The 144,179-nt window shown below is 40.8% G+C and overlaps 7 protein-coding genes across 13 annotated transcripts in view; 6 read left to right on the top strand and 1 right to left on the bottom strand.

The window, feature by feature from the left end:
• Positions 1-968: 968 nt before the first annotated feature.
• Positions 969-5,268, top strand: pim1 (Pim-1 proto-oncogene, serine/threonine kinase). Its single transcript, XM_028582694.1, has 6 exons — positions 969-1,421; positions 1,719-1,825; positions 1,937-1,987; positions 2,136-2,502; positions 3,151-3,327; positions 3,465-5,268. Exons 1-6 carry the CDS (start codon positions 1,340-1,342, stop codon positions 3,677-3,679), a joined length of 999 nt encoding a protein of 332 aa, XP_028438495.1. The 5' UTR covers positions 969-1,339; the 3' UTR covers positions 3,680-5,268.
• A 27,787-nt stretch (positions 5,269-33,055) lies between these two features.
• gss (glutathione synthetase) lies at positions 33,056-48,799 on the bottom strand. Of its 2 annotated transcripts, none has more exons than XM_028583050.1 (13): positions 48,520-48,799; positions 47,731-47,872; positions 45,563-45,708; positions 45,293-45,368; positions 44,589-44,728; positions 43,751-43,867; positions 43,062-43,142; positions 42,862-42,939; positions 42,641-42,710; positions 38,894-39,088; positions 37,289-37,370; positions 35,226-35,415; positions 33,056-33,618 (listed from the first exon to the last, which is right to left on the bottom strand). In XM_028583050.1, the coding sequence occupies exons 2-13, from the start codon at positions 47,860-47,862 to the stop codon at positions 33,495-33,497; spliced, it is 1,431 nt and encodes a 476-aa protein (XP_028438851.1). In that variant the 5' UTR covers positions 47,863-47,872; positions 48,520-48,799; the 3' UTR covers positions 33,056-33,494. The 2 variants fall into 2 exon arrangements, with proteins under 2 accessions (XP_028438851.1, XP_028438852.1); XM_028583051.1 differs by having other exon boundaries at positions 48,633-48,799.
• An 896-nt stretch (positions 48,800-49,695) lies between these two features.
• On the top strand, positions 49,696-54,773 carry zgc:103759 (U8 snoRNA-decapping enzyme). Of its 4 annotated transcripts, none has more exons than XM_028583723.1 (5): positions 49,696-49,774; positions 49,982-50,113; positions 50,724-50,830; positions 53,448-53,697; positions 54,296-54,773. In XM_028583723.1, the coding sequence occupies exons 2-5, from the start codon at positions 49,982-49,984 to the stop codon at positions 54,539-54,541; spliced, it is 735 nt and encodes a 244-aa protein (XP_028439524.1). In that variant the 5' UTR covers positions 49,696-49,774; the 3' UTR covers positions 54,542-54,773. The 4 variants fall into 4 exon arrangements, with proteins under 4 accessions (XP_028439524.1, XP_028439525.1, XP_028439522.1 ...); XM_028583724.1 differs by having other exon boundaries at positions 49,702-49,789; positions 50,790-50,830; XM_028583721.1 differs by having other exon boundaries at positions 49,702-49,789.
• Positions 54,774-56,482: 1,709 nt separating this feature from the next.
• arhgap4b (Rho GTPase activating protein 4b) lies at positions 56,483-97,082 on the top strand. Of its 3 annotated transcripts, none has more exons than XM_028583461.1 (24): positions 56,483-56,734; positions 67,275-67,637; positions 70,862-71,033; positions 71,149-71,311; positions 75,021-75,083; positions 75,245-75,418; positions 75,632-75,760; positions 76,453-76,674; positions 77,044-77,145; positions 77,313-77,498; positions 78,571-78,655; positions 80,944-80,971; positions 81,941-81,968; positions 85,125-85,185; positions 85,494-85,571; positions 86,089-86,217; positions 87,925-88,030; positions 88,189-88,416; positions 89,987-90,042; positions 90,302-90,473; positions 91,517-91,608; positions 91,825-91,933; positions 93,316-93,418; positions 95,172-97,082. In XM_028583461.1, the coding sequence occupies exons 2-24, from the start codon at positions 67,568-67,570 to the stop codon at positions 95,388-95,390; spliced, it is 2,775 nt and encodes a 924-aa protein (XP_028439262.1). In that variant the 5' UTR covers positions 56,483-56,734; positions 67,275-67,567; the 3' UTR covers positions 95,391-97,082. The 3 variants fall into 3 exon arrangements, with proteins under 3 accessions (XP_028439262.1, XP_028439263.1, XP_028439261.1); XM_028583460.1 differs by lacking the exon at positions 81,941-81,968 and adding an exon at positions 81,280-81,376 and having other exon boundaries at positions 56,484-56,734; XM_028583462.1 differs by lacking the exons at positions 81,941-81,968; positions 91,825-91,933 and adding an exon at positions 81,280-81,376 and having other exon boundaries at positions 93,315-93,418.
• A 3,441-nt stretch (positions 97,083-100,523) lies between these two features.
• cav4b (caveolin 4b) lies at positions 100,524-103,650 on the top strand. The gene is made up of 4 exons (XM_028583710.1): positions 100,524-100,768; positions 101,341-101,576; positions 101,915-102,102; positions 103,245-103,650. Exons 2-4 carry the CDS (start codon positions 101,346-101,348, stop codon positions 103,426-103,428), a joined length of 603 nt encoding a protein of 200 aa, XP_028439511.1. The 5' UTR covers positions 100,524-100,768; positions 101,341-101,345; the 3' UTR covers positions 103,429-103,650.
• Positions 103,651-104,288: 638 nt separating this feature from the next.
• Positions 104,289-120,791, top strand: fam50a (family with sequence similarity 50 member A). The gene is made up of 13 exons (XM_028583054.1): positions 104,289-104,592; positions 104,939-105,023; positions 106,477-106,576; positions 108,298-108,428; positions 109,134-109,207; positions 113,654-113,720; positions 113,948-114,009; positions 114,387-114,463; positions 114,553-114,607; positions 116,159-116,207; positions 116,370-116,440; positions 117,707-117,817; positions 120,497-120,791. The coding sequence occupies exons 1-13, from the start codon at positions 104,482-104,484 to the stop codon at positions 120,503-120,505; spliced, it is 1,002 nt and encodes a 333-aa protein (XP_028438855.1). The 5' UTR covers positions 104,289-104,481; the 3' UTR covers positions 120,506-120,791.
• A 16,531-nt stretch (positions 120,792-137,322) lies between these two features.
• Positions 137,323-144,179, top strand: part of sars1 (seryl-tRNA synthetase 1) — a 23,980-nt gene continuing 17,123 nt past the window's right edge. Inside the window, exons 1-4 of the mRNA XM_028583102.1 lie at positions 137,323-137,542; positions 138,822-138,892; positions 139,066-139,146; positions 140,014-140,172. Coding sequence (XP_028438903.1) covers positions 137,407-137,542; positions 138,822-138,892; positions 139,066-139,146; positions 140,014-140,172 — 447 coding nt within the window. The 5' untranslated portion in view covers positions 137,323-137,406. The remainder of the gene's footprint in view (positions 137,543-138,821; positions 138,893-139,065; positions 139,147-140,013; positions 140,173-144,179) is intronic.

Here is a 144,179-nt window from a genome sequence, read left to right as displayed (position 1 = left end):
GAGAGAGAGAGAGAGAGAGAGAGAGAGCATGCCATTCAGACAATAACATGAGCGGGAAAATGAGGGCGGAGAGAGGAGGAGCAGAGAGAGAGGAGGAGGGGGGTGAGGGGGGTGGGGAGTAAATGGAAGTCTTTTATCACTAGTTTCCCACATCCTGTGAACGGCTGCAGACGCGGCCACCCAATTTGAAAGAATGCGAGGAATGCATCTATTCTCCCGAGCGCGCTTTGATGCGCAGCCAGTTGAGAGGCATTGTCAGGCAACTCAAATAAAGCCCATAGTCTTCACTTCAACTAATAAAACTCTGTGCTTAATGTGCAAATAATCAGGTAGGCTAAATGGCAGGGGGTAAGAATAGCTGGAATGCAATTGATGAACTGCTCTCAGGTTGTACGTGTCTCGTCGTGCAACATGTCTTTAATAATAAGCCATGTGGAAGCTTTTTCGTGCAGCCAATAATAGTCTGTTGCTGTTCTCAAATGCAGACAAAGGTGGAGAAGAGTGAACAGTTCCAAAAACACATTACCAGAGACAATCGATATAAAATACGGCAAAACTATATCTTTTGAAATAGAATAGAATATGCATCCAGTTTCAGTAACTTGATACACTCCTCGTGTTTTGTGAAGCCTAGTCTGGTCATCTTATTCTCTGAGTCAGTTTCCCGCGAAGGGAGAAGACAAGAGGAGAGACCATGGGGGAGACTTGGCTTTGAATTAGCATTTCCCTTAAACTTGAATTCATAATCACTACTCTGTTTTTTTTCTTCTTTTTTTTAGCGCGTTTTTATTCCCGCCACGTCCGTATATGGCCCAGCCAGCCTTGCCGGTTATGAGGTTGGCTTTCTTTTCATTTGGTGATTGACGTACGTTTGGAGTGCGTATGTGCAGTCCTATTGGTGCATAGAGTGGAAAGGGGCGGTGAAACATTGACGTCAGAACGCTCTCTTACTACTGCCTTATAACCGTCCTTCCCCCCTACTAGTTGTTTCCAAGAGCCGGTGTCTGACTGAAGCATCGCTCTGTGCACCGTCTTCTCTGTTTATATCGTATAACTGTTTACAAAACATTGCGGGGAACAACGGGGGTTTCGCGTTAGGTTTAAATGTGAACTCAGTTAACCCGGGACGAAGTTTTTGGCTATATTTCCTTGGATCGCAAGCGCCTTTTCTTCTATCCGGATGAAAGGATCCCTACCGCAGTTTTGTTTCTGCAACGTGGACTGTAAACTCAACACGGGAGACGGGAGAGCCGTACTATCGGAATAAAACTACTGTTGTAAACCAAGAAAACACGAAGAACTCACACGTCGTAGGCCTGTGGTGGATATCGTCAAAGGCATGTTGCTGTCCAAGCTCAATTCTCTGGCCCACATCTCCACTGTTGACATGCCGGCGAAAATCCAGCTCCAAGTTCATCAAGGTTAGAAGCCCATTTTTTTTCCCCTCACATCGTTTCAACATGGAGGACGGGGATGCAGCAATGGCTGGCAGCCCGCTTAGCGTGGCTCAGTCCACACATAATACTAACGTTACCTGCTAATGTTCAAGGACGCACTTCGTTTAAGCATAATTTCAATTAACAACATATTATCCTTATTACTGTGTTCTGATATCTTGGTACGTTGCTGTGCTATACGTACAGCCGTGTTTACAGAGGGACTAGCATGGTTTCTTCGGTGGTATTTACCGGCTGTGTTTATGTTTTGTTTTTTTGCAGTGAAGGAGAAGGAGCCTTTCGAGAAGCTGTATCAGGTCGGCGCGGTGCTGGGCAGCGGCGGCTTCGGCACTGTCTACTCCGGTACAAGGATAACCGACGGAGCTCTGGTTAGTAACGTTAATTCCTTATGTGTTATTATTACAAATACGACATGTTGCATTTTATAGCAGCTGCTTTGTACGCAAGTCATTTGACGCGGTTTCTTCTTTGCTTTGTAGGTCGCTGTCAAACATGTGGCCAAGGACCGAATCTCCGACTGGGGAGAACTGGTAAGAAACGATATACAAAAACCGTGTTATGCTATTATTAGCGTTAATATCGACCTAATTGCCATTATTCTGTATAGCTATAATGTTGTTTGCACGTCCATATGTAATAAATACTAAATATGTATTATTATTATTGTTGTCTTTTCAGCCTAATGGCTCCCGGGTCCCTTTGGAGATTGTGCTGTTGAAGAAAGTAGGGACGGGCTTCCGTGGCGTTATCAAAATGCTAGACTGGTTCGAGCGACCGGACAGCTTCATCATCGTGATGGAGAGGCCCGAAAACGTCAAGGACCTGTTCGACTTCATCACGGAGAAAGGTGCCTTACCGGAGGAGCTCGCGCGGAGCTTTTTCCGCCAGGTGCTGGAGGCTGTGCGGCACTGCCATAACTGCGGCGTGGTGCACCGGGATATCAAAGACGAGAACATTCTCATCGACCTCCGGACCGGAGAGATGAAGCTTATTGACTTCGGATCTGGAGCCCTGCTCAAAGACACCATCTACACAGACTTTGATGGTGAGTCATCAATGCTCAAAACATGCTGTGATGTGTCATTTTTTTAATATCTTTATCGGAAAACACTAGGGGAGATAATGTTTTTTTTTTTTTTTTTTTTAAAACGTCACGGCCATTTCAGATCAGTGAACCTCTTTAGTCTTATGATTTGTGCCCACACACCCCAACAGGAATTCCTAGGTTGTGTCATCTCCGACATCCCCCCCCACCACACACACACACACAGCAGCCTATTAATACTGGCTAAGCAGCTTTGCCTTTGCTTTGGCGCCTCCCATAGGAGGGAAGTTGCATTTTTTACAACTCAAAGTTTGTAAACAAAGTCACATGTCCGCTCCCCCTCCCACACACACACACACACACACACACATAATCTCTCTTATGCACACACACAACGCCTGTCACGCTCCCTGGCACCTGAGCTCAGATAATAGCCTCAGATACAGCTCAGCTTTACATTTGCCATTTAACCCATCTGCATAGCTGTTATTTTTATTTTATTTTGATCAATTTGACTCCAGAATACAATCAGTCAGTGCTTTAATATATCTGATAGTTGTGTTGATTTGTGCATTATTGTTAAATAAGCTCACAGTTTTAAAAAAAAAAAATGTTTTTTTTTCTTTTTTATTTCCTCCCACCTGACAGGCACAAGAGTGTACAGCCCACCGGAGTGGATCAAATATCATCGCTATCATGGACGCTCTGCCACAGTTTGGTCCCTGGGGGTCTTGCTGTATGACATGGTGTGTGGGGACATTCCATTTGAACATGACGAGGAGATCACAAGAGGGCAGGTCCTTTTCCGGAGGAGGATCTCCACAGGTAAATTCACATTGCAATGATACACGTTCTAGCTTTTTTTTTTTTTTTTTTTGTTGACAGCCAGCTGTGCAATATTTCATGCTCCTAGTTTATTGCTCCAGACTTATTGGTTGTCCTCCCCCCCCATCCTCCTCCAGAATGCCAGCAGCTGATCAAGTGGTGTCTGTCTCTGCGGCCAGCCGACCGTCCATCCTTCGAGGACATCGTCAATCACTCGTGGCTGCAGAGCACGTCCTCCTCTGTAGTCCCGTCCACGGCGCAGACGGAGAAGACGACCACGGAGATCAGGCTGCACAGCATCAGCCACGAGCCCGCAGCCTTCACGCCCACCCCTGTGGCTGTGGTCCGGTGATGGAGGCAAACAGGGCTGCTCAGGTCCAAACTGGACCGCACTGACCCAAGAGGCTGTTACAAAAGACTTATGTAACCGACTTGAAGTAGAGAGGAGCGGGGAGGGGGGTCCCGACACTGGTGAGAGCAACGTGTAAAGGACTACCCACAGAGAAAAAAACCCAGGTCATGACAAAACCATCATGTCTTTTTTTTCAACCTGGCGGGACAGGCCCTCTCCACCCCAACTACATGACTTTCCCAGCCGCTGACTGGCGTCTGTAGGAGGTGCACGCTCTGTATGCACAGACACCTGCGTTGAGCAAATCCAGTACACGCACTCGCTGTTTCTGCTGAATGAACAGTCTGCGTTACGTAAGCTCCCGCTGCGCTGTACTCCGCTCTCTCTCCCTCTGTTCTCTCTGTCGCAGCAGGATGGGAAGAGCAGAAGCGTTGGCAAAGAGGAGCGTGATTGTCAACAACAACAAGAAAAAGTGCCTTCTGTGAGATTGTTGGAGGACCCTGAAAATACTTGAATTCGTGAATGCAAATAAGGCTCCTCTTCTCAGAGACATTTTTGCTCCTTACTCCGTACAAAGGCTTTATATTGTTCATTGCTGTTTTTTCCTCTCATGGGCCTAGATCAGTAAAGCCTGTGTCATTTTACAACCACTGCTATCACTACGTCTAGCACTCCAATGTCATTAGCAACCAGACAACCTCATAGCTCCGGCTGCAGCAAACCTGTGCAAACGAATCATAAAAAAGAAACACTGGACTTACCTCACTCTATTTACTACAGCATCCACCTCTACTCTACAACCTCCACTTCCTCTTCTTCTCTTGTTGTACTGTATACAACACAAGGTTCACATCCACCGTAATGCACACCACAATGCAAACGTAACCATACCGAAATACAACATCCTCTGCTCTTCACTTTTCAATTTTTATTTTTTTATGTTTAAACAGTGCCTCACACAGGTCTTACAATTCAGTGGGTCAAGAATTGTAAATAATAATGGTATTTATTATTGCTGTGACTTCTTTCTCACACTCAATGAGCGCAGAATTTATTTATTTATTTATGAGAGAATTTCGGCTGTCTTTATTGTATTTCATTCCACAGTCACATAAGGGCCCACAGATTATTTAAAAGAAACAAAGACGAGATGATTTTTTTTTTTGTAAACCATATTTATGGCTTGAAATTTGAAAAGAGCAGATGTGTTTGTGTGTATGTTTGTGTATGTAAATGTACATAATGTGTAAATAGTCCCAAAAGCACTTCCATCTTAATGTATCTAAACATTGAACGTCTACTGATGGTAACTGGTTTTGTCACGCTGTTGTCTGCTGAGTGAGCAAATTAATTTTGAATGTTGGATGTGTGTGGGTGAGTGTGTGTGTGTGTGTGTGTGTGTGTGTGTGTGTGTGTGTGTGTGTGTGTGTGTGCGCATGAATGTCATGTTTGTGTGTGAGATGTGACAATGAGAAAACTTCTGGTTTGAATACAGCTTGGATTGTTGTTTTTTTCATCCATTCAAATTAGAATTGTAAATTATGTTAGGAACTATTTTTATACGATTTCAATAAATATTTTTTTAACAATGACACTCAACTCCTTTGTATTGCCTCAAGTAACAGTATGTATCATGTGTCAGAGTAAAACAAAACTTGTGCTAGGATAGAATTTATTTATAAAAAAAAAAGTTTAAAGAACTGCGGTACATATGGCATTTAAACACATAAATAGAATTTACTAGGTCAGGTTATACAATTCTTTAGGCAGGTTTCCTGTTTGACACCTCTGTAGAAAAACAGCAAATGCGAGAACCGATGAAGAGATAAGAGAAGACAGGCTGACGGAAGGCAGATGGCAACGAAAAGGGGCAGGGTGCTTACATATTGAAGAAAACAAGCTCAAAACATTCCCAGAATTGACTTTCTAGTACAAACCGATATTTAAGAATGGAAAACAGCACTGACTATATTTATCGATAGAGTAATTGTTCATTCATACAGAACTTAGACTTGTATTTGTCTGAGAGGGTACTTGATATTGAAGAGTTATTATCCTAATATAAGTTGGACCTTGTCAAGGTGATCTGACATGGCTGAAGCATTTACCCAATGAGTTATCTTAAAATATACACATGCAGGAACAGAGGACAGTGCACATGCTTATCCCACAGAGCAAAATTAGACATATCAGGATTTCAGCTCTGTTAAACCACTGCTAAGGGTTGGAATAGAAATTTCTCAATGCTTCTGTTAAGTATTTACATATAGCCATATACTGGATGTTCCGTATTATATGCATTGATATGGGCTAAAATAACGTAAAATAATGTAAAAGGACCCTGGCCTGGGGCAAACATTGTCTTTTTGGGCCCCTGTTGCTCCCTAACTTCATTAGATGACCTAATAATCAGTACTCCTAATGACCTGATCCCATGTCAACACAGTGTAAACTAATGTACAATATTGATCTTGTAGTTGAAAAAGGAGCCTCATATAAGAATGACATTTCCTCTTATGGAGTCCGTTCGCATTCGGAGATCGACACTTTATGACTGACAAGATGGCCGATAGCGTTAACACCAACAGCTAAAATGAGTTCTTCAAAATCTTTCTTTTTAGTAAACTTAAGTGTACTTCTTATAGGATCAGTTGTAAGCTACGAGGTAGTCTCGCATTGCCAGACCTACCTCCACAGTGCTGCAGAGGAGGGTCTGGCCAGTCCACACAGCATTCCGGGATGGGTGAGAAACTCTGGTGCTCTGGTTTATTGGCATTTCTTTAAACCAATCACAATCGCACGGAGCCCTGGTGCCGCTGGGAAATAGCCTCGGGAGGGAACTTGTGTTGGTGTAACGTGTACGTTCAAAGGTAGTTTTTAGTCGTGTTACAGAAAACTCAGATAAGACAGATAGTCTAGCTAGCTGTCTGAATTTACCCTGCAGAGATCTGAGGAGCAGTTAACCATAGTCCTCAGAAATCCACCGGAGTTTAAAATTCCAACACAAAGAAAGCGGAAGGTAACAGACATCTGCCTGAAAAGAAGGACAAACTACGGAGCAATCGCGGAAGTGTAAGGTCGTGGCTATAGACTAGCCATACGGTATTCACCCTCTGTCCATTCACAGCTGGAATGTGGGCCACAGCTTGTCTACATGGGTTTAACCCTTATGTGGTGCTCATATTTTTGTTACACAGCCAATGTTCTCAGGTCTGGTGGACCCACCACATTATTAGGCTTTTAAATCAATACAGCCATAACAATTTATGTAAAAATACTTAATAGATGTTTACTTCAGCTCACTTACCAATGATATATATACATCATTTATGGTTCATATTTGCCATTTAACCCTGTGAGATCAATTTATGATCATATGATCATTTTGTGTTTTTTTGTGAGAAAATAAGGAAATTCAATTATAAAAAAGGTTAAAAAAAATAGAAACAATATTTTTGATTATTATTGGTGCTTATTTCATAGAACTTAATCAGAACAGGTGAAAGTGCTTGAAATGTAACAATTTTGTAACTTTATGTGGGAATAGCAGGTGCAGAAAGACAACATAGTTTCATAGCACCTACTGTACAATTAGACCCGAACACCTCATATATAATAGTTATGTGGGGGGGGGGGTACCATGTGCAGTCATTGAAAATAAGTACATTTTTATGTTCTTCACAGAAAATGAGCCAAGGCCAATGAGTTTGAGTTAGAAGAAATAATGAATAGCATAATTTTTCTTTTAGCAAACATTGAAAATGGGTCCGTCAGACCCGAACACCACACACGGGTTAATACCTCCAACAAGCCGCAGAAGCTCCTGTGAGTTAATCTAGACATCTGAGTGGCGATAATGACCGGCAGGCAGCAGCCTATCATGGATCCGCTCTCTTGGATAGATAAGAGTTGTAGGTTTAATCAGTTGGGATGCTCCTGTGGGACTCCTGGCCTCACCGCTAATCTTCCTTGAGACAGCGCTGCTGTGACCCCACCAGCAGCAAAACAAAGATTTACACAACAGAAAATTACATTGAGGCTGGAAACGCTGCTGCTGCTGCTGCTGCCCGTCAGCTGCTGTCAGTGCCTGTCAGGTGAATACAATGAGTGTGTTTACCAGCTGTGAGTCGAATGGATGGAAGGGGGACTGAAATAAAAGGATCCAGATGGAAGACACAATGCCAGTCTTCATTCTCAGACACGTTTCAAGTCATAAATATACCAGATCAAAGTCCTGCATTCGCTACATGCAAAGGTATTTTTGTATCAGATAATAATAGACAGAGGCCATCAAAAGGAAACCAGTCCTAAAAATAAAATGTCATCTTCAGCATGAATTCAAACTGTAGTGTCAGTCATCAGTAATCCTTCTGATCTGATGCTGGCTTTCTTCTGCAAGTATCAAACACAAAATTTCCCTGAAGCGATAACCAGTGTGTCGGAGACCACAGGTTGTTTTCCACGAATTACATCACCATTGAGTTCCTCTCTCATTCTGAGAACCACATCAGACTCCTCTGCGTGTCGGCTGGTGTGAACATCCTAAAATGCAGCCAAGACGTGCTGCTGTTCCAAATGTTCCAAAAAGTATTTCAGCTGGAAAGCAGGACTTCTCCTAAAGAACCTTCTACTTCTATAGCCTTGGTTTAGTTGGAGTTGCAAAATGGCTGGCAGTTCATCATTAAACAAAAACTAAAGATATAGTCTATTTGTTTGAGGTTAAAGAGGCTATAATTGATATTTCTTTATTAACAATGCAATAAATGACAATGTGAAAACAATGTAACGAGATGTGTAATGTGAAAAGGGGTCACTCGAAGTGACCTACAGAGAATAATCAGCTGAATCTGCATTTACAGCGAGTTTCAGCTCATTGTTTAGCTCATTGTTTTCAATGGATAAACTCACCGTACACAACGTCAGACAACCACAGTCAGCAATTAGCTGGCCAGCAAGACAACCACAATTATACCATAGTGGTGCCCCGTAACTGCTGGATGTGTTCATATGTAACTGTTTGCTAACCAGTTCGCCACATACACTACTTAAAATGTGATATGTCCCGCTGCCCCCAAGTGGCCAAAAAACAACAACACTTAATGTAGGTTTAAATTAATAATTTTAAATGTTGGAAACATGCTTATTTGCTTTTTGGTTGAGAATAAGATGAGAAGATTGATACCATTCTCACAACTAAAGCTCATTATAATCTTGTTTGTTTGATCGGCGCTAAAAACCAAAGTGTAAAAAGAAGTTGCGGTTTTACGGGGGAAGTCAAGTGCCACGCCGTTTCTTGGTCAGATGCAATGACTCCCTGCAGTTATCACTTGTCGCCTGCCAACCTGATGAAAAATAATTTAGGACGTCTTGTAAAACTCAGGCTAGCTTGCTGATTACCCCTTTTTCGTAGTCTTTATGCTAAGCTAAGCTAACCGGCTGCTGGCTGTACCTTTATATATACCGGAAACGCAATGAGAGTGGTGTCTGTCTTCTCATCTAACTCTTGCAAAGAAAGTAAATAAGCCTCTTTCCCAAAATGTCAAACTATTCCTGTAAATCTTAAATATAAGTATGCATTTAGGGAAGTTGTAGCTAGACACTACAGTGATCTGTGCTGTCCTATTACTCATTGTTTGTTGACCCTCTGGGTTTTCCCTGCACATGTGGAGGGACTTAATATGCAAACTGTCTTTAGAGTCAAATTCCGATTTGGGTATTTGCGTTGGTGAGTCACTCTCTCCCTCCGCACACAGTTCACTTGACTGTCTTAGTTCAACACTGAGTCATCACAGAAATAGGACACAGTCAAAAAAGTAACCAGAGACATTTTAGAACAACTCTGTCTGTTTAGCTTTCAGAAGAAAAGACACATTGATAATTCATTCGTGCCTCGTTATCTGATGTGTGATAATGAGCCATTGGGTGTCATTTGTTTGGATCACATTACAGAGGCCGGGCTGCAACATGTTCTTCCCACCCTCAGCAGGCGTTGCTGACCCAAAACTTCTCACCGCCTCATCACTAAGAGCTGATTGGCTCATCTTTGTGTTCTTCTCTTAAAAAAAAAGAGCGCCCAGCTGTTGCACAATCACTCTCTGAGCCGGAGCTGTTAGGCAATGTTCTCAGGAACTTCCTTTAAACCCCTCGCCCCCCAGCTCCCATCTTTCTCTCTCTCTCTCTCTCTCTCTCTCTTTCTCTCTCTCTCTCTCTCTCTCTCTCTCTCTTTCTCCATCTGCTTATCTACCTGCTTGATATACACTACAGGCACACATACATTCTTACAGATGAACGGGAAATCATGGGTGCACTGGTTTAAGTCTGTAAATTATGATGTTGAGGAACGGGCCTACACACATGCACCATACACATATGCATCAGTGGTGAAATATGTATTGTTTGGCTGTGCAGTAAGGAATGTGTAATAGATTAAAAAAGGTGGGACAATCATAAATGAAGACGGTTAATACCTCAATCAAAGCAAAAAAGGTGGGTCTGATTAAAAGTCATTATAAAAGCTTTCAAGAGCACACACTGTACTTTTGAGAGCCTATAATCATTCCTGCAACGCCTGACTATAATTGAAACCTAATCCCTGGGGTGGAAAATAAAAAAGTACATTAACTTACTTTTAAAATACGAAATAGTAAACATATTACCTCACAATTTATTAGAACTGGTTGCTGCTCAAAACATATGATATGGTCATAAAATATGAACTTGGTTCCTTGGACTGACTCTGCGCAACATCTATTAGCCTCAGTACCAGATGGCAATCAATGTAATGCATGCACTCAATGCAATAGCACATACAAATGCAATTATAGTATTTTAGACCTGCCCAGTGGGGACTTGGATTCTCTACTGTTGAGGACAGAGGCAGCCAATGTCAAATTTGACATCTATAATAATGTTTTTCGCTTCTTTGTGGGTCTACACTCAATTACAGTTTTTTTCGATTGCTTAACGACAGTGGTCACAACTGAAGCCACATGTGCATAACTCTAACCGCAGTCTGCATAACCAAGGGTCTAGCTAAACAGTTCGCGTGACCTGAAAAAACTCTTCACACGTCTCAAACAGGCTCAGTGCAGCTTAACGCTTCGAACAGTCCTCATCGAGACAACGCACACTCTCACTCAGAACACACTGAGAGAAAAAAACACTAGCTTCAAACACCAATACACAAATTAAAAACTTTTAATCTTTACAGTTTGAATAATTTCAGTGACTTCACCCACATTACTGTAACATTTTCTTCAAAGAAAAGATTGAATTTCATTCATGACATCCATCATTTGGTAGCATACCAGTTTTTTAGGTAAACTAGAAACAAAAAGAAAAGAAAAAACAAAAATGACGTGCAACATTATGATTTTGTATGCTATCTTATTTTTTATTTCTGTTACTGGTGTTTTTTGGTTATTTTGCTAATTTTTGTTATTTGTTTGCTAGTTTTGTCCTTCTTAGGCTATATGATATGTATATAGTATATTTATACAGTACAGGCCAGAAGTTTGGACACACCTTCATATTCAATGTGTTTCTTTATTTTCATGACTATTTACATTGTAGATTCTCACTAAAGGCATCAAAACTATGAATGAACACATATGGAATTATGTACTTAACAAAAAGTGTGAAATAACTGAAAACATGTCTTATATTTTAGATTATTCAAAGTAGCCACCCTTTGCTTTTTTTGGTAACTCTGCAAACCCTTGGTGTTCTCTCAATGAGCTTCATGAGGTAGTCACCTGAAATGGTTTTCACTTCACAGGTGTGCTTTTTCAGGGTTAATTAGTGGAATTGTTTCCCTTATTAATAAAAAAGCAAAGGGTGGCTACTTTGAAGAATCTAAAATATAAGACATGTTTTCAGTTATTTCACACTTTTTTGTTAAGTACATAATTCCATATGTGTTCATTCATAGTTTTGATGCCTTCAGTGAGAATCTACAAAGTAAATAGTCATGAAAATAAAAGGAAACGCATTTGAATGAGAAGGTGTGTCCAAACTTTTGGCCTGTACTGTATATGCTGTGTAAATAATTAGGCACAGTTCACTCTAATTTTCATTGTCTCTTTTAAAGTTACTGCAACTGGGCAGAGCCCTCTGTTGTGTTTTGATTTGAATAATTTCAAAGAAAAGAGCTCATGCCTTTGAGAGGGGAATATGCGTCAGTAACTCATGATTAATTGTGCTGTATGTAATGTATTTTGTTCTGGAAAAATAAGTTACAAACTAAAGGTATGTAATAGTAATAAAGAATTGTGGGCTAATTGAGCCTCCCTCGATGTCCTTTCTTGCCATGCACCTTGGGAAGAATTTACTGGAGTGCCTTATCCATCCCTGGCAGTCCTCTGGACTTCCCCACATACGGCACTCATAGCTTCCAATAGCGACATTTGGTCATGTGGGTGATGATCATTCACTTTCCACCTCCAGGCAAAGAAAATCTCCTCTATTGGGTTGAGGAACCCTAACCCATTAAGGTGAATGATGAAGTGTGTACAAACTTTTGACTGGCACTAATATGTGTTCACTAACCAGTCTAAAACCTGCTTAGGCTTATAGCTGAAATTACAAATAGCAGTGTTTGTAAAGCACCGGGCTGAAATCCATTCTGTTTTAAATGTGCGGTCGACAGTTTTGACAGCAGTGTGTTAGCATTTGAAACAAAAGTGCTGTAAATCCACAGTGTTGCGCAGGTTGTGGTTAAAGCCATGGAAATGGAACTGTTTAATTTTTCTTTTTTCTTTAATGCATGTGAGACTGGGATGCATTATCTTTTTTAAATCTATCTATCTATCTATCTATCTATCTATCTATCTATCTATCTATCTATCAATTCAGCCTCAAAGACATTATACTTTTCTCACAGACTGAGTTGTACTTTTTTTATGTAGAGAATTGATGGACTGCCTCTTTAACTTCACGCACACATTTGAAACACAAACTAAGGTCACAACAACCTCATGAAGGCAGAAGTACATGAATACATACAGACTCTCTCTCACACACACACACACACACACACACACACACACACACACACACACACACACACACACACACACACACACACACACACACACACACACATTCAGTTAGTAATGGCAGTGTCTGTGTCACTTCTTCCAGCAGAACTGAGGGTGTGATGCTCCAGTAAAGGGTCGAGCTGAACTGCCTGTGTGTGTGTGTGTGTGTGTGTGTGTGTGGAGGGGGTATTCGGTCACCAGACTGTCGGGCCTCCCTGGCTGCTATGCTCAATCAAATTTAGTATTTGTCTGTTGTCAGACTGAAAAAAAAATGACTTTCCACAGATCGGCTCAGAGTTTCCATCTCTTCACAGTTGAATGAGTCACACAGTGATGTAGTGGCGAAGGTGGATAAAACTATGGCCACCAGCTGCTGATCATCACAGGGAAACAGCCAAAAAACCTCAATGTACCCCTTTGTCCTTTAGTACCACAGTTTAACATGATTAAGTAACATGTTTGTTGCCAATAAAAGCAATGTGATGTAGCTGGAAAACAAGCCTTTAATGCTATTTTTGAATGTTTATCTTGATAAAAACTGAACATACTATGTTGCACTGGTTACCTACAGACTCTTGTTTATTTATAGTCTGATCTGCACTCTATACTGTGCACTTTTTTAGTAAGTTGTGGGTTTGGATAGAAGTCATGATGTACTGTAAGGTCTTGTTAGGGCCCGAGCACGAAAGTGTGGCGCTGTTTTTATTTTATTTCAATAATCGGCAATATATCGATATATGGGAAACTTACTTTGTCTAACAGCTCCTGGGGCGTGAGTCCGATCGGCACGAAAACTTGCACATAGACTCGGAGGACACTCATGACAAAAAGTTATCAAAAGATTTTTGATAGCTAAAACAACGCACAAGTTATGGAGGACCGACTTCCTGTAGGTGGGTGTCGAAACAGGAACGGTTGTATCTTGGCAAAAGGTATTCCGATTTACATGAAACTTAGAATGTGGGGTCTACATGTGATATTGCGTCTACCAGTACCCCCATGGGCAAGGAGCGAGGGCCTGTCATTGCTGCTTGCAACTTTAATTATTATTTGTTTTTCTTGGCTTGTGATATGAATGAAAAGTTATGGATAAAATATTCAAATTACTTATAAAAATGAAATTGCGTCACTAGGCTCTAAAAAGGTGGGTCAAGTAAGTGAACTACTGCCATTTTGACTACAAACAATCTCATCGGTTTGTCTCTCAACCTTGTAGGTATCTTAAATAAAGAGTCACCTCCTCTTGCAGCAGATCACAATGCAAAGACAACCCACACAATAGCACAATGTATTACAATGTCAGTTAGCCCCACCCATCTGCTACTTCAAGCAGGATAAAACAATTGCACACAAAACAAAACCAGTATGTTACAGTCAGTAAACAGTCAAATAAAAACTAAGAGATGGACCAACTGGTGTCCATATGATTTACAGAAGGACATGTCTACCCTTTCATATTATACGCTTTTGAAATTATTATTGCATCATCCATAAGGTCTTTATTTCCAATGATAGCTATTGCAGACGTGATCCTAACTATCTATCCTGAGTAGTTAGCACAGAGCAATGAAGTACTCTCAGAGCACCACTGATGATGCATCTGAAGATTCATTGCAAATAGAGTGTGAAATTGATGAAAGCAAACACAGCAGCACGGCATTTGTTCATTAACTCATGTTCCCACAGCGAGGTTAAGTATTGCCTCATTAGGTAAACATGTTTTTCTCTGTCTTCAGGGCTAAATTCCTCATATTCAGTTAAATTTGCATACGGCAGTCATTCTCGTTCTCAACTTGTAGTCACATGAAGTCAGTTATCCTGTTGACTTTGTTTTCAATTTTTTATGAATGACTCAGATGTCACAATAAGGGAGGAAGAGAGAGAGAGGGCGGACAGCTCTCGGCCCCACCTCAAAACTCTCTCAACAGCTAAGACGGATCCCACGGGTTGTGGCCGTTCCTGTCCCGTGTTACACCTCCAAAACTAACAAGCCTGGACATGGAGGGAGCGAGGAGGTCTACTCTTAAGGTATGAGGAGGTTTGGCCTGAGAAGGCTACATAAACACACAGGTGCCATACCACCATATTGTGCAAGTGCTCCTGCTACTGTTACAATCTTTCATTCCCACCCAAATTGTCCATTGAAATTCCCTAGAAAAACTACAGAATTGCTGATAGGAGATTACGGAAACCAGAGAGCATGCATTGACATTTGGGGGTCTGGCTAGTCAAAACAGCATTCCGGGATGGGTTAAAAAAGCAATCTGGTTCATTGGCATTTCTTAAAAACCAATCGCAATCATCATGGACTGTGCAAAGCACCGCACTGTGGCTCCGTGCGGTGCTCCGTGCGGTGCTCCGTGCGGTGCTCCGTGTTGTGCCGCTGCAAAATATCCTTGTGAAGGAACTTGTGTACGTTCAAAAGTTGTTTGAGTCGTGAAACAGAAAACTCAGATTGGACAGTAGTCTAGCTAGCTGTCTGGATTTACCCTGCAGAGATCTGAGGAGCAGTTAACCATAGTCCTCAGAAATCCACCAGTTTAAAATTAAAACACAAACAAAGCAGAAGGTAACGCACATACAGGCGAAAAGAGTGACATCCGCAGGATTGCTCCGGTGCCGCCGGAAATTCTACCGGATGTCACTCTTTTCGGCCGGATATCCCTTATGTCTGGTACCGGAGCAATCCCGGAAGTGGAACGTTGTGGATATAGACTAACAGTTACTAAATACATTCTCCATTTGTTCACATCTTATAATATTCATCCTCCACCTTTGTCCAGTTGGTTTACAGATGTAAACATGGCAAGAATTGCATCACTTGACCTAAAGTACATGTCTGGATCATTACAACTTGGTCTTAGCCTACTTTTGTAGTTTTGGCCATCATTTTAATCGGTTATGATAACATCATGCTCACTAAACTAATTGCTAGTTGATAACAAGCTAATAGTTTAAGTTTTCCGTAAAAAAAAACATTAAGTTTAAAGATTCTCTGCTGCTTCATCACTACAGGCAACACCTTTCACATATGTGGTCATCCTTACCATCATTAATGTAAAAATATTACAGCAGCACTCAAAGGGAGTTTACCATTGGACTAGGAGGAAATTCATGTGGATCAGGACCAGAAGGAAAAGTATTCAAGCATCTAGAGATTAACTAAACTTCCCTCTTCTATCCACCAGAAGAAAACAACAGAGAGAGCATTCGAGCTGAGCGAGAAATTAGGATTCCTGAGCTGACTCTGGCCAGCTGAAGCTTCTCACCCAACAGCCTCTTTTCCTTTATTTGCTTTAGTTAAATCATGTTCAGTGGGTATTTTCCCATGACTGACTGGGAACTGTGGGAGTGAAGGAAATCACTGTGGTAGCTCAGTGGCTCTGTATTTGTCTCCAGGATGCCTGTTGGGTTTCCAGGGCAGTGGGAGTAGAACTTGTCTGAGCCAGGGGTGACCCTGACTTTCTCGTTGGCTAATTCCCTGAGCAGCTGATAGGCTGTGGGAGGGGGAGGCAGCCAATACTTGAAGCGGAAAGGTTATGGGAAGGGGTGGTTGAGGAAACTCTGATGAATGGATTTGGACAAAATCACCCAGGAAACGTTCTGCTCTGCATTCATGATTTGTGTGTTTATGTCATGACCTGCGCTGTGTCATCCTCTTTCTTGCCCTTTAAATATCCAGTCGCGGCACCCTGTCACCATAAAGAAATAGTGATTGATATTGAACACGCTTATTTGCTTCCTTGTAGTTTAGTTTGTTGTTGTTAGTTGAGTTTAGTTTGTATATATTTCATTTTAGGGTTAGGGTTAGGGTTTTACAGTAGTTTTAGTTGAAAAAGTCTGTCTGTCTCAGATGTATATGGCTACATTTACATACAAAATACATGGTTGGAGAATAGGCATGACGTTTAATGTGTAGTCTTTGCACTCTTTAGTATCCAATATGAAGACATTACGCATCTCATGTCAAGTTAGTTCAATTTATGTGTGTTCAATGTCACGTGAACTATAGCTAAAAAACTAAAACTGAAATGATTTACGTTTATTTTAGTTAGCTTAGCTTAGCACAAAGACTGGAAGCTGGGGGAAACAGCTAGCCTGGCCTGACTAAAGGTAAAAAAAAATATGCCAAGCAGCAAATTTACTAATTGCTATGTTATATATTGTATTGTTTCAGCTGTACAATAACAACCAGCAAAGACCCAGGAAGTCGCCCAGCCGTTAGCTTGCCAAGATCACATAACTCCCTTTAAAACCATTGTCATCTTTACATTTTTGTTTGTCACACAAGATGTTAGTGAGATTTTGAGGTGATGGTTGGGAGATTTATGAGTCAATCAGGCTGCTACCAGGCTTTATGCTAGGCCAAGAGTGGACTGGCCATCTGGCATACCAAGCACTTTCCCAGTGGACCGACATACTTTTTGGGCCGACCACCGACACTTAAAATTTTTTTTTATTTAATTTCTTTTTGTCCGACCCATGAACAGCCCATAAAAGTGGTAGGCCTAGATCGGCGGCCCATTGTTTTTTCAATTGATACTGGGCTAGGTTTTTTTTTTCTGACAGACGCAGCCCATGAAACACATAGCTCAGCGGCCCATTGGTTGTTTTCTTAATTGACACTGGACTGGCCCAATCATATCTTTAAACACCACCCTCTTTGGGATTTCTACCTGCATGCAGTTTCAGTGTGCATCTGCCATGCTAGAATAGTGATAGAGATCATGGAGAAGAAACGCAAAGGAGGTGCAGAGAAACAAGAAAAAAGAAGCAGGCCCTTCAGGCAGACGCTGCAAAATGTGTCAAATTGACAGACATGTTTTCAGCAGTAGCAGGACCTTCATCAGCTCCCATTGCTGATGATAGTGATGGTGGTGTCGGTGTCGGTGTCGGTGGCAGTGGCAGTGGCAGTGGCAGTGGCATGCACAGTGAGGAGGAGACCCAGGAGAAGAGGGACAGAGATGAGGGAGTGAGGGTAGAACCTGCGGTAAGCAAGTTCAAAAACACTTTGCCCCTTGATAAAACTGAGCCAAAAACAAGTGGTGGACAAACTGTTGATGATAACACTAGGAGTATACCGTTTTATTGTATTAATAAATGGCACTTTTTTGTATTTAATTTAATGTGTCAACTCTAACTGATTCTTGCTTACTCATTAGGCTACATGGCATGAGTAGTTTTAAAGAGTAGGATTTGGTATACATATTCAGGGGAGGGCAAGGACGGGTGGTATTTGTGATCTTATGTGGTGGGCCAGTCTTGGCCAAAGTTGTCAGATTGACAGCACTCTAGCCCGATGGATGGGGGGGGGCCCCCTTCTAGCCCCGCCCTTGGCCGCTGATATTCATCAACATCCTCAAAGGTATTTGCCTCGACAGAAGTAAAAGTTGCTGTTGGTATTTGGTTCCTGACTTGCAGCAGTTAGACCAGAACTTAGGGGAGTGGCAATAGCTGAAGGGCAAAACAAGCAGGCCTCTGACCAGGTCAACCAGGTCCATCAGGTTCAAAAGAGAGAGTACACAGAATGTCTTTGCTTAAAGCGCCTCTTGGTTTTGGGTAATTGTTAATCCTCGAAAAATGAGGATTTCTCACAAAAAATAGAGCAAATAAAAAGAGAAAGCTTTTATTGCCATTTAAAGGGACAGATGTCAACAGATAAGACTAAGATTCGAAATATGGGTTAGCAACAGCAGTAAGAGGCTCACTGTCTAAACTCTCCATTGCTCTGTGAGAACCTATGAGAGGTTTCCAGGAGATGCCTGGGGAGTGCCGCATTCCTGTTGGCTTACTCACCGGCTTACACACTGGGCCGGCTGCTGCCACGTCTTTTAAGGGATAAGGTCAGCCTGCTCTGCCTCACTGTCAGCGAGTGGGAATATGGACACAGCAACACCAGATATGGACCTAAAAAAAACAACAATCACACACACTGCAATGCAATCCAGAATGCAGTTATTTCCACGTAGTTACAGACAAAACCACACACATACACATCCTGTTTACACACACACAGATCAATACGGCGGTGTAAACACTGACCTTTGAATAATGTTCTGGATTTGTTTCTACACAGTGTGTTTTTTTTTTTTTTTTTTTTTGTGTCTATCTACTCGTGCTTTCCCTGCACTGGAACACATTTGACCAATTTTTCATAACATTGTGAAAGAGAACACAGTGTATCATTGCCCCAGGCTACAATAATTCCCTCTTTGACTAATCCTTGTTTGCCAAATTCTCTGGCATGAAATTTAGTTTCACAACAGTCATCAGGTTTGTCAAGAGGTTGCAAGCGTTAACAGAGTAACAATGATAATTCAAAGGCTGGGGTGGGTACAAAGAAGCCGACCAGTGTAAGCGAGATGAGAAATGTGATTAACCAGCCTCCAATTTAATTAAAAGTTTTCCACCTTTGCACTTTGCCTTCCATTCTCATCCCTTCCTTCCCTCAGTCTTAACAAATATTTGTCATAACCTGCCCGCCCACATGAATTCCCATTAGAACTACAACCCCCCTCCCTCCCTCCCTCCCTCCCTCCCACCCTCGCTGCCTTCCCGTAAAGATGCTGCCTCACACACTTCCTCATTCCTGAAAAAACAATAAAGAACACTGATGTGGCAACGCTCAAGCTTCTGCTTGCTACTACTGGCTTTAGAGACTTTGATCCTCAGTGAGCATGTGATGATGACACAATGCATTTCTTAACCCCCGTTGAGGTGGACTGTCACTCGCAGGTGAATGATTCTGTGACGAGTTGCGATTAACAATGCTGCATTACAGTTTTTCTTTGCTTTGACCTGCTTAAAGAAACTGGGATCCACTCGGTTTTTGTCATCACAGTCTCAGCAGAGCAGAAGACACCTCTTCCAAATGTGTTAACCCTTTCTCACTGGATTGGCACGTTTCCCCCCACCCTTTTGCAGAACAGTTAACATGGATGTCATTCAAGCAGTCCAGTTCTTATACTCTACAGTAATAGATGTTTATACTTTACTGTAATAGATTTTACTTTTATTTTCTTAATTTCTTATACGCTTATAGATTTCATTGTGGTTTACATGTATTTTGTGTAAAATTTACAGTATTTCAGTTTTCAGCCACAGTTTGAAAATAAGAATCAATGGAATCAATACAATTTGAATCAATCAGCATTTCTGATTCTGGATCCAATTCTTTGTAATAAGGCAAATTTGAACACAAATGGCACTGGCATGAAAGCTACGTCCAGAAATAGGCTACAAAAGAGATAGATAGATAGATAGATAGATAGATAGATAGATAGATAGATAGATAGATAGATAGAGATACTTTATTTATCCCAAAGGAAATTAAGGTGTCCAATAGCTTATACACAACATACATCCACATAGGCACACAGACATATGACATATGACATCCAAGCACACATACTACATAAATATAAAGAAAGATATCAATAGTGTGCCCTTACAGTAAAGTTTGGTTGTAGCATGTTTAAAGGAGCGGTGTTCAAAAAAATGCAGAAAGGTGCAATGGCATCAAAGTGCAAGATAGCGTCAGTGCAAATTCTATATCTATTCAAGTACACTAACAGGCAACACAATATATCAAAAATAGAATAATCATTACTTAACTATACATAGACACTAGTAAAAGTTTAAGTTACGTAAAGTTGAAAACTGTCCATACAGACAAAAGGACAACATATTGACCATACATGCAAGCTAGCAAAACATGACAAGCAATGGTGCACTGATTTGCACTGAGTGCTGTATTTTGTATTTTGTTGTCCACTGTGTAATGGTTGATTGGAAGAGCTCAAACACTTGTTTACACTTGTGTTGGGTCTAATTTGACCCAATTTAAAAGAAATTATATCAGAAATATGGGTTTTTTTTAACCAAATGGACCAAAACTAACACGTATGCACGTTGTATGGTATGGAACCCATACACCATTCATTGCGGATAAAATGTATGATAACTTATATTGGATTTTGGGTGTTTTATTCAATTTTATAGCATTTGAAAAGAATGTTTAAATAGTTTCAAAACAGTATCCTGACTAAACTTTGACATACCAGTTTGTGATTCTCTCAACATCCTCTGATCTTAACTATTAGTCAAAATAATTCATAATTTATGCTTTTTTAAACTCAAAAATGAGGTATAATTATATATAAATTGGGTTTATTGGGGGGGGGAACACACAAACTATTTTTCACTTTTGTTTACATTGCACAACACTGCATTCATGTGGTGTCCTGGGAAAATGTACACTGCATTAACATTGGGAGATAGGGCATGGCGTGGCGGAGGTCTTTGCTCTTTGTACTCGCTAGTACTGAGTACCAGCACTTCTAATTTTTATCCACATGAGTACCCTTATTCCTTATTGTTATCAACAGTATTATTAATAGGCTAATATGTATACCAAAATAGGATATACATCATGATTTCTTAAAAAAACTCAAAGCTATTCTATGTAAAATCAGACAGTCACCACCCCCGTGTGCACGAATGGATTGATCCTTGGTTTCATAACCACGTTTTCCGACGCTGCGATGATTCAACGGTGAGATTGATAGTCAAATCAGGCTCCTTAGATTGAATCAGCGAATAGTTAACTATTTGGGGTCAGCCCTACAAGATATATAAATATATCCAAGACACATGTGATGATCATGTCATGCAACTGCTGAATTAGAGTACTGCCACCTTTTTTGGGGGGGTCCAATTCTGGCACTGGTGCTCTCTGAGTGGCCTTCTAGTTCCTGTTTGGATTGGAAGTGGTGGAAACACACAAGGAGGCAGAAACATGATCTTCACCCATTGTATGGGTGTGTTAACTCTTTTCACCAGACAAAAACAATACAGTTGAAGCAGGTTTGGTGTGGTTGTTGTTGTTGGTGTTACTGCACCACTCTTTCATTGTTGTGGATCCCAGAGCCTTGTCTTTTCTACACTGACGTATATTCTGTTTGCACTTATTATATAATGAGCATTTGCAGTGATCAAGCTGTATGAGAAAGCGCATTTGAAACACCTTTTTGTTTCCCCATTTAAATGTCTCATTTTCCAGCAGCGAATAAAATGAAGAATTTACCGCTCTCGCACTGTTGTTGAGCGCAAGCTTTCCGGCTCCAGCCAGGCTGATGGTAACTGCTGAGTAGGGAGAGCCGGTCAGTAGCCGCTGACCATTAATTATATAAAGCTCCCCTGACCTTACTCCCTGAACTTTCCATTGGGCTGTTTGTTAATCAGTCCTTAATAGCAGAGGAAACTGGGGATTATGCGGCCTGCAGTTTATAGAAGTTGAAGAACCTGAAAAAGGTACAAAAACAGGAACTGACCTCGACTCTTCCTGCTGGCTGTTTCTGTTTGTGTGTGTGTGTGTGTGTGTGTGTGTGTGTGTGGGAGAGAGGTGTTACGCTTCTGCTTCCTCTGATCTAACTCAGGTGGACAAAGCTTTGTGTGTGTGTGTGTGTGTGTGTGTGTGTGTGTGTGTGTGTGTGTGTGTGTTTGTTAAAGTTGGAATGTACATAGGAGTCATGGGAGGTCCAATGTGTTGACATGGTCTGTCACCGTCTTGACTGTTGCTGGCTCCATTCACAACCGTGGACAGGATATTATCGCCATACCGTGGTGACAGAGCAGAAGGTGATAATGACAAACCAAAAGTCCTAGCGATGGTAACACTATAAAAAATGAATGGATGCACCAGGCTTGGAATTTCATAATTTTAGGGTCAAGACCATTTGGCCTTCGGTGTGACAAAAAAATGTTGGGGCACAAAGGCCATCTTCCAGGGTACAAAGGCCAATGAATGATTTGGAGCTTACAAATAAACAACTTGAATTACTGATAAGATTTCTGACATGAAACGAATTACTCACTTTTTTAATATCATACTTTGAATAACTTATTTTAACTGATATGGAATTTGTTAAATTTCACAAGTCAAACTGTCGGATACAGAAATAAATGATTCTGCACCGGGAAGCTCAAACATTCAACTGTAGGTAAATAAACAAAACAACTTTGAGTGGAGGGGGATTAAAAAGTGGTTCAACGTTGACCACGGCACGCGCAACAGCGGCCGCGGCGCGCTGTGATGTGTCTGAATAAAAAGATAAAAAGTAAACACCGAACACAGGTGGATCCACAAACGGAACAAGGCTTTCTTTTGTTCCAAAGACAGAAACATTGTCTCCACCAAATCACTACTGTGTATCCTACACAATGTTGCATGTAGCCTACTGCACATCTGATGTAAACACCGGACACAGGCGTGACGTGCATTCAAATATTGGCGCATGTATGATGTAAATGTGTGCGTGTAATGGCGCGTTCATGCCACCTCAGAATAACAGGGACTGCCCCCGTGGTTACGTTGTTTTTCCGACTGGCAGCGTTCACATGGTCGGGATCATTGACATATATATAATGGACCAATAGACCCCGTTGCTCTGGACGGAGACCAGTGAAGGCTATTAGAAGCACTTTTCCGGTGATCTCTTGCTTTACTGCGCAGCCTCCAACTGACAGAGACAACGTAAATGTGACGTGAGCAACGTGTCTGAAAGTCTTCTGGTAGCTGTGCCAAGAGAAATCTCAATCATTCCCAATCTTATAGAGACTGAGAGTGTAGGTATATGTAAGGAGATAACATAAGCACAGGCTAATTATTGCTAACTAACATGCTAGTTAACATTAGTAATTAAACCTAAACAGCTAATGTAAGTCGAAACTGCCTGCGAGCTTCTCCTGTACTATACGGTAATTCCTCTCCTGTGCGACAGTAAGGCACTTGGTTATGACACAATCGTTAGCTTATTTTTACAAAAACGTCTGCTACGGAGCCATAACGTGAGGTACAAGGTAATGGAGCCTTTTATACATTGTCGTGTTTCTTTAGAAATAAAATAAACAATGGACAAATAGAGTCTTTAAACGCTTCAGATGTAAAGTTATTCACAGTCTAACAAGAGGTGATCGCTTTGTAGCAACAAAATGGCGCCATCGGAGGTTCGCGTTCTGAAGCAAAGCTTACCCCCTTGGTCGGGATGCGTGTTCTTCTTCTTCTGTTATATTGCCGTTTGGCATAACAACTTGTTGCATGACTGCCACCAACGTTTGGGCGGAGCCTAGATAATCAAGTGTGTGAAAACATGGAGGCCACAATAACAAAAGATTTGCTGCTGTTTTCTTATACGAGCATCCAAACAGCACATCGCCAGGTGTTTGTTTGTGTTATCTGCAGGACAACCAACAGGAAAAGACACGGATAATGTGTTGTTTTTTTATACATAGGCCTATTTATGAATAATTTGAAACATATTATGTCTGTGTATGTTTATTGGCAGAGGCATTTGTCCACAATAAACAGTTTATTGTCATTAAAATATGTTCAGTGAACCAAAGTCGCCTCCATCAAAAGTCAGTTGTCAACAACGCGTCACCAACTGGGGAACTCGGTTATCAAAATCCAGCCCGAGTTTCCCACCTCTGATTCCCACAGGAAGTTACGTGAATGGTGACGTTTTCACTCGGAAAAACGTTTTTCCGATGTCCATGAACGCACGGTAAATAGTTAAGAATAGAACAACCTAGTGGCGAGTGCAGCGCACACCTCATACAATGTGAACAGCCTCAGCCATTCTATTTTTTTGGACGTTTGCCTACCTGGATGTTTGCTTCAAGTAAAATACGTTTTGCTTCTTCCTTTTTGCCTCCTGAGTTGTGCTTTTGATTTCCCTTGTCTCAGATCCCTGACAACCACTTTAACAAGAATGACAGTTACATTTTAAAGTGCAGTTTTCTACTGATTATTTCTTTAAAAAAACTCTGAGCGTCTTTGGCGATATGTGGCAGCCTTTGGCGATGGGTTTATTGCACCAGTTGATATCGCGATGGCGATAAAATATATTGTGGAGCCCTGACGCAGACACACACAAACGCACACACAGTGCATGCAGTGATAATGAGATAAAGTGAAATCAGACATTTATCCTGATTGAAGGTTGAGCTGAACTGTACTTAGTACTTAGTAGTGTCTGCTGGCACTCAGCACATGAACACACAACAGTCTAATCCACAAGCAGAGCATGAAGGCAGATTACACTGGATGAGTGCTTGTTGTGAAGAGAATCAAACACTGATTGTGTAATCATTTTGCAAATACTTGTTACACATAAGGATCAAATGTGAAACAAGAAAATTAACCATAAAAATAATATGCTGCTTGATGTTAAAAAAAATGTTTTACAGGAATTTTCCTCCCTGAAACATGAATAATAACTGACACGACTTAGTCATTTTTGACTTTGCAGCTACTGCAGATGTGGCCTTGGATGTGGAAGGTCAAGGTCCAGTGCTGAGTGTATTAAGGACGTGTGTGTGTGTGTGTGTGTGAGTGAGTGAGTGAGTGAGTGAGTGAGTGAGTGTGTGTGCGCACATGCAATGAATAATGAGCCTTATATTTAATTCCATTTTACCAAAAGACTAAGGCTACATCTACACTACATTTTCATTTTGGAAGCAGTGTTTTGGAACAAATATTTTCTCTGTCCACACAAGGGTTTTAGCTCCAGTAGCAGAACTAATCTCCATCCATATTAGCACCCCTGACAAAGCATATCACATGACCATTCACATATACTGGGCATGCTTGTGCTGGTGTAAACAGGAAGCAGACTGTCAAACGTTACTCTGTGGTGGAAAATCATGGATGTAAAAGTTAAAAATCCAGAAAAAAACTTTGGAAAAAGAACAACAATGGCAAAAAGTAAGACCAGAGATTTATTAGCTTGGACCGCTGACGAGGTTGAACTGTTACTGAAAGGTGTGTAAGCCTGCCTAACCGATAAGACTGACACTGACTGAACAATTTCCAAAGGTCTCCGTTTGTGCCCATCAAGACTACAAAGCAACCCCGGAATTTTCAAACCAAAACGGTGGAAGAAGTTTTTCCAAATGTCTCAGTTTTAGGGCCTTATAGTATTGTGGACACGAGGCGTTATTGAGTGAAATATATTTGTTTTTAAACCAAAAGGTAGTAATGTCGATGTAGTCTAAGAGTCTACAGTATGCTAGCAGCTCTCGGAGGGTGTTCTTAGGCACAGTGGTGCTAAGCTAGCTTAACTAAATGCTAACATCAGCATGCTAACCAGGCCCCCAGGAAATGCGCTCAGTCTTGCAGTCAATTTTGCCCGTGGCCACTCGTGGTATGGCAACCAAAAATCCCCCTGCGGCCCAAAAAGGTTTTTTTTAACCATAGGGCCACCACTGTAAAAAAAGACACATGAAACTTTTGCTAGGCCACTTCCAACTGCAAACAAGGTCGGTTATGACTCTTTTTATTCCGAATTTTTAATCCATCGACTTTATATTGGGGAAATAAAAATCCTCTAGCCGATTTTAAAACCTGTAACATCAGTTACTCAGACACATCCCAGCAGCCATGCCACTTGCATAGCTTGAGACAAGTTTATTTTTGCGTAGGATTTCCTTTGTAGCAATTTAAATATAGCACACAATGACTCTGATGGGGTTTGTTTAACTCAAGGAAGAGAGGCTTATTTTTAGCACATAGTTGTGAGTGTTTTGCCAGTAATTTAGCATGTTCCTGGACGGAAGGTTATAAAGGTAAGTTGGCGTCAGCTATTGGCTTAATTCATTCATGTTTTAGAGAGTAAAACCAACACTGATACCACAATAGGAAATTGGGAGTTGGGTTCTTGGTAGAGGATGTAAAGAAAGCACAAAAAGGTACAATGAGAGCCGGGAGGCACATGATTTATGTTTCATCCACTGACAGCGGCACTTTTACTTCCAGCTATTCTAGTTGATATGATGTGTTGTCTTCTCTGTCTCCACATGTAGAGCCAGAGTACAAGCACACAAGCACAAGCACACACACACACACACACACACACACACACACACACACACACACACACACACACACACACACACACACACACACACCACATAGAGTAATGCATTTTACAAGTTTTTAACTAACTACATTATCGCACACACAAATATCCAAATCTTGCTGACGTCATTGCTTCCTGGAGCAGAGGAGTGCAGGGTGCTCCGACCCATTTGTATCCTGCATTGACCCACTTCCTGACTCTCTTCCTCTGTGCTCCGCTTGTGCAACACGCACTCTAATCCACACATTCTCTACTCACACTTAAGAGAGAGAGAGGGGTCACTGGCTAAGTGGGCCAATGCTTGCGTAACTGGCTTATTACACTGCGAATGTCTGGTCTGGAGCTGGATTGTGAGCAGATGGAGCAGTGTGTTAAGATTTCAATAAATTCAAATATAACAGGGATTTGCCTGTTCCACTGAATTTCAGCTGAACTGCCCTATCCTGACCACAGATCTGATACAATGTAAATCAGGAGGAACATAATTCAATCCACCATGGCGGACTGTTACATGTTACCACCACTGTCCTTGCTTGACACTGACGCTGATTTGTTATGCGCAAACTCACGCGGTCATTTTGTGAACAATCACATGGGAACAGACACATTGGCCAAAAGGAAAATGTGATGACAAACACACGTGAGTATTGGTTTGAACTTCCTTTTATCACTGCACATAAAATAAAAAAAAATAAAAAAAAGGATTGAGGCGATCCAAATTTGACATACGTAATCTAGGCTAATTGGCCAAAAAATTCACATCATTAACCTCGCATTCACCCTCTCCCCGGGACAACAACTTCAGGGAACAAAAACACAGAGGTATTTTTCTTCAGCTGTTCTGGCAGTAAAACAGCCAGCGCTGGAGCGTTTCCTGTGGGAGATTCTCTGGTGCTGACGCCTGTCGCTGACAATGACCCCTGTCTCTGTGTGATGACCCGGGCCACTTACTGGAACGTGTCACACTTGCAAGTCAGCACCAAAGATTTCTAATCATTAAGAAGGAACAAAAACAGGAGGTGAACAAAATAAGAGGAATGCTTGATTTTTAAATCAATGGTAGTGTTTGATGCTGGATTGTACTGTATTGGATGTTATATCAGAGATAATACCTGACAAGGGCTCCAATAAAGAGGGATTTTCTCTTTTAAACTTCTCAGATGGTTTCATTTAAATAACTTAGAGGCCTAAAGTGGTCAAATAATCTAACATTCCCAGAAAAACATTTGTTGTTTCTTCTTTTCTACCCCACTAAATGCTAAAGGAAGGTAAAGGATCGGAGTACTTTTTTCACCACTGTAGACCATAGAAAGTGAAAGAAATGGACACAGCGACGCCGTAGACTTCGACGGAGACCAGTGAAGTCAATTAGAAGCACTTTTCCGGTGATGGCTGAGCGTACTACGCAGCTGCTGCGCAGCCTCAAACTGAGCTTGACGACATAGATGTGAAGTGAGCAACCTGTCTGAAATTTTTAAGTCTTCTTGTAGCTGCGCCAACAGAAATCTGAATCATTTCGAATCTTGCAGAGAGCGGGAGTATGTCCATGAGCGTAGGAGCAGGAGCAAAATGTTGCTGAAATATGCTTTCATGGACACTATAATGGGCTTCTCCCTTGATTGTATGCCTCCATGTCCCCGATTGCCTGCGAGATTCTCCTGACTACGGTAATTTCTCTACGGTGCGACAGAAAGTCGCGTAGTTATGACACAATCCTTAGCCTATTTTTACAAAAACGTCTGCTACGTTGCTGCTCTCATAACGTGAGATATAAGGTAATGGAGCCTTATATACATTGTCGTGTTTCTTTAGAAATAAACAGTGGACAAATAGAGTCTTTAAATGCTTCAGACGTAAAGTTATTTGCTGTCAAAGTGACGCCAAAATGAATGGGAGTCAATGGAATGTTAGCTGAAGGTGATGGCTTGTTAGCCTGAGAAACTCCCCATAGGAGGTTCGCTTTCCGGATGCTCGCTTACCCCCTTGCTGTAGACAGCTCATAATTTAAGTCAACGTTTGACATGATATGTTCAAAGTCTTCAGAGCAATTCAGTTAAAGTCAAAGAAATATCTTAAAGCAGGTTGAAAATGTGTTGGCATTAGTGGTGCATTATTGTATGAGGAACTTTGGCTCTGTGTTTCCTTCCTGCACTGTTAAATCAAAATTACCTCACATTACCTCTTTTGACTTGTTTACCCTGTATGGACCCTGCAGTGTGATTTTACTGTATGTGAAGAGCATGCCTTTGGTTTTACTACCATCTAGTGTCTAGACTGCGGACCTGCAAGCTGCTACATTTTAATATTAAAAAAAGTATTAACTTCCGGTGTTAAATTGATGCCATCTGGTGAAGGTTGGATGCACTGCAATTTAGGAAACATGCAAAAAAAGGTGCAATAGTGTCCAAAAGTCCTGCATTAAACATTTTAATTACAGAAAAGTACAAAAGTATGAGCATAACAATACACCTCAAACTAAAAAAACTCATTTCAGAATTTTTGCTTATTGTTCTCTGTTTGTAGTACTGTATGCCCTCAATGATTCAAGATATCCAAATTCTAATTTGAACACATGTAGAGGAACACCCTGCCCACTGTCATGCCAAATGTGGAATCAATCAGAGCTTGCATTATGAAATGACTTGAGTTTAAATGTATCCTCTCCCATTCAACCTTATTTTGCACTTCTTTATTTCTAACAGGGTGTGTCACAATATCGGTCAGTGTACCCACTTTTGCGGTAAAATATTTGTATACAATAATCAATTACATATGTAAGAGGAATATCCCTAATAGAATATGAAAGACATTGTTGTGCTTTGTTCGACCTCCGTTAGGGGTATCCTACACTTCCCATGATGCGTCTCAATAGCACGCTTTTCATTAAACCCTCCCTGCCTGGAAGCACAAGCCCATGTCTTCCAAACTCCACACCCTCAGTCTGAAGCGCAGGCCTGGTTGTAACTTTGTAGTCGCCAAGCCCTCAATGAACAAAACCCTGATGACATCACCAACGGTTTGTGCTCAGCCAGGTCAGGTATGATGCAGGTCCAGACTCAACCGCTTTAAGAACTCCTTTGTCTCTCTGTCCACCAAAGCCCTGAATGGCAAGTCAGCCTAACCCCTGAAATGCTGCTTTTATCTTCAACACACACCTGTGCACAATCTTTTCATTCACCAGGATTTTATGTTGATAAGGCAGCTTACCCTTACTGGACATAGTACGACGACTATTATGATGTGTTGTGCAATGTTGTTGGCTAGTGGCAGTCTCTGCATGCAACATGAGCATGTCCACGCAGAGTGACGCAACAGCCTGTGTCTGTGTATGTACAGTACCAGTCAAAGGTTTAGTCAATGAGAAAGCGTGTCCAAACTTTTGACTGGTACTGTATGTGTGTATGTATGCACACACTATGTTCAAATCTTTTCGGGACAGTAAAATCGATCTTATTATAATAATAATAATAATAATAATAATAATAATAATAATAATAAAAACAGCTATACAGACAGATTGTCTATTTTCTGATTAAACAGGTTGAGTAGTATTTTTGGTTGAAAAGGTCAGACATTTGGTCCTTAATTCTTCTTTATCATATCTTAAGACTTTCAAATAACGTGACTAATACACCCTAGAATGCATTCTTTTTTTACCTTAAAGCTTTAGTGCGTAACCTTTTGATATTAATGAACGTCTGTGACATTCAAGGCATCGCCAAATTAGTTGCTACAAAGCTAATTAAGACTATCTGCTCCATAAAACTCTCTCTGTATTTCTCAGCATGGCTGTGTTCAGAAACTGGTGTCGTCCAGCAACTTTCCCACCCAGTATATCGAGTGAAGATAACTACCTCTTCTGAAAAGTCCATCGTGTTTTTTTAATCCTCTGTTACAAGCAACTGCGTGGAGGAGGGGTGGGGGTGGTGCGCGATCACGGAAGGCTTGTATCACGTGGACGCACCGACAGTTTTGTTATTACTTCCTCACGGGGGCGACAGAAACTACGCACTAATAATTTAATAGAACCCTAATGCACACATAACGTAGCCTGGTCCTACCAGACTCTCGTACATTTCATTTGTACGGAGAGTCTGGCCACTCTCCATTGACAAGTGTGAACTTCCTTGAAGGCGGGTACTCTGTTGAAGTTTTTTGAAAACTATTGGATCTGCCCAGAGCCACTCTGGATCTGCCATAACCAATCGCTAACGTTTGGTCGTGACGTCGGCTTAGCATCGCTAGCGTTCGCCTTAGCTAACTCCTTCACCACTATCTTTTCCCGAACCCCATGGGGATGAGGGCCACAACATCATGGCCACCAACAAAACTCAGCAAAGATTGTTCTTGCTCGGGCTTTAACTTTTGGATATTCGGCAGTGTTACCACAACAGACCGAACGGCTTTGCATGCATCTTTCTCCGCCGCCATTACGGAACTACAACTCAAACTAGTGTACAACCTCAACATCATCGTTCTCAGCCACTCCCTCAGTTCACTGATTTGGCCAGAGAAAACACGCGATACCGCAAACCCAGACGATGTACTGAAGGAAAATGAAAATTGAGCAGAAGTATGTAGGAGGGCGGAGCCAGGCTAAACATATTTATCATAAGATCATTTCACAACAGTATAATTGCAATTGGCTTTGGAGTAGTTTTCCCTTCACTTAAAGCACTTTAAGCTGTATTTCTTATACAAAAGGTACTATAAAAATAAATAATTATAGTTCTCTTATTATTTATAGTAATAGCAGTAGCATTACTTTCTGCATGAATATATTTTCATTTCATATTTCAAGATAGAAGTACAGAGTTGTTGAATGGAGTCTCAACATTGGGAGATTTTATGGAACCAACATATAGTTTTGCAGTTTGCATCCAATGAACTGGCCCTAAGTTCTATTGAGGTAAATGAAGGCTCCAGCATTTATTGAGAATTAGGCAATTTAAGGCCAGACTCTAGAGGCAAAAACATTCTTTCATGCACTGGTGATTTTTGGCTATTTGCTTCCATAACATGTCTTCTTCCAGACTAGTAAGAAAAAAAAAAATATACACATTTAGGTGTTTATTTTACTACACCTTGTCTATTTTCATCGCTAGATTTGTCCTAAATTCATCAAAAGTTACCTTTAGATTATGCCTCATTTACATATAAACATAACATTTCAGAAAATATGTGATACAAAAAAGTATTGTGTTAATGCAGGTAATCAACTGAAGTTTTAACAGTGATATCTATGGGATAAACATTTTTGCCCTGACAATCCATATATTTAACGGCAGCTTCCTTAAAATAAGTTTTGTTCTCAGTCTTAAGCCAGAACTCTCCATTTAATTAGCAGTTACATACACTAAACATTTCATTTTCATTCCTATATATATTCTGAAGGTTTGAACCGAGAGGTTTGTTCATATATCATTCGTAGCCGGATCTATAGAACACTGTATTCCTAAAACCATGGCAATCTTTGTTTTTGTTGGCTGTAGACGTTTAAGAAGTGATCCAAAGATATCCAAAACGTAAAAACCTTTGATAATGTGTTAATATAATGTGTCTGTGTTAATATAATGAAATACATTTTTTTAACCTGGCTTTATCCAATGTTCACATTTCTATTTTGGAAATGTATGCAAATTAGTATAAATCTATAAATGTACACACACACATATACATATATCCACATATTTAATTTGAATATTTCTCATTTGCATATCTAAACATAACTTATTCAGATTTTCTTTATCAAAATAATTGTCTTAACGTAAGTAATCAACTGGGGAGGTTTCATGTTGATATCTATGAGTTAAAGGTTTTACACTATTCAGTCTCCCCTTATGCATGTTACTGTTATTAAAGGCCCTATGACATGCTGCTTTTTGGATGCTTTTATATAGGCCTTAGTGGTCCCCTAATACTGTATCTGAAGTCTCTTTCCCAGAATTCAGACATGGTGCAGAATTACAGCCACTAGAGCCACTCCCACAATGAGCTTTCCTTAGGATGTGCCATTTCTGTGTCTGTAGCTCTAAATGCTATTGAGGAGGACAGGGGGGGGGGCAAGGTGGAGGGTGGGGGTGTGGCCTTGACCAACTGCCACTTTGCTGGTTTGAAAGCCATGATGTCTCTCTCTCTCTCTCTCATGGATGGGCCAAATTCTCTGGGCGGGCAAAGCAGAGAAAGGGGAGGTAACCTTTCTCCTTATGACCTCATAAGGAGAAGATTCCAGATCGGCCCATCTGAGCTTTCATTTTCTCAAAGGCAGAGCAGGATACCCAGGGCTCGGTTTACACCTATCACCATTTCTAGCCACTGGGGGACCATAGGCAGGCTGGGGGAACTCATATTAATGTTAAAAAAAAACCTCATAAAGTGACATTTTCATGTCAGGGGACCTTTAAAACTGAGCATGTATGTTATGTTAAAATAATGTGTTTATTTACTGGGGTTAAGTGTTTTGAACTTGCTGAAGCTATGCCTAGAGTGTATATTTGAGAGCAGCACTCCATTTAAAACAGAATCATCATGATATCAAAAAAACTGATAAGAAACATGGTCCTCATGAATCCTTTTGGAACCACTGGCATTGGTAATAGAGGCAAATAATACAAAACTCCACTAGAGATAAAACAAAAGACATTTGTAACAGCGGGAGGAATCCCAAAGGAAGGCTTCAGTGCGAGCAACAACTGAGTCTACCCTGCTAGTATTTCTGTCCAGCCTGTCTCAAGTAAGATGCATGTGGGACACGCATTTGCTCAGCATCATTTTCACGCTGTAGCAGCCAAAGTAGTCATTGTCCAATTGGGTGTTTTTTTCTTTGTTGGAAGCCCAGCAGGTAGGAGTGTAAAATTCTCAGACGAGGAGAGGATTGTCCAGCACAGCCACACCCGCTGCTACGCCTCCGTCTGAGTGTTCGGAACTCTTGGTCCTCAGCAGGTGACCCGCACACTCGTTCATCACCATGTCTTTCCCTTGCCTGGAGAGGTGACAGAGATATCGCATATCAAATGTGTCACAGTGCTGAACTGGCCTGCATGTGCAAAAGATCAATAGTGCACACACACAGCGCTTTCGTTTTGCAGAAAAGTAAACTGAAGTCAGCGTTTACAAGTTTATGTGCAGTCAGTGGAAGCCAGCGAAATTGTTGAGCAGATGACGACGAGGAGGAGGAGAAAGAGAGGCAAATCTTTAATTACGGCTGTTTGTGAAGCAATGGCTGCAGCTTCTGTACAGAGGTGTGTGTACATCAGGAGTCGGAGCCAGGAATCTGATGTGTATCTGATTAAGGACCACATATACTGTATAAGTGGCTGAGCTGTTGTTAGAATCATTTCATTATCAAGAATAGACAGGGACCACTGAAGATATATTAAAGTTCATTTTACTTGAGAACCCAACAAGGAGGCAGTCTCCGCAGTACAGAATAGTACAGACAATGACCTAACGTAAGGCTCTCTACAGCTGCATTTTATAATTACCAAGTGAAATGTAATAATCATGATACAGAGTAGATGTCGTCAATTGTTATCTCGTCAGAGTCAATCATGTCTCCCCTATCTGGTCTGAGAGGGAATGTATGCCCTCAAGAACACACCGTGCTTAGACAAGGACACGCAATGGCTCCCATGTTATCTTGTTTACAGGGAAAGTATGTATCATAATTTCCCTAACAGCAGGTAGTGTACAATGGGGTTCATCAAAGCTTGTTGGCGGAAAAAAAACAGCTGTTTGCTGGAAAAGACGTTGATGTGAGCGGTGAGAGTGAATCAAAACCAAAAAATTGGGGGGCCAGGCAGCTATACAAAGCGCTGAAAAACACCAGAATGCTCTCTAGAGCTGAGACGAGCTGCTGAGTCTCTGTGGGTTTCAAATTACACATACTCGGTCGCTCAAATGTTGCACTAGAAATGCTGTTCCTTTATAATATATCGCAATGGTTCTCAAAGTGGGGTCCGGAGACCCCCATGGGTCCTTGAGGGTGTTCCAGGGGGTCCCCAGCAAAAAGTGAGAAAAAAAAAAAAAAGATTGTCACTATAATTCCAACCATAAGTAATACAATGACAGAATGTATGACTATTTTGGCTTTCATAGACTTTTTGTAATAAAACATCAACAAGAAAAAAAGAATCCTATCCAATGGGAACCCTGGGACAAAAACTTATCAAATCGGGGTCCGTGGTCTAGTTTTGTTTTCATTGTGGGGGTCCTTGAGGTCAAAAAGTTTGAGAACCACTGATATATCGCCTCAAACTAAATGATCAGAAAAACTGGAGCATCACAATTGGCCATGGCTGAACTTTGGGATGTTTGGGGGATGTTTTTTACACTGGCCTGAGGAGCTAATGCTGTAGAGAGGATGAAGCATTACCAAGACCAAGAACCCCTCTTGTTACTTGTTGGCAGTGGGTATAAAATCAAGATAAACTTCTTTATTTTACATGTATGCTTTAGCTCTATCTGCTTGCAGTGCAATTCTGAGATATTGAGCTGCAGTTAAAGCTGAAATGAATCGACCTAAAGATCCCATCCCACCTTCCCATGACACAAAATGCATTCTCTGCCAACGAAATAGGGATTACATACCTGACGTATGTTCCAAACACGCCCAGTTCACTGAGACAGTTGCTGATTTTGAGAGGACCGTCTCGTCTCAGCAGGTAGTTCTGTACGGGGGCGGGATGGATTTTATCCATCAGAATATAGGCCATCCTCTCTGTACTCTCCTTCACTCCCTGCAAGACCTGGCAGATCTCTGATCCATAGATGTTGTTACCTAGAAAAATGATCACAGATTTGTGGCAGCGATAAAGGCAGTGATGTTTCCTGTTTCCTGTACGGGATTCTGACACTGCCTCAAACCAGAGCTCAAAACACACCAACAAGTCTGATCGCCGCTTACATGATGGGCCACCCACAGCGTGACGTGGGGTTGCGTTCCTCCAAATGCTGAGTTGGTCTCAACTTTTCGCCGCAGGCCCGCTGCAGATTTTTGAGTGTCCCCCCTGCAGCAACCCCCGCCGCAGCCTAAAAGTACGATCCCTATTCAAAATGAATGGAAAGACCTGGGTTTTTGCCGGATCGTCGGACGGCTAATGCAGGCTGTGTGAACGCAGCCAAACAGCCACAGGCAGCTGAAATAACGGCAGAGTGGAGAGATTAATTTCATCACCTATGAGACATACAGCGGTACGAGCGAAATCCACCGATGGCGGCGAAAGTGCCCGGATGTTCACCGCTCTCCGCAGAGCGGTAGCCAATGAGAGGGCAGACTCGCGAACGTGCCTCCAATATATCCTACTAGGGATGCAGCTATCGATTATTTTAGTAATCGAGTATTCTACCGATTATTCCATCGATTAATCGGATAATTAATTGAAGAGCAATAATATACAATAGTTTGGTTTAATTTTCAGAAAAAGCTACATTTTTATTGCCTACATTGCTGACAATATAATCTCTCAAAAAAACTAAACATATTAAGTGCATTTTAGTGCCATATTACATTGTTTTTAAAGAAAACTTTCTGAAATACAATAACAACCTCAAACTAAGGCATACATTAAACATACATAAACATGACCTTAAGTTGTGGAACTTAACTTTCAGAACTACAAGTTTCAACCTGAGACTGATCTGTATATAGGCCTATAAGTATATATAAGTTATACTCAACCTATTTTCATTTATATATTTTATTACAATGTTGCACAGCTCTGTTACACTTATGCTAGTAGATTGTTGATCAGCTGTTTCTCCGTGAAGAGAGAGAGTGAGAGAAAATGGTGCGCGCCAATCAGCCGTTTTTCCGAAGGGACAACAAGTCGGCTCTTTAGATCAAATTGTGGTCAGCATTGTAGCAATGACAACTAGCTTGTTGCTAGTAATTTAACGTTATTCAAATCAAACACTACTTTTTAAGCAGAAAAGTGTGTGACTGGAGTAAAAAACGTACCAGTAGAGTACAGTTGTGTTAGGCCAGATATAAAATCATAGAAAGCGTATATATCAACACCAACAACTCATTTTCTGTGTGTACAATGTCGGCATTAGGGTTGGGCATCGTTTGGATATTAACGATTCTGATTCCAATTCCGATTCTTCCTTTCAATTCCGGTTCTTATCGAGTCTCGATTCCGATTCTTTGAGGGGTGGAGTTGAAACGGGTCACATGCTTATTTCACAAATAAGAGGAAAGTTGTTGCTTTTTCAATGCAAAATAAAGCCACACTAGAGCACCACTTACTGTGCTCCATGGCTGCAACATAACAAGCGCCTGGCCGCTACGGAAACCAAAACTTGCACGTGTTAAATTTGGAACCCATGATCAGATTTGACGAACGATTCCAATAAAGAAACAATTCTGATGGAATCGTAATTTTTGAAACGATTCCAAGTAGGAATCGGTTCTCGATGCCCAACCCTAGTCGGCATCATGTAGTGGTGACACGATTCCGCTTGAAATCAGTTGCAGTTGAAAAACGCTGCCTGTGGAAACCCAGTGTTATGCTCTTCGCAGTAGTAACTGTGGTGGTATACGCTACCATGGAGTTATTGACATTTCAAACTCTCCTGGTCTAAGAAATGGTGATCAATGTGGTAGTGGTTTAGGGACTTGTGTATTTCATAAGAAGTTTCTTCCATCGTACCTCCTCCCTCGCGCTGAGGCTTCAGAACAAACCGATCTGGTGCTGCCAACGCCATTGCTACCGTTTTTTCACCCTCTGGTCCCTAAAAGATGACAACAACAAAAAAAGAAATAAAACCAGAAACAGAAAACATGCCACGACATTTTAGCACAGAGCATTACAATGCAACAATTTCACTTTTAACATTTTCTGTATACCTGTAACAGTTTCAGTGCAAAAATGTAGAGCCAAGGACATGATGTAGGCTAAAGGCTGTTTTATGGTTCTGTGGAGGCTCCACACAGAGCTTTCACCGTAGCCTACGTAAGTGGCCTGATGTTTATACTGCGCTGGTGTGTGTCGAGCCGGCATGGAGTGTGTGTGTGTGGATGATAAAGCGAGGGAGAAGTGAAAGAGTGATGGCGATAAGCTTTGGAGCGAGTAGCGACTCTAGAGTCATAGTGAGAGAAACAAAGTGCCTCCCCTGTTGTTTCTGACCATGGTGGGAAATCTGTAGCAGGAAAAGTGAACCCTCTCATTGATTTCATGTTGTTTATGGAGAAGGAGAACCAGGAAATGAGTAGGGGGAAATGCAACGCTACCCAGCCACGGCCGAGTGACTAGCGTCGCTGCGATGTGTGGTTACATTTTTCGAGAGGTGCACATCAGGCTACGGCGTAGGGTCCGGCGTAGAGGCAGAGGGGTCTGTGGGGGTACGCCGTCGATTCGACACAGAAGCATAAAAACAGCCTTAACGCTTTGGCTACATTGAACGCGTAACGCATGCGGACCATTCACGGAGAGTATCTTTTAACTGGCTAAACTTGCTGCTCACACACGGCGTAGGATTGCTTTGGGATTGTTGTTGTTTCTTCAGTTTTTTGGAGCTGGCACAGTGCTGTGAAAACGTCAATTTACTGTCAGCTGCTGTCAGAGCACGCAGGTGAGGGAAACAAGAAATAAAAACAGAAGCTCTCAAAATCAAATTGCCATTCACAGTCATTAAGTCATTTCCTGTATATCGGTAGTTTCATTTAAAAGAAATATTGACACTTTATGATCCATTTCTGTGTAGAAGGGCCACACACACTGTTATTAGGGCTGGATACTAAATTCAGTACTTTTTAGGCACAGACCGAATTGCCTCTAAAGTAGTGAGTAGTTTCAATACCTAAGGAGCAAATCTCATCAGAGTCAGTGAGCCAATGAGCTCAACCAAGCTCTAATGATGTTGGTGATTGGCTGTCCAACATTACACGCCACAGAGACATGCTGGAAAAACTCTAAAATATAAAATAAATACAAATAAATCAATAAAAACTTTATGTGTAGAATTGTCATTTTCTGTTTAAAATGGATTTTATAAATTGGTAAGGAAAAAAGTATCGTTTAGGAATCGGTATCAAAGTCACTGTATTGGTATGGGTACCGGTATCGAACATTTCTGAGCAATACCCAGCCCTGTATGTGAAAAAAATTTAGTAATTATATCTCATGCGTTTACAATAAGTACTCCCCTGCTCCCTGAACATGAGTAAATTCAACGTAAAAACGTGCAAACTTTTTTTTATTAAACTCCTCAATAAAAACAAAGAAACAACTGTGTAGCATGTGTTATTTTCTCACCACGTCTAGAGTGTAGAGGCCAGCGAATGTTGCTCTGATCTGCTCCACCACTCGGGGCTGGTCAGGGAAGAACTTCTCCAGAACTCCAGGGCTGGCGAGCACCTGCTGGACCTTCTTGGTTCCAGCCAGGTGAGTGCTGATATCCGGACATTTCACAGCCAGAGAGCGCTCCATCAGAAGACGAGCATCCCAAGTCTACAATACAAAGAACACTCATTTGTTTCTCTCCTTTAGGTAAGAATTCCTATACACCCAGTACATTTAACTAGCCAATGGTTCAGTACAACTGGATTCATACCTGCCTTGATAAATTACAATGCAAGGCAATAATGTGCCAGGTGATGCAGTGCAATGCACTTAATCTCTACTTTACACTAGTGCTGAACGATTTGGGGTGAAAAAATTTACTTGAGATTTTCCTGCCAGCCAGATGTTGCGATTTGATTTAAAAAAAAAAATGTTTTGCTACATATTGCACCTTCTACAATCGTGTTAAATGAAGTAATAAAAAATAAATGAAAGATCCACTGAAAATTTGAGATTTCTGTAAACAATCTGTGATATGTAACTTTATTCCAGCATTTATCTTAGGAAAAAACAGTAAACATAATAAAAAAAAAAATCTTAAGTCAACCACCAAACAAGTACACCAAACATTTAACTAAATATTTCACATTTGATCAAGTGCGGTCTTCACGATAAGCTAATCGCATCCTTTCAAATCGCGGTTTCTATTTGAAAAAAATTAATTGTTCAGCCCTACTTCACACAAAATGAGCTTAGGGACTATAAAAAACATATTTTTTTGAATCACATTTTTGCATCCATTGCAATTGGTTAGATTGGTTAAATCCGGGGGATTTTCCGGCGGATTTTCCGGCGGCAACGGAGCAATCCCGGAAGTGGAACGTTGTGGATATAGACTAGCTAGATATCCCACAAGTACTACATATTGTCACACACGTCAGGTTTTCCAACTCAGAAGTGGGTCAACACAACTTGTAGCCTGTGTTCAGACCAACATTAGCACTGCGTGAAAACACACACTGCTGACGTCGCAGCGGTGCTAACGCAGAGGGCTCAGGCAAAATAAATGCAAGGACAAAAAAAGTCTGAATGCAAAGCAACATCATCCGGCAAGGCACTGCATAGGCGCTGCCTCCTGGGAGATTACTTAGTAACACAAATCCTGGACACTGCTGTGTAAACCTTGCAATTGTTGTCACAACAAATGAAATGATTGTTTCCATGTTAACTTTTCAGAGCAGTAAAATCCTTCCTGGTAACACTATAATAAACTGCTGTGCAGTGTTTTGGCATCCGATAAGCCTTCAGCCTTATGGATAAGGATAAAGGGTGTCCTATGCTGTACAGGTGGTTTGAGGCAATTTTGTAGTGATAGTGATAGTGATATTGGGCTACATAAAAAAATTGACTTAAAGGTGCTGTAGGTAGGATTGCGAAGATCCATGACAAATTTGAACATCAACAACTTCTGAGTCCCTCCCCCCTTTCTGCTAAAGCCCAAAACGGTCTCCTAAGAGCCTCCCCCCACAAGGGAGAATGACACGCAGTTAGACACCCCACCTGGCCCTGATTGGTGCTTCTGAACAGGTAGCTGTGGATTTTTGCAAACTGCACTATAGGCTGAAATCAGGGGCGGATCTACCGGGGTGGCATAGGGTGGCAAATGCCAACTATAGGCTACAATGTTACTTAGGATCTGACGTTTGTTCTGTGTAAAGTAGGCTACAAAAGCTAATATTGATTCAACGTCTGTCAAGGAAAACATTGTTACTTTGAATCTTACAGAAATGAAGAGGAAAGGTGGCATATTCAGTTTTTGTCTCCAAAGAGAAAGGCGAGAGAAATAGAAAATGAACAAGTGAGCAAGGTAGACGGAGAAGATGAGGTGGAAGGAGAGAGAAAAGAGGTGGAAAAAGAGTGAGAAGAGGTGGAAGGAGAGAGAAAATGGCAACAGAAACGTGACAGAGACAGAATACAAGGCCAAGGCAACCAGGGACAGGAGGAGGTGGAGAACACCACAGCGGTGAAGATATGGAGGGAGAGCATCACCAAGATGAGGAGGGAGAAAGCCAGAGACAAGAGAACGTGCAGGGCTCAGACAGTGAAAGGGAAAGCAGAGTGCCTGGGCCATCACCAACGATCACCTGTCGAGCTGGTCCACACGGTATGGAAACTGTTGATGTATAGTATACTAAGTTAGATATGAATAAGAACAACAAATGACAAAGCTTAAATATGAATAATTAGGGAAAGTTGTCAGTGTGAAAGTGTGATGAGATGGGGAGATGAGTTTTTATATTTTGTGTAGAATGTATTTTAGATCTATTGCTCAGATTAAATATAAAAAATATATATAAATCAAATAAAAAATAAACAAATGAACCTAAAAATACTCTCCCAGGCTAAAATGTTAGTGTGTGTTAACACAGTCTGATGGTTATAACTATGACAGTTCCTAATCTTGTACAAATGCTGCCTGCACAGTCCAAAACAGTTTGCTTCCCCTCTCAGACATCTGCCACTCATCACCTGGGTCTTAACTTAATGCCTTTCCTGTGATAATGCCCCTTACTTCTATCCTACTTCTATCTCCTATTAAGTGAGATCACATTGTATGGTCACTTATTCCTAATATGAACTGTTTCAAATGAAACCTCAAATGCAGGACACTGATTGCATGAGATGAAGTGTGTCTGTATGAGTTTGTAAATGGCAGCCTGTGCCCTTTTGTAGTGTGTATATACTATTTCTCATCAAACTGTGATAACTGATTAAATTCAGTAAATATACGTCTGACATATGTTGCCACCCCTCAAACATTCCTGCCCCCCTCTCGCCACCCCGTGAATATTTTTCTAGATCCGCCCCTGGCTGAAATTAACTTTCAGCAAATATGACAGAAAGTTAGTTTTATAAGTGTTACCTACTGCACCTTGACTTAAGATACTACAGCTGTACTTCCTGGATCATATTTAATTATCTTGCCTGAACCTGAAACAACACAACTCCACCAATGCCACCACTTCTATTTTGACACAGGGCTGTTTTCAGACTGGATGTCCACTTTGAGTATTTGTTTTCTTTTTTTGGGGGGGAGGGCACATTGGGCAGCAGAGCATAAAGAGGGGGGGCAGGGAACATGTGAGCCTGTGCTGACCACAGTGACAGGAGAATGAGGTAGTGCACTGGACACACGGAAAGCAGAAAGCTGCTAAAAACACAACGAGTTGTGATTTGCTCCCAGCTCTTTTAGCTAGGGATGTACCAATCAAGTTCCCAAACACAGTAATCTGACTTTTTGTAGTTCTGGTTAGATATTTATACTGCTCACAATACAGCTGCACAGTTTACACATCAGGTTTTGGCAGGATATGCATGGCAACTGAATAGCTCTGCAATATTAAAATTGCCTGCAAAAATATAACACAATTATGTGATTATTCTTTAAATCCCAATGAGAGAATTGATTATTTTGCCACGTAGGGCATGAATTGTAAGAATAATGTGTGGCAGCACAGAAGAAGAAAAAAAAAAGTTGTGTCTGTCTCTTTGGAAAACCTACAAGGACTCAACAAAAGGTTTCAAGTCCTCATGTCCATTCCCAACTAAACTCTTAAAGGTGGTAGTGTCTGCATGAAACACCGTTTTCTATGCTGACTGCACTTCACGTGGTCAGTAACTAAAACTAGGAATACTAGGAATAAAGATTTAAGTGAAGACCTTTTCAGAAATGTAGTTCTCAGGCATGTAGCCATCCCTGAAGTACACCACTGCTACCTCTTGGTCATCACTGAAAAGAGAGTCATATAAATACACATTAAGTACAACTGATCATAATCATATCATATATTATACCTATGTATAACATATAGCTTTAATGTATGAATAATACATTGTATAGCATGCAATTATTTAGATTTAACTGACAGAAACTGACTTACACAAATAGCCTCTTGTCCTGATCAAGGGACCCGGTTTTGATAACGTCGTCGAACCGCTTTCTCATTGTGCTTATGTTTCTGAAACACATTGACAGTAGAGTGCTGGTTACAAAAGGTTTGTTCTACTAAAATTGCACTACTTTAATATCAAATGTTGGCTAAAGCTAATGGGGAATGGCTTCCTCTGTACTCACGCATACCTCTTCCACAGTTCGTTCTCAATGTATCGTTGATCAAAGATGTTCCTTTGGCCCTTTTCCACCAGGAACATGACGACTGCTCTGTAATGACAACAATTGCTCCTGTAAAACACGCTCACTGCTACCTTTAAATCATTATTCGGGGCATTTGGTTACTCTGAATAGTCCACAGATCTTACTGGCAATTGTTTTGATCAACTAAATTTCTACCAATTGTAAACACAACTGATTTTACAATACTTAATACATTGCATTCCTAATCAACTCAAAATCGGGCCTTGAAGTTGAATCACCCTGGTAATATGTGTGATCATCAGTGACACATCAATCAAACAATCGGTCAACTGTATGAGGTACAATCCCAGTGAAATGTTATCACATCAGCTCCTTCAACTTGTGCACGATTCATCATAAAGCAGAATGTGGCCGTCAGATTTGCACAAAGAAAAGGAGTCACCCGGGTGAATGAAGAGGGATGCATGAATGTATATGTTGTTTGGGTTCCATACAACGTACATGCATACATCCACGTTATTTTGAGGGCAATTTGGTTGTAAGAAACCCATGTTTCTGATATAAAAACTTTGAAAACGGGTCAAATGTGACCCGAGGACAACACAAGGAATAAGCTAAGTAAATTGAACAGTAAGTAAGTAAAGTCAGGACATCCATTAGGTGAGGAAATGTACCTCTCTGATCCATAGAGCTCCCAGGCTTTGGCAACAGCCTTGGCCAGACCAGCTGCAGGGTTGTTGTCGAGGATCCGCCGGCTCTCCTCCAGTTGCCCAGCCACTTTAAGGACATGTCTGTCGAGCGAGATAAATAATACTTATGGCATTGTTAACCACAGCAAATCATTTCTTTATTTCTTTCTGACTGCACTTTTAATAATTTCATGAAAACCAAAAGATTTGATCACATTACTCTGATATTTAATTAAAGCAACAACATACTGTTGTTGTGTCTGTGTATGTATGTATGTATGTATGTATGTATGTTTTGTATGTTCCCTCTGTGTACTATGTGATGGACAGTGTGTCTGTATGTTTTTTGTGTTTGGGTGTACCCTTCTGTCTGTGGTATGTTGTGTGTACTTTTATATTTGGACCTTGAGTCTGTAAATAAAGTTATTATTATTATTATACTCTAGATTGCCTAGGCAAAAATCTTTTTAACACAGGAAAAGTATCTGCCTTAAAGGGTTCAATAGGTAACTTTTATACTTTTATTTTTGTCATGTCTGCTGAAATTTTCACTGTATTTCACACACTAGGATCACACATTTTCATCACCAGCTATGAAAATGTCAACATTAATTTTAGTTGCCCCACTAACCTAATTATTTTCATCACAATTCAACTTACAATATGTACTTTTATGCTGGAAGGGGGTGTCCGTAGGGGTCTCTCAATCAAAACACAGACTCTTCACGTTGTGAAGTTGCGTGGGATCATGGGAGTTGTTGTCTTCATTGTTCAACAACCAGCATTGCCGAGTCTATAGGTGATATGACAATGACCGACTTACCGGTGTACATCTGGCGTGCGTGAAGAGAGACCTCCGAAACTGGCAGCAAAGGTGTTGATTTCTATCTGCTTCAAAGACGAAGAGCCATCATCTCCCTGGTCCAGCATGTAGTCGGACCGATTGAGACCCAACGCAATAGACTAGAAAGAAGACAAAGAACCGCCATTTAGACTCACGCAAAATCAGTCTGAGGATTAAAGTGGCAACAGAAAAGAAGTCACTTGCACATAGTTAAATCAGGAAGATTACCAACTTCTAATAAACTGGTTGATAACTAGTAAACTCTATAAAATGCTATACAATCTCAATCCAAGTATGTAGGTAGGTATGTTCATATCTAAATTCAGATGTAGACAGCTGCTGAATGATCAGCCTTTCTGAAGATGGACCGCTACAGTATCTGACAAGGCCTCCTGTCATGTATTGAAAGTCCAAGGGTAGCTGGTTTATGCAGACTCGTTGTGTCTAATGTGTAATGTGTGATTGCATTGCTGAACATTAAGGCTAAAATGCCACAGCTTTAGTAAAACCGTGGAAAGCAAGACCTTCAGTGTTTAACTGGATTGGTAAAACAAAAAACAAAAAACACTTTGCAATAGCAGACAGCACAACTATTCATCTTGAAACATAATCAAGACATCAGAAATGTTATGTGTCTTGCAAGCAACATCGTATTTCGGTTGTTTGTGGCTAAGACGACATACCTGAGACCTGCCTTCTTTTAGGATTTGTTGGTGGATCCTGAAAAGCCTTGCAGTGAAATCATCCACCGCAATGGTGCTATAAACAAAGAATGTCACCCTGTTAAAATCCTGAAACTATTTAATCAAAATTTTACATTAGTTGTCACAGATTCACCCACATAATTGTATAGAAGTATAATATTGGCATGCTATGCTGCAACTTGAAACTACACCGCGTAGCCACATTTCCAAGCTACCGATTGCCGTAATTATTGTTGGCTCATATCCTACCTAGCCAGAGCCTCTTCCAGAAAGTCTGGATCCTGGCTGATCTTGTCCACCAGTGTATTGTAGTGTGTTTGCACTGCCAGAGCCTGGAGGAACACAGCCTTAGGCACAGGTGTGGGGAAGAGTGTGAATGGAGCGTACGTCACCAACTGAAAGACAAGTTGTAAAATGTAAGAAAGGAATGCTGACTTCAAAAAACTATTCATCACAAAACACAAGCACTGGACATGGAATGTGAGGAATGAAAACAAGCACTTGGGCTAAGAATTCCTGTAACTGCAAACACAGGCTTAATAAAGTTCTGTGCCAAATCCCGTACCCGAAAGCAGAACACATTCCTAACATTACTTCACATTGAACAGGGCAGTTTTAATGGCTTAACAGCCCACTGATATGAAATAATGTCCTCTCTTACTGGCTGGGGCTCACCTTTTCACATCACACAAATACATGTTCAGATCTAGTTGCTATAGAAATTGATGAAATTGGTTCGCATGAATGAAAATTGAAAATAAAGAGAGGGAGCCCTGGTTTGATAACTATTGTACAAGCCCCTCACCCAACACCATAAGAAAAAAAATTTATTGAGTTATTTCATATCAGAAGAATCAGTACAATAACTTAAAATAGGCACATTCACTGTGGTTGCTGGATTACGTTAAACAGTTTTTACCGGTATTCACTCATGCATAGGAGATACTACTTGAGTGATTATAACTTTATTACAGGGATCTTAAAGCACAACAAGATGCACATTCTTAACCTCTCTCTGTGTAGTGAACCTTGGGCTTTGGCGGCCTTTACGCTATGCCAAAGAATCAGCAGGGTTTAGGAGATATGTGGCGATTATTGCCACCAGTTACAAAGTGACATGGTTAATAAATAATGGAAAAGGGACTGATGCATAGCCCAACAGGTCAAGAGTTCAGTAGACAGATGACGGTAGGCATATAGGCGGATGAAGACAGCCATTAAATAAAACAGCATGGCCACCGAAAAGGCGCAGGAGGTTTCAGGGTGCTTCGGGGTGCTTCCACCTCCTGTCTGAACCTAATATGCATAGCCCCATCTGGAAGGCTCGTGACTGAAAATTCAGTTTTTTTGAGGTATAATGAAGAAGTTAGGCCACAGGAAGTGTAATTTTTAAGATGAAAAATGTCATCTTGGGCTCACATTGAAGCTTATGAACTTGGGAAGTTTTCTATATACAGTAAGTGAGGTAGTAATGGAAAATAATCCTACTTGATCAGAATTTGTCAAGCGGACTGTGATTTATTTTTATTTTTGGATTTGTTGTTGGTCATATTTTAAAATAGAAGGGCAGGCAGCAAGCCACGGAATCTTATTTCTTTACTTTTCCCTTTGTTTCAGGATAACCCTCTCAGATTCTGGACCTGTATGACTATTTATGCAATTGTAGTACCTTAATATTTACATTTACATCATTGATCGTCTATGATTGCTGTATTTCTCTTATGTGCCCACTGCACAAATGAAGTTTGTGCAGGAAAATAAGGTAATGTGAATCTGAAGTTTAAAGCTGAACAGGTTTCCTCATAAGAGAGACAGCCGTTGCAAGGTGAAGGGTATTGCATTATGCAGAGAAGGTCTCTGAATTGGCAGATGCCAATGCCAGGCAATGTTATTTTTTATATTATGTTACATATAGTCTATATGCACAACAATCTACTTCTGTGATTGCTCTCGTTCTGCCGGAAATTCCGCCTGATGTCACTCTTTTCAGATGTCCGTTTTTGGATATCCCGTTACCTTCCGCTTCTTTGTGTTTTAATTTTAAACTCCGGTGGATTTATGAGGACTATGGTTAACTGCTCCTCAGATCTCTGCAGGGTAAATCCAGACAGCTAGCTAGACTATCTGTCCAATCTGAGTTTTCTGTTGCACGACAAAAAACAACCTTTGAACGTACACGTTCCATCAAAACAAGTTCCTTCCCGAGGCTATTTTGCAGTGCTTAGCACCGCCCAAGATGATTGTGATTGGTTTAAAGAAATGCCAATGAACCAGAGCACATTTTACACCCATCCCAGAATGCTGTGTGGACTCGCCAGACCTTCCTCTGCAGCGCTGTGGAGGAAGGTCTGGCTTATGTTAAGTATATTATCATAGTCTGTGCAGGCCAACTAAATGTCTCAGTTTTCACTTCCTACCTCTGATGAGTTGGGGGTCTCGTGGATCCGCATTAGAACACCCTGCAGAAGTGCTGCATCTTTTGCCACGTCCGCCAAGTCTTTTATCAGTGTAGTATTAGTCATTATCTTATCTGGTATCCCCTGGGCCATTCTGATTCACCTGCGATATGAAAAACAGTCAACGTAACTGGTAAAACAGTACAAGAGTAACGTTACACTCTAAAGGAAAAAAGATTTTACCCTAAAGTTGTTTGTAAAGTATTTCACTACTCACTTTGTGAAGGAAAAAAAATAAACATATAACATCCCAGAACATAAGGGACATAACTTTAAATATTGCTTAGCACTTGTGAGGTTACCTTTCTGTTTTGGATTAGAGAATATGTCAGTAAATAAACCTGCATTCTCGTTTAAATATACCTGTTAAAAACTAAAGGAACAATACTACAACTATAGGTTAATTCTGCTACTACTACTAATAAACATACATATCAAGAATAACAATTATTGTTGTTGCTATGTACCAACCTGTAGCATATTTAGCACATGTGAGTTTACCAAAATGCTTTACATGAAGACTGAAAAAACTATAACAAAATATGCACGCATTAAAAATAAGAGACCAGAGATTCTCCCAGTCCAAGTCTCATTTTTCTGATTTCTGATTAGAACACCTAAATGCAGCAAGAATTACACGAAAATCAGTAAGTTTACAAAATAGCAAACCGTGCATAAAGTTACTACTTGTGTAATACTAGTGTTATAGGTCCGTGTACACTAACACAACAACACGTGTAGCTTACTTACCTAATGTTAACTGGGGTTTAAATTAAAACCAGGAAGCTAACGTTGAATACGTTGAACACCGTCGGATAACGTTAGTGTCTGGTAACGCTAGTCGTAAATAGTTAGCAATGTACCTTTATGGTCCTGCTCGACGGGTACAATGTATACGTTAGGTCTGTGTTGACCGTATATTGCCTTTGGAGGTACACTAACCTTTATAACGCTACAAATAATGTCGTTGAAATAGCCGCTTGTAATGTAAGGGAGTCAGATGTACGCTAACCAGTAGCCACCGCTGATTGGTCGGTGGGGGGGACTGACAAAACTACTAGCTTCTACAGCCAATCAGTGTCAAAAGCGTCACCAAACGATTAAAGACCGATCCAGCACTGAACCTACATCCGTGCACTGAACTGACTCAAAAAATGATGACTGAAGAATGAGACAGCACTTTGTCAGATCACGTTAGGAAAGGGCATTTTTTTTGCGGTAGTTAATGTGTGTGGCTCATAAATAAAACAACGTGAAAACAATGAACGGAAATGTTACAATGTAAATCTGGCAAAATGTTTATAAAAAAATAACAGTAGGCTTACAGCAGAAATTGAAATGAAAAGTGTTTTTTTCCACTTGATACAAACCTTCCCCAAAAATGGATTACATCCAGAAAGGTGTCATTCCAAGACAAAGAACAGTGAAGAAGAGGTGGTTCACTGTAACTATACAATACAAAAGTATTTATTAGTAGTTAGATAACACCAACTTCGAATGGCGTTCCTTATAATAGCAAATCTTTTTGGGGCCACAGTGATAACATTATCAGCCAAAAAAAATAAAAAATTAAAAGACCTAGATTAAGCGATTGTCTTCCTAAAAAATATATTATTGTCATTCCCACTGAGTAAAAATATAGATGTTTTTAAATAGTAGGCCATGTCACAATGATGCCAAATGAGTTACAACTGCCTAATTTCATCATGTTCACATAGTTATCACAATAATCAACATTAGAATAAGATGAATATATATAAAAATGTACTTAAAGAACAAGTAGGAGGTATGAAATACATTAATTATTGTAATAGATATGTACAACATGAAAGGTTGAGTACAACGCAGGGATTCCCCAAGTTGTCAGCCCCACTCCACAACAGCAGAGGGAGCTAAAGCTGTTTTAATACAAGTCACACAGATGATCTTCCTTTAAGCTTCCTGGTTCTGCATAGCCTTCCCAAAGCTTTTCTGCATACAAGCCCACAGGCCATCAAGCCAATCAGTAGGTTTCACTCAGGTATGCTAACTCAGCATATGAGATGAGATAAAAACAAAGAGATCAAGTGTGTTTGGATGCAGTCACATTGGCAGCACGTGACCTTAATTTCACTGTCTATGCACGTGAAAAGGGGGCAGCCATGCAGAGTGATCAGTTAGCACTGAACTGAGCCTGTGTAATTTTGCACTGTGTTTGTGTGTATACTTGTAGATGGCGAGTGGACAGCTGTCGAGGGCGGAGGCGTTGGCGTGCTCAGGCTGCAGGCATGCATGTCATGTGATGCTCTACTGTGACACGAAAAGTCAGCTGTTTGGGAGACTTCCTATCCGACATATCATACTGGTGAGAAAGAGCACTCTGTGTGTGTGTGTGTGTGTGTGTGTGTGTGTGTGTGTGTGTGTGTGTGTGTGTGCGCGCGCGCGTGTGTGTGTGTGCGTGCGTGCGTGCGTGTGGAAAAGATTGCATGCACAAGTGATGTACACCTTTCAGTGTTTCTGCCTGCATAAAAACACACTCCTGTTTGTGTCCAAGGAGCTCTGTCTCTGTGTATGGATGCATCAGTGTGTGTGTGTGTGTGTGTGTGTGTGTGTGTGTGTGTGTGTGTGTGTGTGTGTGTGTGTGTGTGTGTGTGTGTGTGTGTGTGTGTGTGGCCAAAATGCTGGACCCCACAAGTTTAAAGGGCTGTTTAAGGGTTAAGACTTGGTTGTAGGATTAGGGATATAATTAGGTTATGGTGAGGGTAAGGGTTAGGGTTAGGCATTTAGTTGTGATGGTTAGGGTAAGGGTAGTGCCACAAACCTGTGTGTGTGTGTGTGTGTGTGTGTGTGTGTGTGTGTGTGTGTGTGTGTGTGTGTGTGTGTGTAGATGGAAAATATTGCATGCACAAGTGATGTACACCTTTCACCCTTCATTGTTTCTGCCTGCATAAAAACACACTCCTGTTTGTGTCCAGGTAGCTCTGTCTCTGTGTATGGATGCATCAGTGGGAGCGTATAACATCCTCTGTCACTTCCTACAGATGCAAATGCGCTTTGACGGTCTGCTGGGTTTCCCTGGAGGGTAAGTCTTTTATGGTACTGCTTTTGTTTTATCCTTTTAGGTGAACAGGTTGGTTTAGCTTAGGTTTTTCTTCACAGATGAGCCCCGTCAAAAGATATAAACCTTTACGGCACAAAACAAACATTCACACATTGTCACGAACTGTGAAACATGAGAAAATATGCATTACAGGTTCTCCTTGTCTTGCAGTAAAAAAAATAACGACATTTCTAAAAACTGTAACTGCCAGACACATACTGATTAACTATTAATCAGTTGTACATGACTCACCTTCGCCTTAGTGTCTGTGATTTTACAGTAGTTAATGCCAGAATCATTCACGTACACAGTGAAATGATGTAACGCAGCAGGAAAAGTCTGCAAAAATCATGATGATATGCAAAAGAAAGTAAAGCTGCATAAGCAGATGGTAACAATGGTCAGAAGCAGCAGTGTCCCAATTATACATTATATAACATATACTAATTGTATTATTTGCAGTGTTTGCAGTTAGAATAGAGGAAATCTGCCTACTCTTACCATTTTATACTAACAGGAAATTATACAATTCATGTGCTAATGCATGTTAATCCAACAGCGATTCAGGAATGTCACTTTCTGTTAACCCTTGTGTTGTCCTCCGTCTGTTTTAACATTACCTGTTTATGAAATATAAAGTATAAATTATCACCCAATTCTGCGTTGCATCTTCTTAGCCAACTTCATTCCAACTTTTTACCACTAGTTGTACATTTCTTGTTGGAATTCAATGGTCAACAAACTTCATTTATATGAAATTATACCTAATTTTTGAGTTAAAAAAAAATCAGAAATTATGAAATATTTTGACTAATTGTTAAGATCAGAAGATGTGTGTGAGTGGATAAACACAGACGGGTTTACTGTATGTCAAAGTTTTGTCAGTGTAACGTTACTTTTTTGAAACAATTTACATTTTTTGGAACCATTCATGTTATATTTGGGCACTTTGGTTGAAAGAAACCCAAATTTATGATATAGAAACTTTGAAAACGGGTCAAATTTGACCCAAGGATAACAGGAGGGTTAATCTTCACAAACAGACAGCAAAGTGTTTAAGATTTAATGCAACTATTGCCTGAAAAATAAGAAATTCTGACATAAAAAACCCCAAAGAACACGTGCATGGCCATTGTGCTATAAAGTGTTTCTGTTCTTTTGTCTTATGACCAGTGTTGTGGGAGAAAACGCATTACAAGGTAATGCATTACTGTAATTGCGTTACATTTGTCTTACGCAGTAACGTTCTTACGTTCAGTAATCACATTACAGTTACTCATCAAACATTGATGTTGTTCCTTGCTTTACATACAATAAGGATCATATCCGTAAAATTCAACACAGCGATGGCGTCTACAGAGGCTCTTCGGCCTGAGCAGTCTTGTGCTGACTGAAACAGATTGTCTGACAAACAATTTGAGAGACTCCTCCTTATGAGGTATGACCACCGCTTTAGTGATAAACAAATAAGCAGGAATAGTCTACTATAAAACCATGGTTTGGTGAAGAGCAACTCAAGTGAGTTTGCTTGAGTGTGTGTGGCCCGTTACATGCAGTTCATACGTCAATTAAACACATTTTTTTCTTTCATCTCACAACGTGATATCATGACTGCGTAGACATACACGCCACTTTCCAAAAAGCCAAGTGGCGTGTTATCTGTACGCGTTTTCAGCTATCCGCGTGTATGTCACGGCAGTCTGCAACGTCCGCTTTCTAAAGCCACGTGGCGTGTTATCGCGAGGCTACGTGTTATCGCGAGGCTACGTGTTATCGCGAGGCTACCTGTTATCGCGAGGCTACGTGTTATCGCGAGGCTACGGTTAGGAAACGTCACACGCGGGTTGGGTTTAGGAAAAGAACAACCGGTTGGGTTTGGGAAAAGAACAAACTTCGAAAAGAAACTTCACACGCAGGACGCGATCCCCGCTCTCATGGGTGAGAGTCTTGTTTTTTACCCATCCCCTTCATGCTCCCCGCTACGGCGTCAATTCACACGCAATCGCAAGGTAATGTAAGTCAATGGAGGCCAAACGGCGTTGATGAACACGCTAAAAAACGAGTATGCATCTTGATAACACGCCAATAATGGCATATGAATTGGCGTGTCATACATACGCTATTTCATGAGATCAATCTGCATCTCATGATGTTAGGAAGGCCAGTCTTATATTATTTTATTTATTGATATATTATTTTGAGGCAAACTATATTTGTACTAGGCAGGTTTATGAAGGCACAATAATGGCGCAAATAATGTAAGGAGTAGTGTAACTAATTACTCTCTACAGGGAGTAAATTAGTACATATAACAAAAGCACCTGTTTACGACATGGGCTCAACTCTTCGTATGGTTGTATTTACTCCTAAATTGAAGGCTTTATCTGATTTGTTTTTGTGTGAGACGTTTCAGAATGTGGCCATTCTCACTCGCCTTTAATTTGGCACCGCTATCGAGATCCAGCGAGGATTGTCTGGGCTTCTCAATCAGCTTGATTTATTTACTTCTGCACTAAGGAGTCTCAGGAGAGCAGTATGGCTGAAACGGTTTATCTACTTTATGTGATCCTGACCTTTGACCCCGCCTCCCACACTTAAGGTTCGTCAAACCATTGGAGGAGACCCTGGAGGCGGGGCTTAGCAGGGAGTTGTTGGAGGAGCTGGGTGTAGCTCTTCCTATATCGGTGGAAGATCATGCGGACTCTTGCTATGCCCCTGCTTCCTCACACTCCTCCTCCTCCCCGTCCTCTCGTCTTATCACTCACTTCTACGTGAAGAAGATGGAGGAGGAGCAGATTAGGGAGGTGGAGAGAGCGGCTGCATCCACTGCAACAGATCATGGACAGGAGGTGTGTGTGTGTGTGTGTGTGTGTGTGTGTGTGTGTGTGTGTGTGTGTGTGTGTGTGTGTGTGTGTGTGTGTGTGTGTGTGTGTGTGTGTGTGTGTGTGTGTGTGTGTGTGTGTGTGTGTGTGTGTGTGTGTGTGTGTGTGTGTGTGTGTGTGTGTGTGTGTGTGTGTGTGTGTGTGCTCTCTCAAATTTCAATTTTCCTTATTGGCATGACAAAATCAATACATATGTGTTGCCAAAGCATAGGAACAAACAAACAGACAACAAGGGGTAAATACATATATAATAATAAAAGTAAACAGGATAATTAGGATATAATGGCAGATAATAAACAAATACTGTGCATGTCCCTCTAAAGGTATGATAAATAAAAAACAAAATAATAATAAAAACATAAAATGTTAAATTCTCTGCTTATTTTGCCTTACATTGTGGCAGATGAAGACATATTTAACTGCTAGCTTTGTCATACTTTTATCTTCTATCTTTCTCTTCCCCTGCTTTTTGGTGTTAGTGTAGGCAGTGAAGACTGGTATACTTATGTGTCTCTCTCTCTCTCTCTCTCTCTCTCTCTCTCTCTCTCTCTCTCTCTCTCTCCAGGTTCTAGGAATGGTCAGAGTCCCTCTGTACACTACGAAAGGTGGGGGAGGCCTCGCGGCTTTCCTGTCGCACTCGTTCATCGGTAATGCTCGCTTGCAGCTGGCCGACTCTCTGCTGCGTCTCAACCTGGTTGCCCCTGAGGAGTTGCATAAAGCCCTCACACACTCTCTGAAGATACACACACACACCGCAGAGGACCTGCAAGTGGCCTTTGCGCTAACGGAGGAAAAGAGGAAACGGTTTTGAAACACATCTGCACCAGCACATCCTCTCCAGCACATACACAGATACAGTTTGCCTATCGGCAACGTTCAACACAATCCTTCACTCACACACTTAATCCTAAACACACACACACACACACACACACACAGATTCTGAGCTGGTGACTCATAATTGCCTCATGCATCAAACTGTTTAGGAGAAAATATTATCAACTGCTTCATTATTAATACGAATAAAATCATTTAACTGTCTATGATATTCCAACTTTTTTTCTGTCATTCTACTTCTGATGTGTTCATTTCTAGCAGAAAAATACAATAAAATCTAATTATATGATGTAAAAATGGTAATCAACACGCCTTCATCAAACCTTTTTGTATTTTAATGTTATGATGATGATGATTTTAATTATTCTATCAGGAATCTAGACGCATTGTAAGCTAGTGACAGCGCGTACAAAATAGCAGCCAAAAAAGGCAACGTATGACAATAGAAAGTAAACCGAAACATATTGAGACGTGACACACGGCTGTGCTACCTTATATGATAATGCGTAGGCACCCTGTGCTAGTCTACAACTACCAAGATCAAAAGGGAAGCGGAAAAATACCCTCTTTTTCAATCAGGTGAAATTCTTTGTCGTCTTTGTGCTGCTCACAGCTTCTGTGGTTTCATTTATGGAGTTATTGCGGCGGCGCCGGTGCAATCCAAGGATTAATTACGTCCGTGACATACTATATAGCCTACAGCGGAAGATTTGATTCTGTTTAAGTGTACCCTCGGTGCGCATAACGCGCCTGCACCAGATGTTGGTAACCTCATTCCCAGGCAGTCTTGCAGGCAGTGAGCAAGAGCAGAGACATCATTCTGCCTAATGTTCATGATACCTACTCTTAAGTGCACAATGTGAATCTATCTGCTGTTTGTTTTTGCAGGTGAATCAACCTGACATGTTGGAGATATTGCACGTATTACTGTATAGTGCAGAAATACATGTCGAGAGAATACAACAAAACCTTGAGACAATGTTCATTACTACAGCGCGTCTTGTGTGATAAATCGCCCTCAATATCTGATAAATTGGATACATAATGTACCTAAAAGATGAGAGTGGCGGGATGGAGGATGCTGAGAGCAACACGCTCATTCACTCATCTTTTATTCAGCTTTTTATACAATAGATTTGGACTCTTTGCATTTTACGAGGACAGGAGCACCCATTATTGACTCATCTTTGCGCAGGTGTTGATGGAGTTAGTGCTGTGAGTCGGATTCATTAGTGAAGGAGTGAGTGTGATCTGCTGTCCATACGTGTCTCTCAATCAGAGTGGGTTTTTCTCAGCTGTCGGAAGGAAAAAATGCACCACATCCGGCGCAACAGACAGGAAGCACAGGAGACAGATAGTACGAAACACTGCTGTCTATGGTTGTGTTTATGAAAGTCTGTTTTTTGTGTGTGTGTGTGTGTGTGTGTGCGTGCGTGAATCAAGCTGCTTGAGGACATGCCTTCTTGAAGCGTGCATGTGTGCGTGCATGGAAACGGTGGCATCTTGCACGTGCGACGGGAGAGGATGCTGTCCTGCAATGGCGTTGTGAGATTCGAATAAAACAAGGTCATTGGAAAAACATTTCGAGAGAGAAAAGGATGGAGGGCTGGAGGGATGGAGGGCTGGAGCGAGGGAGGGCAGTGCAGGCGAGGGATGGATGGATGGATGGATGGATGGGGGGTGGGGGAGAGCGGCAGCGAGGGATGCTGAGGGAGAAAGGCAGTATATTCATAGCAGCAGCGGTATTTATAGCCGCCCAGAGGAGAGGAGAGAGCAGGGGGCGTGGCTTGGGTTGTGGCTTTCGCGAGGCTTCACAAGGCAGAGAGGGAGAGAGGGAGGGAATGGGAGGAGAGAGGCAACTCTGGCTTGGCGAGAGAGCGAGAGAAGGGAGGGTTATTTGGCATATTTGGCAGGAGAGGGAAGAAAGAAATGAGGGAGGGCTGTTTTTGAGTGTGTGTGTGTGTGTGTCTGAGAAATGAGAGAGAGAGAGAGAGAGAGAAAGAGAGAGAGAGAGGGAAGGAGGAGGGCACTGAGCTGAGAGAAATCTGTCAGATTCAAACACACTGCTCTGTGTGTATGTGTGTGTGATAGAGAGAACAAGGGATGAAAAGAGAGGAGGAGAGCTGAAGAACAGATAGAAAGAGACAGCAGAGGACCACAAAGTGAGGTATGTACGGCTGCCATGCTGCACATGAATGCAATAACAACCGGTCTTTATATATAAATATTATGTGTGTGTGTGTGTGTGTGTGTGTGTGTGTGTGTGTGTGTGTGTGTGTGTGTGTGTGTAAAAGTCCATGCGTGACTAAAGTAAGCATGTCTATGTGTTTATTTATAGTTTAGTGTTTTAAAGGCACACTGTATTCCCATCGGGGGTTTCTAAGTGGACAAATGGATGTAGGCTACTGACTGTTAAGGGTATTAATTATGTAATATGTGTGCACCATTTTCAGTGGTATGCTCTGTTTGTGTGTGTGTGTGTGTGTGTGTGTGTGTGTGTGTTTACATGCTTGTGTAATTATGCTGAGGTGTTTATGTGGCCATTGTGTGGAGCCCTGTTACAGCGCCTTGACCATATGGGGTGATTTACAGCCATTGTAAATATAACTCAACCCTCCTGTGCTGTGAGAGCTGTAGAAGCTTAATTTCCCCCCTCAGCAGCTTATCACCTACACCATTGACAGCTAATTCACATTCTGTTATTATATAATGAAGATAAGCAAATGGCTCAAACAGCCTCCTCAGAGACATCTACTGTACAAAGTAACATTTCCTTTGTGCTGTTGATTTACTGTGCAACAACAAAGATTGTGATAGTAATGTCGGAGTAATAACGGAGGAGCCTAGCCGAAGAAATTGCAATGTTAAAGCTCTTGTAGGTGTTTTGTTTCAGTATCAAGTGCAGTTTCTTTGACATGCTAAGAACATGATTGTAGTGTATTTAAAATTTTACAAAGGCAGCTCACAGGTTACTTAAAAAAAAAAAAGTCTTGTCCAGTCTGAGATGCAAGTGCCTGACCTTAAACAACATGATGGTTGCCCATCTTGCATTAAAAACAACTTAAAAAAAATTGTTGTTTCACACAGACTTCTTGATTTAAAACATAACAAAACATGCAGAATACTCTTTGTACCAGTGAGGAACGTGTGGCAAATTACGTCATTTTTTTATGTGCATTTTATGCACCATGCACATGCATAAGGTGCATTTAGTGATGCTGATTCTGATCTAGTCCACTTCCCAAGGCACCATTAAGTAACATTTGTCCTGATACATGAACATTTTCCTCCAAATTTGAAACAATATGAGCAGAGATATGAGATTTGTGGATGGAAAAAGTACTCACTTCTTTTGCTTAAGTAAAAACAGAGATAACACGGTGTGGGAATACTCAAAAAAATATTACTAGATTAAAAGTGCATGAGTTAGCATCAAAATATAATTGAAGTACTTAAAGTGAAAGCACTCTTTGTGCAGAAATGCTCATTTCAGAATAATGTACATTACTGTTTCATAATTATTCATGCATTAATGTGTAAACATCACTTTAATGTAACGCAATATGAATCTGCAAAGTAACTAGTAACTTAAGCCGTCAGATAAATGTTGTGCGGTAGAAATGGAAGTAGTATCTCAAAATTGTACACAATGAGATTCACTTATACAACCTGTAGTGCAGTAGAACCACATCTAAACTGGCCTGTAATGAGTGCTGTCCCTGAGTGATCCAGGGAAAGTGCTGGTGGAGAAGTAGAGGTTTGAGCGGGTCCTGAGGAGCGGATGTGGCCAACCTTTACAGCCTCTCGGCCCTCACAGTGCCCGACTGTCCAAAACGCTTTTCATTTCACTGTTTTATCCATCTTTTTTTCCAATCATGCTCCCTGCCAGGACACAGAGGTATGCTTTCCACAAACATTACCTGTAAAAGATCCCCCACATAAAACTCAGCCATGGCATGACCTGAGAAATGTAGACTGCAGTGGAAGTTATTTAGTTCATTTTGCAGCCCTGTCTGATACAAAACTGCCCTCAGTGCTATTGCAGTTAGGCACCATGCCAGAACCTGAAAGCCACCGTATACTGGGTGTGAAATATACTTTCCAAGACACATTGCCAAAGAGTACTCATTTCTACCTTTATTATAAAGTTCACATCTTTTATTGGCCACACTTTCTTTGATATGATGCATTATGTGCAGTTCTCCACTGCCACCTTGAAACTAGTTGCCCCTGTGGTGTGTGTTTTGGCAGTGATGAGAACCAGGATTAAGCTGCTGCTGAAAACTTTCTGTGAGATTTGCAGGTACACGGTAATTCTCTACAGATGGTGCGAGAAGTAAAAAGCTGTGGTGGCATACTATGCTACGGCTTCCTGTTTGCTGTGGCAGCTGTTGCACAAGCAGCCGTTGGGGAGGATATAGAAGAGTGTAGAGAGACTGGCAAGAAGCAAACTTTGTCAGTGATATGATGAATTTGGATTTTTGCTACTTTGCATATAGCTAATCTTGCATCGGCCTAAATCTCATGACACGTTCTAAATGAAGCCTGGTGCCAGTGCCAGTGCCAGTATGAGGGCGCTCTACCTGTTGTTGTGCAATCGGGTTGGCTGTATGAGCGGCTTTCAGATTTTGCTTTGACATCTCGCAGCCAATAAATGAGCTGTCAGTTAGCTCTCAGCGGTTCAATGTGGTTCAGCGTCAGTATTTTTGCAGTAGCACGTCTGTGAGAAAGCACAGCTTTAGAATATGATTGGTCGTGCGTATTCTTAAAGCGAGACTATGTAACTTTCGAAAAAAAAATCACTTTCTTCTTTATCTTCTTCTCTCTTACAAATGGAAAGTGAAATCCATCAGAAATAAAATTCACGCTCACTCAATTCAACTCAGTCAGGGCTTTTGCTGCTACAGCCTTGCCTTGGTCGAGGTTTAACCAGTAGCTTATGGTGGTTGAACATAACAGATATTGCTGTGTAAATGAAATGATTGTCAGTTCACTGACTATATGACCTGTCTCTTGTTGTTCTACTGTTGAGTTTTAGCATTGACATCAGCCTGTTATTGTTATTCACGGCCACAGTGCATTACCTTGATGGGCAGCTGGATTTTTGCAATATCACAAGATCACACGAGAATGGCAGGCATAGTTGTAATTTACAGGGGGGGTGGCTTACAATCCCCCCAATAATCAAAACTGGCCAGTGCAACCCACCCCAAAAACGTATAATAACTTCCTTAACATAAATAAAGACATTTGCACCATAACTTGATGCAGAAAAGGCGCAAATTGTTGCAGAACAATTCACCAGAATGCAGAAAATGATGTGTTTGACATTCAAAATTTCTATTTTGCTCAAAAGTCGAGATCTCTTGTTTTGGTGGAACGTGTACGTTCAAAAGTTGTTTAAGTCGTGCAACAGAAAACTGAGACTGCACAGATAGTCTAGCTAGCTGTCTGGATTTACCCTGCAGAGATCTGAGGAGCAGTTAACCATAGTCCTTATAAATCCACCGGAGTTTAAAATGCCAACACAAAGGAAACCCAAAGCAATGGATATCCGGCCTAAATGAGTGAAATCCAGCGTAATTTCCCAGATGTGGAACGTCGTGGATATAGACTAGGCTTCAAGTAATGCGTTTTTGTTTAAACAACCAGCTAACCGAACCAATCAGCATCCGCTGAGGAGCTACTGGCAGCTATGAGTGGTTTAGATGTGAGTGACGGCCGCGACTGTACGGTCAAAACAGCAATGGCAGATGTGATAGACAGATGGTTCATCCAATCACCTGCCAGGGATTTTTTTAAAGTGCCTGCCCTTTCCTAAACAATTTCCAATGATGGCTTCTCAGATGGCTTTGTGTTAACAAACCATCTGGCGACGCAGGTTACTGTTCAGCAAAAGTTAAATAGGCTCGCTTTAAAGGGCTACTGGGCCAACTTAGTATTGCTCTTTCATAAAGTTAGGGTACTCACAAGAGACAGATTAAAAAAAGAATGGCCTACATCGATGCAGCAGAGGCCAAGATATCCCAACTTTTAGTCTCCAGTTCAGTCAAACTCAAAGAACAAAGGATCCTACATTCCCCATAATGCAATTTGATAGCATCTTTCATTAGTCCCTTTCTGCTAAACTTTGAAGTTCTCTCTCTAGAGCCAAAGAGGACATTATACAACTATTTTCACTATCGGAGTAGTTCTCCTCAAGAAGAGTAAACTGACCTTAAAGAAGTATTCAGATCCTTTACTTAAGTAAAGGTACTAATACGACATTGTAAAAAATACTCTGTACCTAATTGACAGTATTTAAGTATTATCAGCAAAATGTACTTAAAGTACTTAGAGTAAAAGTACTCATAATGCAGTAAAATATTCCCTGTCAGTGTTTTACTATTATATCTGATGTTTCTGGATTAGTATTCCTGCTACGTTAATGTGTATGTTGCACTGCTGTAGATGTTTAAGGTTTTGCTTATTTGAGCTCCTTTACATACTGTTGGGTAGTTTAATCTACAGCAATGCATCATTTCTATAAGATCATGTGTTTGTTGCGTCGTTGTCCTGTGAGAACCACGTATCGTATACTGTATGGTGTCTCTGAAAAACAGCCCTGCTTTCAGCTTTGTCACAATGCATTTTCCAGCTGATCCAAGAGGCTTTTTAAAGGTGTTATTTAACTTAAGAACCACATTTGAAAATACAGGGTTTTCACTGGACAGGATGGATATGAAAAATTGTAATCTGAAAAGTAACTAGAACTAGAATCTACAATATTAACCTCTGAGATGTAGAGGAGTGAATCAAATTTGTTCCGAAGTACATTACTTGAGTAAATGTACTGTACATTGCTACATTCCACCACTGAAAGTAGCTGGAGTGCCCTTTTAAGATATCAATAATGTTGCAGATGTTGCACTATGAGTACTTTTACTTTAAGTACATTTTGCTGATAATACTTACGGTACGTACTTTTAATCAGGTACGGAGTATTTTCACAATGTGGTATTGCAACCCAGTCTCATGGCAGTTCGTGAAATGGTCACGTTATTTAATCTATTGATTCGTGTTCACGGGGACGTTTTTTTCGTCATTTTCGTGCTGGCCACCACGAAAATGTAAAGTAATGTATTTAAATGGGAAGCATATGTCGTGATCAAAGCACGACTACGGTAGCGAGTAGTATGAAATAGAGATGGTCGACTCCGATACTGCCTAAAACGCTGGTATCGGTATCGGGAAGTACTGGAGTTTATGCACCGATCTGATACCACGTAATAAAGCCCTAAAGAACATCTACGTTAAAGTAGTTTATTTATGTGCTTTTTCCGTTATAACCGACTCAAACTGCATAATAAAAGAAAGTTCTGTGGCATTCATTGCTTTTTGTTTGCTCATGTTTCACAAAGAGTTTAACCTGATAGAAATCATGTCACATCCATACAGGGATAGTAGTATACAGTTGTTAAAACATAATAAAATATATGACACACTGATATCGGATCGGTACTCGGTATCGGCCGATACGCAAGTTTAGGTATCGGAATCGGTATTGGGAAGCAAAAAATGGTATTGTGCCATCTCTAGCATGAAATGCCGAAAATCCACTTAAGGAGGTTGGTTGGGGTGGTGGACGGGTCAAACAATTCAGGACTTTCACCCCGGAAGCCGGGGATCGCGTCCCGCGTGTGGCGTTTTGTTTTCACGAACTGCCGTGAGACCGTGTTGGGTATTAGTACCTTTACTTAAGTAAAGGATCTGAATGCTTCTTTACTCTTTAGTTTACTCTTCTTGAGAAGAATTACTCGGATTGTTAAAATGATTGTATTATAACATTGTTTAAAAATTGAAAAAAGACATGACAGACACTGTTGTCCTTCTGTTACCTGCAACACATTTTAGTCTCCTGCTGAAACATCCTCGGGTCATGATGAGGTATGTGGAACAGAAGCTGCTGTAAGCTGTGATGTTGACAGCTCAGGTCCTGTCTGCTTCCGTTACGCTTCATGTCGGTGCTACAGCTCCAGTAGACTCTGCAGAATAAGATAACAGTGCACATACACTACCGGTCACCGGTTTGGGGTCACTTCAGAAATTTCCATTCCACTCCATTATAGACAGAATATCAGCTGAGATCAGTTGCATTGTTTTTTTCACCAGGGCAGCAGTTTTCAGATTACATTATGTGCTTACATAATTGCAAAAGGGTTCTCCAATGTTTTTCTCAGTTAGCCTTTTAAAATGATATCAGATTAGTAAACAGAATGTGCCTTTGGAACATTGGATGAATGGTTGCTGATAATGGGCAATGTAGATATTGCATTAAAGATCAGCCACCCACTCAGATCAGCTGGTATTTTGTCTACAATGGAGTGGAACGGAAATTTGTAAGTGAGCCCAAACTTTTGACCGGTAGTGTACATACATATGAATCATTCTTTTTGTGTTCAGTAGTTTTCCAAAAAGATCTATTCTATGCTATTCCATTCCATTCTCCCAACTGTTGTTTATCTCCTTGCTTCCTGCTGCAGCATACATTGCAACATTCATCTTCTCCCAATCATGTTATGTGTTTATAAGAGCCTCTCCAATCAGTCTGTCAGACAGATGAGTGTCTCACCTGACTCGTGTTCAGAGCAGTGAGTGCACAGCTGTAGCCCGTCTGACAGGCACAAGATAGCATAAGATCATGTTCGACACTTTTTTTGCACCCTTTGAACATTTCAGTGTTTATCTGTGATCGCACTGCGCTGATAAAGATGATACGTCAAGGCCTGTGCATGCTTTCACAGTTCAGCTAAAACCCCCTAGTTCCCGAAAGTCAACTTGTCAGGAAGTGAGATCATCTGGCCGAGGGTACTGTTGACACCCACGTGTTGTGTTTTTGACATTTTACGCCGCAAAAGCAACGGTTTGGCTTTGTCCCAGGTTCGCTGGAATCAGGGGTGATTTTCTACTCATAGGAGGCAGCTGTTGAGAAACAATGCAGCTGTAAGAATAAAAAAAAAATTAAAAAAAATTCTGCAAGAAACACGACACAAGATAACGTTCTGTACAGTACCGTAACTGGGCCAACGTAGCACAGTGTGGTTGGATCTCACAATATCCCACTTGTATTACTTCTGCTTCGTGCTTCATTTTTTTTCCTTCAGAAGAAATGAGCAGAAAATCCCCTTAGTAGCAATGAGGATCTATCACACTGTACCACATGGATCCTCTCTTGTCTTCAATCTAATTGATATTCTCTACACATGACCTCCTTCTTTCAATGACCTCGACTTAAAGTATGAAACACTGTTCCCAGATAACCTCCACATCTGCCCTTGCTGCCCTTTCTGCCCACCCCCCCACATCAGTCGCGTTCTCTCTCTTCTCCCTGGTATTTTCCTGAATCTCTCCCAAGCCCTCCCCTCTCTTTCTCCAATCATTTACATTTGCTTTGTTCTGTGCAGATTAAGGTTGCACGCTGATGATGAAGGCCTCCCGAGGTCTCGGGGCCCTTCCACTCTCATTTTTGGAAATCTCTCTGCTCTACTTCTCCATTTACTCCCTTCTAGTTCTTTCTGAAACCGTGGCCGTATCGCATCCACCACACCGTTTTGGAACAGGAAATGAGAGTCTAACAGCCGTTGCTTAGTTCTAAGCGATTGTCGGCTTTACTGATGATTTTCCACTTTCTCACGGCATAGATCTATTAAACAATTCCCCACAGTACTCTGTCAAAGGTGACCACATTAAGCTAGGCCATGTTCAATCTGGTTAGTGTTGGCCACCTTTTCTTTCAGCTACTGTTTTTTTTTTTTTTTTTTTTTTTTTTTTTTTAACCAAACCCAAATTATTCTGAGGTTGATTGAGGAACAATGTTTTCAGTGAAAGCTGACTTTGTCACTCGTTGTTGTGTGCTGAAACCTGTTGAGAAACTAAGACAGGATGTGGGAAGTGAAGTTGCCTTTGTATGTGTGTGTGCCCGCCTTCCTGACTGCCTATTTGAAAGTAAAAAGCAAGACACAATGTGTGAGCTCATCTTCTCAGTACAGTTGATGCTGACTAAACAACCATGCAAATGCCTGTGTCTAATGCAATGTAAGCATTTAGCCATGTGCATGCAGAACTAATTTGATAAACCTTTTTCAAATGCAGGCTAGCTGGGCTTTTGTCACTAGTTTTGTCCCACAGGTGCTTGATCTTTACTTTTTTGCGCCTATCGCTCCTTCCTTTCCATCCTCATCTTCTTCTCTTGATCCCCTCTTCATCAGGTTGTTGGCCCTGTTCTCTGCCAAGGATCATTGTTGCTGATGGTATCTGGCCAGTGGATGCTCAGGCAGCTGTTGATGAATGTTTGTACTTTTGTCACTGTGGTCCTGGTTGTCCTCCATGTCTCTGATCCGTAGAGTAGTATAGGCTTAACCCTCCTGTTGTCCTCGGGTCATATTTGACCCATTTTCAAAAAGTTTCTATATCACAAATTTGGGTTTCTTTCAACCAAATTGTTAAAAGGTCCCATGACATGCTGCTTTTTGGATGCTTTTATATAGGCCGTAGTGGTCCCCTAATACTGTATCTGAAGTCTCGTTCCCGGAATTCAGCCTTGGTGCAGAATTACAGCCACTAGAGCCAGTCCCACAATTAGCTTTCGTTAGTATGTGCCGTATAGTATTCTGTGTCTATAGTTATTGAGCAAGGTGAAGGGTGGGGGTGTGGCCTTGACCAACTGCCACTTTGCTTGTTTGCAAGTCACGATGTCTCTCTCTTTTTCATGGGTGGGACAAATTCTCTGGGCGGGCAAAGCAGAGATAGGGGAGGTAACCTTTCCCCTTATGACCTCATAAGGAGCAAGATTCCACATCGGCCCATCTGAGCTTTCATTTTCTCAAAGGCAGAGCAGGATACCCAGGGACCCATAAAGTGAAATTTTCATGCCATGGGACCTTTAAAAAACCAAAAACGTGGATGTTCCATACAACTAGTAAAGTAAATTATTAGTTCACTTCTTTCATTGAATTTGGGTGTTGTATTCAATTGTATGGCATTTGAAAAAGAAATGATAAAAGAACATCGAAAACATTGTCAAAAACATTGTAAAGCGCCAAATAAACTTGGAGAAAAGTGAAAAAAAACGCTGAGAAAAGTGACAAAAACATTTGGGGTGGGGAAGCGACAAAAGTGTTGAAAAAGGCGACCAAAACATTGACCAAAAAGTTGTAATTTAAAATTTTGACCCAGAAAAACCAAAAAGTTGCTAGTTGGTCGACATGAAGACAACGCAAGGGTTAATGTTAGAGCTGAAGAGTTTGAGCTTTGTCCACTGGCTGCTTTATCCTACAGGTCCCATAATGCATCGCAAATGCATCTTTTTTATTACACCCTTGCTGCATGGTAAACAGCCATGTCTTAAGTTTGATTCCCAAAATTTGTCATGCATGTTCTCCATTTAAATACCCAATGCAGTTGGGAAGTGGGATGAGCTATTTCAGTTGCTCCCGGTTCCGGAAAAAAAGTCCCATTCATTTTTCTCCCTAGACAGTGTTACATACCAACATACACACAGTAGATACCAATTCTTTAGACGTTAGCTGTCAGCTAGCTATCAGAAGCACCGGCCGTGTCTGTGGAAGTGTGCATTTGTGTGCGTTTATGTTCAGCTCACACTCTGACTGAACCCAGAAACTCTGGTTCTTTCTCCTATTCCTCTGAGTTCTTTATTCTTTTTCCTTCTTGTCTCTGTCTGTTTATACGTAAAGCCCAGGGAAACACGCGGATTGTGGTGCTAAAAGTTGAAAGTTACCTGACTTTGATGTGTGAAATTGCTGGAGTTTCTCTCTAACGTGTGTAACTAACGTTAAGCTCGGTAGTTTAGTTTATTTGTCTCACGGAACATGAAAACAAATTACAATGAAGAAATACAAAAATACATGTGAGGGTGAGGGTGAGGTCAACCACAACCAAAGGACATACACTAATGTAGACGTACAAAATCAAAAATACATTTTAAGTGTCGGTGTGCAAAAAGTTCATAAAAAATGTAATAAAAATAAATACATGTAGAGAAACCGAAATAATTGCCATGTTTACAGTAAAAACAACACTTTTCTAAGAGTTATCTTTTTTTTCTTCTCCAAAGTTTAGACAGCAGGGCATTTCTAAGTCTATTTTTATACATAGAAAGTCACACAGAGGTATATATATATAAATTGTCATTCCACAAAATAACTCCACAACTTTTGATAGAGAACTGATCGTGGGATGTTTTGTACAAAGGAAGGTGAAGATTCTCAGCCTGTCTCGTTGGGTCATTTTGGAAATGTGTGTAGTATAGTAGGCCCTATGTGTAAATAAAGTAATTGGAGACATTTGCTTGTGTATTTGACCATTACCTTTATTGACATCGCCAACCCCCCGACCTCAAGGCCTTGAATGTCCATCATTACTGCTGTTACTCATCACTTCTCCTCTTCCCATCCCCCATATTCATCCTTCCTCCTTCCTTCCTCACATTCCTGTCACTTTGCCCTCTTACTGCCTCTCGCTGCCCTTCATATTAAATCTTCCTTCTCTGGTGTCACTGTCCCTTTCTGTCTTCGTCGCCGTGGCCTCATTTGTCCTCTGGCTCTCTCATTTTCACATTCTGGTCTCAATAATTCTCCCTGTCTTGTTGTCCCCTTGTCATCCATATCCACTTCTTCTCTTACCGTGTTTTCTTCCTGTCTGCTGCTCAGGGCGCTTCACCCAATGGATCAGCATTCATATCAGAAACCTACGGGATTCCACGAACACATTGACCCGACTGACATCCCCGCAGAGCGCAGACGATCCACACTGATGCCGTCGCTCTGCACGCAGCTGTAGAGCAGCGAGGCCAAAGGGGTCGGGGGTGAAAGGTTACAGACTACAGAGCCGGAGCAGGCACCGAGGTTGTAAGGTTTCACGAGGGAGAGACTGAAAGGCTACGAGAAGACTCTGGGTTTAGGAAGGAAGGTTTCATTGACAGACAAGAGTCGAGGGGTCAAAGATGATGACATCACATGGAAAGCTGAGGAGGGAGAAGGGGAGTCTGGCCGAGTATGAATCGCAGATGAAAGGTAAGTCACTCTGCATGTGTGTGTGTCATGTGCTTGTCTCTGTGTACGTCTGTGCCCTTTATTGCACTGACCTGCACGCACAAATGCATATAAGATAGCACAGGTGCATTCAAGCATGAATGTGTGCAGTCTCATCCAGTCTCATAATCACAGATTCCCACTGAACGTACTTGTGCATAATGTTGACACGTATGTACTCAAAAACATGTCACAAACTGATGAAACCACCATTGTTTGGAGATTGTGTCTCTAAAAGCCAACAGGAGAGCATAGCATCCTTTAATCAAAGTAAAAACACGAGCATGACCAATGTTTGAAATACAGGATTTTTTTGTGTGTAAGATTATGTGCTGTGTTTTGTATGGTGCATGTCGTGGCTGGGCGGCTCTCTGTACTGTACTACAAGGGTGTATTTATAGGCAGTATTAGCGATGCTGTCTCCTCACATCCAGTCAGCCCCGGGCGGTCTACTCACACAGAGACGGAGAAAAAGAGTAAAGAGGGGAAAGAAGGAGTGGAGTAGGCAGAGCGGTAGGTGGGTGGGGGGGGGGGATGAGTGAGGAGGAAAAGAAAGAGAGAGCTGAGAACAGGTAATAAAGGAGGAGAAGGAGGGAAAGAGAAAGAGAGAAAGAGAGAGAGAGAGAGAGAGAGAGAGAGAGCAAAGCAAAGGCGGGGGGGTTATTTTAGAGAATGACGTTTGTATTAGCCTTTTCAAACCAAAGTGCAGCACTGGGCCATGTCGCAACTGGCTTTTGCAAGTTTGTGTGTGTGTGTGTAATACATACAGTAGCCTTGTATTAGATACCCAAAAGTGTATGCATGTATATTTGGGTTATGACAAATGAGCCGTGTGTATTAATATATATGTTGCTGTCAAATTACTCAGGAAATCCGTGGCAGTCGCACCTCCAAAAGACAGCATTGACAGCATTTTATTAATTCCTCCTGGAGGAAATGCGGGATTAAAAATACATTCTTGAACATAGGACCTAATCTAATTTCTCTAATAATAATTTTGTATTAGTTAAATGATTGTGTGAATGAACTGTTCCTCAAGTTCTCCACAGGTGAAGTGCAGCAGAATGAGTTATATACTGATTGTGTATGCATATACTGTATTAGTTGCATGTGTGTATACTTTATGAAGACACTGTATGTCGCCATACTCTACCCTTTATGTCTGTGTGTGTATGTGTTCATGCATCTGCAAGCAGGAGCAAGTGTGACATGAATGTATCTTTTTTTCCCAATTATTAACAAGCAAGATGAAACATAAAGACACAAAATACACAAATAACAGAAGACAAAATCCCTAGTTAATGGCTGCTCTACAGTACAGTGTATGCATATAAATACATACACGCATGCACTTATGTACAAATATGTACATGCATACTTCTACATTAATATCCATGTGTTTCATAAAAGATACATGGAAAACAAAAGAAGTACAAGTAGAAGTTGTGCATTCATAATTTTACTTAAGTAGAAGTAAAGTATTACCAGCAAAATACTCTATACTCATTATGCAGCAGAATGTCCCCCGTGAATTATTTTATGATATATGTCATTGAATATTACATTTTCAATGTTTTGCAATATTACTGTTGCAGCTAGTCAAGATGAAGCTACTCTTAAGAGGTTGTTTAGTCCAGTGGTGATTGGGAAATCCCTCTTTGGTGGAACTGCTAACACCTCATAAACGTCATCATACAGATCTGAAATGTGACGCTGGTTTAATCTTTAACAACACATTGTAATTTAAAGGATTATCATGTGTGTGTTTTTGTGTTGTTGATCTGTAACTATGGCTGTTACATAAACGTAGTGGAATAAAGTACAAGTACCACAAAATTAGCCGATCTGCTGGCGATTTGATTTCGCCCTGCAGCTCAGGCTGGAAACCTGTATGTTTATCTATCCTACAATTTTGCGGAGACCAATCACAAACTGGCTTATCCACCTGGCACGCTATTGGCGGGTTTAACGCGATGACGATAGAGAAGCGACCAAGCAGCTTCTTGTTTACATTCAACATGGCGGCCACCGAAGTGCAGCAACCAAGGGGGTAAGCCTCTCCCGTAGCTCCTATGGCGCCATTTTGATGCTACCAAGCCATCACCTCCGTTAGCATTCCATTGACTGCCATTCGTTTTGACGTCACTTTGACAGCGAATATCTTTACATCTGAAGCGTTTAAATAATTTATTTGTCCATTGTTTATTTCTAAAGCAACACGACAATGTATAAAAGGCTCCATTACCTCGTATCTGACGTTATGGCTCGGTAGCAGACGTTTTTGTAAAAATAGGCTAACGATTGTGTCATAACCACGTGATTTACTGTCGCATAGTAGAGGAATTACCGTATAGTACAGGAGAAGCTCGCAGGCAGTTTCAACTTACATTAGCTGTTTAAGTTTAATTACTAATGTTAACTAGCATTTTAGTTAGCAATAATTAGCCTGTGCCCATGTTATCTCCTTACATATACCCACGCTCTCTGTCTCTGCAAGATTCGGAATGATTGAGATTTTTCTTGGCACAGCTACCAGAAGACTTCCAACTTTCAGACAGGTTGCTCACGTCACATCTACGTCTTCCGGATTGTTGGACTGATTGGTTGAAGGACTATCCAATAGCGTCATTTGAACTAAGCCCGTTGATCACACCTCTTGTGCAGTAGAAAATACAGAGCAGACTCCCCAGACTAATGTTCAATCTTAAAAGATTGAGCTTGGTTTGATGATAGCCAGACTGCCACAAAATGGCATTTAGGTACAACAGTGGCCTACTTCAGTGAATCTACATTCCAAAACACAGACACTCCTTGGCATTCCCAAACCATGATTTAATATGTCCTAAATCATTGGAGTAGAATATGCTCTGTATGCAGCTTTGTAGATTTATAAGGCACCAACTGATGATCAGTTTCTCTCAAAGACAGTTTAAATGTTTTTCCAAACTCTGCTCCAGTTATTTAAAGTGTTCAAAGGTATGCTAACTCCAAACTGTCCCAAGTGAGGATTGTTAGTTCAACAAAAAATGTATGAATCTTTTAGTGGAGATTGAGTAAATATTTCATGTATTAGACAAGTGGCCCAAAAGAAATCTGATCACTCGTGTTCACCCGTGTGTTTGTATGTGTGTTCTCATGTCACTCTCTGTGTTCTCTCCATGCATCCCTTTCCCTGTCTGCCCCATCTCTGTCTGTCTGTGTGTCAGACCTGCGGGCCCAGCTGACAGACCAGATAAAGATTTTAGACTCTCAGGTGGAGGTGAAACAGCAGCAGCTCTCAGACCTCTCAGAGTTTCTCCGGCGCCGAGGCGACATCGAGGCCGAATATGCACGCGCCCTCGACAAACTCACCGAGCGATTCACCCACAAGACTAAGAAGTAAGTGTGTTTACAGTATGGGAGTGTGCACAATTTGTCTTTTCTATTTCTTAGGTGATTCTTAAGCGTTTCGTTTGGCTGTGATGGCTGTCGTCTGTTTGTTTGGTTTCTCCAGGAAGGAGCAGTGGGGTCAGTCAGTGTGTCAAGTCTGGTCTGTTTTGCTGACTCAGACACGTCTGGAGAGCCGGGAACACGCAGCGCTGGGCGACACATGCTGCAACACACTCACACAGGGGTTGGCACACAGTACGGAAGATACACACCGTCTGCACAAACGGGTGAGTGGGTCTTCGGTGTTAGGTCTCATGCACGCAAAAACGGACACACTAGACATGCTAGATGTTGTGTATTTTGGGCTACTAGATCTGTAGTTGAGATACACTAAATGGATTGTGGGTAACTTACCAAAGATCCTCTATACTAAAGATTTCAAGCATTTCAAGCGGGGCGCATATGGTATGAAAAGGTACGCACTTCCTGTCTCCTAAATGGGCGTGGCCTCGTTTGAAAGTGTAGTGGACGTCGTGTGGATGAATGAAAAGTTATAATATAACGTTAGCAAAAGAAAATATTAATAAATTATACATATATAATTTTATATATATATATATATATATATATATATATATATATATATATATATATATATATATATATATATACACACAGCTATAAGACATCATTAGTGTCACAGAGATTAGTTTTCTTAGGGCATTCACTAACGTTAGCTGAAATAGCTTATTTGTGTTGCCAGATCTCGCGAGAGTTTGGTCCTGAGACAGAAACAGGTCTCAAACAAAGTTAATTGAATTGAAGTGTCTGTCTGAATAATGCCATTTTAGTGTCCAAATGTTTAGGAGATATGTGGATTGTGAAAAATGGCTCCAATATTTACTTTGGTGACTATGGGGCGAAAGAATCAGTCCAAATCTGTGTTCTTGACGGTTTAGAACCGAGACGCCCCAACTCAGAGTAGTGTCCTGTATCTGTGTCACGTTGTCGCCGACACTGCCACGCGTGTATTGATTCCAATGAGAGAAGTGAACGTGAACACAGATTATGAGCGATCCTTTCTCCCCATAGTCACCAACGTACACATTGGACACATTTCTCACAAGCCACATATTGCCATAACATTCTGACACTAAAATGTCATTTTCCAGACGGACACATTACTCTCTCAGGACCAAACTCTTGTGAGATCTGGCAACACGGATAAGCTAACATCAACTAATGTTCGTGAATGCCCAGACAAAACTAATCTCCGTGATGCTAAATAGGTCTTTTAGCTGTGTAAATATCTAACGTTAGCAAAATAAGTTATTAATAAATTATACAAATATAACTTTTCATCCATCCACACGACGTTCACTACACTTTCAAACGAGGCCACGCCCCTTTAGGAGACAGGAAGTGTGTACCGTTTCATCCCATTGGCGCTGCTTGAAATGCGCTAGTATAGAGGATCTTACATGCTGCTGTAAAGACATGCTGTTGGACTAATAAACGGTTTATATTCCGTCGTAGTCCGGGGTTATCATTGTTATATCTAGTAACATGAAAAAGTGAAGAGTATAACACAAGACCTATAATTTATTGAACCTTAGAGATCATCCTCCTATCATTCCTCTCAGCTATTGTTTCATTTCTTTATTTACACACAAAACATTAAAAAGATACAATACTTAATTTGCAAGGAAAATGAGAATGAGAATTGCCTAAAAAATGTTATTGTTATATTATTACTATAATAATATAATTATTATTATTATTATTACATTTTACTGATCATATTCAATGCTGAGATATGGAAATGTGGTAAAATTGCTAGATGCAGTTTTAAGTAGCATATTATCTCACATTTTTCAGCTTTAAATCAATCTTAAACTTTGACCTATACGTATATGTATACATATGCATAGTTGTACAGCTGTGTCTGACAGCATTGCTGTGTTCAAGATTTATTTCAGGAAAGAAACAGGAATAATGAAATTATAATTACCAACAATTACAGTAAGTTTGTAAGCCAATACTTTTTCTTTAATAAGTCCTTTTATGTCATATCCAAGTCTTGTGTTTTTTAATAAAGTAAGGATGATTTCACTTAATTTCAGGAATTTCTTATAGACTGTATCTGGAGCAGAGCGGAGTAAACTGATTACTACCCTAATATCAAATTACACTTATAAACAACTGAAACCACTCCACTCTGTCAGCTCTATCTCCTTTAAGAAAAATAAGCCAAAGACTCAATGCCATCTTTATAAATGTATGCATTAATTGTGTAATATAGCAAAACACTCAAATAATTGATACATACTGAACACAAAGTCTTCTTAAAAATTCCCCTTTATGTATTTATTATCTGTCTTGGTACTGCAGTGGCATCTGCAATCTCATTCATTTGTTAAAGCACACACACTCTTCTTGTTAAAATTACTGGTTGTCAGACACACTTTCTGTACCTTTTCATAGTTGAAACGTGAGCTGAATTTTAATTAAGCCACTACAGTCATTTCAGAGCAGCTAAAAGGTGTTGTTAGGGCCAGCGCCAAGCACAGCGAGACCCTTTTAGCTTTTCTAAAATCACTGTCAACACTCTATTGAATCTTTTATTCCTACCATCAAAGTAGCTAGATGCAAATTGTACAAAATAACGACATGAGTGCTAATGGCTAAATTGGGATACTCATGAAAAATTGTTGTTTAGCTGAAAGATGCATTATTATTATTATGTGGTGTTATTTATGTATTTATTTTATTTTCAGTCATTTCATTTATAATTGAAGGAACAGTTTGACATTGTGGGACTGTTCACTTTCTTGCCTAGAGTTCGATGAGAAGATTAATACCACTTGTACCCTAGATTTGAAGGTATACAGCCAGCAAGCAATTAGCTTAGCTTAGCATAAAGGCTGGTAACAGGGGCAAACAGCTAGTCTGGCTCGGTCCAAAAGTATAAAAATACACCTAGCAGAACGTATAAAGCTCACTTATTTCTTGTGTGATGATGTGAAAAGAAAACTGAAATGTAAAATCGTTTTTTAAAAGGGAGTCTTGTTGTCAACATCTAGTCAGGCAACTAGGAGAAGTCCAGCACATAACTCCCTGTAAAACAACTTTTGGTTTTCACATTTCATTTTTTGTACAATTTAGGCAATTAAGACGAAGAAGAAGATGTTTGGACAGGGCCAGGCTAGCTATTTCCAAAACTATTTCCAGTCTTTTTGTTAAACTAAGCTAATCGCCTGGCGACTCAAGGCTTCATAGAGACAGACCATAGACTTTTAACAGTCTATGAGACAGACTGATACTTAAACCATGCCCACCGGAGGAGAAAACAATTGGCGCCACAATATTCAACCAAGAGCTGCAACGCTATCAAAATGCCTGTAGCTAGCCAAAAACATTAGATTTAAGCATGTCAGAGGATTATGCTCCCAGAGAGAAGTTAGCTGTTAGTAAGCTAATGTTAGCTATGTGTTAGAAAGCTAAGGCACTTGCAAACATTCCACTATAACACAAGTTTCATCCTGTCAAAAGGCTTTAGCTTAACTTACAGACATATAGTTAGCCTAAAACTGACATTTTGATGCTTGCTATAGCTGCACACGTAACCTGATGATGCCTCATGTCTTATTGCCTGTATCCACTTTTGTCTTCTTAAAGGCCGCATCCCACTACACAGCAGCTTTTAGGCATGTATTTGTTGTTTGCTAACAGACAGAATTGACATGGAGGCACAGTAACGCAATACAAAGTCAATGGCGAGAGATGAATTGTTTTCCCTTCCAGTGTGGGCGGGATTTAATTGCGCTCTGTCTTTATATGTAGCGAGAGTGGTATCAATATTGTCATCAAACTCTCTGCAAGAAAGTCTAGAAGTGTATATCCCAAAATGTTGAACTATTGCTTTAAAGTAATTATTATATCAATTTGGCAAGTGTCAAATGTTTTTGACAAACATTCTTCTTTTGTAAATTGAAGAGCAAAGAAGTTGGCATCCAGATGCAGGATGAGTTGCTAAAGGTCACCACTGAAATGCAGACGGTGAGCATTTTATATTGCTGTCTTTGCATGTTTGTGTGTGTGTGTTTGTGTGTGTGTGTGTGTGTGTGTGTGTGTGTGTGTGTGTGTGTGTGTGTGTAATAATGCAAAATGGTGTAATAATGCACACTGACTAATGTGGAGTTTCACGTGTGCTAATAAAGGCTATGAAGACATATAACCAGTACCACACAGACTGTCTGATAGCTGAGGGGAAACTGAAGGAAGCCGAGCGGTTGGAGGAGAGGCAAACCGGAAAGTCAGCTGAGCTCGGCCTCGGACAATCAGGAGGGCAGAGGCGGAGCTCCGTCAAGAAGATGGAGAGATTAATGGAAAAAGTGAGTGTGTGTCGGTGCTGGCAGAGTGTGTTTGTGTGTGTGTGTGTGTGTATGTGTGTGAGTGTGAGAGAGAGAGAGAGCCACAAGAGCTATTGGACTGTTTTTTCAGCAAGTGTGTTTAAGTGTATAAACTTAAAATTCTGAAAAATACATATGATCTCCTGTATGCGGCTTTTATCAACATGTGATTGTGTGCTCTTATCACACGCACAGAGGCATGGCAGAGTGCAGGAGAACCAGCTGAAGTGTACCAAGGCTCGTAATGACTACCTGCTGAATCTAGCAGCAGCCAATGCAGCCATGAGCAAGTACTACCTGCAGGACATCAGCACTCTCATCGACGTAAGAAACATGCAATTTGTGTTGTGTGACTGTCTGTGTGCGCTCATGAGACTGACCTCATTGACTGGTCTTGATTTACTTTTCTGTGCCACTCCTCCATTCCTGTTATTATCGGAAGAAAAGCTGAGATAGTATGGGGAGAATAATTGAAATAGGGTTGTTTTTTTTTCTTCGTTTTTATTGCAAGACAGAAGACAAAACACTAACGGACCAAGAAAAATCAAACAACACAACCAAGAGCCTAGGGGACAAAAGATGTTAGTTTTCACGTGTGTTACAGTAATCAGTCAGTTGCTATGTGTGTGTGTGTGTGTGTGTGTGTGTGTGTGTGTGTGTGTGTGTGTGTGTGTGTGTGTGTGTGTGTGTGTGTGTGTGTGTGACTACATGATCACTCTGGGACAAAGTAGGATGGATGGGTGGGGGTGATGGTGATGGGCTTGTGGGGAATAACAGGAGAAAAAAAAGTTTTTGAAGATTTCTGAAGAACTCCCTATCAAAAGTAAGAAATCCTCCATTCTCGCACACCAAAATCACCACATTCTTTATTTTTGTCCCCCCCCTCTGTCATTGCCTTCCTACCTCATAATTTCCCGTCTGTCTCTCTGTCCTCCCCTCCATCCCCATTTTCTCCTCCCTTTTATCCTTCCATCACTGCCACCCTTCCATCCATCTACCCCATACCTCTTTGGCAGTGCTGTGACCTGGGCTTCCATCTGTCTGTGGAGAGGGTGATGAAGTGCTACCTGGCCAGTAGGTGGCGCATCCAGAAGACAGAGGAGACCGGTCTTAAGCAGCTGGAGGCTGCTGTGACGTCCCTGGACCAGGGTGGAGACAGAGACGCGTTGCTACAGCAACACGATGCCGCTTTCTGCCTTCCTTTCAGATTCAACTACCATCCACATGAGGGAGACCAGGTGAAGAATAAGAACTACTGAGCAGCAAACACAGGCTGGGGCTTTATTCAGGACCAGTGGGGAAAAAAACATTGGAATGAGTGCACCTGTTTTCTGTTGTACTATCATAATGCAATTACTAACCCTGTTAATTTTTTTTTTTATTTCACTCTAATTTTTTTCAGGGAAGTCATTAAGAACAGATTCTTATTTACAATGGCGGCCTGACTACAATGGCTGACTGTGACATGCTCCCGTGGCCTAAGTGCCCTAAATTTTGGGAAGAATCCCACCCTCCGCCCCTCCTATCTCTCTCCAAACAACATCCCAGTGGTTTGAACGTGATGATCCCTTGTAGCGTCCGTATTATATTTTGTTTGCGTATTTCAGGTGTGTGAGGTGAGTGCGGAGAGCCAGGTGAGGTACGAGCTGGAGACCAGGTTCCAGCAGCTTCAGTCTCGACTCACTGCCGTTACCTTGGAAACAGAGGAGGTCAGCTAATTATTCTCACTGCCTGTTGCTTTAATGATCTGTCCGTCTGTCTGTGCCCATGCGTTTGTCACTCTCTCTCTCACTCAGCGACAATGTGCAACTTTACACATTGAACCATAAATAAGAAAACTGAATGAACCAATCAAAATTTCTTTCCACCTTCCCAGGTCAGTAAAACGCTTAAAGCCACACTCACAGCCCTTCTGGACAATATGTGTGAAAGCGACAGTAACCCCTCCCCCGACGTGCTCAGCAGCCTATCAAATGAGCCCCCTGGAGGAAACACCGCCCAAAAACTTGCAATTGCCAAGCGTCGAGCCAATCAGCAGGAGACAGAGACCTACTATTTTACAGTGAGTTATTGGAGTTGGCTAGAGGTGCACATGTTGCTGTTGGAATATCTTCAAAGATAGAAGATAAGATATATATCAGGTCAGTATGATATATATATATATATATATATATAAAATATATATATATATATATATATATATATATATATATATATATATATATATAAAACAGGCTGAAAATGTCCCTTTATCAAAACTTGGTATTGGCCAATCATCGGGCCTCTGTTTTTTTATTACATATTCCTTAATTTACCCTTTAAAGTATCATAGCTGATCACTTAGTAACTTCACTAGTAGTATTGGTGTCTTAGTATTATTGTATTGGGTTTGGGAGATCAATTTTATAATAATAATAATACATTTTATTTACATAGCGATTTTCATAGTACTCAAAGACACTTTACAATAAAACCAGCACATTAGGCATATTAAAAACAAGTGAAGTAATACAACCAACACATAAAACAAGCATATTAAAGCAACACTAGGTAACTTTTCCCGCTTCGGTTCCCCTACAGGTTGGAAGTGGAACTGTCCATAACATTACATTATGCAAGTTTGCCAGATCGGGTAGCGGATCTGTAGTTCGAATGAACTGGACAATGTAATGGACAGTTCCGCTTCCAACTTGTAGGGGGACCGAAGCGGGAAAAGTTCTCTAGTGTTGCTTTAAAAGCAAGTCAAACAATAAAACCAGCAAATAACAGTAGATGAAATGTGATATGATTATTATAAATGTCCTTGTAATGTGTAAATAACGTTTCAATGGAAGGATTCAGATTTTTAGATGCATTGGCACAACCCTTGAATAAAAATCATTTTGTACGAAATTCAAAAATCCATAGTTTGTTTTCTTGTTACCCTCAAACAAAATTCTAATGTATTTGTACAATTATTTTCCGCTTACCACGTAATGCTGTGAACCTAGTTCAGTGATCACAATGGTTTTTTTTTTTTTTTTTTACAGCTTTTCTTTTTCATAAGAGCTTTAATAAATACGTTTTGAGAATTCCAACAGAGTTTCTGAGACTGTGCTAAAACAGTAATACCTTTCAAATTTTGTTTGTCTTAGAAAGTGAAGGACTTCCTCATCAGCAGTTCTCTTAGCGTCAAACTTCAAGCCAAACATGACCTTCTACAAGATGCCATACAGAAAGGTACACTGATCAGGGTTACGATTTGTGAAGAAAGCAGATGGGGAGGAGGGGGTATTTTTTGATCATGCAGAACAAAACATAACGTGCAAAAATGAAATCTTCGTTCGTTCCTCGGGAGTGGTTTAATCCAAATCTGATCTTTTTACTAAATTTAACAGAGTCGTTTTGGTGCCTAAACTTAACTGTAATCATCGCATTACGCTCACTTTGTTTGACTTAACTCCACTACCATGGCCCCTGAAAGGACCGTCTGGCTGGTGCCTGTACCCGGCTCACAGTCACCTATTAGCGGCTAAACAACTGCCGCTGGAAGCCGGTGTCCCAGAGCTCTGTAGCGGTTAAATACAACCAGCAACTACCGCTCTGATTTTATCGTTCTATGGCACTATAGACTGCTCACATTACATCGCTTTGCTTAGTTTAAAATACTTCTATTTTAAAGCAACAGCAACACCAAAGCACTTTTTCTCTTCGGTCCCCCTACAGGTTGGAAGCGGAATTGTCCACTACCGCTGTCGTAATGTCTCAATATGTCTCATTCGAACTACAGATCCACTACCCGATCTGGCAAACTTGCATAGTGCGGTTATAACCGATAGAGGGCCGCAAAGCAAATGCAGAAGTGCCGTTCACCCTGTTACGAGTTGATGAACCACTGAAATGATTTTGGAAACATTTTAAGGTACAAAAGAATCTTTGGTGTTGCTTTAAGTATATAATTAATATAATGGTCTAGGCTATTAGTGAAGTAGATGATCACTTTGAGGGGAGGATACATGTTGTCTCCACCGGGGATAAAAATAATTATGCAGAGGCAGGGATATGAAGAACGGAAAGGGGGAACTCCCACGCAAATTGCACCCTGACACTCATACTACAATGCTTGAAGATGGGTAGGAGAATTTCTTCTAATGCCGTATGAATCAGGCAGACGAGGCGCCCACTATAAAGCGAGGTCCTGTCCAAGGTTTCTGCCTGTGCAAAGGAAGTTTCCCCTGGCCACAGCTGCAATAACTGCAATTGTTTTTGGGGGAATTGTTGAGTGTCTGTAAATTATAGAGCGTGGTCTAGACCTAAGCCGTGTTCGAAACTGTTCCCTATCACGGTAACAGTGCACTATATAGTGCGTTAGCCATTTTGTAGTGGTGTTCGAATTCTCCGCCGTTCATTTTATTTCCTATATAGTCCACTATAAAATACCCACGATGCACAGCTTATTTGAGTGTACATACGATGTACCCTAGATTTTACTCCCGTATACCACAATGCAACGCAATCATGTTTTCCCGGTGGAGAAGAAGAAGCGGAAGGACCCTTGAAAAATGAAAAGGAAAAATGGAGCATGTTACATTGTGGAAATGTAACATGCAGCATATATAAAACCTTTAACCATTCTCCTGAGTGCTCGGTTTGTTTCAAGGACGTATTAGAAGTATTTTTGTTACGCTTTGTTTACATGTCGCTGGGCGCTCCCGCCTCCGTCACACAAATAACCGCCGCATCTACATCTAAATTTGGTCGTTCCCTAAATAGCTCACTATTTACTAAACACTATACAGGGAATAGTGAGCGAGTGAATGAGGAAAAGTCTCCTGAGATCGTCTGTCATGGTTTGACACTATAAGTAAAATTGAGTTGAAAATTGAATTGAATTAGTGCAGTGTTACAAATGATGCCACTGGGAACTTAGACATTAGACATAGGGAACTGGGACATTTTCAAAATTTAAAAGAATACTCAGTAACAGTGTCAGATTCACAACGGTCATTTAAAAATAAAAATAAAATAAAAACAATAAAGCAGATTAAAGATATCATCTTTTTTTTTTTTTTTTTTTTTTTATTATTCCACTCATTTTACTTTCTTGTCAAAACCTGGCACTTACTTTACCCACAATGGAACTCAACTGCTGACAGATGGATCTGAGGTTCAGGTGTGTCATGCTAGTAGCGGCTAATGTAGCCTCGAGCCTCGAGCAGAGATGAGGAGCCGATTACAAAGTAGAGGTCTTCACGGGTCCAACAATTTGTGCCTAAACCCCAAAAGTTTTCAAACTAGTCTTCAGACCTAACCATCACTGACTCAAGTGGAGGAAATTTATAAGACTCCCTCTGGAGCCACAAAAGAGTTTATCAAACTTCTTTTCACATATGCATTAGTACTCCCCAACTCCTGTAAACAGACTTTGATGTGTAAAATCAGCGGAGATCCCCTTTAATAATCCTGTTTGCACCAGGACCCTACACCAAACCTCCCTCTTTCACTTGTTTTCTGTCTCTTTCTTCCAGCTGAGGCTGTCGCCAGTGACCCTTCCAGGTAAACAGTGTATTTACACAGCTAAGAATAAAAAAAATTAAAAAAAAGAGTATGACTGAGAGAGGCATAGAGACATGGAGAGAGCAGAGAGGACAAGGAGAAGAGGAAAAGGTTAACCAAATTTGAACCAAAATGCCATTTTGGGCAATTTTTTATTATGTTTAAAAAAGCTGATTTTTTTTTTTGGATAAGGGGGGAATGTGTAGTGCAGTGTAACTGATAACAACAATTAGCAAATATCATTAGACCTTGAGTATTAATACCCACATGTAAAATGGCATCATGCATTTTATTATTATATTTCCCAGAATGCAATGTGCTCGGTCAGTGCGTGTTCGGAAGTCGAGACCTGTTTCCCAATTCTGCCACACACTCTTCACCACAGACATAATCTCCTACATACAGGTACACACACACACACACACACACACACACACACACACACACACACGCAAATAAGAAAAAACATCCCTTTGAAATACTCCTCTCTTTTTTTTCCTCGTTTTTATTTGCTTGCTGCACTGCGCTGCACTGTTGTTCAACCCTCCAAAGGGAACGATTTAGAAAATCCTGTCACACTGAAGCAGAAGAATTGGTGGGGGCTTCTTGCGGCACATGCACACAATGACAGTTCATCGCCCCCAGTGTACTTACTCCTGCCTTCATGTGTATGGTGATGCTTATAGTTTATCGCTGGCTTTCTCTCCTTTCAATGCATTCCCCCCCTTTTATCTCTTCCTCTCTTGTGAAAGGGATTAAAATGCACTGGCCTCTTTGTTGCCTCCTCTCTTGGCTCCTCTTTTGAGTGTGTGTGTGTGTGTGTGTGTGTGTGTGTGTGTGTGTGTGTGTGTGTGTGCTTATGCGCGCCTCCCACTGCTTCTAAGTCTTTATTCCCCTTATTTCTAACTCTGCCATTTCTAATCTGTGCATTTTCTCTGTCTCCTCTCTGCTGTGCTTGGCTTGGTGCAGAAGAAGAAGGAGAATGTCTCGGACACAGGTACCAAACCCCGTCTGTGACTGCTTCTATTGCATGAAGGCCGGTGGGCTTTTTCCCCGCAGCGACCAGGGCCGTACCTACCACTGAGGTCATGTCCCTGGATTATTTTTTTTGGGAAGTTTGCATTCTACAGTTAAAAACTTCAATGAATAGTTTGTCATTTGGGGAAATACTACCCTTCTTTCCTTATTTTCTCAAAGGTTAGATGAGAAGGCTGATACCACTCTCATGTCTGGATGATAAATAAGCCAGTTGGAAGACTGGAAGTGGGGGAAATTTAAGAACATTTTGTTCCATGAAAGTAACACCACGTACAACCACAACCCGTCTTTTTTATATAATGTATAATTTATATTATTTTCTATATATTGTATACTCCAGTTGGATTAAACAATTTTATCAATTCAGATGCTGTCTCTTAGCCTGGTAATCAAACAAATATGTGAGCTCATGTTTTATTTGCTCTGGCAGATACCTCTGGCCCTGGGCTCACCAATCACAACCCTTTATCTCACATGGGGCGGGTTTTAGACAATGACTGACTGAGTCACGCTACTATCAAATTTAACCGGCATACTGCGTACAGCGCAACGCACCAGGTTTACTAAAACTCAGATAAAACTATGAAACTAGGCAGTGCTGTTCAAATATTATATCGTTGTATTGCATATTTCTCACCTTAAATATTTTCGGAAACACATTTTAGTGTAGCATAGAAATCTAGACGCACCCTAGTGGCAGCAAATTAAATTTGCAGCCGGTTGGCTCTAGGCACTCTCCGTTGACTTGCGAGCTGGAAAAACCAAACTCTGGTCAGGCCAATCACATCGTGTATAGAGTCGGTGGGCGGGGCTTATGGCTGCTGCTGCTGGGAACAGCGGTCTTCTGGAAGACTTGGAGTTAAGCTTTTCTTTGAGAAAAGAACAAAGAACGGCACTGAAGTCATTCTTAAAAAAGGAAGATGTGTTCGGAGTTTTGCCGACCAAATACGGCAAAAGTTTAATCTATCAACTAGCTTTGCTACCTTCTTCGTTGCTCTGCTTGGTTGTAGCCTATCCTATTGCGTGCAGAGGGAATTTGAAAGACAACCATTTATCCCGCCCCTCGGATTGAGCCCTGTCAATGGTGAGCTCCCAGACCCTACATCTTGATGTGGGTCTGGCTTGACAGGCTAATTTTACTGTACTGTGTAGCTGCAATTGGAGAAAGTTTGTGACCAGGCAGCCATTTTCCTTTCTGTTTAAAAACAGAGCTTGCATGTGTTGCTCAGAGCTACGTCAATACTTCAATGTGGCTTTAATTGCTTGTAAGTTATGTTTCTTTGCTCTGATTGGTTGCAGGTCTATCCAATTAGCATCCAGAGGCATTTTGGTGCCGTTGATCACACCCATTTGAAATTGAAAATCAACTGGGAGGTGCCAGACTAATTTGTCTAGCGATGCCATGCTAGCTGGCTCTAGCTTTACATTTTATGGCCAGACACAAGAATGTTATTGATTTTCTCATCTATCTCTTGACAAGAAAGCAAAGAAGACTGTTCCCCAACATGTCAAACTATTCTTTTAAATTCATTTTTAAATTCAATAGCCTATATTTACAAAATAATGGTAAAAACATGATTTAGTGTTTCTCTCTTCTAGAGAGTTTAGGTAGAGTTTAGTACATTCAGTTCAAAGGCAGTTGTTGATTTCCAGAAGAATTGCCTTCAAAGAACTTGTGCAGTTACAGTTTTTTTTCAATTGCTAAACGACAGTGGGCACAATTGGAGTCACATGTGCAAAACTCCAACCACAGTCTGCACTACCAATGGTCCCCTGAGCTAAACAGTTCACATCTCCTGCAAAACTCATTTAAAGCAGCACAACTCTTAACACACTTCTCAAAACAGGCTCAGTGCAGCCAAACACTGAACAAGCCTCACTGAGATAACACACACTGTCACTCAGAACACACTGAGGGTAAAAACACTAGCATCAAACACCAATACAGAAATTACAAACTTTCTCATTTTTACAGTTTGAACAATTTGAGTGACTTGACACTACTCAATAGTTTATTTAAGGAAACGATATAGATTGTATAATATACCAATGAAAGGAATGAAAATCAGCAGTTTTCTTCAATATAGTATTTTGTCTCTAGTAATTTATGAAATTACTGGGGAAAAAAAACTAAAGGTACATATGTAACAGTAACAAACAATAGTGTGACTAATCCTGCCTCTCTCCAGCATCATGTGGCAAGTTTTCTTCATCGCATTGGATGTCTGCATCATCTCTAAATACAAATGAATGTTATGTTTCTATTGCTTTCACCTCCATTACTTTCTGAAAAACAGTAAGAACACAGTTTTACTATTGTAAAGATATAATGTGTGTGTACATAACCTCAGACATGTGACCTGGATATGTTGGTATCTTTGCTCTTTTACATGTTTCTCTCAAACAGTATAGTGTATAATTGTTTCATTCTTATTTGGTGTTTGTATACAAAAAAAGGCTTTCTGTGCTTTCTCTATATATAAGGACTGTATATCTTCATTAACTAGTCTAAAACAAGGCACCTGCTTAGGCTTTCAGCTAAAATTGAAATCAGTGTTTGATAGGCACCAGATTGAAATCTATTTTGAATGTGTGGCTAACAGTTTTGACAGCAGTGTGTTAGCATTTGAACAAAGTGCTGTAAATCAGTGTTGTGGATGTTGTGGTTAAAGCCATGAAATAAGTGTTAGCGTTTTGAAAACTTTGTTCAAGCAATGAAAATCGAACTAGAGTTTGGTCCACATGAACTGCTGCTGCGCAGACTGTAGTTAGAGTTTTGCACATGTGACTCCAATTGTGCCCACTGTCGTTTAGCAATCGAAAATAATTGAGTACATAGCTCAATAAATAAAATGGGAAAACCAATATTGGTGTCTTTGGCTCACGAAAAAAAATCCTGGTTATGGCCCTGGCAGCAACATTAAGTGACATTACTCACTCAGTGTTATTCCTTAGCTTTCGTAACTCTCTGCCTCTGTTTAATCACTGTTTCTCATGTATTGTGTCTTCCTTTCTTCCCGTTATTCTACCTGTTATTTCTTATGTCGACCTCCTCTTTCTTTGCATCTCTAGCTGTACTCTCATAACTCCTTCTTCACTCATCTTTCTTCTCCAGAGCTCTGGGCAGCAGATTCCTGTGGTGGTTGAAAGCTGCATCCGTTTCATTAACCTTCACGGTGAGTCAGGTTTTATGGTATATTATGGTATATTATAGCAATGAGCCATGCTGAGAGAGCTTTGGACACTGAGAATGAGAAGGTGGAAGTACGTCTTTGTGAATCTGTGTGCAATCCTGTATGGAACGTCATGCATTTATGCTAAAATCTAACATGTAATATAATGTGAATGTGTGTATGTGTGCGTGCATGTGTGTGCGTGCATGCTTGTGTGTGTGTGTGTGTGTGTGTGTGTGTGTGTGTGTGTGTGTGTGTGTGTGTGTGTGTGTGTGTGTATGCGTGTGCGTGTGCGTGTGCGTGTATCTCAGGCCTCCACCATGAAGGGATATTCAGAGTTCCCGGGTCACAGAGGGAGGTTAACCACATCAGAGATGCATTTGAGCGAGGTAAATAAGCTTCTGAAATTGCATCACTAGTTCCACAGATTTATTTTATTTTAATATGTATTTTTATTATTATTTTAATGTACACATTATGCTTGTTAGAAAATACTTGTTGGAAATGGGAAAAGATTGTAAACTCTGTAGTACTGAATTGTGTTGTTAAGCGTTCCAGGATTTTTTTGGGTGGTCTAAAATCATGTTTGCATGATGCCCTGGAGTCATCGCTAACATAACCCCTCCCGTACTATATAAAAACAATGTTACTACTAACATTAGAGCACATAGCATCATCTATTTCAGTATAATAATTGTTATCAGTAGCTCACGACAGGTCTGAAGTGAGCTATTGCTTTTATAAAACGGTCATATAGTATGGCAATATGAAAGTTATAGTCACATTCTAAATATAGAATAATACATCACAACAATTAGACATTTTGAGGAATACAACTTTTATGTCTTACATCTTCTTCTGCAGCCCTACTGCATTTGACTGTATGTCTTGTTTCACTCCCTGTAGGAGAGGAACCACTGTCAGACAGCGAGTGTGACCTGGACTCTGTGGCCGGTGTGTTGAAGCTTTACTTCAGGGGCCTTGAGCCTCCTCTCTTCCCTTACGACAGCTACTCTCAGCTGCTGGAGTGTGGCCGTAAGTCCCCCTTCTAAACCTCTATGTCTGTTCTCAGATCCTGCAGGTTGTCATATCTACTTTCGCTTACTTAGTTATTAGTGTCGCTTTGCCAGACCTTCCTCCACACACTGCGTAGGAAGGTCTGGCTAGTCCACACAGCATTCCGGGATGGGAGAAAAACGTGCTCTGATTTATTGGCATTTCTTTAAACCAATCACAATCGTCATTAATATATATATATATCTTAATATCTAAGCTCCGCACAGAGAAAAATAGCCTCAGGAAGGAACTTGTTTTGGTGGAACATGTGTACATTCAAAAGTTGTTTTAGTCATGCGAGAGAAAACTCAGATGTGACAGATAGTCTAGCTAGCTGTCTGGATTTACCCTGCAGAGATCTGAGGAGCAGTGAACCATAGTCCTCAGAAATCCACCGGAGTTTAAAATTCCAACACAAAGAAAGTGGAAGGAAACGGACATACATGCATCCGGTGGAATTTCTTGCAGCACCGGAGCAATCCCGGAAGTGGAACGTCGAGGATATAGACTACTTAGTTATTTATGTATCATTTGGTTTCTAAATGCTTATTCTACCTTGATTTAAGTGATGCATACATTCATGTACTGTAGAACCTTTTTTCCATATGAATAATCCTGCTAATTTTGGTTGAGCTTTTTGCAGCTTTAGTAGTAACCTTACATATTACGCGGAAATCATGGATCTACCACATCTGAGGGTTGCCGCCCTTAAACATATCATTAAAAACCATGCTGTGTATCGTAAATAGTATATTGATATATACTTAAAATAATTGAGGAAGTACTAAAACAGGGGACCGGTGTTTTAACCAATACCACAATCTTTTTTTTAAATCTTAACTAGTTGTTTTGGTGTCTAAACTTAACTGTCGTCAGCGCAAGACAGTCACCTTTTATCGGCAAACTCAACTGCAACAACCGCTGAAAAGACTCTGACCTCACGGTGCTCTGTACCCAGGTCACGGTCACCTTTTCTTGACTAAATTTAACTGTTAAGACCTCCAAACTTAACTGTCTTGTGACTGGTCGTCATGTGCGGTCGTCACGTGACGAACAGAGTTTGAATCGCTTCTGTATTTTGCTCAATGTAGTCCGTTTTATTTTTTTAATGAATCAGAGAAAAACTAAGAGAACAAGGATAATGGAAGAGTATCCATACACTGATAATAGTAGTAAGGCTGTCCTCTGTTTACACATATCCTATACAAGTTGTATACAATGTTGGCTGGATTATTTGTGTCCCCTTAAAAATTGTTCTTTAAGTTGAGACTGTTGGTTACCATGTTACTAATGCTCAACACACAAAGTAACTTGTTTAGGGGATTCTCCCGCACAAATACTGTTGTACTTTTGATGCAGTTAGTAGGTAGGCAGTGTGACTTCTACTCTCTCTGCTGGTGCATCTCACGGTCTTGTTTGCAGTCTGTTGCCTGTGTTCTTGTTATTCCTGTAGGCTTGATTTTTTAAATCCAAAACAGAAACTAGTCACAATTTGCACAGCTAATCAAGGTTATGAGCCTGCCTGCAGGTTGTTTACTCATGCGGTGGCATACTAAATCAACCTGGCCACCACACCTTAGTAGTACTTTCTTCATGTAAGAAAACTGTAACTGCAACAAATACAACTTGGAGTTATAATAGCTGAACCTTTGCATCTCGTGCTCCTTTCCTTTCTGTCATGATCAGAAATCGAGGGGGTGACAGAGAAAGCTCTCCAGATTAAAGCGATTGTCTCCACCTTCCCACGGCCTCTCCTCATCGTGATGCGCTACCTTTTCGCTTTCCTCAATCAGTAAGCTACAACATACCCAAGTGTGGGATATTCTGTTACTGTAATATCTATATCATAAAACTTAATAAACTTTAAAAAGAAAATGCCAAAAATAACAATTAGTTTTGTGTGTGTGTGTGTGTGTGTGTGTGTGTGTGTGTGTGTGTGTATTTTCCCAGTGTGTCTCAGTACAGTGATGAGAACATGATGCTGCCCTACAACCTGGCCGTTTGCTTCGGTCCAAGCCTGCTGAGGGGTTTGGATTCTGATGATGCTGTTGCTAGGCAGCCACAGGTCAATGATCTTGTCAAAACCATGATCCTCCACTATGACATCATCTACCCCAGCCAATCTGAACTGCCGGGCCCCGTCTACGAGAAGCACATGACTCTGGAGCAGGAGTACTGGTGAGAGATGAGTAGCTGTTGATGTAAATGTGATGAAATGGCTCTTCACATCAATATATATCTTTGGAGCGCCAAAACGGACTAAATGTAGTAAAATTATCAGAGTCAAAAAATATAATTAAATATATCATCAATAATTAATATTTGTTAAAAAATTGAAATGGAAGCTAAAAAAAAAATGTTTTTTATCTATTCCTTATTATCAATTTATTAAATGTGTTCCTGATATTATTCGTTCTTCGTTCTCACGCATATGCTGGAATCATCTACAGTATCAACGTGTTGTTTAAACGCTCTGAGCAATAATACACAACACGTCTTCTTTGTAGCATCCATGTTGTTTCCATATTACGTCTTTAAGCTCATGAACACACCGAAGTCAGAAGAACGACTTCCCAACTCGGGAAATGGGATCTGAGGAGCATGCGAATGCACCATTGGCCCTGGCGGAGGTCTGCGCTCTCCGAGTGCCATCCTTGTTTTAGTTATATTTAGACTCTCTTGATACTCTTTTACATTATTTTGTCAGTGTTGAAGCTCGGTAGGAAGATGGTCTCGATAGAGGTGCAACGATGAATCGATTAGTTGTCAACTATTAAATTAATCGCCAACTATTTTGATAATCAATTAATCGGTTTGAGTCATATTTTTATCAAAACAAATAAAGTTTCTCTGATTCCAGCTTCTTAAATGTGAATATTTTCCTCTCCTCTGTGACAGTAAACTGAATATCTTTGAGTTTTGGATAAAACGAGACATTTGAGGACGTCATCTTAGGCTTTGGGAAACACTGATCCACATTTTTCACCATGTTTTGACATTTTTATAGATCAAACAACTAATCGATTAATTAAGAAAATAATCAACAGATTAATCGACTATTAAAATAATCTTTAGTTGCAGCCCTAGTCTTGATGTATTTAGTCAAATCTGGTTGAATTGTTGAATTATTCCAACTTGAATACGTGCTAAAACTGGCTACCATCATTCATGTTTTAACATAATTTAACACTTATTTCTGCCCTCTCGTAAAATAAACGACAGGGCAACAGCATTGCATTGCCCCAGAGATTTGTTGGTCGTGTTAGAGTTTAAGACTCTATTCGAGTTCCAAGTACTGTACGTAGAGCAGCTTCCCCCTTAGCCCCTTTTTTCGTGGCTGATCCTCTCGAAACAGAATTGAATGCCATGCCAAAGGCATTAAACAGACACTCTTTGTGTAAAAACTGCTTAATACTATTAAGCTGATTGCTCACTAAAATTGAACACTAGCCTCCAGCCTATCAACAGTGTCCATGGAAACCTCTAACACCCCAAAATCAGCTCTTGGCTAATTCGCTAAGTCTGTCTGTTTTCTTCATGACCATTTATATAATACACTTTTTGACATTTGACAGAGCATTATCAGTCCTTTTGAGGTTTTAGGGGTCGCTTGTGAACCCAGTATGAAGTACTGTATTGTGTAAAATTACATAACAGAAGTGAGTAATGTGGTATGACATTTGGTCTGTGTGACAAACAGAAGAGGAACTGTGCATCACTGACTCTCATTTTTTTTGCTTGTCTGCAGTGAACCAATCACAGAGGAGGGTGACGGAGAGACTGAGCCACTGCCCAGTGAGGACGGTGAGTACATACACTACAGTACAGTACAGTACAGTACACACACACACACACACACACACACACACACACACACACACACACACACACCAGAGTCTGGATTAGCCATAGCCTAAATAGGTAAAGCCTACTTCACATGAATGTATCACAAACCATGTTTACATAAGATATTTTTGGATTTGATTATGGTGCATAAGCATGCATGAATTAGTTGAGATTAATAATGTGCCTGAGTTGATTGTAGCCGTGCATGTGTGTACAGAGTGGGAGGCAGTGGCCATGTTTGACTACGTGGCGAGATCCCCAGCAGAGCTGTCCTTCAAGCAGGGAGAGCTTCTCATCGTTTACAGCAAGGCCTCCTGTGATTGGTGGAGAGGCGAAGCGGGCGGGGTTAAGGGTCTCATCCCTCACAAGTACATCAGCATGTTGGAAGGGTGAGTGACATTTCTACTTCAGAACCATTCAGCCAACCACTGCGGCCATATCCAGAACCATTGTCAAGACAGAAGTGGATTTTGAAATGGATCTCGGAGGCATCCATCTCAGTTTGAGACTGTACATTTCATTTAAGTGAAGGCTAAAATAATGCTGTATTTTTCTGTATTATTTTTAAGGCGCAGTTTGGTAACAGCGCACAATTTACATTAAAGGAATAACTTGGCATCTCAGCCCTCAGCAGACCCAGAGACAGCCCCAAAAAAGTGTGTGTGTGTGTGTGTATGTGTGTGTGGGTGTTTGTGTGTGCGTTTGTGTATGGGGGGGTCAGGTGCCTTGAAAAAAGACAAATCACACTGAACACGTCCCACAGATTAGGTTAGAAAAGGTTTTTCAACCACTACTGGTTTAGACACAAATCATGAATAAGTATTTCAACCTCAGTTTTGTATTCTGTACTTGTGTGTGTAGGTGTTTGGCCTAAACCAATCCACAGTTAACCCTGTTCATAGTAATTACAGAAGTTGTACAGACAAAGTGCAGGTTATATAAACAATGGGTGGATAACTAAACAATTACAATATAACGCTGCTAAAAGCCACAGCCTCGAAATATGCCGTACATTTAAATTAACATCGACACACGCTCAACAAAAATCGAATATCACAAGTTTCACAAACATTGTGTTTTTGTAGAGCCGTTGCATTGTAATGTAATGTATTGTAAGGCGTTTTCATTATTTTGTCCACCCACTTTAGATTTTTACCTCATCTCAAAAATATATTAAAAGTCCCATGACATGGTGCTCTTTGGATGCTTTTATATAGACCTTAGTGGTCCCCTAATACTGTATCTGAAGTCTCTTTCCCATCTGAGCTTTCATTTTCTCAAAGGCAGAGCAGGATACCCAGGGCTCGGTTTACACCTATCACCATTTCTAGCCACTGTGGGACCATAGGCAGGCTAGAGTTTCTTGTCACTACTGCTACTGCTCCCTCCTACAATTATTTTGTCACTCAACCTTCTCATCCTATATTTAAAGATCAGAGCGAGGGAAAAGAGAGGAAGGAGGAGGAGGAGGAGGCAGCACTGGAAACCTGACGGCAGAAGATCCACAGACGGAGAACACAACTCGTATATACACACACACACACACACACACACACATACTTGGATGCACACTGCAATATATGAATGCATTCAACCCAGCACACACAATAGATGTAGACAGCAAAATACACACACACAGACAGAAATACTCACATTATTGCACACAGTCACACACATGAACAAACTCGCACATGAATGCACACGACACAAAGTTACAACGTTTCTGTGTACGTCTCGACAGGATGCGGGTGAACAGCGATAGTGCTTCGTTGCCTGGGAGACAGAGGGGAAGTGAGGGTAGCCCCAATCGAAAGCAGCCAACCTCTCCCGCCACACGACACCTGCCAGTGTAAGACTGACACACACCTCGGACACAATGCATGCTGTATGCACGTATTGTATAACATGAAAATACAGATAGAGGTATTTGGTCTATAATATATAGGGATATATCCGATATGATATATATATATATATATATATATATATATATATATATATATTATACAGAGAGATATTGGGGATATACCTATATTATTCACTTAGAAACATTCAGCATAAGGGGAAATAAATAAATAAATAACCATTAACATTGGATCACAACCAATGGATCATATCACTACGTGTACTCAAAGGGGTTGCTTGTATTGGTAAACCCATAGACAATTATCAGCTAACTCTGCAGTGCTGCGCGTAGTTGTTTTAGCAGCATCGTTTTCATTGATAAACCCACTGTATGCTACCTGCCCAGCACCAAAAAGCACACAGACAGTTAGCAACTAGCTGGTTAACACTGTGGAACATTTAGCAGCTAAAGAGCCAGATTTTTCCCTCAAGAGTTAGTGGAGACCAAAACAGAGCAAAAGAAGTGAATATTACATTCATTGGCAAATTAAGGCTAATTCTTGTGATTCTCACTTTCCTGCTCTATGTGCAAATATCAGCATCACAACAAAAACGCTTCGTTGAGTAGGTGGCACTTCGATGTCAACCAGGACACGTTTGCGTACACATGCTAAAAGAATGTGGTCATATGCGGCCCAAACCACCTCGAATGTAGTCGGAGAGATCAGATCTCAATGCGTCAACAATGCGTCTTGGGTGCATTCACACCTGTACTTAGAGTTGTCCACTTTATTCGGATAACTGAGGTTGAATGTTAAAGCGTAACTCTCACCAAAATGCAACCTAGGGTCTTTTTGTGAATGTACCCGAGTCAAACTTTCGTTTAAAAGCATAATTAGGACGGAAACATCACTTTTAAGATTTACTGTATCTTCGTTTTTGGTCAAATGGCCTTTTGAATGGGAGAGCTAGGGGCACTACTATGATCACATCAAAATCGCTATTTTTAAAACACTAAGAAGGCTCAAAACCACATGAAACTTTGCTCGAAGTATCACCAGGGGCTCGGCATTGAGAACATTGTTTGTGTACACAGAGTTTACTAAAAAGAAAGGTTTTGAACGACTCACTTTAGCTGTTGGTTTTTCCGGTCGCCGCCATCTTGTCAGTCAAAAAGTGTCGATCTCCGAATGCGAATGAACGGACTTCAGAGGAGGAAATGTCATTATTATATGAGGCTCCTTTTTCAACTACAAGGTCAATATTGTTTTTCACTAACGACAAAACAAGAAATTATCCGTGCATTTATATGAAACTAAGCTTTAGGAGATTTCCATCTTTACTCCCCTCCCTGTTACGTTACCAGTTTTACCTTTTGTCTTCTAGGTCTCAGGAGCGAAGACACACTTTGGACACTGTGAGACAGGGCAGCTTCAGATCCGCAGACAGACTTCCGTTCGGTCAGGCAGACAGACCAGCAGTCGACAAGGTTGGTAGTTCATCCTGGACTCTGTAAATGAAACTGTAAATGATGTCTCCCTACTTACTTGGAATTCAGTAGACTCAACCAAATTCTGTAATGTTTTTGATGCCAAAGGATGCTAGTAACACATGTGAGGCTCTGTTCTAAAAAGCAGATTGGAATCTGACTGAATTACTGACTAGATAACTCTATTGAATTCAGAGAAAATTTTGTTCTGGTTAAGCATGCTGCCACTAATGAAATTACATCCTGCAGTGTTTTGGTGTCAAAGCTTAGAGATAAGACACCTTTGATACACTTCCTTGAAAGGAAATCGTTATAATCAGACTTCTTGTACTGAATTTTTCTTTTTCTCTATGAATGAAACATGCACTCATCAGTTTTCCACTGATAGCAGTGTTATACAGAACATTTACGCAGTGACCACAAAAATATAGACCTTGCGTCTGCACAAATCTCCCTTCTCTCCCACATGTATATGTGTTGCTACATAAACATGGAGTGCGAGAGAAATTCATATGCATTTGAATAAATATTTAAAATAGGTTTGAGGAATTGCCAAGACTGTAGAGTTGTTGGATTTTTCGGGATGTCTCGTGGCTCTGGCCATTAGTCTATCATTTCGCAAAACAATTTTGTTAATGAGAAGTTATAATCATGCATCAGTTTGCTGTTTTCTGTTCTGTTTCAACCACAACGCGTCATACCTGGGATACTTTTTTTAGTTTGATCATGCAAAATGGAGTGAGTGTCACAGTAATAGTAAAACAGTATTGTGATGCTGGAAAGCGCATAACATTAATCCCCAATTTGAACATTTCTCTCTTTCTTTGATTTTGAAACTGTTGTGACAATTGAGCCAAAGCGATTGTATTATATATTATGCTCATTTTCAGGTTCATAATTGTATTTAGAGGTTGTACCAGAATAGGTTTATGTGGTTTCATTTTCAAAAAACACTATATTTTTGTTGTACTGCACATTCCTGTAGCTCCTCTTTTCACCCTGTGTGTTGAGCTCTCTGTTTTAGCTACAGAGTGAGGCATCTCACTTCTGTTCCATCTTTGTTGGGAGTCGCAAATACGCAGTAGCTAGGTAAGGACTACTAGCCAGTCAGAAGCAGAGTATGAGGGCGTGCCACGCTAGCAGCTAGGCGAGCATTATAACGTGTGTTACAAAGTGACGCATGTTTGTCACAGAAGAAAATGCTGGACTACAATAGAGCTGTTTGTTTGTGAACAGTGTTTTCTGTTGGAGATGGTAAGTCCCTTTGGGGTGGACTTTGGGCTTTTTCACTTTGTAAACCTATAACATGTACAAAAAAGATATATAACACAATAAAGGAAAGGGGAAAAAGCCAAAAAGCATAATATGAGCACTTTAACCTTTTTTAGCTTCAAATCAATGCATTGATTCCAGAACATATTTTAAACACCAGGCCAGGTTTACATATTAATGGCTATCATGTTCCCCAGAGAGTATTTTATATGTGATAATGCCTGTCTTTGTGCAAGAAAGAACATTAATGGGAAATGACATAAATAATCTGGCCACAGTCACCTGATTTCAGTCCCATCGTTCCTTCTGGATGAACATCATCCATGATGCATCTTCTGCAGTTGATCAAGCAAGTTCTCACTGGTCACAGGTTCCCTGTTCAGTGGGAGGTGTTATCAGCATCACTGAGATTACATTATCATGCATGTCATTTTTTTCCCTTTGCTGTTTGCTTCTCCTCCTCCTCTTCTTGCTCTCTCAGGACATGATCAGCCGTCAGATGAACTCGGTCTTCAAGGAGCTCCTGTCTCGCCAGCCGGCCGTGCCGCCATCCACCCTCGCCGCCCCTGCTGCCCCTGCCGCCCCTGCTCCCTCTTCCTCCTCCTCCACCTCCTCTTCCTCTCTGCCTCAAGCTGCCCCCACTGCCAAAAAAGTAGGATTCAGCCTCAGAGGACGGGCCCTTTTCAGACCGGTGGACTAAGTGGGAGGAGAGGATGAGTGGGGATGAACGATGAAGATTATGCTGATGCCCATGATGCATTTGGTGAAGATTTATTTTTTTTGACACATGTATAATATTTGCGTCTCTGCCATCTCATAGTGCCACTAGTCTCGGTGCCGTGTTACTGTGCGTCCAGTGTGTCTGTTTTCCAGCTGGTTTTTGGTCTTTTTTATGTTCCGGTCTGTTTTTGTTCACCAGGAGTTTGTAATTTTCTGGGGAATGAGGGATGTGACATCACCAGACGGACTTGTTAAAGTGGTTGCCATGATACTTAAAACAACAACAAAATACTTAAGCTGCCCCCCAGTGGCAGGTCTAAGATCAGCTCACTCTTTTAATGTTTGCTTCATTTCAAATGAAAGAAAACTGATCCGCGGCCTGAGTGCCTTCACATCTTTTGCTCTTCACAAGTATTTCACTTAAAGAGATTTGATAGGTTTGAACTCTGCATATTATATTTAAGAAAGTCATGTGATCTAGGAAGGTGTTTATGGAACCCCAAAGTGTTCAATATTTAATAAGACATTATGAAATAAACAAGCATGTGAATAAACTGTGTAAAACATTTTGTGAAAACATTTAGGCAATTCTTAGAAGTCAACACATTATTTTGAAATGTTTTTTTCAACATGAATTACTATAATAACATTAACAATTCAATTACATATATATTACTCACTGTCATGAAAAGTGGCATTATTAAGACACATGACATACAAGTGTTTTTGGGAAAGCTGCCATTATGAAATACAAATAGACATTCGAAAAAGGGCTTTTTGAAATAAAAAATAGTCCTAAAAAGCTCTACTCTGATGTTGTTTCATTAGCCTAGTTGTGATGAAATGACATTTCATAATAATAAACAGGTATTTAATCATTTCTTAATCTTTATTTCACAAATGATTGTTTTATTTGTAAACTGTATGTCACACAATTCATTCGTGTGAATATTTATTTCCCAGTTATTTATTTATTTAATTATTTAATATTGAACATTTTGGGGCCCCGTAGATGTTAGCTGGGAAAACTGTAATCAGTGGGGACAGTACTCTATAGCAGCATGCAGCGTAAGCAAGCAAGCACGCATGCACGCAAACACACACACACACACACACACAAAAAGACGGAAAAAACATTCCCCTTCATATGTGATACATGGTCTGATACGCAGGCCAAAACTCAGGGCTTTCGCAGAGTTAGAGCCGGGCTAAGTTAGAGTTTCTCACTCAGGGCTTTGGTTGACTTATTCTTCAACTGGAAACTGTGCCCTAGCCTCAAGAGCCAAAAAGCGGCCCCCATATTAAAGAGGATTCAGTGACTTCCTTTGGTTTAAACTGTGAATTCAACAGCAACATTTTGGAGCCGAGATCGAAAACTCTTGTCTCATTCATCCCCCTCTGACTTTATCTAGCACCATCCACAGGTCCCCTTGTTTTGAGGATTATTGCAGTGAGGTGTACATTTACTTTGACTTTATACACAGTGGCTCCCCTCTGTCGTGTTTCAGTATTATAAACATATAAGTAGAATCCTTTTTTAATTGATTCTGCCTCTATGATTAAAACACCCTGTTATTCTGGATCACTGTTTGATGATGTCACTAAAGTTACTGTGTCCAATTATATGTGTGGTAAAAAAAAAATAATTCAATAAAGTTGATAAAGTGATGAATGACTAAGGGGTTGTCAGTGTATTTAAACTGCATATAGTTAGTTAGTTAGTTAGTTAGTTATATTTTATTTCTGTGTCATGCCAAACATCTTGGCCCATCCCACATGGGATTACAAGACACCACAAATTCACTTATTCAACAAACATCTTCCCGTTGCATATACAAATCCTTCGAACAAATACATAATACAAATATATAGACATACACATACATACATGTATATACACATACACATACATACATGTATATACACATACACATACATACATGTATATACACGTACACACATACCTGTATGTAATATATACGACTGTATTCTAGGGGAAGATCTACAGGGGGCCATGTGGGGGTAGCTGTTACACCTAATAAGGGGCTCCCCCCCAAACCCTTACCCTAATTGTAACATATTGCAATATTCAGTAATCACTGTGTCCGTTGTTGAATTATCATGTTCGAACTGGTGATGTTTAATAGCCTGGAAATCCAGACCCAAATCCAAAAGATTAAGGGTCTGGCAATGAGTAATGAAAATGGCCCAACACGAGGGGCATGCATTTGAAAATCTCACTGCACGTAATTGGATGACACTACGACCAATCACAACGATACATGGGGTGATGTATCCAGAGCGTACCCATACGCTTATGCTGCGTTCATTTTGTCTTGTAATCGCGACTAGTAGCTCGAGTGTGACGTCACATCCATGTCGAAAAACGAATAACCGCGGGTTGTTGTGTTCTTTTTGTCACACAATACTACTAGTCGGAGAAAAGATGGATTTTTGTAACATTTTTAGTAACATTTAGGATTCTATTCACCCAGTTATTGACATATTGCACAAATATATTTCACAGTTTGATACATGAAAATTACGTTTTGATTAATGTTAACGTTAGACTACTGCTCTGCTTTCTGCTCAAGACTCGGCTTAAAGCCATTGTTGTCTTATAGCAACCGAGCGTCTCTAGCCAATTTCAGCTGCACAAGCTACAAAATAACTAATCAGGCGGTATTTAACTCCTAATAAGACTGTAGCGACATGCCTATAGGTGGCAGTATACAGTGCTATGTGTACCACTTCTTCATTTGGTTACAACAAAGACAAAAGTGCTTAAAATTGTAGAAAACCACAATGTTAACTACGTGTAAACGACGTAGCCATCTTTGAAAGTGAACTTGGGGTCCTCTGAGTTCAGACGACTTAACGAGTCGCATATACGACCTCGGTGGCGTTCTTTTTGCAACTTCCGGTTCGTAACTCCGCAAAACAACTCGTAAATCGACTTCGGTGGAAAAGAAGAACGCACCATTAGCTACCAGCGGAGCTAACTGGTAGATTAAACTCTTGCCGTAACTGGTCGGCAAAAACGTCCTTCTTGCAAAGGAATGATTCGAGCGCCGTCTTCTGTTCCTTCTTTAGATAAAAAGCCAGGTCTAACTCGTTCACTGTAGCGTCCGAAGCCGTTTTTAACAACTTGTGTTCATCCGTAACCATCTTGCAATGTTTATTAAGGACTTTGATCTTGCAGTGCTGTCGTCATCTGTTTAGCTCGCCTCTGGCCCGCCTATATCAGATACATCGATGTGATTGGTGCAGCTCGGCTACAAGGGCATAGTTAATGAGCATCATTAGGCCGGTTACACACTGGATGCGTCGCGCGAGCGTGTCACCTGCGTGGCGTGTCCGTTTATATTTCGGCTGCCGTGTTAACAGGTCAGAGCTTACACACTGCCTGCGTGACACACGCGTCTCAGGCGCGACACACAAGCGTGTTGGAAGCATTTCCAGGCAAAATAGAATAGGAAAAGATGTTTATATGTCGTTTAGACACGAATAAATATTTATAAATGACATGTTGATGTTTAAATGTCTCTAGGTTTTGATATAAATGCAGATATAAATGTAATGTAAGCAGCCAGTGTGTAACCGGCCTTACTAAATGCCAGAGTGACTCGCTGAGCAAATTCAAATTGTGCTCTCGCGAGAATTCTGCATTTCCTGGGTAGATGTTCATGCCCTCTGGGTCTAAATCTGAGGGGTCTTAAGATGATTAACACATTTGAAAATAAGCTATTTTGTCTTATTCATTTTGTCTTACTTTTCTCTCCTCTAATCTTTGCTTCTTTTATTTACGAAAAACTTAAACATTTTCTCCTCTTCATACTTCTAAAAACTCTCCAAATTGAACAATCTAAAAAGGGAAAATCATCATCTTTTGGTCTGGCTAATAACTGCTCGCAACTCAGCGACATGCAATGCGAGATGGGACAAGGCCAAGCAGTCACGAGTAGACATTTGTTTTTAAGAGTCATAAGCCAAAAAAACGCTGGGAACCTCTGGTTTGGGGAATGTTGACGGTTTATTCACCTTAAAACATAATTGATCTTCTGGCACTTACTAGAAGATCAATTATGGAGGTTTGGAAAAAGAAGTGATTAGAAAATAAACAAACTTAGAAGTGGCCTTCCTCCAACATCCACTTGTTAGATCTAAACATACGGTCACACAAACGGACAAACACAAACAGCCTGCATCTTCAGACTGGGAATATCTTGCCATGATCTAAATAGTACTTAGGCTACTGATTTGTTGTTTTGATGGTAGCTCATTAACAACAAACAATATAAAACACAAGTTTCAACCAGTAGATTATTTCACATATTGACTGTTGTGCAGTAAGTCAGTATTCAGCATTAGCACACACACAAAAAGAAGTAGCTAGATTGGCCTTATAGAAAATGAAAATTAAGGGAATATAGATATTTCAAGCTTCAAATGTTGAAGACATGCAGGATGAAGAGATGATAAGAGAAATGGTATTATAAAAGAGAGGAAGTGACAGGCCGGATAACATAAAAAGACATATAAAACATATAAAACAAACAGAGGCAAGAGGTTTATGAAATGAGAGAAAGAGAGGAGGGAGATGGAGAAAAACTAGAGTGAGGGATGAAGAGCTGAGTGAGAAAGATGAGACAGAATCGAAGAGGGACAGAAACTATGCAGAGAACAAATCCAGCAGGACCTCATTGTAAGTTTATATAAAGTCCAGTACAGTGACTTACCATATCTATCTCAGTAAAAAAAAAAAAACAGGTTATTTTCTGTTGTCATTTAGCTGCAGTATGTATTTTCATTCGGGGATCCCCAGCCACCACCCTCCCATGCCACCCTGCCAAAACCTTCTGCCACCCGATATAAACATTTCTAGATCTGCCACTTCTGTATTCTGATTCATCGCTTTGTAAAATGTATCCATTCAGACTCTGAATTAACACTGGTTGGCTGTATTGTTGGTGTGTCTTTGATTGTTTTAATTTCTTGTTACGACGGCACCCAAGTGCTGTAACGTGATCTTTTAGACCCATCCGCTCCCCTTCCTAAAATAACTCCTTCCCACAGCCACATTTAACACACACACACACACAAGGAATAAAAGGCACTGTACCACTTTAGCACTTCTGCTAAAGTGGTGTCAAACACTGGGTCTGTCTGTGTGTGCGCGCGTGTGTGTGTGCCTCTCTATGAGTTCTCATAAGCCAACTCAGCTCTGAGGGACATTGTGATTAAGCGGTTGAAGTGATCTCATTGACATTTCAGATTAGCACTCTCTACAGGGCTCCCCTGCCTTGTCTCCCTGCAAGGGACTCTGTCACTGATATAGGATTAAGATAGAACTTTAAGGTAAGTCAGACACGATTCATCGTTTCTACTGTAGCTGTCCCTGTTGTGGATCTGCTGCAATGATTTCTCAACAAGGATATGAGTTACAACTACAGCTCTTCACCTCAAAGCACCTGTTTTATGTATATTGTGTATCATATCTGATTCATGCAAGTTGATTAAAAGTCTTTTAAAGATTAAAAGTCTTTTAATAAACTGTTAATACTTCTAATCAAATCTGAAGATAAAATTGACAATTTTGCTTTACTGCATGATTCATTTAAAAAAATGTCATTTTAAAATGACCAGCTGCTATTTACAGATTTTGGTGTGGCTTCTTTTTTGGGGGCTAAAGAACAGGTGGTAGTGCCAGTGCTCAGCTCGCTGTTACACACTACATGCCTGTCATTTGCTGCAGGAGTGTATTTGTGTGTGCGGCACGCAATGGTTTACAGTATAAATGTGTGTATGTTAATGTCAGACAAGATCAGAACAGGGCTACTGCAGGTATCCGCATATGTTTTTTTATGTAATTTTCTGTGTGGCCATCTTTCTTTACGCATGTGAAAACAAGCATGTGCCTCTTTCTTCAGTGAGGATGATGATGGTCAGCGACGACTGTTTGGTGGAGTGTAAGATTGATGATGATGACAGTGATGCGGACAGTGGAGGAGAAGAACAAATAAACACGCCTCCTCCTCCTCCAGAGTTTGCATCCAAAGCCGCAACTCCAGTGCCCAAACCTCCGATCCCTCCCACAGCCCCTGCTACACCTACGCCCACCTGTCCTGTCAACAGGGACCCTTATGGCATCAACCAGCACCTCAAGGTTCACGTTCCCTTTTCCCCTCTATATTATTCTACAGGTGGTTTAATATATAATATAATAATTAGTCATCCTCTTCTGCTGCTATCCCATGTGGAGTACCCCAAGGTTCCATTTTAGGCCCTCATTTATTTTGATTATCTATGCTTCCACTTGAGTCACTTTAGAAAATATAACATTTCTTTTCATTGCTATGTTTCCCCTAAAAACTGAGCACATGATTTACTTATGCAAACAATGGAGTCGTTTTTTGGGGAGAGGACAGTTTTATTTCATTTTATTTGCTTTATGAATAAATTGATTTGACTTCTACCACCCACTCTCTTGTTCCTTGTCTGTAGGTGGAGGTCAGTGACGTTCTGGCAGAGCCCGCCACACCTCGTAGCATTGAACAAGTGTGGTTTTACAGTGTTGTTGGTTTCGAGAGGGCACGTATCTGGACGTACCGCTGCCTCTCCTTGCTGCTTGCTGTGCCCTTGGCTCTTCTGTGTGGTATTTCCCTGGCCATTCTTGCCTGTCTACATGTCTGGTATGTATATATATATATATATATATATATATATATATATATATACTGTACATATATATATGTGTATTAGTGTCTGAGACAGTCACATCCTCACTCATTTATCAAACACAGTAAATGCAGAAGATTTACTATAATAGCACATTTGCTCTAAACAAGTGGTTCCCGATGTTTTTTGGCTTGTGAATCCTAATTTTACAGTTACAGGTTATGAGAACGGCTGCAATCAATGAATTATTCATTATCAATTAATATGTCCAAAACTTTGTTATCGTTTAGACAATAAAATGTCAGAAAATCCTAGCATTGCATGTGACATCTTTATAATCCAACATGTTTAAACCCAAAGCTATTCCAGTTACAATGACATGATGGCATTTATCACTCTTTTTTTCAATTCACATGTAATTTTTTCACTTCAGTATTTTTTTTATTATTTTTTTGTTACTTCAACCTCATACATCATCCAGCACAATGTACTGAATATTGACTTAAAATAACCACCCTATCCTATTAATGAAATCTGCTTTAAATGAATCAAATCACTTGATAATTTTTCACTCTATTTTTCAATTCAAATACATTTCATCACCTCCACTTTTATCAATTTATTTGTGTTACTTCCACCCCTCATACATTATCAGAACAATGTACTTAGGGTATTTAGGGTGAACATTGTAACTTTAATATAATGCTGGATAATTGAATGAATAATAATGCATCATATTTTAATTGTGATTTTTTTTGTGAGTAAAATTTGAATCTGCAAAGTAACCAGTACCATTTCGCTGTCAGATAAATGTAGTAGTACAATGTTTTTCTCTAAAGTAGAAGTACACATTGTGTCAGTGGTATACAGCTGGGTTGCATATTAGGTGATTTGGAGTCCTTCTGGAAGTAATTTCAGGGTACAATGGGTCTGGAAAAAAAAAACAAGCATACAGGAGGCCAAGGAATCGGCCTGTTCCAAACAGGCATGTTTTGAACTCACACTGCACTAGAAAAGTGCAAAAAGATATAAACCTGCTATATTAGTGCTCACACACACTCAACGCTCAATGCTACACAAGTTCTCTACTCCCTAACTAGTCAGAGAGAAAGTTTTTAGACACAATCATTGAAATTATTTCCCCCCTTTCCTATAGGTTTGTGGTGCCTTGCGTACAGCTGAGCAACACCTTCCTTCCATGCCTGCGCTCCTTGTGTATGTGTACTGTGAATACTTTTATCTCTCCCTTCTGTACGTCTCTTGCTCTCTGCTGCAGTCAAATCGCCATTTCACTGTCGAACAAGGACTGGCACCAAATGAAAGACAAAGAGACTGTATGAATGTGAGACATAACAAGTGAGTGAGTGAGTGAGTGAGTGAGTGAGCGAGGGAGGGAGAGAGAGAGAGAGAGTTAGATAACTTCATTTAAATTTGATGTATTTTTGTTTTTTTTAATTGGCATGGTTCTGCAACATTGTATGTTAATGCTATTTGATATGTTTTCTACATGTAAAGCCAATTCATACACAACATATTATTATTGTAGTTATTTAAAAATTGTATCAAGCTATCAATAAAATAAATGTCAGAAAACCCTTGAGCATATTTGTTTTGTTTTACAAATGGACTAAGTAAATGGATTTTAAAGTTATTCGCACAAACAGATCAGTCAGAAATAAAGTTGACCTAATCAATCAATCAATACTAAGAATGATTTTTTTACTCAATCAGTAGAAAATGAATCAATAATGTACAATTCGGGTTAATCTTTACTGATTTATTCATTAATCAAGCAAAACATTTCATATTTTTGCAGTTTCCAGCTTCTCAGGTTTGAGGGTTACGTTTCTTTAAAAAATGATGTCTGACAAAGCTGTGTTTTTCATCATTTTCAAACATTTTATAGACCACCATACATCTTTTAATTGTAAAAAAAAAACAAGATTAGGCTAACTAATTGATTAATCAATAATCATTGACGGAAATAATAGTTAGTTGCAACCATTTTTTATGGCTGCAACACTGATACATTATATGGATTTTTTCCCGTTACATATTGCATTTGTGATTTAAATAAATCAAATATATTTTCTTCTTTTTACATCAATACACTGTAATATGTGTCAGTATGTTATGTCATTGCTGTCTGGAGATATAATTCCGAAGTTTCCTTAGGTACTTGAAGTCATCACATCCCGTCTACCCAGCATGCACTGCGTCGTCGCCATTTTTCTTGTTGTGGTGTGGTGCAAGCTGTGTGCAAGGAGGTCTACCCGGGTCTTACCTTCACAGTTCTGGAAAGATCTGTGTTTTATTTCACAATTTAACTCCTCGTTTTGTTATTTGTGTATTAAAACTTCTCATAAGCGCGCGTCGAAACCAAAGAAAGCGACATGGCGCAGTACAAAGGAGCTGCCAGTGAGGCTGGGAGAGCCATGCAGCTGATGAAAAAACGAGAAAAAGAAAGAGAACATCTTGAACAGCTAAAGCTGAAGATTGCAGAGGTTTGTAACTTTTTTTTTACCGTAAATTATAACGTGGCTATCAGGTATTACAGCGAACTAAATTAGTCTGTTGTCCAAAATAATTAGTCATTATAGTACGTAGAACCTTGAGCGCGAGCGACCTGCTGCGGGGTCAGTGAAGGCGCCTTTACTGTTGTCCTTACAGTGTTTTAAACATTTTATCTGCGTAACGTTTTAGCCAAGTTGAGGGCAATGACAGAATGTTAACCTGTTTGTGTTATAAAGCCTAGCATCCTGTCACTTTGAATGCGTTAAAGAAATGGCAGGATAACCTAACCCACCTATACGTCCGGTCTTTGCTGTGTGTGTCTATTTTCTCTCGCAGGACAACATGGTCAAGTCCAACATTGATAAGAAATTCTCAGCTCACTATGATGCTGTGGAGGCAGAGCTGAAGTCCAGCACAGTTGGTAAGAATCGTTGTTGTTGCACATAAACCCTCCTGTAACACAGTGTTTACTTTAGGGATTTAGGATTTACACACACACACACACACACACACACATGCAACGGAACTGACACCTTGCTGCAACACAAACAAATCTATTTATTCACACACACACACACACACACACACACACACACACACAATGAGGCATATTTTCAGTTGTGATTGAACTGTATTTTTTGAGTTACTATATAGTCCAACTTTGATCTTGACATATAGGCATTCTGTAGCAAATAACAATAAACCCACTGTTAATTACATTATCTTAAAGGTATTGTGGAGGATTTTCCCGAATTTTAGAAAAGAACCGCCCTCTGTACTTTTTGAAAAAATGCACATGCGCAACACTCTGCCTGCTCCCGAGAGGGAACGCCTATTAAACGTGTGCACGAGAGTGCACTGTTTACAAGTTGCTGTCGGCATGGCTCATACAAGCCTACTTTCCAAAAGAAGATTTGCACTTTTTCACAAATTGAGATGTTTACCGTGTGTGCGCGGTGCGTGACTTGTGCCAGGGCTAGCATCGCTAATCATAGCTTACATCAACTTTTACTAGCAGTGATTTTAAATGGATTTCTCCAAATAGCATGCCAAACTTTACCTGTGGAGTAGAAACTTCACGACTGAGGCATCAGTGGGAAGCCCAACCTGTGCTTTGAGCGCATGCCAGCGTGTGAAATTTTCTCCCAAAAGCTTCAATGAATGGCTGAAACCGTAGCTCGAGCTCACAACACATATACACCTGAAAGCTAGGGACGTGCACGTACAATGGCCTTACGTAAACATATCACCAGAATGATTGACAACCAGGAGGACCAATAGTCTTGATGATCCACCCGGAAAAAGAAAATCCTCCACTATACCTTTTAATGCAGGGTAGCTACTTCAGCATGTAAATAATGCACCTAAAATACAAACGTGAGCGAGGGCGTTGAGCATTCGCTATTATATAGAATCAACAGCCACGTGCAATTACCTAGCAGGTGAAGAACACAAACAACGAAAATCACCAGTTAACTTAATTTCAATTTGCAAGACCAGGCTTAAATGAACTGACAAGGTAAGTTATACCACTTCCAGTTCTCAAGGACGTACACACACCATCTCAACTGGCTTATCATCCGGACAGCGTCTCTTTTTCCTTTCTCCCTTTTTCTGCTGAGTGACCGCGCTATTCTGGGGGGGTGCCACGGTCAAATCAACATAGAGGAAACACTGTGTAACACTAACCTGTCACCTGCCTGGACCGGCTTACAAATGTGACCCAAAAGATTACAGCTGAGCTGACATGCAGTTTTATTATGAAAATCTTGAACAGCATAATTTTGCATTACCGCATAGGGGCTTAATTTCAACCTTTTTGAGAGAAATTATCCATGTGATTTTTGTTTGACCCGTTTGTGTGTCTTGATCAGGTCTGGTCACACTGAATGATATGAAGGCCAAGCAGGAGGCGCTGGTGAAGGAGAGAGAGAAACAGCTGGCCAAGAAGGAGCAGTCCAAAGAACTCCAGCTGTGAGTGACATCACTGCCCCTCTCGCTCACTTACACGCAGTAGCTTTGGTCGATCATACAGAGCACATGGCTTTGCACTAGGGATGGAAAGATTCACTGATTTGCATCGGTGCGCCAGACATAAGTGTGTGTCTGGCGGCCTTTCACATTAGAGATTAAGAAGAAGAGCTACACATTCCACCAAATTCCTACAAATCATCGAAAGCTTCCCTTCACCTGTACGCTGGTAGCCGTTTCTTTTCTCTACTCCTGCTGTAATTTACGTCGCTCAGCACCAACTCTCAGAACGCCACACACACACACACACACACACACACACACACACACACACACACACACACACACACACACACACACACACACACACACAGAGTCTGCTCACCAACACCATTTGTTGTTTGCTCTAGAAAAACCCCAAACATTAAATCAAACTCTGTACCATAGAAGAGCTTCCTATTCTTTAGCATTGCGTCAAATTAAATTGTATCGCATTGTATTAATTCAAATCGTGTCAAATCTCACACACACGCATCACAATAGGGGGTGAATCGGATCGTATCGCATCGCCTGTTGCTGCATATATATCTTTAATGTATCGCATCGGCCTTAGACCGGAGATGCACAGCCCTACTCTGCATTGGTCAGTTGCTCAGCTGTTCCTAATTGATGTATTGTAGCAGAGGCAAACTATTATTGATTGCTGCTCCCCACAATTCAAATGTTTTAGGCAAAAAAACAAAAGCTAACAAAACTAAAAAATACAACACAAATCTTGCAGATTATCTCATAAACGTGAACAGGACTGTCCTGTTGTGGACTTTTAGTCTGGGGCTTTTTTGAATGGTTTGAGCTTGGCCCTTTTAAGACAAGTCAACATACAGTGGTATTTATGACCAGTGGTTCCAAACCAGGGGTTGACGCGCACCATGGTGTCTCAAGATTATTAATTTCTTTTCTGTAATTTTTTGCTTTTTTTTGTGTGAAATACCACCTCTTCAGGCCTCTATAATCATTCAAATGTAACATTCCAAGAAGAAAAGTATCATTCTGTGATCATTTGTGCTCACAATCATACCCCCACTAGGAGCAAAACCTGTGATGAAGGGTCACAAGTATTCGTTTTAGGCCACATTTGTGGGAACCGCTGTTTTTGCTGCTTCCTACTTTGTGGCAGTTGGACCCTTAAAGAAGTAGTTTTAACAGTTTTGGACGGAGGACCTTAGCCGCATCCAATAACTTTTGGGACGAACTGAAGCACCGACTGTAAGCCAGGCCATATCACTCAGCTAGTCTCGCATTGCCAGACCTATCTCCACAGCGTTGCGGAGGAAGGTCTGGCAACAGGAGCATACACCAGATTTGTCTTAAGGGTTTGTACTTTTAAAGAACTGTCGCCTAGATCAAAAAAATTAATAAAAAAAAAACTCTGGGTGGTGTCCAACTTGACTTGTCCCAACAAGCATACCAGAGCCAAGATGACGGAGGCAGCCTTCCACCAGATGCCAACAGTGAAACCAAACTTTTCTGGGCACTTGTTCAACTTGGCTACTAATAACAAGAACATATGTACTTATGTAACATATGTAATATTGAAATCTCATTTAAATAGGGCCGAAAAAAAGCACTGTATGTAATAATGATTGGATGGCCGTTATTCCTCTCTGTGGTACGTCCACCTTTTGATATTGGTTGTACATTATTTATTCTTTCCTGTTTTGCAGAAAGCTTGAGAAGCAGAAAGAGAAGAAGAGAAAGGAGGAACAGAAGCGGAAAATAGCCAGTTTATCGTTTAATCCGGAAGACGAGGGAGAAGAAGAGGAGGAGGAGGAAACTGAAGAGGAAGAACAGGATTGTGAGTAATGATGAAGGAATGTTAAAGCACAAAGTAAATTAAAAATTAAAAAGAATCCGCTCTATACTGTTATATATATATATATATATATATATATATATATATATATATATATATATATATATACTGCTATACTGTCCTCCCGGATGTTATGAGCCGCCTGGAAAGCTCTCGTAACGGCTGTGTTGTATCGTGGTCCTGTATTGATTAGTTCAGTGTGGCTGTACGTACTTGTATAAATATACACCGACAGGAGAGCCGCTGTCTTTGTTGACATGAGTGAACGTCATAACACACAGGTAAGAACTAGTAGCAGCTTACTCTCGTGCGGGACGATCGTGATTTTGTACAAAAAATACAGTCAAACAAACCCCTACTGTATTAAAATCGCTACATATAATTGTTTAGAAGGTTATAGTGTGTGTTATTTGTTTTCTCTTTAACTTCCTTCAGCTCTTTTCTTGTTTGGGGGGTCGGATTGTACAAATTATGAAATATTCGATATCCCAATTTTACATATTGTCCAGACAACAATTTGGATATTATCGTCTAAACGATATATCGCCCACCTCTAGCCGTAGGTTCATTAATAGTCTCACATTGCCAGACCTACTGTATCTGTGTCAGCGCTGGAGTATGCTCTGGCTAAAAGATATAACATGTCAATTAGGAAGTTTGTTTGTTTGACTTTTTTTTTTCTCATAGACTGTGCTAAGAAGAAGAAACTGGGGAAAAATCCAGACGTGGACACAAGCTTCCTTCCTGATCGAGACAGAGAGGTGAGGTGAATCTTTTTTTTTTGTTTGTCATTCTTTTACTATTCAATTCAATTTTATTTATAGTATCAAATCATAACAATAGTTATCTCAAGACACTTTACAGATAGAGTAGGTCTAGACCACACTCTATGGGGAGAAACCTGGGACAGACCTTGGTAGGCGGTGTCTGACGGTGCCGGTTGGGGGTGTGATGACATACGATTGTTTCAAGTTGTCAGAATATTCACTTGATATTTAACAATATTTAACAGGTATCCCCATAGATGTTATGATTAGAGGTCAACCGATTCATCGGTTTTGCCGATTAATCGGCACCGATTGTTGATTGGTGGAACTATCGTTATCGGCAAAAATCCATGCCGATAGTTTTTCCTGGTTGCGTCCGTTGCTGGAGCGGCTGAGAAGCGCACGCTGTCATTCATTACACAGTACACGAGAGCTGAGAAGGGTCTGCTGGCATCATGCATTACAATAGCTCCTCTAGAGGCGAAATAAAAACTATCACTGATGCCTCGTGTTGTTTATTTTCGACACCTGTTACTGCGCGCTGCACGGAGAGCACATGCTGTGCGGAGAAGGCTGACATCAGATGTGCGTTTAAAGCATCAACAGCAAAAAGGTTTGTTTTATTATTATAAAGTTATTCATTTGTTGAATAGATGCTGCATTAGTAGAGAAAGAACAGCACAACAGTATGTGTGTTTGTTTGCTTTGGCTGAGATGACGCTAAACATTAGCAGTAGGTTAACTAACCTCAAGCGGTTAAAACACTGACAAAAATGAACGCAAGTCCGACCCAAATCGTCCATGATCCGTCTAGTGGTTGCCGCTGGAGAATTTAGATGTGTAGAATCGACAGCGCATTCATTTTAATGCATCAACAACTGCCCGAAAGCACGGTATTAGCGTCATATGGTGGAGCGAGATAGAGAAAGACTGGAGAGAGCGAGCGTTATATGGTGGAGAGACATAGAGAGCGACTAAAGAGAGAGAGCGTTATATGGTGGAGAGACGGAGAAAGACTGGAGAGAGAGAGAGCGTTATATGGTGGAGAGACATAGAGAGCGACTAAAGAGAGAGAGCGTTATATGGTGGAGAGACGGAGAAAGACTGGAGAGAGAGAGCGTTATATGGTGGAGAGACATAGAGAGCGACTAAAGAGAGCGAGCGTTATATGGTGGAGCGAGATAGAGAAAGACTGGAGAGAGCGAGCGTTATATGGTGGAGAGACATAGAGAGCGACTGGAGAGAGCGAGCGTTATATGGTGGAGAGACATAGAGAGAGACTGAAGTGAGGGTGCGTTATATGGTGGAGAGACATAGAGAGAGACTGAAGAGAGGGAGCGTTATATGGTGGAGAGACATAGAGAGAGACTGAAGTGAGGGAGCGTTATATGGTGGAGAGACATAGAGAGAGACTGAAGAGAGGGAGCGTTATATGGTGGAGAGACATAGAGAGAGACTGAAGAGAGGGAGCGTTATATGGTGGAGAGACATAGAGAGAGACTGAAGAGAGGGAGCGTTATATGGTGGAGAGACATAGAGAGAGACTGAAGAGAGGGAGCGTTATATGGTGGAGAGACACAGAGAGAGACTGAAGAGAGGGAGCGTTATATGGTGGAGAGACATAGAGAGAGACTGAAGAGAGGGAGCGTTATATGGTGGAGAGACATAGAGAGAGACTGAAGAGAGGGAGCATTATATGGTGGAGAGACATAGAGAGAGACTGAAGAGAGGGAGCCCCGGCGCTAGAACAAAGCCGTGAATCCGAGAAATAAAACGTGTTTTCGCTGATTCATCTCTAGAAATGCGACTGTAGCAAACATGTCACTATCACTAACGTTATACACATTTATATTTACACGCAACCAATGATATATCCAGCTTCAAAAAAGTCTAAAAGTCGGAAGTTAGAATGAATGCATTGTGCAAAGAGTGGTTGCTATGGAGACGATACACAGTGTTGAGTTCCGTTGCTCTGATTGGTTGTAGGTCTATCCAATGAATGCAGAGGCATTTTTTTTTCCTGGTTCGGTTGGAACACGCCCCATAATCACAGCCCAATGGAGCGGTTTCAGACTCACATTCTGACTAGAATCTGAGTAGGACCACGTCAGGCTAGGTCTAAACCGTTCTACAGAGAAGAATGGCGTCACTGTTTTGAGATTTGGCATACATTTGGGCCTTTTTGAAGAAATGTAAATAGTTTGTCCTTTATATGAATTATAATGCTCATTATGTTTATTTTTGCACTGGATGACTCCAAATATGTAGGAGAACTGTTTTAGACAACACACATGCTTGTGTAGCATTGCTGTGGGTGTAATATCAATAAATATGACATTATTATTTTGATTATTGGCAAAAGCGTCTGGACTTTTTTTGAAAAAAATGTATGTATTTTGTCAACTGTTTTATCCAGTATCAATTCTAAATACTATCGGTCGATTAATCGGTTATCTGCAAATACGGCCCAACCTAACTATTGGTATCGGTAAAATCCACTATCGGTCGACCTCTAGTTATGTTACCTCACTGGCAGACACAAGTGGCTTTCTTGCTACATGTTTATTTGAAGCTTCTTCTCCAAATCCACCGTGAAAAGTAAACACACAGTATAACGAGAAAATAAAGACCACGTTAGCTTAATATGAACATACTATGACACGTGCAGCATGTAAAATAACATTCACCAAAGTTAAATACAGCCACAAAACGACATACCTCGTTGGCTGCATGCCGTACACAAGGGAACAGAGGTTTCCTTAGATCGCTGACGTCTATAACAACCTTAAAACTTTTATCGGAGCATTAAATTGTCCGTGCTTCGCTTGCTGTTAGCTTGCTGACTCTCTCACTTACGCGACCCAAAAGGCCTTGCGTGGAGACTTCAAAATAAAAGCACTTTACTCTTACCAAATAAAATCTCTAAATAATACTAAATGCAATTTATATAATTCTAAATTATGACATTGGTTGAAAGCAAATTATACATTATTATAATGTAATTGCGACAATGTACAGATGTGTTAAGCTGTGCATCCCATTGGAAATTGAACTGTACTGTAAAGGCTGGTAGGATATAAAGTCCAGTTTTACCTTTTAAAAACACACAAACCAAGCAACTATTCGAGGAATAATTCCAGGCTGACTAGATATACTTTCACAATTCTTTACAAAACAGGCTTCTGAATAATTGCAGCTATCTCAATTCAAGAATTCATACACTAAATATGACAACCTTTCACACAAATGTCTAATGGGATAAAATGATGACGTGAGTACCAGCTAAAAGTTTGGACACGCTTTCCCATTCAAGTCAATAAGAAAGCGTGTCCAAACTTTTGAATGGTACTGTAAATTCAAAGTTCGACTTCACTGTGACATCATGTTCTTCAAAACACTTTTTTTGGCCGTTATTCAACGCCATAACTCAGGCCATATTTCACATTTGTTGGGATACTAAACTTGTGACACTTATATTGGGTGCCCACCTTGAATCTGCGGTGATTTTATGTATCACCTGTGCAGCCCAAGGGGGTTAGCGAGCGTCTGGAAAGTGTACCTCCAATGGGCAGTTTCTGAGGCCAACAAGCCATCACCTGCTGCTAGCATTCCATTGACTGCCATTCATTTTGACGTCACTTTGACAGCGAATAACTTTACATCTGAAGCGTTTAAAGACTCTATTTGTCCATTGTTTATTTCTAAAGAAAGACGACTATGTATAAAAGGCTCCATTACCTTGTATCTCACGTTATGGCCCCGTAGCAGCCCCGTTTTTGTAAAAATAGGCTAACTATTGTGTCATAACCAAGTGACTTTCTGTCGCATAGTAGACAAATTACCGTATAGTACAGGAGAAGCTCGCAGGCAGTTTCGACTTATATTAGCTGTTTAAGTTTAATTACTAATGTTAACTAGCATTTAAGTTAGCAACAATTAGCCTGTGTCTATGTATTCTCCTAAAATATACCTACGCTCTCCGTCTCTGCAAGATTGGGAATGATTGAGATTTCTCTTGGCACAGCTACCAGAAGACTTCCAACTTTCAGACAGGTTGCTCACATCACATCTACGTCTTCGAGCTCAGTTGGAGTCTGCGCAGTAATGCTCAGCGCTTACCGGAAAAGTGCGTCTGATAGACTTCACGGGTCTCCGTGGAAGTGTCCGGCGTCAATGTGTCCGTTTATTTAACTGTCTATGCTGCAGCTGGGTTGAAGATGTATGTGAAGCATCCACGTTTCGCCGAAAAATATACTTAATAGCTTTTATTGAGTTGCTTCAAAGTCATCACTACATATATTATAGTCTGGACAGACATGCATGTAAACTGCAACTGGTTAGGGGAAGGTGTACAAAAGCAAGGTGTCAATTCTAGTTTTTATACTTGGACCTTTACATTTACACTACATTGTTTTTTTTCCCCTTTCTTCTTGTGTTCAGGAGGAGGAGAATCGTCTCCGAGAGGAACTCAGGCAGGAATGGGAGCTCAAACAGGAGAAGATTAAGAGTGAGTGTCAGAATCACTTGCACACACAAACATCCTTTGTTATTACTTAAATTCAGTAGCGTAAGGTCTGCTTGTGATTAGAGTTAAAGATACATATCTTTAACTCTAATCACAAGCAGACCTTTGGTCCGCAATGTCCCATTTTTAGACCAACGAATTCCACACTCTTTTCCTTGCTCTACGTACAAACATGCATGTAAAATAATGATGTGTGTCTTTGTCTTCAGGTGAGGAGATTGAGATTACGTTCAGCTACTGGGATGGCTCTGGACATCGTAAGACTGTCAAGGTAAAGCAAGATAGGCTGCAATAGGAGTTTATTGTGTTCAAAGCCACGGAACTTGATGCAGACCCATTATTGATTACACAGGGTATTTATGTGGAAATAACAGTACACATTTCAATCGTTCCCTCGGTCGAACAATATGCTCAACACAGTGGTCACTCTCTTCTGTGTGTGTGTGTGTGTGTGTGTGTGTGTGTGTGTGTGTGTGTGTGTGTGTGTGTGTGTGTGTGTGTGTGTGTGTGTGTGTGTGTGTGTGTGTGTGTGTGTGTGTGTGTGTGTGTGTGTGTGTGTGTGTGTGTGTGTGTGTGTGTGTGTGTGTGTGTGTGTGTGTGTGTGTGTGTGTGTGTGTGTGTGTGTGTGTGTGTGTGGGTGGCCTGCAGATGAAGAAGGGAAATACCATCCAGAACTTTCTGCAGAGGGCCCTGGAGGTCCTCAGAAAGGACTTCAGTGAGCTCAGGTGAGACGTTGAAGACGAAAGGAGCCTCAACAAAACATACACTATCACTATTTCTTTTTTGGGGGGGACTGAATTTCTTGTCTGTGCAGATCGGCTGGAGTAGAGCAGTTGATGTACATCAAAGAGGATCTGATTATCCCACATGTAAGTACTGACACGATCATGAAAACTGCAGGCGGTACGCTGTTACTTTGTGTTGATTTGGTTCGCTTCAACTGATTTAACATTCCAGTGCTACCGCAGATTTCACACCTCTAAAGACAAGTCTTTCGTCACACTCCAAGAATCACTGTTAAACTCTATATTCCATTAATCCAGTGTGCTGAAGGACTGGGTGAAATGTAGCTGCCTTCAAGAGCGGTTGGAAATGTCAAGATCTATAAACGATCTGAGGGAAACCAATAAGTGTGAAATATAAAGCCTACTTGTGCTACATTGGGGGTTTAAAGAACACAACAGGGCGTCCCACAAATGGGCCATTTAAGTAACACTCCCACTGCAACCCTGCGGTGAATCGCCGGATCACATTTTCTGGTCTGAACGTGCCCTTAGCGAGAAGAACTCATTCCCAGCTCCGGCTTCCATATTCTGAGGTAGACGCACTTTTAGAACGCAAAGTTACGAGTGACTTAGCTTAAGGCAAGGCGTAATCCCTGTTAGTGCAACCGGCTCCACTTCCTGCAGAGACTGAAGAGAGCCGGTCTACCACCACCCATCTTAAGTAGGGTTGGGTACCGAAACCCGGTTCCACTATGGAACCGGTTCCTACTCAACCGATAGGAACCAGACCGGATTAGAATCCACATTTTGGTTCCACTTAATGTTTCGACTGAAATATTTTCCCTCTGTCGAAACGGACGTAAAAATATCACACTTTGTCTGTAGTCTATCGTTAGCTAGCTACCGTAAATGTAGGCAACTTTAAAATGTCATATTTTCCCTCTGGGCTCACAAAAACGGACGTAAAAGCATATTAACCATTCACTGCACGTGATTGCTAGTAAACATATTACATCTTTGATGTCATTTTTCAGTTTTTCAAGAATCGGTTTAGGAATCGGAATCGTTTTAAAAGTACCGGTTCGGCATTGGAATCGTAAAAATCCAAATGATGCCCAACCCTAATCCTAAGCACCTTCTACAGAGGCACTGTGGAGAGTGGGCTGACCCGCTGCGTCACTGCCCGGTATTGAAACTGCAAAGCACCAGAACACAAGACCCTGCAACACATAGTCATAGTCTGGCCTAGCAGATCACAGGAGTCTCTCTCCCCTCCAGCCAGGACGTCTTCCATCAGGGCCCCTCCCACCCCTCTCACAGACAGTTTGCCCCTCTGCCTTGAGGCAGAAAACTTCGCAGCATCAGGACCAGCTTTTGGAGGTTCTGCAACAGCTTCTTTCCCCAAGCTGTCAGATTTCAAAACTCTCCTGCAACCCACCACAAAAGCACTTCAGCTGTAAATCCCATACCAACTGGGGGGGTGACATACTCCCATAGTGTTTGTGTCTCTCTCGCTCTGTGTAGACATTTTTGTTTGTTATTTCAAATATATCGGGGTATTATAGTCTAAGAGTCTAGAGATTAAAAAATGATTTTTAGGATACCATATGTTCTGTATATGGTGTGATTTGAATTTGTCCAGCAGCTGTGGCACTTTTTCACTCTTTCACTTCTTTGTGTGTTTTTCTCATGCAGCACCACAGTTTTTACGACTTCATTGTGACCAAAGCCAGAGGCAAATCTGGTAGGTGAACAACCGTTCATATACAATACCTTGAGTTGTTTTTACATATTACGTTTTGAAAGAAGATGAAGATCATTTAACCCTAAGTATGTGTTTCTTTGAATGGAACAATATGAAGTTGTGTTTCCTGCCTTTTCACTCCGTTTATCTTTTTTCCCACAGGTCCTCTTTTCAGCTTTGACGTCCACGATGATATTCGTCTGGTGAACGACGCCACTGTTGAGAAAGATGAGGTGACGATTTTATTTTACCGCAAAAACAAGAGATTGTGAGAGGAAAACAGAATTCTTGATTTGATTTGAACCAGTGTCAACCTTCATGTCAAAGGAAACTGAAATGACCAATAGTGTGCCAATAAATACAATATTAAAAAGGATATCCGGAAAATACTAAGACAGACAGGGCTTGAAAAGGGTTCATTACTTACACACTAACACTATTTCAGTTTTATTTATTGTTGGATGGAATTTCAAAAGCAATTGACAAATTTGGCTGTTTCTTTAAAATTTCACGATCAGCTGCTGCACCTGTTTCGTCATGATCCAAGATCCAATTTTTTTTTTCAGTGTAATTTTCTGCTAAACTGATTTCTACTGTCTATGTTCATGGTACGGATATGACTGTGAAGCTAGGTAAAGAAGAACACTGCACCTGCACGTTCTTACAGTTTTGCCGCAAAAAATATAGTTGTAGATATTTTACTACAATGTAAAGTATTCGTATAGTTCTTCAGTGGAGGACTAGCAGTAAATTAACCTATTATCACTCGTCATACAAGTGATATAGTGATCGTTTAGCACTCGTGTGACTTTAAACCTGCTTATAAGAGAATACAATCAAATTGCATTTTCCATCCGAAGTCATTACTGTGCTGCACTAATCCAACTTAATTTTTATTAACTGACAGTTGACATTGATCAAATAGCCAAACTTACCCGGCCATTACACTCACTTCGCCAGACCTTCCTCCACCGTGGCGCTGCGCAGGAGGGTCTGGCTAGTCCACTCAGCATTCCAGGATGGGAGAAAAACGTGCTTTGTTTTTTAATTTCTTTAAACCAATCACAATTGTCATGGGCGGCGCCTCTGCAAAATAGCCTCAGGAAGGAACTTGTTTTGGCGGAACGTGTACGTTCAAAAGTTGTTTTAGTCGTGCAACAGAAAACTCAGATTGGACAGATAGTCTAGCTAGCTGTCTGGATTTACCCTGAAGAGAGTTGAGAAAAGGTTGACCATAGTCTTCATAAATTGACCGGAGTTTAAAATGCCAACACAAAGGAAGCCCAATGCAACGGATATCCGGCCTAAATGACTGAAATCCGGCAGAATTTCTTTTGGCAACGGAGTAATCCGGGAAATAATTTTTTTCATCCACATGTTAGAGGTTATCTTGGCACAACTTAAAAAGCAAGCGCAGATCTCCTGTAACTTTTCTTTGGGTGGGAACAGCATTTAAAAGCCATGTTAAAATTAACCCAGTTGTGCTATTTTGCCTCAAGTCCCATGCAGGTAAAGTGGTGCTGAGGAGCTGGTATGAGAAGAACAAACACATCTTCCCCGCTAGTCGCTGGGAGCCGTACGATCCTGAGAAGAAATGGGACAAATATACGGTGAGAGTCATTTTGCCAAATGTCAGCATGCTTCACCAAGTTCCCCTTCATAGATCATTCAAGTTCTGGCTAATCGTAAATCTGTTCAAAGAAGTGCATTTTCCATTGTAAATTGATTTTCATAGTAAATCAATAACCCGTTTTTCAGAGATTGGCAATATTGTGTGCATATTTAGTAGTAGAGCTGCACAATTACTCGCAATTCTATCGAAATCGCAATATGTACAAGTGCAATATCAAAATGGCGGGGGAATCAAATCGCAACCACAATATCAGTCAAAACAATCGCAATAACATGTTTTCCTCATATTGTGCAGCCTTGTTAAAGGACAATTCCGGTGCAAAATGAACCTAGGGGTTAATAACATATGTGTATCGCGTCGAACGTTCTGTGGGATCTGTTTTCATGCTAATCGAATGCGTCTCTAGCTTTAAACAAGCTTCTGCTATTTTATACCACTAACAAGGCTCAAAATAGCACCACACTTCCACGGTAGCATGATGAGGGTCCCTACTTGTAAACTGAAGCATTGAGAACTTTGTAAGTGTACAGACAGTTTATTTAAAAGATAAGATTATAAAGACCGTAGCGTTCATGTTTACATGCGGACGCCATCTTGGAAAACTGTCATGACCAGTGGAATAACAAACGCTGTGTTTGAGCTACTTTACTGGTTACTGTTTGCACGGCGTTCGTCGTTTGACTGCTCATGATTGTTTTCCAAGATGGTGCCTGCATGTAAACATGAACGCTAGTAGTGATTTACCATCTGCACCAAAAGCTAGCTTGTTTAAAGCTAGAGACGCATTTGATTAGCATGAAAATAGATCCCAGAGAACGGTTGAGTCGGTACACAAATGTTATTAACCCCTAGGTTCATTTTGCGCCGGAATTGTCCTTTAAGTAGCAAGTCAACCGCAACTGGACTTGCCGTGTAGCAGCTCCTCCAACAGGCTTCAACAGTTCATTGGAGTTTTCTGGAATTTAATCTCTTTGGGCGATTTTCTGACCTCAGTGTAATCTTACCGTCATGCTCCTCTGTTGGGGTGAAACTGCCAGTGAAGCTTTGATAGCTCCAGGCAACCCAGATTATTTGTTTGTCAAGATGGCACTTAAGTCCAGCTGGAGCGCCAGACCAAGAGGAGAAACAACTGCCATGTTGTCATGTACTTTACCATGGGGCTGGGCAAGAATTCCCTGTTATAATCTAACTTTGCGTCCTATATTTGTAACATGACTATACTCCCCTATCAAGTCACGTGGTCAACGTTTCTAATCAATTAAATCTGTTACAGCATTTCATGTTTTGTTAAGTTTACCGTCAGATTTAGCAATGTCTCTATACTGCACAGAAGTTGTCACGGATCGCACGTTTCAACCTGATGAAGGTCACCTGTTCATAAAGATGTGCACGATTTGATCATAGGCATAATTGTCTGGTCCTCTCCTGTTTGTAGAGTAAATAGAAGAATTTCTCAACACGGAGCAAGTCCTCCTATCAGCGGACACATTTAACAGTGTCAGTATGGTGGTATCAGGTGACTCCAAACAATACAGACATAATGATAGTACAGCTGGAAACGACATGTAATCAGAGCGCTGTACTGTGACAGAAATAAAAAGGGAACGATTTAACATTAGGTTAGATGCTAAATAACACATTAGCAAAGCCAAGCTGTCACATGACAGTCACTGAGATATTACACAGGATGATATTATAGCCTACAGTAGGTGACGTTACTGAACAGACCTGTAGAGAGACCCTGAGTCAGCTGACTGAGAGATTTTTAGTACTGTTAATGACTCAGTAAGTTGGCAAGCCGTGATCATAATGATATGGTGAGAGGTATATTCATTTTGTTTTAAGTTTGTCTTATTATACATCTTATTAAAGTTATTTTTCGTATGCTATTTAAACTCCAAATGAAATTCAGTCAGATTAGGGCATTTTGATTTCAGGTCCAATGTGTATTATTTGCCCTGTGGAGAGAGGCTGCCTATCTGTACATGGATCGTACTTGTCTGGACCCCTCGTACATTTTGTTCCTGCTAACTTGAAAATTCTTAGTAAGAGAAAGTTAATGAATGCCACACATTCTCCCACGGTAATGCCTCATTCGATCAAATTTGTTTTGTGCAAGGCCGTGTAATCGTTAAAGGATGATAACTGGAAAGAATTTAGTTTCTTGTAATGTTGGATTGTAACCTATTTTCAGGATAAGCATGTGGCTTTCATTGCCGCGCTGGAATAAAGCTACACTCCAAAGCTGTGCTAATGTTCCAAAGATATCAAAGTATGAACTTCAATGAGTCCCTCCGGGAAACTGGTTAAACAGCTCCGTGTGTGCAGCACATTACCACTCTGTCTGTTTGATTGTTCGGTGAAGACAAACCTCCCCAGCAGCCAACTTTTTCTTGCATGGGCTCGTTACAACATACCACTTGTCTATCCAGATGCCTGGCACGTACAGATGATAGCTAAGTGATAAAGAATTTATGTAGCATCACGCAGAAGATTGGATAAAACATTTTTCCAGAAGAGGGTGAAGCGTGGGATTAGGCATGAACACTAGGACACCATACTGTATAAGTTATTTATGGTTAATCAAATAGTTAGATTTCTTATTAAGTTTGGACATGATGTGAATCATCCTCCGTATTGTGTTTTTGTTTTTCAGATCCGGTGAAACCCGTCTTCTCCAGTCTCTGAAATCCGCGATGCAAAGTTTTTGTTGTTGTTAATTTTCATCTTATTTTACCCTTTATTATATATATTTCATCAATGCCTTCATAAACTGTTGGTTTGTAATTTTACTTGGTATTCGAAATACTTGTTTCCCCAAATGTATTTGAATTGCCAATTGCAATGTTTCCTGTGAAAACAACCCCCTCCCCTCCCCCCCACATCCCATATGTGTATAGGTCATAAACATGTTGTATGATCTATGCGTGATAAAGTGAACTTGGCTATGACTCACTGGTCTTACGATTCTTTTGGCATCAATACTTGGATGCCCTTGCCTCTTGTTGAAAAGATGTTTGTAATTCCAATGTGTGTTTATGCTGTATATGAAGGTGGTTTGATTGGCTCTGGTAAACAGTTTGAGAGCCAAACCTGCTCTGTGCCTCAGTCTCCTACAGCCCCAAAATGAACTAGTCTGGCAGCTTAACTGTTAAAACGTATTACCGTGAGACAGCGGGCTGCACCTTCACCCGTAGCCTAAAGACACCACTCCCCTTATCTACTTTCTCCCTCCTCCCGTTTTTTTTTGTCACCACACACCGTTGAGGAAATGTTTAACATTAGATCTTAGATTTTACACCGAATGGTGGCTTCTTGAAGCCAATTAGTCCACTGTGAGTGTGTGTTTGTTAGTGGGTGAGGTTTAAGGTCTGGTGCTTACAATTGGACCATGCCATGGTGGCTGTAGCAGCATGTGGAAGGCAGCTCTTGTTTTGTACCAGCTCATTGCTCTTGGTGAGCCCCTCTGGGCTCAGGATGATGCCCCAGCTGCTGCCATAACTCCTCAGGACTGCAGTCTGGACTGTATCCGACAGGTACAGTAAACCCATTGTGTAGTAAAAGTTCTTCTTTGTGTGCGTATTTTGTGTTACTGTGTTGACATATGAGCAGGCTTGTCTTCTGTTGCAGCTATAGACATTGTATCTACATTCATCTCCTTGTTTCATTTTGGCCTTTCTAATCCAGGTGGATTTTTATTTCAAATGTCAAAACCGCATTACAGCTGACCTGAGATGAACTGGTTCTAATAACAATGGGGCAAAACGTTTCTGAAACTGTACAGGCAGATTGATTTGTGGTCTTATTGGCGTGTTTAAATAATAACTGGCTGTTATCCTGTGCCTTGTGCCAAACACATGGCTATATTTGAATAGTTAATTTCCATCGACGCCTGCCTCCGATTGTTTCCTCTGTCTAGCCAAGCAGTTTTGGCAAGTTGGGATATTAATTGTATCCAGGAACCTGGGGGAAAAGAATTGTGCATTAAATATACAGGACTTGGACATTGGATCTGATTAATTGAAATAAAACGAGAAAGTGGAAAAAAATAACTTTGACTCGGTCATAACCAAAAGTAGTGATTCCCTGGGGTCGAAACAAAAATGAGTGAACCGATTTGGAGCAGAAGAAATATTTTCTGCTGCGCATTGTTTTTCTGATTTTGCTCGGTAGGCCTAATTACAGGATCATTTTACTTCTTAAAGCCCGTAATCTGAGAAGAACAAGTCGCTCTTTGGTTTAACATGTTATGACATACTTTTAATTAAAGGGTCCCATTGGAAAAATGTTAGTTACTACTGTCCTAGAAGACAGAAACTGTTATTCTCAGCAAAAGTAAGTTTAGGAAGAGCAATAAAATCTTTATTGGAAGGCTCATGTTTCGGCAAAAAACACGAAGGGCCGTATTTGTTCGAAACTGATGTGATCGACTTCTTACTCACACGCTGTCCAACTTTTCTGGACATCTAAACTTCTTTTCGTTCTTTCTTTTTCTTCCTACCACCTCCCCCCCCTCTCAAATTCAACAAAAATATAACCACAAGCAGTGTATATTACCATACATATTCCTCCCTCCATTATGTAATACCCTGCCCTCCCTAGTACTTTTACATTATTTATATCATTTAATTATTCTAATTTCCCTTTTTTTTTTCTTGTCTAATTTTTTTTTCTTCCTTTTCATTATTTCTCCCTTACAGTTCCATCAACACTTATGCATAACAACAAATAAAGTTGTCCTCCAAAGAGGACATCTAAACTTCTAAAGGATGATATGTCCTTTCACAGAGGAAGTATTATTTGCAAAAGTTTGCTGTACTTGATTGTGATTATAAATAATCTATCTCCCAGTGTCTCGGATTCAAAACAACTTGCTGCATATTTGTCTCACAGCAGTCCAATCAAACTGTCATTTTCTTATATCTACAACAACAAAACCCTGCCACCTGCCCTGGACTGGCTTCCTTCACTTCTTTGGAGATAAGGCTTGCAATGCGAGACTACTTCTCTGTGAAATTTCAGATATATTGTAAACAATGACTCAAATAGCTACAGTTGTGCTCATAAGTTTATGAACCCATGCTAAAGTCGACTAAAAAGAGGAATAAAAAAAATCATCTTTTGGAAGTTGATCTTAATGCCTTAATTAAAAAAAAAATGAAGACAAATCCAACCTTTAAGGACACCAATTTTCTTTGTAAATGAATGATGTATCGTAAATAAATAAATGTTCTTCCTTAAAATACAGGGGGCATAAGTATAGACACCCCTATGTTAAATTTCCATAGAGGCAGGCAGAGTTTTATTTTTAAAGGCCAGTTATTTCATGGATCCAGGATACTATGCAGGATACTATCCATCCTGCCAATCTCTACGTATGGTGAAGGGTATGTGATGAGGAGCTATTTTAATTCCAAAGGCCAAGGGAACTTTATCAGAATGCATAGTATCCTGGATCCATGAAATAACTGGCCTTTAAAAATAAAAATCTGCCTGCCTCTATGGGAATTTAACATAGGGGTGTACTTACTTACAGCATGCCCCCTGTATTTTAAGGAAGAACATTTATTTATTTACGATACATTATTCATTCACAAAGAAAATGTGTGTCCTTAAGCACGTGTCAAACTCAAGGCCCGCAGGCCAAATCCGGCTGGCCGGTTTTCCGACGTTTTTTTCCTGATGTTTTTGTTGCTTTTTTTGGACCTTATTTGTCGTTTCTTTCTTTGATGGCTAAGTTACTTTATTGCTGACTTTTTTGGGGTCTTTATGTTGACCAAACTGTAAGTGAGAAGGATATATGAGACATGCAATAATAAGTCAAAGATCCTTGACTTTTTTGATGAAATAAAAGCATGTGAATAAACTAAATGTCTGGCCCTTGATGTGATTCTTATTTTCCAGTGTGGCCCTTTGTGAAACTGAGTTTGACACCCCTGCCTTAAAGGTTGGATATTTCCTCTTTTTTTTTTTTTTTTTTTTTTTTTTTTTTTTTTTTAAATAAAGGCATTAAGATCAATTTCCAAAAGATGATTTTTTTTAATTTATTTTTTTTATTCCTCTTTTTAGTCAACTTTAGCATGGGTTCATAAACATATGAGCACAACTGTAGCTCCAGGCACTATGATGATACAATCTCAGGGTTGAACTTCTTTGCACTTCTTTTAGCCTCTGGCCAAGAGTTGTTTTTCATAAAGAGTAAAGGGCTAAAGGAAGAATGTTAGCTTGTCAACAAGTTGAAACTCTTACATTAGTGTCGGTGCCCATTGACTGACGCACACTGTCATTTCAACTTCTCTCATTCTGTATCATATTTCTTTCATCTCTTGTGCAATCTCTGAAAGAGTCTGCTATGGGCATGACAACGATTTAGCCTCTGGGGTCAATGGTCATTATTTCGGAGGTTCCGGTGTAGCCAGGGGATATATCCGGGTAACATCCTGCCTCTTTTGCTTTCTACGCGGACTTTACCTAACCTGACGCTCCATATGGTTTGTTACACAGAACCATAGAAGCTGTCATTGGAAACTGGAAGCACAGGCACCTTAAAAAAATAACCTGGCAGGTGATTTGATGAACCATCTGTTTATCACGTGGTTTTTGTTTTGAACCCTTGCTGTCTTCACACACCTGAACCACGCCTGAAGCTGCCAGTAGCTCCTCGCCGGACGCTGATTGGTCCAAAACGCATTACTTGAAGCCTGACAAGATGGATTTTCTTGTGATCCTGCACTCATTATTCATTCATTCATATGCAGATATGTGTTTATAGAGATTGACAGTGTAAGTATAACCTCAGAACAATTTATATTCAAAACTGATGTTGACTTTAGTGATCCCTTTTGTCATTTTCAGCATTTAAAAATCAGATTAAAAAAAAGAGGATCACACCTTTACCTTTTAGACTGTACATGTACGACTAGATTCACTTTGGGTGTGCGCAAATGACTTCAGAGGCAGTCATCTATGTATCCTGTGGGTGAAAAACCATTCACATTGTGAGCGTGCCAGTCACAGACATCCCATTTGTGGTGTGCATGCTAAGAACACTGATTATGTTCTCAGATGCGTGCAAGTAAGTATTTAGGCTACAAAGACTTCCTGACCACCATTACCTAACCTGATAGTTTATCTACCATTGTGTTGAAAAAACACACACACACACACACACACACACACCTTCCCTCATTGTCTCTCTTTCCTGTGGCAGAGCAAGTTGGTAATATGTAAGTGTTCCCCCTATATAATATTTACTTTGTTAAAAGCAGTTTGCCTTCCATATCCTGATATTGCTAAATCATAATGGTTTATTGTCTCAACTAGTTCAGGTTACCTGTGGCAACATTTGTTTCAACACCAAAACCAGCAGCAGCTGATACTGTGAATTGGAACCACATTTACATATTTAGCATTGCACAGAGAACATTGAGAAACACACCCTTATTGTTATATGAATTGTTTTACTGATATGGGGACAGGACTTACTCAACCATAGCTAACATGGAGCCAATATAGGGAGGCAAGAATGGCAACAAAATTCAGCAACAATACAAACTGCACCTCTCTCTCATATTTACATGTCTTTTAATTAAGTTATTAACAGCTTATGTCTAGCTTTTTTTTTTTTACATAGCATTTTGTTTTGTTCATTTCTTTGTTTCTGCTATTCCTGATTTCTCACTTAAGCAGAGTGTGTTCTTTTACATTCTTGCCTCTGATCCAATCCTCCTTACTCCTGGCAACCGAACCAGCAATGTACTCAGTTCTAGAATTTGACAGTTTGATAGTTGACCATGAATCTAACCTAATGGTATGTTTATATTGAGGAAAAACATTTTTTATTATTTTGTGCTGTGTTTCCATTGACATTCATTTATTCAGGTTATTCACCTGACATGAAATTGGCAAGTTTTGCAAACAACATTCAATATGCATTGGCAAAAATGCAGTTGTAAGTGCTATGTCTGAATTCATTGCTTTCCCCTCTGCAGGGAGGACCTGGATGTGAATACTGCAGAATAACCAGAGCTGATCTCAAGAGTGCTCTGGGTTTTAACTCCATCAAAGTGTTTGGAAGTAAGTCTGATTCAGGCTGCACTGTCCACCACTTTGGTTCACAGTGAAATAACAACAGTTGGATCGATTAAGAATTTGGTTCAGACATTCATGTTCCAAAGTAGGCCTACCTATGAATGGTAATAATAATTGTAACGTTGGTGGTTCCTACACTTCCATCCAGCTACGCAAGCTAGCCACGCTCACATTCAAAATCAGTTTGTCCAATACTTTATTTTATGGACACCTGCAAAACTAATGGCATTGCAATTAGCCTTCGCCTACCAGTCCTTTGTGTTTGCTGCTAAGTAGCAAATGATAGCACACTAAAACACTGGTAAAATGAACAAGGTTTCCTGCTAAACATTAGAATGTTAGCATTGTGATAGTGCGCATAATAATACGTTTATTTGATATAGCACCTTTTTACAGACAAAGTCACAAAGTGCTTCACATGATAACCATTTGTAAAAATACAGTAAGATCCAACAGAAAATAAGCAAGAAAAAAATAATTGAAAGACCAATGAAAATCATTTAAAAGATTACAACCTTAAACCCAAAGTTACAAACATGAGTCAAAAGCAAATTTAAACAAGTGTGTCTTCAGCTGCTTTTTAAAAGCTTCAACAGAGACTGCAGAACGTAAGACAATAGGAAGGCCCTTCCACAGGTTTGGAGCTACCGCTTCAAAGGACCGGTCACCTTTAGTTTTCAGGCGAGTGCGTGGGACCACCAGTTAGAAGACCTGAAGGATGCTTAAAATACGAAGGGACACAACCAGATTGCAGAGAGCTGTTGAGTATAGAGAGAACCAAAGTACTCACAGATCCAAGAACATTTTTAAACAAGGAAGTTGGTATAATATCTACCGGGCTCGAGGAAGATTTCATACTGCTAACCAGATCAGTGAGTTGTTGTAGCGAGATCGGAGCAAAACAGTTTGGTGGCTGGATTGAGTGAACCGAATATGGAGTAGTAGAGGGGATAATGCCATTTCTGACATCACTAATTTTATTTACAAAGAAATTGAGAAAGTCACTGCAGTCCTTATTTGAACTTCAGGAGGAGCAAGATTGACCATATTAAGTATAAGTTACTAACATGCTGACTTTAGCAAGTACAGCTTTACAGAACTGTAGCCTATAATATTCGTGCTTGAATAGGCCTATAGGCTACTGTTTTCTTTCACGTTACATGTTACATGTAGAAATGTATTGAATGCTGACTAGAAATCATACTACGTATGAAACTTTGACATTCTATCCATGTATGTGTTCTTACTTCTCCTCAGGTTGTATTCCCTGGCCATGTTTTAAGTTTCTAGGGGAAGAAGACCCGCAAATCTGTCAGCACTACGTCCAAGCACCAAATGATGTGAAGGTTGAGTTTGTAAATGAGCCAAACCCCAAATCTGACACCATTGTTGTCTCCTGGAAGCCCAGCTACTATGGTATGTTGATATGGATTGATGAAGCCTATTTCTCAATGCGTTTGTTTTAAGGACACGCAGCATGTCTTTACATTGGATGGAGGTCATAAAGTGGTTTGGCTGGTTTTTAGGCAGTTTTGAAACTCATATATCATGTCAGACACAAGTTGCCTACCCCAAAGTCATTTCTTATACCAGTGTTTGACATAAAGTTGAAATACAGTGAGTTATTGCTGAAAGGTAATAAATATGCTTCACATTATGAGAATGCTTCAAAGTATGCGAGACAGCTCATTAAATATGATCGGAGCTTTGACAGGTGACGGTGTTGTAGACTTTCAGGTTTAACTTAGCGTGCACTGAACCGGTTGAAGCACATGCAGCACACGTGTTTTTGCCATTGGAGTATATCTGCAACTTGGATGTTGGATTGCTGCTGAGTCTGTGACACCGATTTCACTCTGTTTTGGGATTTGTTGCAGGGATCGCCTTCCTGCGAGGCTTTCAGGTGTCCCTCCAGGCTTTGGGAGGGTCAGGTGTTGCCTGTCAGCTCTTTCTCTTCCACCGTAACCTCTCCCTCGAGGCTTCACACGCACAAAGGGTAGGAAGGGTCGATCTTGCTTTGACCTTTTTCCGTCTAGTATGTTGTTTCTGACAACACATATTCGTGTTGCAAACATAATGTTCACAGCTATAATTTCGAGTTTAAAACAATAAAGCGGTACTTTACAAATAAATACATTTCTATTCAAAAAATGCTTATCAGTAAGTTAATGTTTCCCACTGTCTTACAAATGAAATTCCACTGCATACAGGGTGTAGCAGGGTGTAGCAGGGTGTAGCAGGGTGTAGCAGGGCACCGAGCACGACCACAGCGACAGCTGCAAACATGATTTATGCACCACTCTAATCCAAGGAAAACTGCGAGGCGAGAAAACATAAGGACTCCGGGGAATAAGTTCCCTAGAGCTATAGTTAGTAACAAGCATTTCTAGGACATGAATGTACACAGATGGAAAGAGACAGGAGAGCAGAGAAGAAGAAGATTAGTGGATAAGTCAACATGCATGCTCCATACTAACGAGTGATAGCGATGGCAATGTAAATACAATGTATTTGTACTGACAGGAGATCAAAGTGACAAGTATTATCACACATTATTAGTTTGTCCCAGCTTTGGCGATGAGAGAAACATATTATTGTACTGTATTTGCCCATCACTAGGCAACAGATCACTTACTTCATTACTTAATCACACTTAATTTCTGTTTTTTAAGTTAAAGTTTTTTACAGGTCATCTTAGCAGTAAGGGTTAATGCCCAACGAGGTGTTTATTATCAGGAATTATTATGACGACAGGGAGCCAGAAATGCCGACACGCAGTGAATAATTTACAACGGTGACCGGTCAGTTTCATCGCAACAACTTAGTAGGTGGACACCCTGCAGTCATTCAGAATCGAGTATTCACCCGGACCATGGTATAATAAAGAATACGTGTTAAACCAACAAGTTAAGTTCTGCAATGCATTAACACCATGGTGTATTCAAGGTAGAGATAGATTTTTTTAGATACCAATGTAATGGTTGTTACTGTATCTAGCCTATATATGTGTCTAATAAAAAGTTACGAGGGACTTTACAACAGAAAAACAAAGTGTTGTTTAAAGGAGAATTCCGGCCAGTTTTTACATTTTACCGACTAGGCTCGTTTTTTTTCTATCGACTGTACTCGCATATTTATAGCGATCAAGATTAACGTAAAAATTGGCCGGAATTCTCCTTTAATGCACACCTGGCAGACATGTTCAGAAAATTTCAATTATTTTGCAAAAGAATAGGTTAAACTACCACAAAGAGAGTAAATCTTGCACACTGTTAGCACTTAGGTTATACAATATTTCGGTCATGCTTTTAGTCATGCATCAATTCCATAATAAAAAACAACATGGTTATACAAGAGCCCCATGTTGCTACAACCACTCTGTACTAGTACTCTGGGAGGCAGGTCGGCCATAACCAAGTCCAGGTCTCATATCCAAACTCCAAATGTCTTTAAAACCTCAAAGAAAAACAAATCCTACAAAAGAAAAGAGTAAACGGTCTTCTGTTACACAACATAGCAGGCCAATATTCCAATGCACTTCTTCTGAAAACACACTTTTGTTGATTTTTAAGGAATATCAAGTAGACAAAATATAAGGACAAGAATCGTCAAATTACCAAACATGCAGAAAATATCAAAAATATTAAACGGGCAGAAAGTGTGATCCCATTAAAGACATTCCCCTCAACCCATAATAAACCCTATGTACAGAAACTCTTATCTCGCCTTATGAGATAAAAGTGTGAAGTGTGTTTAAAGAAAACCAAGGTCATGTTTGCCGCTGTATTCTGCAGGTGTACAAGTCGGACCCTTTCCCCAGCCTCTCCCTTGGGTCCCAGTATGCTGTTACCGTCATGGCTCTGCCAGTGCCTGAGCAGTGGGAGCGGTTCTACCACAGCAAGATCTTCTCCACACGCTGTAATATTCCTTTTTAGCTCTAGGCTATCTATCTAGATCTCATATCTCATATCTCTCGCTATCTTATCAGACACACACACACACACACACACACACACACACACACACACACACACACACACACACACACACACACACAGTTTCATTGGAGTTCACAAAGTTTGTGGTTGCTTCATGGTAACCTTTAAATCGTCTTATTACACTGCATATAGTTCTAATAACATCCCTGTCATTAGCTCTGCCCTCTCAACATACAATTTCCCTCATGAATCTTTCAGTATGACTATTGCAAAAACAATGTGAAGCTATAATAATGTGTACATGGTTTTGCAGCATGTGCAGAGAAGAATGGTCTTGAGCAGTGCAAAAAAGGTGAGAGAAAATGTTTCTCATTGTTCCCAAATAAACTCTGTTCTGCTACAGCAATGCCATTTTGTATTTAATGTTTCTTCTTATGATCAGCTTTACATCTGTCAATATTTCATGGTCTGGTTCCAGACTGGTACCCCAAAAATGTTATGGTCCAGCAGGAAGGGACTGCCATCACTGTGACCTTTAACCTGCCCCCCCCAAAGCTGGGCATCAGAAGCTACTTCTCCCTGTGTTACGCAAACGGCATGAAGAAATACACAGACATCACACCTGTCAGTGGTTTCAACTTCTGCAGCTTTGTATTTTGCTGTTTTGTTTTCATGCAGTGCATTAATACAGTACCTTGCTTCAGTGATGTGTATCACAGAAATATGTAATGACCACGTGGCCTTAATAATATTTTTTTTAATTAATAATTTACTATTCATTTAATTTCCTCAGAATTTCAGCAATAACCAAACTCACCACAGCTATCAGCTGAAAGACCTGCAAGAAGGGACCAATTACACCTGTGAGGTAAAGTAAAAATGGTTCAAACTCATCTATAATTGACACTGATTGCGTATAATCACTTCAGTTTTCAGGGGGCATTGTTTTCAATAAGTGGTAAAATACCAGTCTTCAAAAATATATGTTGCGTGTGCTATGCTAATTTATATATATTCATCTTTTATTTTCTTTGTCTTGAAACATTTCTTGTACTTTGACAGAATAATCTTAACTCAAGGTCCACTGGTACAATAGACAATCAGCAGCATACATTTAGCGAACCGACACAGCGGCTCCCCTCATCTCTGCAGAGTTTTTTTTAACGTCTTTTGACTCATTGTTTTGGTTTTCTGGCCCTCAACTTTATTGTGTACTCTCAACACTCTCATCAGTGTTGTTTTAAACATTTGTTTCCTGCAAAAATAAAGCCACTGCACGATACACATTACAAATTGTGCCTAGCAACAAACACATTTAAAGGTCCCATGACATGGTGCTCTTTGGATGCTTTTATATAGGCCTTAGTGGTCCCCTAATACTGTATCTGAAGTCTCTTTTATATAGGCCTTAGTGGTCCCCTAATACTGTATCTGAAGTCTCTTTTATATAGACCTTAGTGGTCCCCTAATACTGTATCTGAAGTCTCTTTTATATAGAACTTAGTAGTCCCCTAATACTGTATCTGAAGTCTCTTTTATATAGAACTTAGTGGTCCCCTAATACTGTATCTGAAGTCTCTTTTATATAGAACTTAGTGGTCCCCTAATACTGTATCTGAAGTCTCTTTTATATAGACCTTAGTGGTCCCCTAATACTGTATCTGAAGTCTCTTTCCCAAAATTCAGCCTTGGTGCAGAATTATAGCCACTAGAGCCAGTCCCACAATGAGCTTTCCTTAGGATGTGCCATTTCTGTGTCTGTAGCTACAGAGAGCCAAAGTCACGCCCCTTCCGTTGGGCCTCATGGGACCTATGTTTCGAAAAAATATGAACTGTAGTGAACAGGGAGAGGCAAATTATTTTTTGATCCTGTTTGAATTGAGCCATGGATTATAAATATGTATTTTCAACCGAAGAAAGTCTCAGTTAGACGTAGATTTGTCATAGTCCCACTTAGTTTTGTGTGAAACCGCTCAGTGAACTACATCACTCGTCTCACACAACTTACATCACCTAGCTTGATGCTCAACTTGCTCGCTAGCTAGCTAGCTTAGCTCTGGTCCACAACACATCTAACGTTATCTTACCTGATGTGTTTTATCCAGTGAAGTGTTTTCAGCAGATAAACAAAAGAACAAGCAAGATCCGCTGCTTATTTTGGTAACGTTACATCCCCGGTACAATATACCGAGACATCGTAGCTTCAGCGAGACGTCATCCATGAGACATTGAAGTGTGTAGTCTTTCTAATTAAATTACGTATTTTCACAGTCTTATACTTCAACAGTTTAACAATGAACTGAGACTTTCTTCGGTGAAAATGATCAATCATAAAGTGACATTTTCCTGCCATGGGACCTTTAAAGTTAGCAACTAGCTTGTGAATATAGTGGAGCACTTAGCAGTTAAATATATATATGTTTGCTAACATCAAATCTATAAGGTGATACTATGTCAGCTTGTTGTGTTTACAGCTTGTTGTGCCGCCCCCAAGTGGTCAACAAATAATTAACGCAGGTTTAAGATTATTTTGTCAATCTACAATTTCCAAGGTCCAAAAAATACAAATGAATTAACTTTCATGCTCAACATTTCTTGTGTCACAGATTGCAGCTAACCAAGTGGATGCAGTAAGGAAAACCTTCTATGTTCAGGTCTTGCACCTTCAAAAAGGTAGAGGAGGTTGTGTTGTTGCTGCCAAACCACATTACGTATCAATCTTTTTTAATGTGGAGATAAAATGTCTGTCACAATAAAATAAACACGATATTTAATGCATGTGCGATCAATACCATCTGTCATTCATCCTTTAAAGTAATACTTAGACATATTTTACTTGCTTTCCTGTCAGGAGTAAGGTGGAGGGTGGGGGTGTGGACTTGACCAACTGCCATGCTTCGCTTGTTTGCAAGCCATGATGTCTCTCCCTTTCTCTGGGCAGGCAAAGCAGAGAAAGGGGAGGTAACCTTTCCCCTTATGACGTCATAAAGGGAAGATCCCAGATCGGCCCATCTGAGCTTTCATTTTCTCAAAGGCAGAGCAGGATACCCAGGGCTCGGTTTACACCTATCACCATTTCTAGCCACTGGGGGACCATAGGCAGGCTGGGGGAACTCATATTAATGTTAAAAACCCTCATAAAGTGAGATTCTCATGCCATGGGACCTTTAAAGCTTAGTAATAAACATGCTGTGTCTCATGTGTTTATATCATATACAGACAGAAACATAAAAATGACTGAGTTTGTGGTTCTACAGGAATTCTTTTGCTGAAACTATTTTTAGACAATCATTGGCCGGGATCTTCCTGAGTCTAGTTTGCTGGTAGGCATATTTTTGAAGTTCAGATAGAGCTGTTTCCCTTGCTTTTAAGTCTTTATGCTCTAACTCCGCAAACATAACACAGACGTGACAATGGTATCAATCTTTTCACCTAAAGCTGCAGTAATGCAAATAAGTGCATTTCCCAAAATGTTACTGTCACTTTGTGTAACTTGTCATATAATCCCAGCTCCCTCATCCTCAGAAGATCCCCTGCCCCTCTCTGTCACTCCCTCATTGGCTCTGATGATTCCACTGGGCCTGTCTGCTGGAGTCCTGCTTGTAGTCTTACTGGTTGCTCTCACCTTGAGGAGGCCCCGGCTGCACATGACGAAATTTGACATAAAAACAGGTGCAAAGACAAACTAAGTACTTCCTGTAAAATCACTGTTTGCGCTGCATTAAGTCTAATTTAACCAATCATCATAATTGTTTTTTTTTTTTTACACCATTTGATTGAGAAGCATTCCTTTACCTCCGGTCGTGTGAAACACAAGCAAGTTGATTTTCTTGCCATCCGTTCAGATATAATCAAGGAGCATCTAGAGAGCGGGACTCAGGAGGAAGTGATGCCATTGTCCAAAAACAGGCCGACCCCTCCTCGTCTTCTGATTTGCTACAGCAGCCGTGATGGCCCCGCTCATGTCAAAGCCGTCATGCAGTTAGGAGCCTTCATACAACAGCACATGGCCACTCAGGTAGTGGACGTGACATTTTATGGCTTTAAAGGGGTGCTATGCGGTTTTGGCAATTCCTTCGCTTTTTTCTTGCTATTTGCTTGCAGGTTTCTCTATATTACATTATTACATTACATGTCATTTAGCTGACGCTTTTATCCAAAGCGACTTACATTTGCTATATATGTCAGAGGTCACACGCCTCTGGAGCAACTAGGGTTTAAGTGTCTTGCTCAGGGACACATTGGTTGATGTATCGCAGTGGGAATCGAACCCAGATCTCCCACACCAAAGGCATGGGTCATATCCACTGCGCCCTCACCACCCAGGTGGAGCTGTAGGTGGACCTATAGAGCTCCACCTACAGCTTCGGAATAGATATTTGGCTACGCTGCCGTAAAAACTCGTTGGCGACTCTCCCGCCCCCCTCCCATCTTCTCCCTCTGGTCATGTGCATTTGTTTTCAAAGAAGCCAGCGAACGCACGGAGCCATGTCCACTGAGGTTTTTCTCGAAATATTACCCTTCTCTCCCAGGTCCGTAACATTATTCTTTTTTTCCTACAATGGCCTTAGAAACACTGTCGGAGCAGAAGCAACTTGCGTTTGCCAACATCAAGCCGACAAGAAACTCTGTGGCAGATAAAGTTTCTGATCAAAGATACTTACAAGTGCAACAGCAAGAACGCCAGGTCAGCATCGGATTTGCAGGCTACTGCTTGTCTCAGTTCTCGCCATTCTGAAAACACAGGTCCGATGTTTACTCGTGTCTGACTCGTCTGCCGTTTCCTCTTTCTCTGTTCCTCCGACAATGCTCTACTAGCTTTCTGCTTCAGTTTTTTATGGCTCAGCCATGACGAGAGTGTGAAAATCTCCATCACTACCTTGTTCTTATAGCTATGCAATATGTTAAATCGCGAGACCTGATATCACACGATACTTCCTGATGCAGAGGCCGGGCGGCTCGCCGGCCCAAAATTGCAAGGGTGGTTTTTCCGCTCACATGCACTAGGGGGGACCGAGACGACCACCATTCAACCCGAAAAAAGTCATATAACCATTCCAATGACGCCGAAGCTGTTCAGTTAATGTAAATTAAGTTAAAAAGAAACTGCATAGTTCCCCTTTAATGCAATACATGTGTTCGGTTTAGGTTACCCCTTGTGTTGACTTTGGGTGAAATTGACCCGTTTTAAATTTTTGTTTCATATCAGAAAATATGGGACGTAGAAATAAGCGCTGAAAATGTGTAGAAGAAAAATTTAACAATTTAAAACGTTGGAAAAAGCAAAAGAAAATTTTGAAAAGGCTTCAAAAACGTAAAAAAAAAATGTATATCAGAAAATATGGGACGTAGAAATAAGCGCCGAAAATGTGTAGAAGAAAAATTTAACAATTTAAAACGTTGGAAAAAGCAACAAAAAAACCCTGAAAAAAGGCGTCAAAAACGTCGAAAAAAATTTGCAACATCTTACAAAGCTAATGATAATATTGTCCCATTTCTTTGTTTCTTCTTCTTTTTTTTAATATGAGATAGCTGTGGGGTTACATGTGTTACAAGATGAGTTTGCTGTGACACTGTTCTTTTTCTTTTCTTCCCTAGGTGTGCCTGGACCTGTGGGAGTCTCTGAGCGTGGCTGAGGAGGGCAGTATGGCTTGGCACTGCCGGCAGATCCGTGAGAGCGACTTCATCTTGGTGATCTGTTCTCAGGGCCTCAACCACAGACCTAAGCCTCCAGAGGGAGACGACCTAGATGAGGGGGCAGACAGAGGGCTGCACTTTGGCTCCAACGCCTTCAGCTCTGACACTGCCGTCCAACTCATTGGAGAGGAGGTGGGCCGAGCCAAAGCCAGAGGCCAGGACCTATCCAAATACATGGCGGCCATTTTTGAGTACTCTGAGGAAGCTGACATCCCCACTGAACTGAGGCTGGTATCTCATTACATGCTGACGGGTGACTTAGAGCTGCTTTTCTCCCACCTCCATGGGGTGGCTCTACACAGACCGGGGCATTACCTGAAGATAAACCATATCTCGGAGGAAGGCTTTACTAAGCTACCAGCCGGAGCAGCTCTGCAGTTGGCGATCCATGAGGCTCGACTGGCTACGATGGCAAAAAGGCATCAGTCTGTGGAGGGAGGGGACTAGACACAAAAAAAAGCAATCCATGCGCCCTGACTTAAAGGACAATTCCGGCGCAAAATGAACCTAGGGGTTAATAACACATGGGTACCGAGTCAACCGTTCTCTGGGATAGGTTTTCATGCTAATCGAATGTGACCAGTTTTAGCGCAAACCGCTAAGTCCTCAATGCTTTGGTTTACATGTAGGGACACTCATTATGCTACCGTGGAAGTCACATTCAATTAGCATGAAAACATGTCCCAGAGAACGGTCGACTCAGTACCCATGTGTTATTAACCCGTAGGTTCATTTTGCGCTGGAATTGTCCTTTTAATGGTAGTTTTCAACCCAGTATTGGAGAAAGGTTGGCCTGAAGATAGACGTTTATGATGACTGGTTCTCATTCTGTTTTATACAAATGTAATTAGCATTGTCGGAGGGAGCGTGAGAACCAAGATTTTTAGCCACAACCAATGCTACTGTAATTGTTGTGCTACTGATAATAATAACTTGAACCATGAAACTTGGCCGCAAACATCCAGACAAACTGGCAAGACAGAAGAAGCTGAGAGGGTGACTAATACATCTGCAATCCCTGCTGATGTGCCCTAAAGTAATCAACCAACTAACCACCTCTACCAATGCCCTTATATGCTGAGCACACATAGTATTTGTGAAATGAACGTTCAGTTATGTGTTTAATGGTCATTAAAGCTATCTTAGTCTTAAAAATATATTTGGCAGATATTTGCTGTTTGTTTTCTTGCAATGTCATGTAGCAAAAACAAAGTGTATTTTTAAGCATACTACCTAAATTAACTATTAATCTCATGCGTGAGTACACATTTTATAAATGCATGTTTACATTATTGCTTATAGTTTACTTATACATGTGCATGTATACAGAGGAATGGATAAATAGATTGTATCATTTTTAATTTTATGCTGATAAAATTCACATGGATAAATGTAAGCTGTTTTACATTTTGTAATGTATTTTTGTGATGTATGGATTTTCTATTGTGTATCTAAAATCATTTACTAAAATAAGGTTATAACAAGTGTTCTCTGGCTCAGATTTATGAATCATATTTCCCATGTATTGCTGATGCTATAGGTTGCCAGGCTGTTGGGAAACCTCCGATCTGTTTTTTTAATTTTTTTTATTTAAAATAGTATCTAAAAAGCGATCAACCTCTATCTAATATATATCTAATAAAACCAATTAGATTGCGTTTATAAGTGTCTTTGTGTGTTGACAGTGAACCTTTCGTGTACGTGTAATTAATATGTAGGCATATGTGTGTAACCGTGCTTACGGTTTAGCGACTTGAGCAACAACACTTGGCAACCCGGTTGGAGGAATCATCGTTGTGAGCTCAGTCAGCTCTCTCTGAGAGACAGACAGCGTGGAAAGATGGTGCTCGACCTGGACCAGTTTCGCACCGACAAAGGTGGCGATCCAGAAATCATCCGTGAGACACAAAGGAAGAGGTTTAAAGATGTAACCCTCGTCGATAAACTGGTCGCCGCAGATACAGAGTGGAGAAAATGTGAGCGCCCTTTGATTTCTGTTGTTTCAGTCATAGTAGCTAACGTTAGCGCAGTGGCTAATAATGTTAGCTTAGCGTCAGTGAATTTTCCACTGGCGAGGAGCTCAAGCCCAAGTCCCTTAAAGAAATCTGTCATTTTATTGTTAGTATGCGAATATAGCTATCTGTTACATCCCATCTTGAAAACTTAAAGGCTTTACTCATTTTTAGGACCAGTTGTTCTATTCGGTTAACTTGAAATGCATACAACTGCTCTAAATATCTGTTTTATAATGAATTTGCTTGGTAACTTCACGCTTTGCCACCCTACTAACGTTAACTTAGGTGAACGCTCGCTACACTGCAGTGGACTGCGATTTATTTCAGAAAGTTAACTATTGAAATCGTTAAGGTGCTGATTGGTGCATTATATGTATGCCGTATTGGCCAGTGGACATGATTTTAACAGGGTGCGAAATTATTTATCTTGTACAAGACGTGAGTGTTTGTAAATTTGGCAACAATTTATAGCCATATTTGAATGAGGTTTGGTGTGGTCATTCACAGAGGAAGGGAATAGCACGCAATGGGGCTAATATTAGCGCTACTAGCACCATTTAACGTATCCAAATGAGCCATGTGGTCATTCTCAACGTAGTGAACGGCAGTTACTTAATATCATGTTTTTAACGGGTGAATGCTAATCACTCGTTAACCACGCATTTCCATAGTGTTATTGGTTGCTATTATACACAAGTTTGGCTAATGCTGGGTTAGCTTAGCGATGCCGGGTGCAATCTGATGCAATCCCAGACTGCAACATGACAAGTCAACCTCGCCCTGCAGTGTAGCTACAGACAGTCATTCTGTCCCAGCATGATGACGCGACTGAATTGTTCAAATGGCAAAGGAAGTTTGTTTACATTTTATCATGTTTTTTTTATTGCATGAGGGTGAATTGTTACTGACAGCAACACCTGTTACTAACGTTAGTACTGCTAGTGCACACACACACACACACACACACACACACACACACACACACACACATTGCAACCATTTATTTATGTCCACATGAAGAAAAATAGTACAGGGACACAAATATTACAGATGCAGTACAATACATACACAAACTCATGGACCAGTGACACGCAGCAGATCTTCACAATATCACTTAACAAGCACAAAACTCCCTTCTACACACACACACACACACACACACACACACACACAAACACACACACATACTCAAAAGCACAGTCCCTGGACTGACTGACTGTGATTTTTTCCCCCCTAACAGGCCGCTTCACTGCAGACAACCTGAACAAAGCTAAGAATCTTTGCAGCAAGAGCATTGGAGAGAGAATGAAGGTATGGAAGCATTCAGGACACTAAATGAACTGAACAAGTCATTTTTAATATAGAGTGAGACAGGAGATGTAACACCGTCAGTATGTGTCCACTAACCAGACCTGAGAGGGAGTTTTGAACTGTATTTTTTTTTTGTTGCCGTCTTTAACACCTTTTCTATGTTGTGGATGCAGAGGAAGGAACCAGTTGGGGAGGATGAATCTCTACCTGAGGAAGCACAGAACGTGGAGTCCCTAACAGCTGAAACCCTAGCGGTATGACTGTCTGTCTGCGCTCTAGTCTAAAGCGCTTATCCCCACCATACAACTCTCTGAAAAGAAATAACACGCAAATTGCTTAATTTTCTTTCTTTGCTTCTCCTTAATGCTAGATTGTGTAAGAATTTCTCCCATCTAGCGGTGAAATTGTATATGACAACCAACTGAATATTACTTTCTAGCCCCCCCCCCCCTCCCCCATTCTGAGCATGTTCTAACTCCGGATCCGAAATTAGCTATTAGTATCTCCATCGTTTACACGCAGCTGTTCTAGCTGTCTGTGTTACAACTGCATGACGTGAGTTGTCACGGGAAATTCGGGGTCCCTTTTAAAATCCTTGCTCCTTATGAGCTCTCTCCATCTTGGAAAAGCCACTCCATTATTAACTTTAGGTCTCGTTGCTTTGCCTGTCGCGTTGTCGTTTTAATTCTCTTTTTTAACTTCCTTGGTGACTCCGTTACATGTCCTAGAGAATAGGCGTGATCCTCCATCTTCAACAGGCTTTCAAATCTGCCGGCAGTCGCGAGTAATGTTCTCCTCCTCCCTGGCATTCGTCGCGGTGCCACTGAGTGTAAAAGCGCAAAAGGTGGAGGTATGTCCCTCTTTGGCTAATGTATTTTAAAGATGGAGGCGCTACATGGCTGCCGCCATTCGAGCGACTCGCTCCTATGTATTCTGAATGATTCTGAATGGCAGATTCTACGCGTACGAGAATACTTTGATTTGTTGGTGGAAGTAATTACACATGAATGAGCACACATTTGTGAAAGAACGTTTTTTTTTTTTTTTGTTGCTAAGACTCAACTCAAAAAATGAAACAATGTAGGTTTAATTGTTTGCATGTTTTCCTTTTCCTGTGACAGCCCCTGACGGTAACCCAGATCAAGAAGGTGCGTTTGTTAGTGGACGAGGCGGTGGAGAAATGTGACAGTGAGAGGATAAAGCTGGAGGCGGAGCGCTTCGAATACCTGAGGGAGATCGGCAACCTCCTGCACCCATCCGTACCCATCAGCAATGACGAGGTGAGTGGTTTGATACAGGCTGGTTAGGAGCCGATTACATTACTTTGATTTAATCGTGCATTTAATGTAGCCTTATCCATTGTCACATATTGTCACATTGATTGACATGAGCTTCACTAATAAAGTGCCAACATGGCATTACTTTGCGTAAACATACACGCCACTTTCCTAAAGCCAAATGGCGTATTATCTGTACGCATTTTGAGCTATCCACGTGTATGTCTACACTGTATACAGCGGATGTAAACATACCCGCCACATGGCGTGTTATCGCAAGAACGTCACACGTGTTAAAAAAACAAAACAATAAATGGTTGGGTTTAGGAAAGAAACATTGGGGAATGCTTAAAAAAAAAAAAGGTTGAAAAACGCATGTTTTACTCATCCACCACCCCAACCAACCTCCGCCGACTTACGTCCTTTCATCAGGGTTCGTACGGGTGCTTGAAATCCTTGAAAATGCTCGGATTTTCATGTTGTGTTTTCAAGGTATGAAAAGTGCTTGCATTTTGGATAAAATGCATGAAAATGTAACTGTATTTCTTTCACAACAAATACCTATCTGACTGAATAGTTGGTTTATTAAATTGATAAATAAAATGTTGGAGAGCCTAAAATTAAACCTGCTCGCTTGTGCATGTGTGACTGTGATCTGCTGCCAAGCCAAGACCTGCCCTAGGAAGCAGCTCGATTGATTGGGGTTAGGCATTTCACCTCGAGTGGTTGAGGTTAGGCTAGCCGATTGGTCAGGGGATAGGACCTCTACAAATGGAGTTACGTTACCTTACCAAGACTTAAACTGACCAACTACAATCAGCAAAATGATCAGGAGAGAGCTGCAGCAATGTGCAGTACAACAAAAATATGGTGTTTTTTGAAACTTTAACCATGTAAACCTATTCTGGTACAACCTCAAAATACAATTATGAACCTGAAAATAAGCATAATATGTCTGCTTTAACACCTGGCTTGACTATACCGGCAAAGAGTTGATTAATGAGGCAATTTATATTAAGTTGGATAAAAAGTATTTTCCCTTGCATTGCAATTTCAAGATTTTATAGAGGGATGGGGTCCTGTAGATTAACATCATGTGTGTGTATATATATATAATACTCCGTGTAATGCTGTGCATTTAATATTGTTGTTGTCACCTCCCTCCAAAAAAAACACCAATATGGTTTGGAAATATAAACCTTGTCATTATAATTGTTGGAGTTGTAATGCAATATCATATACATGTAAAAACTGTCATAGTTTCTGTGAAAATGTTTGAGTATTTAGGTGATAGTATGAGGTTTTGTAGTGTTGAAATTTAAAAATAAATTTAAAAAAAAACAATTCTAGAAGACTTTAGTTCTTAAAGACAAGAGTTCTAAAAAGTCAATTCCAGTGACTCAATCAGAATCATTCTTCATTCTTAACACACTCAAGTTTATACATTACCATGGCAATGGTTTTGATTTTGTAGTGTTGACATTTAAAAACAAGTCAATTCCAGTGATTCAATCAAAATCATTCTTACATACACTCTTCAGCCTGAACACTGTTCACTTGTGCTTGTTGAATTAACTGTGTTTGAGTACTCTCTACTCTCCAGTCTATTGTTAGAAATCGTTGGACATTTTTCATTGTCACTTTGACAACAACCTACAACCTGACAACAACAACATACCAATGGAGTTCGTTGAAGGAAGCAGAGGCATCTACGGACCCATCAGGGTGTTGTTCGACACGACCATATACGAGCGCGCTTTGCAGCTCTGCTGGCATGTGAAGTCTTACAAGACCAATATTGCATTGGTGATTGAACTTTTGAGGCTTCAGCGTGAAAGTAGTATCCCATCTAAGGTGAGTGTTGAAGATATGACAGACCTGCTGGTAGAGCAAAGCAAAGCTACAGTGAGAATGCAGCTTTGGGAGTTTGAATTGGAGGACTTTGATGAGGAAGATGCCAAGCCTCTTCTCATGCTGGTTTGGGAGGTAATCAACAGCATGAAAATGAGAGACATTGAGTTTGAAGCCAGAAGGCTACTTAATTCGCCAGAAGACATCCCTCCTTGTTTTCAACATCCAAAGCTTGTTAATTTGGCTCAGGAGTACGGCAGGAGCCTGACACAGCAGCTGCAGTCGGCCCCCAGCTCCAAACTGCTTGGCCCAAGAGATGTGGTGATGGAGGTGCTACCAAAAGTCTTGCAAGGCTTCTGGTTACCTCCTCCAAGCACCTTCCTCAACATGCCCTCCCAGCAGCTCAGTGAAATGGCTGTTAGTGTCACAAAGTTTGTTTTGGACCGGGTCTCCACTGCTTTGTCCACTGTGCACCATCGGGTCAACTTCTCCCGGTCCGTCAGAGACAGCATGGTCCTGTCTATCCAGGAAACGGTTAGGCAGATGTACCCTCAAGACGTCCTGAGGAGAGGGCTTAACTGCTTTGCAGCAGAGGTGCTGAACATTATTGTTGATGCTGCAGTGAAAGAGGTCCTTGTGCTGTTTCAGCCTCAGACTGATACTCCTGTGCCTGCAAATTCAAGCACCAAAAATGATTGCACCCAGGCTGGAGATTTGAATGAGGAGCCTGGTCTGGAGGAAGATGGTGATCCAATCCAAGATCCAGAATCTTCTGTTTTGTCTTCTCCACCCACTCCTCTGTCTCCCAATGCTGAACCTGCTGCCAATATTTTCTTGGATGAAACGGTATCATCTGCCTCTATGCTCTGCCTAGAAGCTGACTCTGCTGTGGTTCCAGCTCTGCCATCTTCTGTTCCCCCTACTGATGAACGTCCTACCATCACTGTTGTCCAGGATGGTTTGACAATCGGCCAGATTGAACCAGCTGAGCAGCCTGCACCAAAGGCCGACTTTGCTACATCCTCTCTGAAAAGTGAGGACTTGAGCGAGCAGATAACCAGAGAACCAGACTCTGTTGTGGCTACAGCTCCAACACCTACCAACATACCAATGGAGTTTGTTGAAGGAAGCAGAGGCATCTACAGACCCATCAGGGTGTTGTTCGACACGACCATATACGAGCGCGCTTTGCAGCTCTGCTGGCATGTGAAGTCTTACAAGACCAATATTGCATTGGTGATTGAACTTTTGAGGCTTCAGCGTGAAAGTAGTATCCCATCTAAGGTGACTGTTGAAGATATGACAGACCTGCTGGTAGAGCAAAGCAAAGCTACAGTGAGAATGCAGCTCTGGGAGTTTGAATTGGAGGACTTTGATGAGGAAGATGCCAAGCCTCTTCTCATGCTGGTTTGGGAAGTAATCAACAGCATGAAAATGAGAGACATTGAGTTTGAAGCCAGAAGGCTACTCCAGTCGCCAGAAGACATCCCTCCTTGTTTTCAACATCCAAAGCTTGTTAATTTGGCTCAGGAGTACGGCAGGAGCCTGACACAGCAGCTGCAGTCGGCCCCCAGCTCCAAACTGCTTGGCCCAAGAGATGTGGTGATGGAGGTGCTTCCAAAAGTCTTGCAGGGCTTCTGGTTACCTCCTCCAAGCACCTTCCTCAACATGCCCTCCCAGCAGCTCAGTGAAATGGCTGTTGGTGTCACAAAGTTTGTTTTGGACCGGGTCTCAACTGCTTTGTCCACTGTGGACCATCGGGTCAACTTCTCCCAGTCCATCAGAGACAGCATGGTCCTGTCTATCCAGGAAATGGTTAGGCAGATGTACCCTCAAGACGTCCTGAGGAGAGGGCTTAACTGCTTTGCAGCAGAGGTGCTGAACATTATTGTTGATGCTGCAGTGAAAGAGGTCCTTGTGCTGTTTCAGCCTCAGACTGATACTCCTGTGCCTGCAAATTCAAGCACCAAAAATGATTGCACCCAGGCTGGAGATTTGAATGAGGAGCCTGGTCTGGAGGAAGATGGTGATCCAATCCAAGATCCAGAATCTTCTGTTTTGTCTTCTCCACCCACTCCTCTGTCTCCCAATGCTGAACCTGCTGCCAATATTTTCTTGGATGAAACGGTATCATCTGCCTCTATGTTCTGCCTAGAAGC

This window comes from Perca flavescens, chromosome 7 (assembly GCF_004354835.1).
Source record: "Perca flavescens isolate YP-PL-M2 chromosome 7, PFLA_1.0, whole genome shotgun sequence".
Classification (NCBI taxonomy): Eukaryota; Metazoa; Chordata; class Actinopteri; order Perciformes; family Percidae; genus Perca; species Perca flavescens.
This window is presented reverse-complemented; position numbering and strand designations above follow the sequence as displayed.

Bases quoted from the DNA above. Each gene is read 5' to 3' on its own strand.
- pim1 (XM_028582694.1), top strand. From the start codon at position 1,340: ATGTTGCTGTCCAAGCTCAATTCTCTGGCCCACATCTCCACTGTTGAC. The intron at 1,826-1,936 runs GTTAGTAACGTT...TTTGCTTTGTAG, and splicing joins GGATAACCGACGGAGCTCTG to GTCGCTGTCAAACATGTGGC. The intron at 2,503-3,150 runs GTGAGTCATCAA...CCCACCTGACAG, and splicing joins CATCTACACAGACTTTGATG to GCACAAGAGTGTACAGCCCA.
- gss (XM_028583050.1), bottom strand. From the start codon at position 47,862: ATGGCCCAGGGGATACCAGATAAGATAATGACTAATACTACACTGATA. The intron at 45,369-45,562 runs GTAGGATATGAG...CTTTGTTTATAG, and splicing joins CTGGAAGAGGCTCTGGCTAG to CACCATTGCGGTGGATGATT. The intron at 33,619-35,225 runs GTATGTAATCCC...TCACCTCTCCAG, and splicing joins GTGTTTGGAACATACGTCAG to GCAAGGGAAAGACATGGTGA.
- zgc:103759 (XM_028583723.1), top strand. From the start codon at position 49,982: ATGGCGAGTGGACAGCTGTCGAGGGCGGAGGCGTTGGCGTGCTCAGGC. The intron at 50,114-50,723 runs GTGAGAAAGAGC...GTTTGTGTCCAG, and splicing joins CTATCCGACATATCATACTG to GTAGCTCTGTCTCTGTGTAT. The intron at 50,831-53,447 runs GTAAGTCTTTTA...CCCACACTTAAG, and splicing joins CTGCTGGGTTTCCCTGGAGG to GTTCGTCAAACCATTGGAGG.
- arhgap4b (XM_028583460.1), top strand. From the start codon at position 67,568: ATGATGACATCACATGGAAAGCTGAGGAGGGAGAAGGGGAGTCTGGCC. The intron at 75,084-75,244 runs GTGAGCATTTTA...GTGCTAATAAAG, and splicing joins TCACCACTGAAATGCAGACG to GCTATGAAGACATATAACCA. The intron at 88,031-88,188 runs GTAAGCTACAAC...GTATTTTCCCAG, and splicing joins CTTTTCGCTTTCCTCAATCA to TGTGTCTCAGTACAGTGATG.
- cav4b (XM_028583710.1), top strand. From the start codon at position 101,346: ATGATGATGGTCAGCGACGACTGTTTGGTGGAGTGTAAGATTGATGAT. The intron at 101,577-101,914 runs GTTCACGTTCCC...CCTTGTCTGTAG, and splicing joins GCATCAACCAGCACCTCAAG to GTGGAGGTCAGTGACGTTCT. The intron at 102,103-103,244 runs GTATGTATATAT...CCTTTCCTATAG, and splicing joins CTTGCCTGTCTACATGTCTG to GTTTGTGGTGCCTTGCGTAC.
- fam50a (XM_028583054.1), top strand. From the start codon at position 104,482: ATGGCGCAGTACAAAGGAGCTGCCAGTGAGGCTGGGAGAGCCATGCAG. The intron at 108,429-109,133 runs GTGAGTAATGAT...TTTTTCTCATAG, and splicing joins TGAAGAGGAAGAACAGGATT to ACTGTGCTAAGAAGAAGAAA. The intron at 114,464-114,552 runs GTGAGACGTTGA...TTGTCTGTGCAG, and splicing joins AAGGACTTCAGTGAGCTCAG to ATCGGCTGGAGTAGAGCAGT.